At 31.4% G+C, this 125,765-nt stretch overlaps 8 protein-coding genes, 2 long non-coding RNA genes, 8 other non-coding genes and 1 pseudogene across 25 annotated transcripts; 14 read left to right on the top strand and 5 right to left on the bottom strand.

The window, feature by feature from the left end:
• The first annotated feature begins 5,708 nt into the window (after positions 1–5,708).
• LOC149497022 (PH, RCC1 and FYVE domains-containing protein 1-like) lies at positions 5,709–10,080 on the top strand (annotated as a pseudogene). The gene is made up of 6 exons (XR_016320324.1): positions 5,709–5,774; positions 5,902–6,095; positions 6,350–8,367; positions 8,999–9,143; positions 9,218–9,613; positions 9,841–10,080. The product of XR_016320324.1 is annotated as a PH, RCC1 and FYVE domains-containing protein 1-like (transcript).
• A 5,449-nt stretch (positions 10,081–15,529) lies between these two features.
• On the bottom strand, positions 15,530–21,959 carry LOC149497021 (uncharacterized). The gene is made up of 4 exons (XM_089719993.1): positions 21,951–21,959; positions 16,469–16,630; positions 16,272–16,379; positions 15,530–16,159 (listed from the first exon to the last, which is right to left on the bottom strand). The coding sequence occupies exons 1-4, from the start codon at positions 21,957–21,959 to the stop codon at positions 15,629–15,631; spliced, it is 810 nt and encodes a 269-aa protein (XP_089576119.1). The 3' UTR covers positions 15,530–15,628.
• A 6,993-nt stretch (positions 21,960–28,952) lies between these two features.
• NAC028 (NAC domain containing protein 28) lies at positions 28,953–33,508 on the top strand. Its single transcript, XM_012219379.4, has 6 exons — positions 28,953–29,317; positions 30,781–31,058; positions 31,350–31,676; positions 31,772–32,218; positions 32,427–32,505; positions 32,601–33,508. The coding sequence occupies exons 1-6, from the start codon at positions 29,161–29,163 to the stop codon at positions 33,290–33,292; spliced, it is 1,980 nt and encodes a 659-aa protein (XP_012074769.1). The 5' UTR covers positions 28,953–29,160; the 3' UTR covers positions 33,293–33,508.
• Positions 33,509–35,439: 1,931 nt separating this feature from the next.
• On the top strand, positions 35,440–42,820 carry LOC119369552 (uncharacterized). Its single transcript, XR_016320374.1, has 2 exons — positions 35,440–35,742; positions 42,575–42,820. It is a non-coding gene; the product is annotated as an uncharacterized LOC119369552 (long non-coding RNA).
• Positions 42,821–49,304: 6,484 nt separating this feature from the next.
• On the top strand, positions 49,305–53,749 carry LOC105636139 (plant/protein). 3 transcript variants are annotated; one of them, XM_037636404.2, is made up of 12 exons: positions 49,305–49,421; positions 49,586–49,755; positions 50,746–50,848; positions 51,083–51,096; positions 51,807–52,025; positions 52,104–52,175; positions 52,397–52,486; positions 52,581–52,619; positions 52,695–52,799; positions 52,953–53,118; positions 53,209–53,318; positions 53,401–53,749. In XM_037636404.2, exons 2-12 carry the CDS (start codon positions 49,726–49,728, stop codon positions 53,485–53,487), a joined length of 1,035 nt encoding a protein of 344 aa, XP_037492332.1. In that variant the 5' UTR covers positions 49,305–49,421; positions 49,586–49,725; the 3' UTR covers positions 53,488–53,749. The 3 variants fall into 3 exon arrangements, with proteins under 3 accessions (XP_037492332.1, XP_012074710.1, XP_020535761.1); XM_012219320.4 differs by having other exon boundaries at positions 49,330–49,755; XM_020680102.3 differs by lacking the exons at positions 49,305–49,421; positions 49,586–49,755 and adding an exon at positions 50,014–50,645.
• Positions 53,750–55,050: 1,301 nt separating this feature from the next.
• Positions 55,051–58,334, bottom strand: LOC105636180 (ALA-interacting subunit 3). Of its 3 annotated transcripts, XM_020680127.3 has the most exons (8): positions 58,175–58,334; positions 57,969–58,027; positions 57,506–57,580; positions 57,219–57,335; positions 57,034–57,104; positions 56,336–56,636; positions 55,761–56,050; positions 55,051–55,350 (listed from the first exon to the last, which is right to left on the bottom strand). In XM_020680127.3, exons 1-8 carry the CDS (start codon positions 58,218–58,220, stop codon positions 55,290–55,292), a joined length of 1,020 nt encoding a protein of 339 aa, XP_020535786.2. In that variant the 5' UTR covers positions 58,221–58,334; the 3' UTR covers positions 55,051–55,289. The 3 variants fall into 3 exon arrangements, with proteins under 3 accessions (XP_020535786.2, XP_037492118.1, XP_089576624.1); XM_037636190.2 differs by lacking the exon at positions 57,506–57,580; XM_089720498.1 differs by lacking the exon at positions 55,051–55,350 and having other exon boundaries at positions 55,757–56,050.
• A 1,220-nt stretch (positions 58,335–59,554) lies between these two features.
• On the bottom strand, positions 59,555–66,622 carry LOC105636179 (sucrose synthase 6). Its single transcript, XM_089719992.1, is given in 13 exon segments — positions 59,555–59,647; positions 59,761–59,899; positions 59,992–60,549; positions 60,645–60,869; positions 61,047–61,213; positions 61,316–61,432; positions 61,520–61,693; positions 61,794–61,889; positions 61,986–62,202; positions 62,385–62,503; positions 65,649–65,841; positions 65,935–66,089; positions 66,166–66,622. Coding segments are annotated over 13 exon segments (2,490 nt in total). The 5' UTR covers positions 66,403–66,622.
• Positions 66,623–69,366: 2,744 nt separating this feature from the next.
• Positions 69,367–70,002, top strand: LOC110009713 (uncharacterized). Its single transcript, XR_002284594.3, has 2 exons — positions 69,367–69,615; positions 69,691–70,002. It is a non-coding gene; the product is annotated as an uncharacterized LOC110009713 (long non-coding RNA).
• LOC119369719 (small nucleolar RNA Z103) lies at positions 69,752–69,847 on the top strand. The gene has a single exon (XR_005177290.1). It is a non-coding gene; the product is annotated as a small nucleolar RNA Z103 (small nucleolar RNA).
• LOC119369723 (small nucleolar RNA Z103) lies at positions 69,896–69,988 on the top strand. The gene has a single exon (XR_005177294.1). It is a non-coding gene; the product is annotated as a small nucleolar RNA Z103 (small nucleolar RNA).
• Positions 70,003–70,035: 33 nt separating the features above from the next.
• On the top strand, positions 70,036–70,119 carry LOC119369724 (small nucleolar RNA Z103). The gene has a single exon (XR_005177295.1). It is a non-coding gene; the product is annotated as a small nucleolar RNA Z103 (small nucleolar RNA).
• A 12,393-nt stretch (positions 70,120–82,512) lies between these two features.
• LOC149497020 (small nucleolar RNA R71) lies at positions 82,513–82,619 on the top strand. The gene has a single exon (XR_016320742.1). It is a non-coding gene; the product is annotated as a small nucleolar RNA R71 (small nucleolar RNA).
• A 3,793-nt stretch (positions 82,620–86,412) lies between these two features.
• Positions 86,413–90,861, bottom strand: LOC105636138 (sucrose synthase 7). Of its 2 annotated transcripts, XM_089720356.1 has the most exons (15): positions 90,528–90,858; positions 90,297–90,451; positions 90,011–90,203; positions 89,776–89,894; positions 89,377–89,593; positions 89,185–89,280; positions 88,911–89,084; positions 88,706–88,822; positions 88,410–88,576; positions 88,008–88,232; positions 87,346–87,912; positions 87,121–87,259; positions 86,927–87,006; positions 86,787–86,816; positions 86,413–86,704 (listed from the first exon to the last, which is right to left on the bottom strand). In XM_089720356.1, exons 1-15 carry the CDS (start codon positions 90,762–90,764, stop codon positions 86,689–86,691), a joined length of 2,532 nt encoding a protein of 843 aa, XP_089576482.1. In that variant the 5' UTR covers positions 90,765–90,858; the 3' UTR covers positions 86,413–86,688. The 2 variants fall into 2 exon arrangements, with proteins under 2 accessions (XP_089576482.1, XP_089576483.1); XM_089720357.1 differs by lacking the exon at positions 86,413–86,704 and having other exon boundaries at positions 86,783–86,816; positions 90,528–90,861.
• A 4,522-nt stretch (positions 90,862–95,383) lies between these two features.
• Positions 95,384–95,479, top strand: LOC119369718 (small nucleolar RNA Z103). The gene has a single exon (XR_005177289.1). It is a non-coding gene; the product is annotated as a small nucleolar RNA Z103 (small nucleolar RNA).
• A 48-nt stretch (positions 95,480–95,527) lies between these two features.
• Positions 95,528–95,620, top strand: LOC119369722 (small nucleolar RNA Z103). The gene has a single exon (XR_005177293.1). It is a non-coding gene; the product is annotated as a small nucleolar RNA Z103 (small nucleolar RNA).
• Positions 95,621–95,669: 49 nt separating this feature from the next.
• LOC119369721 (small nucleolar RNA Z103) lies at positions 95,670–95,762 on the top strand. The gene has a single exon (XR_005177292.1). It is a non-coding gene; the product is annotated as a small nucleolar RNA Z103 (small nucleolar RNA).
• A 272-nt stretch (positions 95,763–96,034) lies between these two features.
• LOC119369720 (small nucleolar RNA Z103) lies at positions 96,035–96,127 on the top strand. The gene has a single exon (XR_005177291.1). It is a non-coding gene; the product is annotated as a small nucleolar RNA Z103 (small nucleolar RNA).
• A 910-nt stretch (positions 96,128–97,037) lies between these two features.
• SDG40 (SET domain group 40) lies at positions 97,038–100,933 on the bottom strand. Its single transcript, XM_012219318.3, has 6 exons — positions 100,708–100,933; positions 100,408–100,555; positions 100,156–100,287; positions 99,910–100,050; positions 99,267–99,557; positions 97,038–97,718 (listed from the first exon to the last, which is right to left on the bottom strand). Exons 1-6 carry the CDS (start codon positions 100,860–100,862, stop codon positions 97,065–97,067), a joined length of 1,521 nt encoding a protein of 506 aa, XP_012074708.1. The 5' UTR covers positions 100,863–100,933; the 3' UTR covers positions 97,038–97,064.
• A 16,835-nt stretch (positions 100,934–117,768) lies between these two features.
• On the top strand, positions 117,769–123,382 carry PSY (PHYTOENE SYNTHASE). Of its 2 annotated transcripts, XM_012219314.4 has the most exons (8): positions 117,769–117,855; positions 117,986–118,057; positions 118,271–118,958; positions 119,057–119,107; positions 120,234–120,406; positions 121,199–121,434; positions 122,013–122,205; positions 122,834–123,382. In XM_012219314.4, exons 3-8 carry the CDS (start codon positions 118,502–118,504, stop codon positions 123,011–123,013), a joined length of 1,290 nt encoding a protein of 429 aa, XP_012074704.1. In that variant the 5' UTR covers positions 117,769–117,855; positions 117,986–118,057; positions 118,271–118,501; the 3' UTR covers positions 123,014–123,382. The 2 variants fall into 2 exon arrangements, with proteins under 2 accessions (XP_012074704.1, XP_012074705.1); XM_012219315.4 differs by lacking the exon at positions 117,769–117,855 and having other exon boundaries at positions 118,051–118,191.
• The last annotated feature ends 2,383 nt before the right edge of the window (positions 123,383–125,765 follow it).

The raw sequence follows: 125,765 nt of genomic DNA, 5'->3' as shown, positions 1-125,765 counted from the left end.
GTTTCTCACATGGATTTTCTAGTAAACATGTTCCCTTTGAACATATTTGAGGAGGTAAAATGGATGATAAAAATCTCTTCTTTAATTACAGGTCTTGAGCTGGAGCCGATTTAAAAGCAGCGCTTTGTCCACCTTCATAGGTCTGCTTTGTCTACCTTCATAGGTCTGTTTGGCTCGAATTTGAATTAATCGGTTAGTGAATTTTAGATATTAAATGGTTAAAACAAAAATAATATAATAATAATACATGCCTTCAAATTCTAAAGAATAATACAAACACACGAAGCTACTGGACAAATACCGTGGAAAAGCAAACTACAAATACTCTGACGAAGTATTTAAAAAACAAACTACAATATTCAGATATGTTCCGATTCTTGGAAGGGAGAAACAGATCTTGACCTTGTCGCTTTATTATGGCCATCTGTAGAGTTTAAGCCTCTTCTCATTTTAGCCACATTTTTATTTTTAAATATAAATAACAATTTCCAAAATTTTTTAACTTTTGTAAACATAGCCTTATATTTAAACTTCGATTTTTCAAATAATTGCTATTTGGATATGAATAATAGTTACTATTTAAACTTGTTTTATTTTATAAAAATTCTTTATCATGACAAGATTCCAAAAAAGATATAGCAAATTTATATATTAATGCAAATTAATTTTAAAATACTAAAAATTATGGTTATGAAAAATTTCAAATGAATGAATTAAAAATTTTATAATTGGACAAGTGTCAATATATTTAAAAGATCATATGAATGTCCTTTTCTTTTTTGAAATGTTATGGAAGTCCTTCTTAATGTGGAAAATAGTTGAAAAAATAATAATAATCTTATAATAAAAATAAATTAAATGTAATACATAAGTTTTCAATTTATTAAGGAAATATAGTAGAAATTTATCAATTGCCAAAAAAGAAAAAAAAATTATATGCACTACAAACAATCACGTGACTGAGCTTCAATTTCAGTATGGAATCAGGTCCATGTGGATTCAATTTGGTCTAACTTTTATAAAAACCGAATAAAATTGAGACCGCTAAAGAATCGGTTCTTTGAAAATCGGTTGTTAGAGAAGCTGTTGTCGGAATAACTGGGAATAGAATATCCTAGGAATGAATCCAATGCTGTTTTTAAAATCAAACTATATATAAATAAACATTAAACCTCTGTTACATAATACTTGTCAAATTTCATGTTCATTGGAAAATCATTAATTTACTTAATTTATAATAAATTATTGATTAAATTGACTATATTATCCTTAATTTAACATTAATTTTCTAAGAAATTATCAAATTAAAGTAATAATTATTGGTCATATACAAAAGGTAAACATAAAAAAAATAATACTCCTTGAAACCACAAATATGACAAGTATTTTAGAATAAACTATTTGGTTTATTTTCATTGGTTGGGCTTCTAAGAGCATTCACAAAAAAAAAAAAAAAATTTATGAAATAATAAAATAAAAAATAACAAATTTTCTCAAAGTAAGGATTATAGATATATGGCTCTTATAAATTACTACTTCTATTCCATAATACTTGCCACATTTAAAATTTCACGTCCCTTGAGAAAATAATTAAATTTATCTAAATTACAATAAATTATTGAGTATGTTGACTATATTATCCTTAATTTAATACTAATTCTCTAAGAAAATCATTAAATTAATACTAATTCTCTAAGAAAATCATTAAATTGAAGTAATAATTATTAGTCATATACAAAGGATAAATATGAAAAAAAATATTATTACTCCTTAAAACTACAGATGTGACAATTATTTGGAACAAACTATTTTTTCAAATGTGACAAGTATCATGGAATGAAGATAGTAATATAATAATCTATTTTAGAGCATCATTTATAATTTTGGTTTTTTTTTTTTACTTTTATTAAAATTTATAAGCATATAATTAATTTATGATTATTTTTCTTTTAATGTTTTTCAAAAAAATAAAATTTTTTCCATGTATTAAATAGTTTGCTAATATAACGTGTTATAATATCATAATTTTATTGTTTGATAGTATAAGATAATAAAATTCATTTGTTACTTACATCAAACATTTTTATCTCTCTCTATTGTTAATAAAAGGACAGAAGTGGAAAGAGAAGAAGGTGAAAAGAATTTGAAGAGCCAATAGCAAAGTTAATTGGTTATTAGGTGGCTTAATTGTTGAACCAAAATTATTCAATGCACATAAATACTTCTTCCGTTATATAAAAATTTCCATTTTAGGTGCTCTTTTATATATAAAATTTTGTCTAATTCAGTAACTCTGAGAACAATGCTAATGTGAAAAATTTATATGCTAATGTGAAAAGTCTATATTATTCTTGTTTTAATCATTTGTGAAGCTTTTAGTGTGAGAGATTCTCAAGATAGTGACAAACAAATTTATTCACATTAAATGAACATTTAATGTGAATAAATTTTGGAGAATGGATTTTTTTACATCAATCTCCATTGTAAAACAAATGTGCTCATATAGGTTATATGAGCACTAATTAAAATGGAGTTTGAATGGAAAGAGAACACAAAATTTCAAGTTGACCACATTGAAAAAAATTCTTACGGATTGTGCCGAATATTTAAAAAATTGCGCAATATTTAAAATATATTTTTAATAATTAAAGGCAGTTGAAAAATTAAATGAACAAAGATTTTCATATTTTCATACAACTTTCTCAATAAATGACAAAAAATGAATTTCTTTCCGCAGTTCGAACGTAAATTTCATTTTTGCAATTGTTTGTATTCCCTTCATTCCAACAAAACATTTAAACCTCATTAAAACTTGAAACATAATTTAAGGCAAGTATTAATATTAGAGGAGGAATAAATGATATATTAAGGGTAAATTAAAAAAAAATAAATAAAAAATAATTGGTTAAACTACTTTCTTAATCTTGATGAAAAATTAGTTGTTCTTATTTAAAATAATGGAGTAACGATATAAGGAATTTCAACTGCATTCAACAATTAATGCATCCACCTCTACTCCTCTAATTATGCTTTATATTCCTTAATCAATGCTAATTAAAATTTCAATTATCCAAAATTAATGGACTATTCCCTTGTTGTTTTTTTTATTTTTTTTCTCTTTTCTAACTAACCACTAGCAGTATCATTACTGTAACTGATAAAAAAACAAGTAAAGAAAACAATAAGAGACAAAGGAAAGGACAAAAATCTGACTGACGACTATTTGGTTTTGATCCACAAATCGAATCGAACCATTTTAATCCAGAAATTTAGCTTGATTGTTTGGAAATTTGGTTGGGTTGGATTTCTAAAATTCTTAATTTTCACTTATTTTGGTTTAGATGGGATTCAACTAAATTGAACCGGAAAATTCTATTACTTTATTTTGGTTATTTTGATTCTATTATCTCAACTCGTTTCAGGTCAAAAATAATTTTTTAGCTAAATTAAAAAAAAAATAATAAACCAGATTTGGTTCGATAATATAGAAATATGATTAGTTTGGTTTTTGATAAAAAATTTAATTATTTTAATTTTAATTTTTTTAACCTAAATCAAATCGAACAAAAAATTTAATACTTGAATGTCTATTTTTTAAAATGTAATACCCTCTTCTATCTATATTTGTTTGAACTTATGATTTTATTTCCTTTTTTAGAAGATAATAATAATCTTTATAATTTCATACGTTACCCATATTTGATCTGCATCTGAATAAAGAAATATACTATTATTAGTATTAATTAAATTTAAATATGTACCTCAATCTTAAACATTATTTGTTTACTAAAAAAATTTCTGAAATTAAAAAATTCTTTTAAGAAAATACCTCAACAATAATTATGAAAGAAAAGAAACATTAAAAAAATAAAAATAAAACCTCTCGTGTTCTGTGTACACGTGCACATGGGTTTAGTTTGCTTATTAAACCTCTTTATGTCTGTCCCTAGTCCTCTAATTTCTCTGTGTACACGACTTACAAGGTGAGCGAAAACAGTAATGGAAGAAGAAACAGATTCATAAGAAAGAGAGAAGAGAACCCAAGAAGAGGAAATCATTAAATAGAGTAAACCAAAAAAAAAAAAAAAAATTACAATAAAAGAAAGGAAACCCCTTTATATTTATTGCATATAGCAGTATCTTGTTATTGCAGAAGTACTCTGCAGCAGAGCAGAGAAGCCATTCTTGTTTTAGTTTCAATTCTCTCGCTCTTTCTCCCCGTCGTACAAATTCTTGTGTAACAGTTACTTGAGGTTCCCTTTTAGGATACCACCCTCCTTCTCATTCTGCTTTCTTTGTCTCCTCAGTCTTCACTCAAATATTCTCTCTCTCCCTCTCTGCAATGTTTCTTGCTTGAAGCCAAAAATGGTTGAAGAATCTTACAAGTAGTGCCCTTCGACAGAACTATTGAACAGGTCTCTCTCTCCGTCTGCGCATATATTTCTCTTGCATTTTTGTTCTGTTTTCTCTTGAAGTGTTTTCTTGTTGTTTATTCGTTTTTCATTTTTCTGGGTTATCAATGTACTTCTTGTTAGTGTAAATTGAGTGATCAATCACTTTCTTATACTTTAACTTTTTTAAAATAGAAATTCTAAGTGAACTTTGCTTTGTTGGGTTTTATTTATTCTGATGAAAAGTAGTAACTTTTTCAAGATCATTTTAGTTTGTTGTTTTATGTTCTTCTTTCTTTTAATGAATAAATTTAAACACTGACATTGTGTTTTCTAATAGGATCCTCTTAGTGTTTCTTATTTTCTATTTGAGATGCTTCTTATAATTCAGTTTTTTGTTAATGTAATATAATTTTCATGTTTTCTTTTATATTGGATTTCTTTCTAAGTTCAGAGTTTCAGTTGTCACTTTGATTTAGTTCTTGGTCAGTAAGTTTTCTTTTTTCCTTTCTTCTATATTTGTCATTTATTTATTCATTTCATTATATGGTTTTCATGGGAGACTTGCTAAATTTATGTTTAATGGCTTTGCAGGCAATTTTGGCTTTGAAGAAAGGTGCCTACCTTTTGAAGTATGGAAGAAGAGGGAAGCCCCAAATTCTGTCCTTTTAGGCTGTCTACGGTAGCTAAATTTTAAATTCAAAAAATAGACAAATAAAGAAAACAATTTATGATAACATATGTGAGAAATTAATTACAGGCTTCTGTTCATCTTCTTTAGCTTTCATTATTGTCTTAAGTGGTCCATGCTTAGTATGCTTCTCTGACAAAAACTTCTGATATCTCCTGGAAATTAACTGGGTCTGAATTTACATTTTGGAGCTAATAATTAGGCCTATGGACATAATTATTTGATTACTGCTGTTGAATTTTGTGCCCTTTAATGTATAAAGATATTGATTTGACTGTAGTTATTGCAACTTTTGTTCCAAATTTCAGGTTGAACATGAAAGTAGATTGTCTTAATTGAGTGTCAATTGCCGTTTTTTTGATTTCTTTTTGCTGTTTGTTATCAAAAGGAAATGTTTATTTGATTTATTTTTCAGGATGAGAAATATTTGATATGGTATTCTGGACAGCAGGAAAAGCAATTGAAATTAAGCTCAGTTATGAAGATTAGTACTGGCCAGAAGACTGTACGTAAACTAAGGATCTTTTTTAGTATTAAATTAATTTTTAATGCATTTTTTTTATTGATTTTGTTAATGACTTGAAATGTCAATTCCACTTGTCACAGATAAATTTTCGAAGGCACCTCAACCAGATAAGGAGCATCAGTCATTTTCACTAATTTATGCTAACGGTGAACGCTCACTGGATTTGGTAACTTATATTGAATGTTTTTTTTGTGCACATTTGAGCAATCTTGCATGTTATATAACCTTTCATTTTTCATTTCTTCATCAAAGATTAATGGTTTTGTTATTTTTCTATTGTTATCTTTACATAGATATGCAAGGACAAAGCGCAGGCTGATTCTTGGTTTATAGGCTTAAAAGCTGTGGTATCAGGTCTCACCATTCTCGGCCTTTTACCGGTCTCAGGAACCACAGAGCAGCACAAAGTTGTGTCAACAGTCCAGCTGGTTATATAAGAAGAAAGCATAATTTGGGAATTCTGGAGGATCCCACTGATTTTTCTCAGGTTTTAAATATCTTACTTTGTAGATCCTTAATAGAGATAAAATATTTAATATCAGTTTATGCAATTTTTTAAGCGGTGGACTATTGTTTGACTTAGATAAATGCTTTTCCTTTTTGTTTAGTGTTGAGTCATAAATGCTTCATCAACCACCTTATTTATGTTTTTATTTTTCACTGCCGCTGATGTTTTTACAAGTTACTTATTATGAAATAGTTTGATTTTTTTTTTTTTTTTTTTTGTTTAATATCTTGAAGGTGCGCAGCTTATGTGGAAGTCCTACTCAGTCACTTTCCAAGAGGTGCTTTTCTGATTCTTCTGATAGCTTTTGTTTCTCAGAATCAAGTCTTCCACCGGTGCAGAATGCGGTGGATGTGTTAGTTCCAAAGTCACCATACATTGGACCAAATCTCAAGAAATGTGGAAAGAGATGTCCCATAGGTTTGTTGCTCCAACTTATGGATCTCCACAGATAGAAAATAATGACATCCTAAGGGATATTCTGATCTGGGGGGAAGGTGTGGAAGGAGGAAACATAGGAGGGATGGTTCAGCGGCTCAGTAACCAGAGTGGGACGCAAGTTGATGCATTAATGCCAAAATTATTGGAATCTACTGTGATGCTTGATGTTCGAAATATATCCTTAGGAAGGAAACATGCTGCATTAATCACCAAAAGAGGTGAAGTGTTCTGCCTGGGGTGAAGGAAGTGGTGGAAAGCTTGGACATAAAGTTAACATGGATGTGAGCTATCCAAGAGTTGTTGAATCTTTGGAAGGTGTTTATATAAAATCTGTAGCCTGTGGTGAATATCAATCATGTGCTATTACACATTCTGGGGAACTATATACATGGGGTGACAACACATATGGTGCTAATTTAGTTGATGAAGGGACAACCAGAAGCCAGTGGTTACCATATAAAGTTTCGGGTCCTCTTGATGGTATAACTATATTGAAAGCTGCTTGTGGGGAATGGCACGTAGCAACTATATCTTCCTCTGGGCAGTTGTTTACGTATGGAGATGGAACTTTTGGTGCTCTTGGGCATGGGAATCTTCAAAGTGTTTATCAGCCTAAAGAAGTTGAATCTCTAAAAGGCTTATGGGTAAAATCTGTTGCTTGCGGGTCATGGCATACTGCTGCTATTGTGGATATTAGTGCTGATCGCTTCAAGTTTAATGCTGTTGCTGGGAAACTATTTACATGGGGAGATGGTGATAAAGGAAGACTTGGGCATGTTGATATGGAAAAAAGACTTGTACCAACATGTGTTGGACAACTTTTGGAGTATGATTTTGTTCAAGTTTCTTGTGGAAGAATGCTCACTGTTGCACTTACTAATACTGGTAACGTCTACACTATTGGAAGCTCAGTGCACGGCCAGTTAGGGAATCCACAGACGAAGGATAAATCAATCACTGTAGTTGAAGGTAAGCTAAGAGGAGAATTCGTTAAGGAGATATCATCAGGATCATATCATGTTGCTGCCTTGACAGCTGAGGGAAATGTATATACTTGGGGGAAAGGTGCAAATGGACAGTTAGGATTAGGAAATGTCGAAGATAGGAACTTGCCAACTTTAGTTGAGGCTTTGAGAGAAAGGAAAGTTGAAAGTGTAGCCTGTGGATCAAATTTAACTGCTGTAATTTGTTTGCACAAGTCCATTACTGTTACTGATCAATCAGCTTGTAGTGGTTGTAGAATGCCTTTTGGACTTACTAGGAAGAAACATAACTGTTATAACTGTGGTCTTCTTTTCTGCCATACATGTAGTAGCAAGAAAGTTATAAATGCATCTTTGGCTCCAAATAAAAGTAAACCTTCTCGCGTCTGCGATTCTTGTTTTAACCATCTGCAGAAGGCTACACTTTCTGGTAGAATACTGAAGCAGGAAAATTGCAGTCCAAAACAGCATTTAGCTGCATATAATATATTATCTGATGAGAAAGAGGGTTGCGGAGAAGCAACTACGCCGGGAAGTCATCAACAGTCAGCCAGCCAATCATATAATCTTGATAGCCAAGCTGGTCAGGCGAAGACTCCTAAAAACCATGGGGAAAAGCTGCATCATTTAGAAACTGTATCCCCTTCAGTTCCATTGCCAAGATGGGGGCAAGTTTCATTGCCCTATTGTCTTTGAGTCATACCATAGCAACAAATCTTTCCCTCTGGTAGATTCAAGATCTATTGTTTTCAGTAGTGTAAGTATAGGATGAAGAAATGCTTGAGGCAAACAAGAAGCTTGCTGAAGAAGTTGATAGACTAGGAGCAGAGGTAATAACTTCTTATGGTTTAGCTTCAAAATTCAGGTTACTTTCGCTGATGAATTGTTCTGCTTTCATTGTGCTGCTATTGTCTCTTCTTCGTTGGGCACAAACAACTTTAGGGATATCCTTGATGATTGGTTAACTTAAAGAATAAAGTAAGACCATAATATAATTTGATTCTGAGTTAAGTGGTCACTGTTGCAATTTATCCCCAAAATGTCTAACCAACTTCTGTTGGCAAAGGAAAAAAATTCATTTTCGACTACTATTTTCTGTTGTCAAATACTCAAACTTTGCCATTCTTCTGAGTAGATGTTTTTGAAATTGTCTTAAGTTATTTGTCCAGATTACATGGTATTTACTAAATATGGAAAATTTTCGGCTGTTGCTTTCATCTAAAATCATGCTGTCTGTAGAGCTTTTATGTTTGTCTGTCTATGTTCCGGCCTCTCTTGATATGCTTATTTTTCTTCCATGGAAAAACTGGGTTTGATATTGTACTATTGCTCGTAATGTTTCTCTTTAGCATTCTCAGCTTCAATATTCTTTTACTATTATTTTAGTTGTCTTGTATGTTTCAAGTTTATTCTGTAAGAAAAATGCTTATACTCGGAAGATTTCCTTTTTATTTGATGTAGGTTAGGAGCCTCGAGATGCAGTCTAAAATCCGAAGCCAGAAGATTCAAGAATGCCAAGAAACTATAGAGAAACTTGGTCAATAGCCAGAGAGGAAGCAGCCAAGCGCAAAGCAGCTAATGATATTATAAAGCTTTGGCATTACGGGTAATGAAATTCGGCTATGTTGTATAGCTTTGACAGTCTTGAACTAAGCACTAATTGATAATTAATGTTTGCAGCTTCATGCAATGTCGGACAAAATATCTACTGGAACAGAAGCAAAAGGTGGAAATGATCTGAATAGTTCTCCGAACACGCCTGCATGCACTAATAGTCCTACTCTAGCGAGTCCGCGGCTTGCATTTGCTTCATTACATTTGCCTCCTGAAGTTAAAGTACCAAAGGCCAGGACAAATAGATAGTTTATCAAGTTCTCCAATTGTATTCTCTAATACGTTAAAATCTATGGACATTGCCAAATCAGAGGATGATTCTCATGTCACAAAAACCGACTCTAGGCAAAATGGAACTAGAGGGTCGAGGCTTGAATGGGTTGAACAATATGAACCTGGTGTATATATAACATTTACGATTCTGCCAGGTGGCCAAAAGGGATTAAAGCGAGTCCGATTCAGGTAATTCTGTTATTAATATTAACTTTCTTCTATGTTTCCATTGGTTTGACATGAAAATCTTTAGACCTTTGTTTGGTATAAATGAACTCTATTGAATTTTATGGAATGCTTAAAAAAGATTATCAGTTGTAGATAAATTTTGTACTTCAAATTCATTTATATAAAAGGAGGGGTTAGGCCAAAACAAATATTAGCTAATAATTCTTATATTTCATGGTGTTTTGCAGCCGAAAAAAATTTGCAGAGAGAGAAGCGGAGCTGTGGTGGGAGGAGAATCAAGTTACAGTATACCAGAAATATGGCATTGAAGGATATGTAAACTCGAACCATAGTCAGAAAATGATCTAACTTTTTTTGAGTTACCCTATATGGTATTCAAATTGGTTCTTACTTGCAGGAAAAATGGAAATCTTCATTGTCCTTGAAAAGCTCTATGCTTGTTCATAAAGTTGGTCTCAATTGCCTAAGGCACGTGCATATAGTTTTATTATCAATAAAAACAAAAAAAAAAAAAAAGTCCTCTCTGATTCTCCATTTTTGTATGGATGTTCTTATAAGGTTACAGAATTGTCAAAAAAAAAAAAAAAAAAAAAAAAAAAAAAAAAAAAAAAAAAAAAAAAAAAGAAGAAGAAGAGAATTTGTGTTGGTAACTTTCAAATCCTTTTTCCATTAATTAGTAGTATGGATTGATGGAATGTAAAATTCATGGATTTAACAAGAACCATGAAATGTAGAATCCATAATGCAATTCGACATTTTATTTTTGGTCATAAAATACAATGTATGGATATTACTGGAATTAAAATATATATATATATATCTATATATAACTTTTGATATGGAATTTTCACGTTCCTATAAACTAATAGAATTGAGGCAATGATATATTTTATCAATTTCATGAATTCTGGCTTATTTTCACAATCAAATGAAGAAATTTAATAAATTCGTAGAAAGTATAAATTAAATCGCTCAAATTCCGTCGCTCAGAAATTTGGGCTTTTGAATATTGACAGGAGGCCCAAAGGCCCAAGAAATAATAAAATTTCAATATTTTAGGACCCAAATATATTATTATTTATTATTATTTTTTTAAGAATGATTTTAAGATTCGATATTTTTTCATGGTTCGAATTATTTAGATCTAAGCTTTACAAGTTTTTAGAGCAAATTTCAAGGTCCGTAATAGCTAAGAATTAGCATTCGATATTTGCTCTAAGTTACTTGTAAAGCTTAGATCTAAATAATTATTTAACACAATCAGATTTCAATTTTTATGCGTACTTTATTCATGATTCATTAGTAATAATAAATAATTATTTATTTATAATATTTGTAATAAAATTATTTTCGAATACATATAAAAACAATATAATTTTTTAATCAATTTTCTTATTTGTTTAATATATAAAAATATTTATCCGAAATAATAAAAAATAATAAAAAATATTAGTAATAATAAATCAAATCATTAAATAATCTTAGGATTAAGTACAATTAGTATTCACTTTCCTAGTGTTTTTTCTCCAATAAAGTAGAAATTTGAGATTAATATAGAAAAAGGCAAAGAACATCATCTAGACGTTATAAAGTTTTCTTTTATTAAATTTTTATATAAAATATTTAAAGAAACTATCAAACATTTAGATTATTGAGCTAATAGCTTAGTTCATATATTTTCCAATTTGAGATTCTTCCAATTCCATTCTAAAAAATATTTTAGAATTTAAAACATTGCGTTCCATTCTATTTTTTTTAATGGAAAATTTTATTCCATTAATATTCAGTTTAAAATTTTAGAATTCAAAATTTTTTACCTTTAAAATTTTCAAACTCATTGATTAGTCATTTTATTTATTTAAACGAAATGTAAAAAATATTAAAACGATAATTTAATTATTGACAAAAGAAAAAATCTTAAATCCAAATGCATAAATATAATTTAAATCGCAATTTAAAAAATATAAAAAAAATAAAAAAAGTTAATAATTCAGCCTTCAGTAAAGGAAATACTACAAATCTAAATCCCAAATTAATAGAATTAAAATCATAGTCTAAAAAGTAATGAATTACCAAATAAGACAATCATACAATCCCAACATAATAATAGACTAAAATAAGTAAATTGTTATAATGTATGAATTATCTAACTAAACAATAAGGGTGTACGTATAATAGGATTGTTGTTCCCTGAAAAATATTTATATTTAATATATTTGAAATATAAATAAAAATTTTAAAATAAAAGTTTGGGAAATAAATTGTAATATATATATATTTTTTTCAATTACATTCCCTATTTTATATACAATTTCTAAAAAATTATATTGCATTTTGAATCCCATGTCTCGAAATTCTATTTCAAATTAAAATTTCGGTTTAAAAATAAAATATACCAAATCAAATTGTACTCCTACTTCTTCAACTGGTTTGGTTTACTTGAATTAGTAACTCCAATTCTTTTTTTTTTTGACATTTAATAGTAACTCCAATTCTTGAACTAATCTAATATTCTTTTTGTATTATTTAGTTTAAAGAATTTTTTCATATATATAGTTAAAGCGAATTATTATTTAGTCTCTTAACTATATACTAGTTCGAGCTTTTATTTTCAGAATTGAACCATATATATATAGTCTTTTGGTTCTATTATCATTTACATTACTTAATTCATTCGATTATTTTTTTCATTTATAATGAATGCACATACTAGTTACGTGGCATATAAAAGTGTCTGAAAAATAATTTAATCTTTCGATCGTGTTCAAATATACTGATAAATAGACATATCTATATCGAGTGATTGAAATCCGATAAAATCTTATTAGCCAATTATGATACATGTTTGAATATTATAAAGAGTCATCATCGACTATCTAGAAAACTCCATTTCTTTACAAAATATCTAAGTTGTTTCATAAGAACATTTATTACTCTATAAAATATCTCCCTTATTTTAGAAAAATTTACAAATATCTATTAATAATATTCCTCTGGAAAAATCTTTGTAATTATTGACTAAAACTTATAATAGAGATTATTCTTACTGCACCTATAAATATGGCCAATGTTTAGTGTGTAGTATGGTAATTAAGGTGTGTAGTAATGTGAAGAGAGAGTGAAAGGAGAAGAATTTGTGTGATTGAGAAAGAAATTGTGTCTATACGAGTATGATTGAGAGTCAGCGAGGAAAAATAAGTATCGCGTATAAATTTTTTATAAAATTTCAATTTAATCCTTTTATATATGTAAACTACTATTTAGTCCTCACAAATAAAAAATTATTTTCAATTGAGTTTAATTTTTTGTCTCCTCAAATTTATCAATCTGGTACTAGAACTAATATAAGTATTTGAGTATGCTCTCTAATTGTAACTTTGACTAATCTTTCACATTAGAAAAGACCTTCTCAGTCTATTATTAAGAGCCCAGTTGGTTAGGGACTAGTATTTGTGATCAATAGCCAGGGCAATTCGAGATTACAGTTTTCACGCTAAGAGAACTGTTGTTCATGTACAAGTCTACAGTGCTGATTGGTTTGAGACCAAGCAACAGAAAAAGCTCAAATGAGAAGCTTTAATTAATAAAATGAGGAGCTTATCAAATCACGATGGTGGATTTCCAACTTATGGGCTCAATTAAAAAGCTCAAATGATCATAATTATAATCTTTGGCAAACTATTATGAGGTCTTACTTGGAAGGCAAAAAATTGTGGGACATTGTTAGCGGAAATGACATTATACCACCTGAAGCAACAGAAAATGAAGCATCAAAAGCCATGGTGTCAAAATGGAAAGCAAAAGCTGGTAAGACCCTATGCATCATAAAAGTTTCTATTGAAGACAACATTTTAAAATATATGAAAGATAAAAAAGGCTAAAGGAGGCGTGAGATATTTGGGCTTCCAAAGAAAAATGAGATGCGACTTCAATTCTTAGAGAATGAATTGAATGTTATTAAAACAAGGCAACATGACAAATAAATTAATATCTCTCCAAGAATGTGTCTTTGCAATGAAATCTCAAAACTAGATTCTCAAAGTGCAATTAGTGAATCTCGAAAGAGAAGAATTATCATTCATGGTTAAGACTCGAATATCATTGATTTATTGCAGCTGTTCAAAGACGGCTAATTCAGCCACCGTTGGAAGCTCTAAATCATTTGTTAGCTAATCAAGAAACCTTGGGTAAATAGATAGTAGTGATCTCACTAAAGAGTGCAATTAAAAAGAAAAAAGCCAATCCAAAGATTGGAAAGGATTAAAGTTCAAGGCAAAGGATGAAAATAAATCCTCTCAAGATAGACAAACAAGCTACCAAATATGGGAGTTTCAAGAAAGGAAGAAAAGCACTGGAATAATTATAGATAATGCTTTGTTGAATCCTTCAAGTGTTGGAAGAAATGTCACTTTACTCATAATTGTCGCTCCAAAATAAAGTCAACTGAAGGAACATTGCAACTTCCTACAAACATAGAGCAAAGGACTATAGTGAAGAGGAATGGAATGCCTATACTTGACTTGCTATAATTAGGCAAGAGGAAGAAATTGACTTCAACAGAAATCGGGTCGAGGATGATTCATACACTCTTAGAAGTAAGGAACTTCCTAGCTAGTTTGATGGAGAATGCTGCTAATGAACAATCATTTGTAGCACAACACTCCAAAAGATTAAATTATTAAGAGGGTTGGATCATTGATTTATGCTGCTCTAACCATATGACAGGACATAAAAAGAAGCTTACAAACTTGATTGGATACAAATGCACTCAAGAGATTATGACATCAAATGCTTTTAAGATTGCCAATTTTTGACATTGATGAGGCAAAAGTAACATCACGATATAGATAAAGTCTTTACAATTTTAAGATGTGTATCATATATCCATAATAAAAAAGAACCTACTATCAATAAATCAGTTGACATCATCAATCAATTATGTAGTGTTTGCATAGATGATATTAAGGTATGCAAGGAGGTGAAGACTAGGCACGCTAAACTCAGAGGCGAAATAGTAAATTCTATCTATGTATTATTAAAAAAGTCAACATACATAGATAAGAGTTAAAAGAGTAAAATAGTTAATTTGTAGAATGCTTGCGTTATCATAAGCTAAAGGTAATCATGAACAAGTCCATATATTTTTAAAGGTTTTTCCTAGCTCAAAATTCGAGGAGATAGTATGTGCTATAGTTGTCAATATGGTAAAGTAAATCAGTTATCATGTGCAGAGTCAAGTTATAGAGCCAAAAAACCATTAAAGCTCATGCACTCCAACGTATTTTGGCCTAGTAAATAACGGTCGATTGGAAGCATGTTGTATATGGTCACATTCATCAATGACTATTCTAGGTACATCTAGATTTATTTTATGAAAGAAAAATCTGAGATGTTTGTTAAATTCAAAGAATTTAATATTGAAAGTATAATTAGAAGATGCCTATGCACTAATAATGGTGGAGAATATAAATTAAATAATTTTTTTTAAATATCTAAACCAATATAAAATTAGGAGACAATTCACTAAAAAAAAATGCCATTTTGCGACCGACCAATCGGTCGCAAAATGCCAAAAATCGGTCGCTAATTTCACTTAGCGACCGATCTGAGACCGATAGATATCGATCGCAAAATCACTCGTCGCAAAGATTTTTGCGACCGATGTTTTCGTCGGTCGCAAATTAGCGACCGATTTTGAATAATCGGTCGCAAATTTTGGTCGTGTTTCATTTGGAAACTCTGTCGCAAATTGGTCGCAGAAGAATCTGTCGCAATTTTAAAAGTCGGTTGCAAATCGGTCGCAAATTGTAAATTTAAAATTTTAATTTTTGGTAGCAAATCGGTCGCAAAATTAAAAAAAAATAAAAAAAATTTTAAATATTATTATGAAACCATAATTTTTTCGCACTATGAAAATTGACATATATACATATATATCACACACGCAATTCAAGAACAATATAAAAATGTAATTTTTATTGTACTGAACAAAATATCAAATATACATATGAAAAACTAAAAAGGTCCAAAATCAAATCTACACTGCTGCTCATCTGCACGATCTGATGTTGGATCGTCAGGAGGAGTACCTGCTGGATGTGTTGTAGTGCCAGGAGGGGTGACCAAGGTATCGTCTGCAGCATCGGGATCAGGAGCTGGTAGTGGCTGCTGTTGAGACGTCGAAACATTTCGGTCTGTAGCAGGCGCAGGATTACAGGAAGAAGTACCAGCATCGGGCTCACTGGACAGCCGCATCACATGCGCTCTAAGCTCTGCAATCTGTCTCTGCTGATCATCAAGTTGAGCTCGTAATTCAGTATAGTGCTCGTTAGTGTGCTCGGGCTGTGGTCTTGCGCTGGCTGTAGAAGCGTGAGCTGCTGAGCCGCAGTAAAACTGTGATGCCTGAGACCCGATGCCGTATACCTTCCTCTTCTTCTCGCCCCCTACAGCCTCAAGATAAAGTGCTACCTCATCAATTCTTGACTCAGCTTTAGATTCACCAGTCTGAGAAGAAACAAGACGCTCCCGAGCTTTAGTATAGTTCTCCTGAAAACAAAAAATTAATTAATCAATGCAATTGCAAGCTTTATTATATTGAACTTTGTACATCTTCGCAACGAGTAGAGGGTAAATGTAAATATTATTCATTGTTACTTACATTGACGCTCAGCGCACGTCTGTCGACAAACGTACTACGATCGTGGTCCTTCGTGTGAGTGTATGTAAACACCTCAATCGGGTTTGGCTCACGACCTAATTGTTTAGCCTGTAATGAATTTTTATGCATGATATATTAATATATATGGTGTCTTTTCATTAAACATCAGTTTCATATAAAGGAACTAGTTCACTTACTAATAATCGAGCTATCTCTATAGCAGATATTGATCCGCCTGTGTGTCGAGAAGGTCCTGCTCCATCACCGCCAGTCTCACTGCGCCTGTTTTGTGCAAATATCTCCCGCTTTCTCTTGAATGCAGGATCCTCCCAAGCCTTTTGCCAACTCTCCCATATCTCCTGAGACACGCACTGCTACTTCTTACCGCTTCTTCTCATCCTATAGGTGAATTCAGCATATCGATCAGCGCATATCTTCTCCCAGGCCACTTTCAGCATAGCCGTAATGTCCTCGTCCCATATGAAATGTTTCTGCAAAAAATGAAATATAGCGTTTCAATACTAAGGAGGTATCTTGATGAATTGTAAACATTGAATGATGATATAACTTCAACCAAAGAGTACCTGAAACTCCTCCCAATAAAAGTCTCTCGCCTCTTGTGGTACGGCATCCCATGTGTATCCTTCTTTATGCAGCTGTAGCTTGATTATCCTCAAAATTTGCCTCGCTGCTCGAGAAGATGGATATATGCTGAAAAAAAAAAACAGAAGTGAAATATAATTAGACGAAAGCATCACAATCTGAACAAAATATGCCTTTGGAAAAATTGAATGAGTACTTACTGTCCCGCTACCAAACTGAGGCTGATACGTGGATCTGATGAAGCTGCAAAAGAAGTGACAAATGCTATAAATGTAGATAATTAATATATAATTGAAATGACAGTAATGACATTTATGATTACCTTGCACAGTAGGTGACTATGCAGCTGGTGGAGTCTGTACTGGTCCAGAAACGGGGGTAGAAGAGGAAGGAGGAGAAGGATGTGATGGCGGCAGTACTGGTCGCTGAGCAGAAGATGGAGCCCCAGACGTATCTGAAGAAGGATGTGATGGTGGCAGTATTGGTCGCTGAGCAGAGGATGAAGCCCCAGACGTACCTGAAGAAGAAGGAGGGATCGACCCTCCTCGTCCACGGGCACTGCGTCCTGGGCCACGACCTCCACGCGAACCACTGCCGGATGCGTCTGAATCAAACGCTATGCCTCTAGCCATCTGTACTGCAGATATCAGAGCCTAGATAAAATGAATTTATACAATTATATGAATTGTAGAACATGTGGTAAATATGAGTAAAGAAAGTTAATACCATTGAAATTCTTCATTAATAATATTAATTAAATATACATTTATCAATTTGTAACAGTAAAACTGCTCTAAGTTTTAAGTGTCTTCAATATCATCTGCTTCCTCCTCTTCTTCATTAGCTTCCTCTTCTTCATATTCGTCTTCTGAGGTACCCATGATGATTTGATCTTCTTCCTCTTCATCATCCGATGCTCCTATTTCAACATAAGATCGGCTTTCATCATCCAATCTATCTGTTAAATCTTCAACAACTTGCATCGGTTGCGTATCAACCCTAACTTCTTGAAATGTCTCCGATACTGCGAGTGAAACAGATTGTTTGGTTTCAAGTGCATGAACAACTGATCTAGCCTTGATTTTACACACTGCCATCCAATCGCAACGATCTCGTTTAAACGATGGATATGGGACATAGTACACCTGTGCAGCTTGCATTGCCAACACAAAAGGTTCATACTTTGTATATCTTCTTCTTTGATTAATATCTACCAGATTATACTTAGGATGAACCTTCGTGCTAATGTTTGGCATAGGATCAAACCATTCACATTTGAATAAGATTGTGCACTTCATTGGTAGGCCTGGATATTCTAACTCCAAAACCTCAACCAATTTCCCATAAAAATCATTTGACACGTCACTGTAGTTTGATCCCTTTATACAAACACTGCTGTTCATTGTCTTTCTGCTTCTCCCATAAACCTCAGTGTGAAACTTGTAACCATTTACAAAGTAGCCAGAGTAGGCATTAGCAACCGGTAGAGGTCCTTTTTCTAGATCTGTAATGAATCTGTTACCAATATCGATTCTCGAGCTTCGAGCCTATGGGAAATAATAATGACATGAGTGAGATTTAATAAATGTACATTCCATGTTATGTACATTGAAAGTAACTTACATAATATTTGAACCATTCTGCAAATTTGGAGTCTAGCTTTGCATCAACTGCAGTATCAGTCAAATTGGGATTTTGAAGTCGCAAAAGATTGATATATATCCTATTTATCAACGAACCAAATTAGCATAAGTATGATTTAACAATGGCCCACGTCAAGTTTAGACTGTCTACATTATGTATACTTATTGTACATATGGTGTAATCTCTTCGCAATTCAATAAAATATAGGTTTGAGCCGCTTGTATCTCTGCATCAGTTAATCGTCTTTTTTTTTTATTTACCAATCGTACGCCCAGGATAGGTGAAAATTTTTAGATTTCCTTCAAACTCAGATTGTACGCGATCTCCTCCGTCATCGTTACGTGGCCCTCTCCGATGCTCGGTGAAAACATGTTGGTCAAAGTAGTGTGAACAGAATGTGGAAGCTTCTTCCACCAAATATGCAATGCAAATTGATCCCTTGACCTTTGCCTTATTGCGCACATTCTTTTTAATTTTCTGCAGGTGTCTGTCATTGTACAATGCCAATATGTAAGTATGAGTTCAAATAAATGATGTAATCATTAGAATGAGATGTTAGTGAATCACCTCTCAAATGGATACATCCATCGATATTGTACCGGTCCTGCTAAACGTCATTTATAGGGCAAATGAACCGGCAAATGTTCCATAGAATCAAAGAAGCTGGGTGGAAAAATTCACTCCAATTTGCACATCACTACTGGTATTTCTCGCGCTAATTGGTCCATATCATCGCATCGGGTAACAGTCATCGTCAATTCCTTGAAAAAGAGACTCAATTCTATCATTGCTTCCCAAATTTTTCCTGGTAATAATTCCCGGAATGCCACAGGGATCAATCTTTGCATGAAAACATGGCAGTCATGGCTTTTCATGCCAAACAATCTGTACTTCCTCATGTCCACACATCTACCCATATTTGAACAGTAGCCATCTGGAAACCTTAATGATCGTAACCATTCGCACAATAATTGCCTTTGGGGTTTATCTAAATAATAACATGCCTTTGGAAACTTACCAGTAAGTACAGATTGATCGAGTTCTGGTCAACGACAAATTTCCTTCATGTTTGCTCTCGCTTTTGCATTATCCTTGGTTTTCCCTTCAATGTTCATGACAATGTTAAACAGATTTTCAAACACATTTTTTTCTATGTGCATCACATCAAGGTTATGACGGATAAGAAGTGAACTCCAGTATGGCAAATCCCAGAAGATGCTTCACTTTTACCACCCGCTATTCCTGCCAATTCTTGTATTTGCCTCATCTGCAGCTAACTCTGTAACTTTCATAAGCCCCAGATCTTCAATTTCTTGTAATATTTCAGCTCCTGACTTCATAGGCGGAGGGGGTTCAACAATAGTCGTGTTCTTTCTAAAGCATTGTCGATTTCTCCTCCAAGGGTGAGATTCTAGTAAGAATTTGCGATGACAATCAAACCAACATTGTTTACCTCCATTCTTTAGTGTAAATGCATTAGTGTTTTCCATGCAATGAGGACAAGCCAATTTGCCTGCCGTACTCCACCCAGATAACATTCCAAATGCTGAAAAATCACTGATGGTCCAAAGCAAAGCAGCTCGCATTATGAAATTCTGATTGGTCGAAATATCGAATGTTTCAACCCCATATTTCCATAAATAATTTAGTTCGGCAATCAAAAGCTGCCGAAACACATCAATTTTGTGTTTTGGATTAGTAGGGTCAGGAACAATAACACACAAAAATATATATTCATCTTTTATACATATTGACGGTGGTAGATTATATGGTGTGACAATGACAAGCCATGATGAATATTGTTGTCCTGATTGGCCAAACGGCTGAAACCCATCAGTACAAAGCCCCAATCTCACGTTTCTCATATCAGCAGCAAACACAGGATGAATGTTATCAAAATGTTTCCACGCTTCAGAGTCTGACAGATGAGTCATTATACCATCCTCATATTCATGCAAAGCATGCCATGTCATGTGTTCAGCTGTCATCTTAGATGCATATAACCTTTGAAGGCGAGGAATAAGGGGGAAATAATACATCTTCTTGAAAGCCTTCTCTCTTTGTACTGTACCAGTCCCTTGACCCCGCCGTTGATATCTTGGTAGATTATAAAACTTGCAGTCTCTGAATTCTGAGTCAACACCCCAGAATATCATACAATTATTACGACAGTAATCAATCTTTTCTACAGGTAGTCCCAATCCCTGAACTAATTTTTTTGTCCGATAAAAATTATCAACCATTGAATGACCTTCAGGCAACATTTCCTTTGCTAACTGCACAAAATCATCGTAACACCTTTCTGAAAAATGGTGCTCCGCTTTCATGTGTAGTAATCGTGCCACAACAGACAGAACTGAATGATTCTTGCATCCAGGCCACAGTTCACTGTTAGCTGCACTTAGCATGTCAAACAATTGTTGTGCTGCTACGTTTGGCGATTCCTCCATATTATCCCAATTACATTGTACTCTACTCGCATCGATTACCATATCATTACATTGATTACCATACAGAAATTGATAAGGCTGAACTTCTAAACTTACCGGAATGGAGTGGCCTGACCCACTGGCAATTCGAGGTTTACCATGATGTATCCATTCGTAATAATTTTCCACGAACCCATTTTTGCACAAATGAAGTTTCACTGTATCGATGTCTAAGAAGGCTCGATTTCGACACTTCTTGTGATTACATGGACACCTCAACTTATTACCATCCATAAAACTGGGATTACCAACTGCAAACTGTATAAACGCCTCCAATCCTTGCAGGAACTCTTGTCTTAATATCCCATTGACCTCGAACCTCCAGTACATCCAATCTCGATTATTTCGCATTTTTTTTACCTAATTAACAATGTGTTTATAAGGGGTAAATTATATGTAATTGCATTAGTCTAAACCATCCTTAAAACATGCCACTAATGTAATGTTCAATTTACACTTATAACTAACTAAGGTTATTTCTATAATAAGGGTAACTATATATAAATGTAAAATCACTAAGTTCATTTATTCAATACAAAGGTTATATATATATATATATATATATATATATATATATATATATATATACCTACTATAATAAAGGTAAGCGTACTATTCCACATATTGAATTTTTTGGAAAAAAAATTCGGCAGCATTTCATCACAACACAATCAAATCTCAAATACAAAGACACTTCAATAAACACTTTTATATCATATCAACATTCTCCAAAGGCAAAATGGCCACTACTAGGCCTCCAATCCAAACTCATCATTCATTTAATAAAAACATATTTAAGAATAATAACGACAATAATATAAAATAAAGAAAAACACAGCCAAAACTTCTCAAGAAAGAGTTGTCAATAATTAAGAACATGTAATAACCTAATATTGCATTAAGTTTTTGATTATGTTTAAATTGCTCAACCGCCAATACCTACCTTGTACATTATCTTTTGGTACAAAATAAATGAATAAATTGTTCCAACTTTACTCTTTTTTTTTCTAATAAATAGTCAGAAAAAACTCATTTCTGAAAAAAAAATATATATTATTCATTAATTTGGTTCATAGATAGACTCGTAAATTGGGTCTAAATAAGTTATTATCACACAGAAATTGAACAATTATTGAAGAAATTCGGTTCTACAAATTGAATTTTTCAGCTTCGTTATTATCCTTCATAGTTTTCATGAAGCTCAAGTTTGTGATTATTATATCTATATATATTTCGAATTATTTATAAGTTGTTAATTTTCAAATAGGTTTAGGTTAATTTAAAATTCCATCAACTCATAAATTGAATTTAAACTTATTTGAAACTGAAAATTGCCATCTTTATATTGAGACCGACAGTTTCAGAACTTTGATTAGGTTTAGGTTAATTTAAAGTTCCATCAACTTATAAATTCAATTTTAACTTATTTGAAACTGAAACTTGCGATCTTTATATTGAGACCGACAATTTCAGAACCTTGGTAACGGAAAACATACATAATAATAATAATAATAATAATAATAATAATAATAATAATAATAATAATAAGAAGAACAGTAACAAGTTAATACAAGAATAATAAGAATAAGAAGAACAACAACAACAAGAACAAGAGGAGTTGGCAAAGAAGAACAAGAAAAAGAAGAAGAAGAAGAAGAATGAGAACAGGAACAAGAAGAAGAAGAAGAAGAATAAGAAGAAGAAGAAGAAGAACAACAGGAACAAGGTAAGACAAGAAGAAGAATAAGAAGAAGAATAATAAGAATAATAAGAATAAGAACAGTAACAAGTGTAATAACAATAATAATAATAATAATAAGACTAATAACAACAACAACAATAACAATATTATTTTTCAAATAATAACAATAACAATATTAATAATAATAATTATTATAAAATTAACAATAATAATAATAATAATAATAATAATAATAATACTATAACAGTAACAATTTAATACAATAATAATAATAATAATAATAACAACAACATTAACAATAATAATAATAATAATAATAATAATAATAATAATAAATTGCAAAAAACACATAAATCGCAAAAAGAAAAAAAAAATTTGAAAAAAAATAAATTGCAAAACTAATTACCTCAAAACGGTGGCGAATGGCGTTGAGGAGTGACCGGATCTGCAATGGAGCGGGGGTGGCGGCGTCAGGCGGGCTGGAGCGGTGTCAGGAGGGGCTAGAGCGGCGCTACGGACGGAGGAGAGGAGATGAAAGAAAGAAGAAGAAAGAAGAAGAAGGGCGTCTGGCGTTTACAGCCCTAAATTTTGCGACCGACGCATCGGTCGCAAATTTCATTAGTATCGGTCGTAAATTTTAATTCTGCGACGTCGTTTTACTTCGCGACAAAATTGCGACTCACATTGTCGGTCGCAATTCTGTCGCTAATCGGTCTCAGAACTTATTCTTAATTTTGAAGCGCGCAATTTTGCGACGAAAATATATTTAGTCGCAAATCGGTCGCAAATCCGTAGTACAAGGATCGCAAACTAAAAACCAAACTCGCGGGAATTTTTAGTGCTAAAATCCGTGACTGTTTGTCTATATGTCGCAAAGCGGTCACAAAGTTGCGACCGATTTTAGTCGGTCGCAATTTGGCATTTTTTTTTTTTTTTTTTTTTTTTTTTTGCAGTGATTGAGATGTCCAAGGACTCCACAATAAAATGGAGTGGTTAAAGGAAAGAATCAACATCTTGGTGAGACTATCAAAGTATGTTATAGGCCATAAATGTTCTCGGAAAGTTTTGGGTTAAGCATATGAAGATGGCAACTCATGTGATCAATCAACTACCTAAAGCTAGAGCTTAGATTCGTCTTACATTTCCAAATGCCATAAAATCTACAGTCAGTCATTTCAAAATTTTTGGTTATGTTTTCTACGTGTTTGTACTAGAGGGATTATGTAGTAAGCTCGATAAAAAAGAGATTTAATACATCCTCATGGGATATGGTATTGAAAGAAATGATCCTACAAATGATTGATGCTATACATCAAGAAATTAATATAGTATTTGATGAAGCATTTTGGTGTCCATAAGCAGTAGCACTTTCGAACTGAAAAGAAATGGAAGAAAGGCTATAAAAAAAATTTAGTTGTGAAAGAAAGCCAAGTCTTAAAGTTGTAGAAGACTTAGCACTTGCTTACCAAGAAGAGAAGAAAGTGTCAATGTCACAACAAAAGGTTGCAAGCCCATGACAGACCATATGAAAGAACTGCTGAAGATGCTCGATCAAATCAACAAGAGATTGATGATGCAGATGGATCACATCGACAATTAAGACGGTCAAGCAGAATACAAATACCAAATATGATATATGCTAATGCTGCTCTTACTCAAGAAAAGGAGCCAATAACCTTTGATAAAGCAACTCTTAAAATTGAATGGAGAAAAGCTATGGAGAAAGAGTTTCAAGCATTAAAGGAAAATCAAATTATGGATATATTTATTAAAGGACTTGGTGTGATCAAATTTAAGGAGTTTAAAGGCAACTTAGTATAACATCAAGGATGACATTCAAAGAGAGTCAATGCTGAGGGGAGTGTTAAGAGTCATCATTGACTCTCTACAAGACTTCATGATTAACAAATATCAAGTTTTTCTAAAAAACTCTTTATTTGTCTATGAATTATCTCTTCAAAATATCTCCTTTACTCTAGAAAAATCTATAAATATCTATTATTAAAATAATATTGATCTAAAAAAACTTTATAATTATAACTAAAACTTGTGGTTCAGATTGTTCTTACCTCACCTATCAATATGGCTAACATTTTGTGCATGATGTGTGTATACTGTTGTGACGTGAGAGTGAAAAACAAAAGAATTAGTGTAGTGATGTTGGTGCGAGTGAGAGAAAAATCGTGTATATGAGAATTGATATGAATGAGATGCAATGAGAAAAAATGAATGATACGTTTAAATATGCTGTTTTTTTGTAAAATTTCAATTTAGTCTTCTGTGTGTGTGAAATTACTGTTTACTTCTCACTTATAAAGTTATTTTCAATTGAGTCCTATTTTTCTTTCTCAAATCCAACCTTCCTACTAATTAGAACTATTTATATTTACAATTTAACATATAGTCCGTTGATTTTATTCTTGTTACAGTTTTTGATTCTTTTGACTAATGAGGAATCTAATATAACGAAGATAAAACTAGAAAATTAAACAATTAAATTCTGAAAATAAAAATTTTTATTAGTCTATTTAAGTATAAATGACCAAATAATTAAATACTAATTCGTAATTAAGCAGAAAGAAACCAAAATTTAAAAATCTTTACCACTTACTAATTTGGATATGGAAGGAGGCAAAAGAAGAGAAAACGAGTTGCTTTTTTAATAATAATAAAATGATCTTACCGGATAAGCCAATTATTATTTTAACATTTCCTTTTTTCCACTTTCCGGCCTTTGGATTCATGTCTAATAGCCAATAGGGCGTTCAGACTTCAATAAATAAAAGAAAGAACACAGATTTTCTTTCGGCAAGAATCTATTTTTAAAATTATTTATTATTTTTAATTTAAATGTTGCAGGAGATGATCTGGTTAATTTATTTCATGGTCTGAATGTGTGTGTTCAAACATATGCTTTGCTTGCCTTTTCCCCATTGATTGTCTTGCTTAATAAAAAAAAAATATTAGTTAATATTATTAACTAAGGCCTCATTATATTTTTAACATAAAACTTAAAAAGTAATTATATAATATTAGAAACAAATATCATGTTATATCCATTCTTAATTTTTATAAACTCGTGATCCTCGATCGATAGAGAATGTTATATACATCCTCAAACTCAATAGATTTAAATATTTGATGTATATCCATTTGTATTTTAATTTCAAGTCGACACTCAATCTGTGCTTGTTTAAAAATTAAAATCACATTTTATGATAAAAATAAAATAAAAGCAATGGTTGAAAATATAAATTCATATTAGAAAAAGAAGATATATATGAATGCGTATTATAAGGAGGTATAAAATTAATATGAATTCATATTAAAGTTCAAATTAATTGTCTTGTACAATTTTTTAATACTTAAATTATAAATTAAATGAGAGTTATATGTAAAACTTCTATATTAAATAAGAGTTTTTAAAACTTCTATATGTATACCCAAAAAGTTCAGTTTTGGATTTGATTTAGATTTACATTTACATTTATACCCTATTCATATACACAAATAAAATTTTTGAATTTTATCCCATTGAACTCAAATTTCAAAATTCCGAATTTAATTTCAAATATTTGAACCAAAAAGACTCTTGTAGATTAGAAAAAACTAAAGTTAATTTTTTATTTGGATATTCTTTTTTATATATTTTCATATTTTTAGATCAAGATGTCCATTTTTTTGATATAAATAAATATTAATATTTTTATCTAAAAAAGTTCTCTCAATTAAAAAAATTAAGAAAGAAATATCAAGAAAAAAATTTCTTCAAAATTTACAAAATATATAGGAAAAAAAAACCTGTTTCCTTTTGTAAATTGAGTTGCAAACTGGTGTTATTTTAAAATTTGTATTCCGTATTGTAAACATTTGTATATATATAAATTTTCAAATGTCATCTTTCATTTTTTTTCATTTTAGTCTATGTGATATATTTTTTTTTAATTTAATCTTTGAATGATCAATTCCTCATTTTTTTTTATAAAACTTACACAAATATTGATTGAATTGATAATTTCACAAATCTGTAGCAAAATTAAAAAACTGGAAAAAATAATTTTTGTCAATAATAATAATAATAATAATTTAATTAAAAGAAAAGGAGAGTGAGAAGGTTGACGGTATTTTGAAAAGACCATCATAATGACCAAAGAAAAGCACCAAAAGATTGATTGATGTAAAGGAAAAGCATGGAAGGAAGAGAAGAAGAATTTGGAATCGCTTGTAAAAGAATCGGAACACTACCCTGTTATCCTGTTCTGCCACGTGGACCTTTCATCACGCGGTAAAGACCTGGCCCCACATGGAACCACATGTCGTTTGAATCCTTCTCCCTCAATCTTACTTCCCCCCTCTCTACATTGGTACCAGTGGTTTATGTTTCCCTTTCAATTCTTTTTCTTCTCTTTATATATTTATATTTTCAAATTTCGATTTCCAAGGTCTACAAGGAAAAAACAAGAACAGAAACCTCAATTACATTTAGTTCGTGTTGAACACAATTTTTTAATTAAAAACAAATGATACACGTTGTTTTTATAGTATTCGCTGACATAATATTTGAATTAATTTTTAAAGATCAAGTAAAGTTTTATAAAAGATTAATCCTTATAACATTTAACTTTTAACGTTTTATAAAAAGTTTTTTAAATAGTTACCAGCTACTCAAACAGCTAAATGTTATTAAACAACTACCAAAACAAGTAATTTTACTGAACATATATATACTTAGAGTTGATTTAGTTTAAGTGTCAGTAATAGTCAACAGTTGTTGTTTCTTTCTATATAATTTTTAAAAAATTTTTGTTTTTCAATCGGAAAAAAGGGAACAGTAAGAGTAAATTTTTAGAACTGGCCAACCAATTATAAATAAATTTTTACCATAATTTTTAGGTTAATTTTCTTCTAATTTCGATCTAAAATCAAACCGTGATTATGGCTAACTGAACCGTTTAATCACATGAAATAGGCATACAACCAAGTATATGAGTTTACAAGCCAATGGCTTCCATAGCACAAAGGCAAGGGGAGGCCTACATCCTTTTTGTAAGAGTAGTTAATTTACACATCAGACTTACTTGAGCTTAGCAAAGGAAGTTAAAAAGTGGAATTGAGCTTTTGGTGAAAATAATGATTCCAACCTTATGATTGGTTTATGGTATCATCAATAGTGGTTTTTGATCCATCCAATCCATATCTACTAATGTATTGCACCTATAACATTCTCCATAATTAATAGGGATGGTTTTTATGTTTTTATATTTTTAATTTGATCTACTAATAAGATAATATTATTGTTAAATTTTATGCTTGTGAGGTCTATTTTAATAATTTTATCGAAAAATATTTTGTTTATATTGTAATTTAGTTGGTATTCTTACTTGGCCTATTTGTAGAAAATTTTATAAATTTAGTGAAAATTATTAAAAATGTGAAATTTATCAATCGAAATAAGTATTGATGAATTTTTTTTTTGATTTATTTGATCTCTAATAAATAAAAAATAAAAGAAACTTTGATTCAATAACATGAAACAAATCTATTTACCAATTGAATTATATTTAAAGTGCAATATTCTAAGATAATACAATGGGTTATATAATAGAGTATTATTCGTTTATCAAATTATTGAAAATTTTTGTAATTGAGATGACTTGAACTCAAGACTTTTCACACTCATGTTAGTAAATCAACTAACAATACTGGTTCACAACATTTGAGATTTGATCCGATAGCTAACAGGTGCTATAATTGATAAAATATTAAAATTCATTTAACAGAAAATTAATTAGACTAGCTAAGGTAAAAAGAAAAGAAATAAAAGAAAAGCAAGCTAACCACCTATAACCTACCCGCCATTACTTGTTGGCAGGAGAAAGAGCAAGTGGAAAGAGACAATATTTTCAGTTAAGATATGAAAATGGCGGCCGACATTCGTTGAGCACAGTTTCTCGTTAACCAAAGATACTTGCTCTAACGTGAAAAGGCCGGAAATGCATCGAATCAGGTAAAATGGCCATGTGAGATTATGTTTCAGATTCCAAGAAAGGACAAGAATGAAGCATAGGATATTTTCAGAGTCCACATACATATTAGACAGAGAAAGAAAGAAAGAAAGAAAGAAAGAGTTTCTAATCCAAAATCTTGAAAGTAACGGTAACAAGAATCCTTTGATTATAAAAAAAGAAAAAAAAAAAACAAATGAAAAGTGCAAAGGTTAGTTAATTATAGGGTGGTGGTGGCAGCCTATCTTTCTTTACTTTGCTTTTTTCTTTTCTTTTCTTTTCTTTTCTCTCTCTCTCTTTTTGTCTTCTTATCAAAACCCTCATCACCCTCTCCTTCATTTTTGTCTCTCTCCCTCCACAAAAATCTTGCCCATAGCTCTCTCTCTGTCTCTCCTTCTCTTAGCTCTTTCTTTTGCTCTAATTAAATTAAGAGGGAGAAGAGACAGATGGCTCCTGTTTCATTGCCTCCTGGTTTTCGCTTTCACCCTACCGATGAGGAACTTGTTGCTTACTATCTCAAAAGAAAGATCAATAACCTTAAGATTGAACTAGAGATCATTCCTGAAGTTGATCTTTACAAGTGCGAACCTTGGGATTTGCCAGGTATAAATTTATATATATGTACATGTAACATTTCCATATATGTACGACACTAGCTTCTTTCTTTCATCTTCTTCATTTGTTTCTTTTTAAAGAAATTAACTCTGACTTTAAGTTCTCATTCATAATCTCACACTCCTATAATAGCTTCAACAAGGCTAATTAAATTAAAACTTATCAGTTTCTTTTACAAACCGAACCCAACAAGTTTGGAGTTAAGATTTAGTTGTTGCTGTTGTTGTCAAACATTTTACCTCCATCTTAAAACAATGTTTTTAATGTTTCTTATTACATTATATATAACTATATATTGTTCTCTTCCAATATATATATATTCATCTTTTAGAATTCTCCATTGGATTAATCACATAAAGATGAATTGAGTGAACTCTGGGATAAGGAATATTGAGAAAGTCTACATACTACACATTAGTTTGATTTACATGCTTTAATTTTCTTTTTCGAAAAGGAAAAACTATGGAAAACTTGCAGAATTAATATATACCTATTGTAATTAACAAGCCAATTATTAAAATAATAAATCTATCACACTTAATATATAGTTATCCTGATTTGCATCGGCTTCCATTATAAACTTTTAACGGTTTTCTTTCCAAGAACAAAAAAAAAAAAAAAAAAAAAAAGAAAAAAATCTTATCAAGGATACGTAATTCTAAAGCCAATTTTAGTCATATATTCTTGATTAGTTCATAAACCAAATTAATGAAGAACATTATATATGATAGTCTATGCTTATATATATAATAAGACAAAAGTTAGTCTATGTTTCAAGACTACGATGGGTTATTACACCTTTTTCTAAAGGTAGAGACAATCAAAGAATAGCTTCAAATACTCTTTAGGGATGCCTGTTCTGTTCTGTTCTGTTCTTCTCTTTTTTTAATCTAATAATGATGTTTATAAAATTTCTTACATGCATCGAACGTGCTTTATTTGGTCAAGGCTCTTAAACTTTAGCCAAAAAAGAAATCATAATTATAATTATAATAATATCAACTGTGAAAGAAAAGTACGTACTCTATCCATCTATTTCATATGAGCATATGGTCCCACCATCTTTAGGGTTCCTATTGTGAACTTGAAGATGAGTGCCGAAATAATTGATTTCCAACTCAAAAAGCTTTGATTAAAGAAAAGGATTGCATTGTCTTTAAGAGATATGAATTTCTTTCTTTTTGTTTTTCCTTTTGATCAGAAAAATTCATATTATTATTATTAATTCCAGGAAAAACTTAATGCATCCGAGTACTAAATTTCCGAATTAACAAGTTCCTTATTTGCATCCAAAATTATCCTAGATATATTAAGTGAAAAATACCTGGACCTATGCAAGTTTACATACATTATCAAAGTTTAAAACTTAATATTTTGATATCATAATTTCCATTCTGATTAGATATAATGTGGTGATAAGAATTGAAACATATGTATTGTATTTATTACAGGAAAGTCATTGTTACCTAGTAAAGATCTAGAGTGGTACTTTTTTAGCCCTAGAGATCGTAAGTACCCTAATGGATCAAGGACTAATCGTGCTACGAAAGCTGGTTATTGGAAGGCCACAGGAAAGGATAGAAAAGTGAACTCTCAAATGCGTTCTGTAGGAATGAAAAAAACCCTAGTTTACTATAGAGGTAGAGCTCCTCATGGTGCTAGAACTGATTGGGTTATGCATGAATATCGCCTCGACGAAAGAGAATGCGAAACTCCTTCTGGTCTTCAGGTGCATCTCTCATTTTTCTCTTATTCTCTTTTAGATATTTTTATTATTTTTTGTTAATTTGATATTGCTAGAGTTTGTACTTATAATATCTAAGCTGAAGCTTAATCTTCTTTCATATGCGCTTTATGTTATTAAATGCATTTAAAAATATTTATGGGAAATTACGTGAATTTTGAAATGAGATTGATCTTATGTCTGAAAAGAATATATATTTGTCTTTTTTTTTTTCATTTTTAGTAAATTTCCTTTTTTTTTTTTTTTTTTTTTTTTTTTTGCGAATGAAATTTTCAGGATGCATACGCACTTTGTCGTGTGTTCAAAAAGAGTGCAAATATTCCAAAAATTGGAGAGCATTTTGCCTCAACATCAAATCATCAAATGGCTAGTGAACATTCTTCTAGTATTGAATTATATTCTGAAGGAAGATGTGAAGATTTTGAAAGTTCAAACTACCACATGCCGATAGACACAAGTTCACCTAGCGTTGCCAACGGATCCCCTCTTCATGTAGGAGACTCAAGAGATGGGAAATGGAAGCAATTCTTATCAGAAGATGCTTTTAGCTTCTCCTCTCCATCATTTTCAAGTTACAATAACGTTCCTTACCCACCATCAAAGGTATAATATCACATTAAATGAGGAAATCATTTCAGTAACATTGTTAAATATAATCTAGCCTTAGCCTTACATATAGTATGTTTGATTAATTTCAGGTTGACATAGCATTAGAATGTGCAAGGTTGCAACACAGGTTTTCATTGCCTCCACTAGAAGTAGAGGACTTCCCTCAAGTAGGACTAACTGACATGAAAGTGATGCACTCAACTTCAATGCACCAAAACACAAATAGAACAGATATTCTGCAAGAAATCCTTTCTGTGGCTCATGCATCTCAAGAACTGATAAATCAGTCCAATCTTCAAGATTCATGGGGTGGACATTATTCTCATGATACTAATGATTTCACTTTCGTAGCCGGGAATAACGATGTTCATGGTAACTTGTATGCTGACATGAACTCAATGAGATGTATGGAGAAATCATGGGGAGATCCTAATTTAAGGTCTATAGAGATTGGAAATTTTGATGATGATTTCAAGACTGAGAGGATGTCAGAAAATTTGAGATGGGTTGGAATGTCAAATGAAGAATTAGAGAAGGTATGTCTTTCAATTCAGTTTGGTTTCAATTTGATATGTCAGGCTTCTGCAATATTTAGTTATATAATTTATATTCAATTTGAAATCAGTTCCTCGCGTAATAGAATATAGGAAAAAAAATAAAAATTATAGAAGCGTTATTATTTCAATGTATATATATATATTGAATAATCATTTTGTTTATTACATTTTTCTTTATAATTTACAGAGTTTTGCAGAGGAACACAAAATTGTCCCAATAGAAAACATTTCAAATTTCCCCAGAAGGGAGGGGCATGAACTTCAAGGTAACAATATTACACTTAATTACATATATAATTTTCTTCTCTCTACCCATTTTAATTTAATTCAAATAATTTAACTTGACAAATTTCTTTTAAAGGAGAAACTGAGAATCGGGAAGACTGCATGGTATTCAATGAAACAGATGATTATTCACTTGGATTCATCAATGACGATCCGAATGGTAACTTTATAGATGAAGGCAATATGAATGCTTTAGCTAGTTCGCCAAGCTTCGAGGTAGTTGAAGAGATCAAAGTTAATCATGGAATGTTTGTTTCGACTTGCCAAGCAGCCGAGACATTCTTTCACCAAGTAGTGCCTTCTCAAACTGTTAAGATCCATCTAAATCCAGAATTTAATGATGACTTCTCAATAGAGAAAGTATACATGCAAACCCCACATGAAACAAGGTGCAAGAATCTTACCAGGCAGAATAATTTCATGGGAATTAGCTACAGATCGATACAATATAACTGGAAGAAACTAGCAAGAAATGTTGTTTGCATGATTATGGTTCTCTTGATGCATTGTTTTTATGTGGGAAATGAGAAAGTTATGAACGGGTTCATGGAAAGTGGTTTTGGAGGAGAGAAGGATTACCCTAGCAATATCAAGAACAAAGAAATTCTAGAAAGAACCAAGTGGAGTGAGAATAAGGAAAAGGATTTGTTGGTTATAATAAGAGGTAGGAATAAATTAAGTGTGTTCCTCAAGAAGTTAGGGCTTTTTCTAACCATTTCTTTAGCACTTTGTACGATGTGGGTGAACCATCTTATGCTTACCTCTTGAATCATTTCTTTTTTTTTTTTAATTTAATTTTCTTCTAAAAATATATATATATGTAGAATTGATAATTTGGGATAGAAATAGTACCTTCTCTAAAGTTGAAGGTAGGTTCCTCCTTATGTGTTTTCATTATTGATGCATACCTTATCATATACTTGTAATTCAATAACTGTAACTTAACTAGATTAATGGAATTTTCATGGTATTGATTCAATTAAATCATCAGTTTCATGTTACATGTGTTGTCGTAGATACACCATTTTTATGTCTTAACTCCACAAAAAAGGCTCCTTAAAGAAGGAACAGCTCATCACATAAAGTCCAGATACACAGTTGGTCGCAACTAGTTTAGAAATAAAATCCCAAAGTATTAAGTGGTTGCTATCCCTTTTTTAAGTTGATAGTGTTTAGCTAATCAAATACTTCTATTCTTGAAACTGAAAAGAATCCTCAATTTCTTACAAGCACATACACAAAATCTATAACAATCATCTGATAAAATGAAAGAAAAGTAAGAAAAGAAAGTCTCCAGATCTCATTCCAACATATACAAAGTCATTTATCCAAATTACTCTATGTTTACTTACCTAAGGCGCATAGAGTTTGTAACCCTAGCTTAAAACTGCACCCGAACGCTATCTGCGTTTCTCTCTCAACAACTATCCTGACTACAGAGGATTAGGGTTACATAGCTTTTAAAGAGGACCATATACTTCAAATTTCCAACGCAGTTAATTTAACAACCACTAGCATTTGAACTTAACGTATATAACATAAAAACTTCCGGTGAATTACATGATGTTAAAGGAAAGAATAAATGTATTAATGATGAGATATATATGTGATGGAAAGTACAATCCAGTGGCAAGCAAGATGTTCCCATATCCTATGAATGCTCAATACATATATATATACAATCTCATAATAAAATAATGGGGTTACTGTAGTTATAGGCTCATAAGACGTGGGTCAGTTGTTGTTCAACCCATTTTCCTTGGGCTACATATATATATATATATATATATATATATATATATTTTTTTTTTTTTTTTCTTTTGAGACCATTAAGAAGAGTTTTGTTAATAACTTCAGTACCATTAGCTTGCGGATGAGAGACTGAGCTAAATCTGAGCTTGATTCCATATCTTTGAAAGAATTCACAAAACGACATGCTATCAAATTGTGTTCCATTATCATTACTTTTCAATGCCAAATCTTGTGATTATATTTTTCTAGCAGAACTCCATTGTTCTGATTGATACAGTGACTAGTGTAGACTCTACTTCTATCCATTTGGTACTCCCATTCATGTCCTATACTGAGTTTCTATCAGTATGGGCTTGAAATTGTGGACCTATAGGCCATAGGCAGTTAATCCAAAAGTGTTCAAATCTATATAATATATATGAAAGTGTAAGCCTCTAAAATTACCATATGTGAGGAGGAACGATAGGGCAAACAAGTTTGATTAATTATTAAAAATTAAAAAATCAAAAATAAAAAACCATAAGTACCAACAATTAAATTTTGACCAATAATTAATTATCACAAACAGTTTCTATAAAATCAGTCAAACTAGATCTTTTCATTTTCTAAAGTGGGGACCAACAGTATACTTACAGCTTTTTATTTTTTTATATTTTATATTTTTTATATTTTAACATTTCTCACTCAATTATATTTTAATATTTTCTCTCTCTCAATTAGACCTAAAGTAATATATACTTAATTTCTTATTTCAATGATAAAAAATAAATTATAAAAAAAACATTTTATTTTTTATTGTTAAAAAGAAAAAACCCTTGATTGATTAGCTTGGTGTATAGAGTAATATCATATACCAGTAGTTAGATCGCATGGACATAGGACACGAGATACAGAAATATACCGGATACAATAATTTTTTAAAAAGATGGAACATTCATACGCTCAAAACACACTATACTAAATAGGTAATATATTAATGTTTCAAATAAATAATCATTTATAATAAATTATTGAAACAATTCAAAGTTCTAATATCAAAATTTTTCTTTTTAAATTTAAATATTAATAGACCAATAATAATGTAATATTTATTTCAAAAATTAAATATAGCTAAAATATTATTTTATTACTTAATATATAATATTGCATTTTCATGTACCTAAGTTATTAAATAAATCTTTGATAAACCATAAGAAAAATCAATAAATCAAGTTAAAACCATACAAAAAAAAAAAATCATGAATTGGACCTAATCGAACCTGGTTTGAACCAATTTTTGGCTATTTCCGGCAAGAGCAGCCAAGTCCGATCGGCGCAGACTTCTCTCTTCGCCGCTAGCGCTTCTCCAGCCGCCATTCTTTCCAATTTTGGTCTAGCTATGGGGGCAGCAGCGAGTTAGAGAGAGAGACTTTGATTTGTGACTGGTCAACCGGAAACTCGAGTCCTCCGACGTGTTTTGCAATTTGGTAAGAAATTTTCGGCTTCCTTCTTCATGCTATGTGATTTCTTGCGATTAGATTAAAGAATCTAAGCCTGGATTTTAGTTGTGATGGAGTTAGGGATTTTAAATACTGTTCATGCGAGATTATTGAAATGAATTCCCAAAATTTATGCTGCCATTGATATTATAAATTGAATTTCTATGAGGTATAGTGTAAGAATGTAATACTCGAAGATAGACTTGAGATTGAGCATGAATTTCAGTTTGTGAAGAGCCTTGGGATTCAAAAACACCGTGCGCAAAATAATTCGGGAATTTTGATATTAATCTCTAATTGAAGTATAAACTGAGATTTAATGTAAAAATTGTTAGTTTATAGGAATTAATAACCCCTTAGGTGGCAGCAGTTAGATGGTTATTTGTTTGAGTTTTTAATATGATAGGAAGCAAGTGATATTTTATATGAACTTCTTGATAGGAAATGGATCAGATAACATGTAAGTTATAAGTTTTAAACAGAGAACTTTGATTTTCTTTGATATGGCAGCAACCTTGTCATTTATTTTTATGAACTTTTACAATAATGAGATGGACTACGAAATTGTATATCTGTTTCTTGGTGGAAATGAATAAGTTACATGTAGACTATAAGTTTTGATTAGAAACATGTGATATTTTGAAATGGCAGCAGCTATATTACTTTTTTTTATGAGTTTTGATAATATTAAGATGAGAACTGATGTTGCACAGCTATATCTTGTTGGGAAATGAATAATTAGGTATGTTTAGGAGCACTTTTAGCTCAGAAATCAAGATGTTGATGAATCGGCAGCAGCTAACTAGACTAAATTCCATGGGTTTGGGAAAACTAGAGCCTGCTTAGTTGTGTGAATTTAATCTTCAGTTGACAATCAATTTAATAAGAATTGTGGTGACAAATTTTAGTAAAAATAGAGATGGGAATGAAGTAAAATATGAGTTCTTATTGAATGACAAGAAAATTAGTCAAGTTAGCAATGGATAATAACTGGAATACCGATTTTAGTTTGAAATGGCAGCTGAGTTATGAATTATATATATGCTTTTGTGCATTTGAGTATAAATGAACTTGTGAATTATAATGTGAAAAAAAGAATATTATAGTTAAGTGTAAGTGCTGATTTCATACTTTAAGGTAAAGAGTGTTATTTAAGGAGTCGTAAGTATGATCTAATGTTATAGTTATAGTTGCAGTATCGATTTGAAATTTCTGATGACAATTTAGAATGAGTTAGAGATCAATGTGTTTTTGCTATTTTCATGGTAATTTCATCTCAATAGATTTATCTTTCTTTGGTAAGAGACTCAAACCTAGAGTCTCTAGGCCTTAGACCTGAAATTTAGTTTTTATACCGAACTTAAGTATAAATCTATGCAACAATGGCTAAATCGTGAGAAAAAAAAAAAAAGTTAGGATGTAGATGAATATAAACTTGCAACTATTATATAATTAACTTATACTCGCGAATATGTAAATATAGTTATGCTTAAATAGTGTCTATAAGGTTTGATTAATCGTGAGAATATAGTGATTTAGAATTATCATGACGATGATTGGGTGTTACTATTGTTGTTAAAGGAGAAAAGGTATTTAAATTGGTTGAATTGATTGATTGCTTGATGGATGGGCTGTATGAGTTTGATTGATAAAGGCTTGCTATTGTTATTATTCATACAGGTAAATAGTCCTACATGTGGGGAGGTTTTGTTGAAATTTTGATAGAATCTTAATTACTTATAATTGTAGTTAGTAAATTAGTCGCTAGATTTATTTAAAGGGATTCCTTACTTCATTCCTTTTTCTCCTCTTAATTTAACTTCTTATAAATCGACCAAGCTCATCCACTACTCCTGAATGAAAATCAGAACTAGAGCTTTTGTCTTCTATAATAAATAGCTATTTGTTTCATGCATAATGTTATAATTACCTACTTGTTTAGTTGTTACTTATTTAATTTATAGCATAAACATTCATTACTTCCATATTTATATATGTGTCTATTTGTACATTTGCATAACAATATTTGTTTATTTAATGTGCTTGCATTTAAATGCAATGTTTGATTACTTGTGCTGTGAACTTGTTGTGCCTTGTTTGCATGGAATTAGGATGAAGTAGGTCATCACGGGTTTGTGTGGGCAGTCTTCTATACCATCGGCCATGTACGGGGAGATCAGCGCCCTCGTGTGCATCTGATGATATGGATTATATGAAAAACTACAGGGTGGCCTCCTATTGGAATTAGAAAAAAAAAAAAAGAGAGGGCTGGTCAAGTGAGGATTAGACCAGTCGGCCATGTATAGGGGATCGACTCCCTGGTGCACACGTTTGAGAGGGCGGGCCATGTGTGTGGACGGCTCGTTAGGGGTTTTGATGAGGCCATTGACTAATTTCCACCTGTTTGATTATATGAAGGTGTACTTCTATGTGAGTGCTGATATTGTGCCGTTTACTTGATTGATTAAGTGTTCACTTTAGTGTTCTTGGAAGCATTTCGTGTGAATGTCTGTCAGGCATTATCACTAAGTTACGAATCTCTTTTTTTTTTTTTTAATTTAATTTTGCCAGGAAGTAGATTTTCACCGTCTTGGCTAAACCTTAGTTTCCTTCACCACAGAGCTAGAAAAGTAACCTCTAATGTCAACAGTTATTTAAATTATGTAGCTATATTTACAAAAATTTATTTATATCTATCTGTTAGTGAACTCCGTAGTTGTAGAATTATAACCGATAAGTTTGGGCCCGAGCAATAAAACGTTTGATATGCTAGATTTGGGCTAGAGTATAATATAATTATGAGGTTGATTATGTATTTGGCAATATGGGCTAACTGTTTTTGAAATTCATATTGATATAGTTGAATTTAGTGGTTCAAGCTTATTACAGGCCTCGGGAGCTTTATGCTTACCTTGACTCTAATGCCGATCCGGCCCATAGTTTCGGGTCGTGACAATTATAAGCATACAATAAAAAAAAATTAATTTCTTATTTCAATGACACAAAAATAAATTAAAAAAAAAACACTTCATCTTTTATTTGTAATAAAAAAAAATCTCAGTTGATTAGTTTAGTGTATTAAGTAGTTTCATACATCAGGAGTTAGGTTGTACGAATACGAGATACGAGAATATATAGGATATATACAATAATTTTTAAAAAAGTAGAATATTTTCACGCTTAGGATATACTATACTAGATTGGTAATATGTTAATATTTCAAACAAATAAAGAATCATCTATAATAATTTATGAACATAAAATTAAAAAAATTAATTTCTTATTTCAAATGACAAAAAAATAAATTTAAAAAAAACACTTCATTTTTTATTATAATGGAAAAACACCTCGATTGATTAGCTTGAAGTATTGAGTAGTCTCATGTATCAGGAGTTAGGTTGTACGCATAAGGGACACGAGATATGAAAATATACAATATATATACAATAATTTTAAAAAAAAGTATGATATCCACACGCGTAGGATATCCTACACTAAATAAGTAATACATTAATATTTCAAATAAATAAATAATTATTTATAATAAATCATAAATATAAAAAAAAATTACTTAATTTCTTATTTCAACAGCACGAAAATAAATTTAAAAAAAAAACAATTCATTTTTATTGGTAATAAAAAAAACTTTGGTTAATTAGCTTGGTATATGGAGTAGCCTCATATACCAGTAGGTTACATGGACGCGGGACAAGAGATATAAAAACATACCAGATACAACAACTTTTAAAAGGATATCCACACGCTTAGGATACACTATACTAAATAAGTAATATATTAATATTTTAAATAAATAAATAAATAATCATTTATAATAAATCAGAAATATATAAAAAAAATAATTTATTATTTCAATGAGATAAAAATAATTTAAAGAAAAAACACTTCATCTTTTATTGGTAATAAAAAAAATCTTAGTTAATTAGCTTGGTGTATGGGGTAATGTCATATACCAAGAGTTAGGTTGCACGGACATGAGACACGAGATACCGAAACGTGTGAGATACAATAATTTTTTAAAAAATAGGACATGCACAGGCTTAGAATATACTACACTAAATAAGTAATACATTAATATTTCATTTTTTATTGATAATAAAAAAAACTTTGGTCGATTAGCTTAATGTTTGGAGTAGTCTTATATATCAAGAGTTATGTTGCACGAACACAGTACACGAGATATGGAAACATACATGATACGATAATTTTTAAAAAAGTAGGACATTCACACACTTAGGACACATTAAACTAAATAAGTAATACATTAATATTTCAAATAAATAAACAATCATTGATAATAAATCATAGACATAAAATAAAAAAGTACTTAATTTCTATTTCAATATAATTAGTTAAATTCTTAAAATTATTGTCACTATTGAAAAATACATTAATAGTGTGTATGTATTGTTTTATATAGGTTATACCATGCATAGCCTTGTTATTGCATACCTTTTGAAAGGCTTTGCATGTGACATCCTACTGAATCAAGTCGTTGTATAGAGTTGAGTCGAGTCGGGCCGAACTAGAACCCGGTTCGAGCCATTTAACTCCAGAGTGGGGTAGAATGGGATGTAACTTAAATAAGTAAGAGCAGTGGACTTACTTGCATAAAACAAAAAGATTAAAGTATAAGGAGTAGGATTTACTTGCACTAAAATATTAAGTTGAGGTATTAAAATGTAACATGTAGAAAATGTAGGTATTATTTGGTAATTGTACCATACAATTAAAGAGATAGTTGGGAAGTATACGAGACTTCCATTTCAGTTTGCTTTCTTCATTTTCTTCATCTTCATCTTCAACGTCTTCTTCATCTTCATCTTCCTCTTTATCTCCTTCATCTTTCTCTTCATCTCTTTCCTTTCTTCATCACTTTTCATGTGATTTAAACACGAAATTCAACCTAGAACTCTATCCAAGTAAGTAGCTTTTCTTAAAGTTCATACTTTTGTGATATTTTAGATGATTTATAAGAGTTATTATGTATAGGAGAGGGGAGCTCTAAGTAGGAGGAAAAGGAAGCTAAGAAGAAGCTTTAAAGCTCTTTTGGTTGAAGGTTTGATATCTCTTTTAGTTTTTCACATTTTCTTGCATGAATACTTGTGTAATGTGTTGATAATGAAAACATATATTACTGAATGTTGAATTAGAGGTCTGTAAAGGGTGATAATGCATGGGATGAATTGAATGAATGAAATAGATATTGAATTCATGCTGAACCAAGTTTGTTGGACCACTGACCAGTAACTTCACCCTGATTTTGACTCTATTTAACGATGGAATTAGGAAGTGGTATAGAAGAGTTATTTGTTCCTCTATGTTTTAGTTGTCCATGAGTTTTTGAATCACCTAATTTGGAGTTATAAATTGAGAGATATGACCAAAATAGTACAGACTATGCAGGCTGGAAATCAACAGTCTGGACGGACTGGAAGTTGCTCATTTCGGTAAATATTTGACTACCTTACCAACGTAATTAAGAGATGTGGTAGAAGACAAATTTGTATCCTAATGTGTCATCTAACCATAGAATGTAGAATCACCTAAATTGGAGTTATAAATTGAGAGCTGTGACCAAAATAGTATAACCTGTGCAGGCTGGAAACCAATAGCTGGGCAGGCTGGCAGTTGCTGCTTGAGCTCAATATTTGACTACCTTACCAACGTAATTAAGAGATGTGATAGAAGACAAATTTGTAGCCTAATGTGTTATCTAACCATAGAATGTACAATCACCTAAATTGGAGGTATAAATTGAGAGATATGACCACAATAGTACAAACTATGCAGGCTGGAAACCAACAGCTGGGCAGACTGGCAGTTGCTTCTTGAGCTCCATATTTGACTACCTTACCAATGTAATTCAGAGATGTGATAGAAGACAAAGTTGTACCTTAATGTGTTAGCTAACAATAGAAGTTAGAATTACTGCAATTGGACTTCAGAATATAGAGTTATGCTAGAATTTGTGAAACATGTGCAGGCTGCCCTGTCATATTTCAAGGCTACATTAGAAATGTTGTTGGCATGCATATGTAGCTTCATGCAACCTAAGATTTACTACGGAATTTGAACCTTCTGAGTTGAGTTACATTAACAGCAATAAATTCCTTAAACTGACCGGTAGAAATTAAGTTATCTAATGATTGGTACAAGTTGCCTCACGGGTGCATCAATTAGATTTCTATGCAAATTATCAATTGTGTGCTTTTACTTCAATTTATCTATGCTATCCTCTTAAAGCATGAAAGAATGAGACAACATACAGGTAAACAACATGGGTCATGAATTTGATGAAGAATTGAATATGCTTTTGTTTTGTATTCTTGAAATACCGATAATATGCTCCATTGAGGTTAGGCAGAAACCATGTAGATAAGACTATGTCGCGACATAGGATAGCAGATCTGCGCCCCATACAGTTTGTTACTCCGGCTATAGGCCGTTGAGTGGATCTGATTTATATATGGGCCATAGCAGCCCAGTCATACAGTATTCATCCAGTTTCATACAGTATTCATACAGTTCTTCTTATCTCTTCGGTTTCACTGTAACCTTATGGAGCCATACAGTTCGGAGATTATATTATTTCTCACTTATATGATGTAAAAATTTCATAAGTCATACAGCATAATGAACAGTAAGTAAACTACTGAAAAGCTAATGCACTTGTGCTTATATGTTTATTTATACATTGATATCATGAAAGTATAATGATATGTGTGCTTGCATGTTTATTTATAAGTTGAGATATCCACTGAGCTTTATTTGCTCAGCGAGTTACTTGTTTAACTCGTAGGTTTTGGGTCTGGACCGTAGAGAATCATCTTACAACTGCTGCAGTTCATCTTGTGAAGATCCAGTCTTCAGGGTAGATACTCATTTTGATATTTTAATTTTGTCTATATATATCATGGCTTGTACAGGGCATATAGTTGGGCCCATTTCATTTTGGACACCAGTATAATGTCGTGTAAATATTAAGCACAGTACTAATGTAGAAAGCAACAGCATGATCGTATAGTCAGTATACATTATGATATCAGCATGACAGGACATAGAGTCAACCAGATTGTAGTGTCTCGACTCGGTTCATTCGGGTTTACGGGTGGACTGGGAAGGGATGTTACATTGCAGAATACTTAACAAAATATATTTTAGCATTGCAACTTTTCATAATATTTCAATGAAATATAATTTATTATTTTATTATATAATTTTACTATTTTTGAATGATGTTATAAAATATTATTTCATCTTTTAATATTTTTCCGCTCATCGCATGTGTTCTAATACCGGTGTAAGTAAAAAGAAGAAGAGTGAAAGAGAGAGAATAAATGCTTCTTGATGTCACAAAATTTTGGTATATTTATTGTCATGTCCCTTTGGCACAAGAGAGAGAATAAGTACTCTTTCCTATTTATACTAAGATTCCTATCTATTTATATAGATATATAAAAGTTAGGGCACAAAAGTTTCCGTGGCACAATTCTAAAGTATTAAGATGTTTATGTGGCAAAAAGTTAATTTATTAAGTTGGAATATAATTAATAGGAAACTTAATTAATATCATTAATAGTATTTTTATTTTTTAAATAATTAATTAAATTAATAATATCATTAATATTTTAAAAATTTTCACTCTCTATTTTAAAATAATTAATACTTAATCTCTTCGTTTTCTCTTTTTTTTTTCACTATGACAGAATTTTTATAGATATTTATTTCAATATAAATGAAATCTTAAAGAAAATTAAATCATACTTTTAGTAAAAAGAAATGAATTATTTACAAACAATATAATATTATTTTCATGACATTTTATTGATGGTCGCTTGATCAATGTGGTGATGATGATAGAATTACAGAATATATTCAATTTTCAATGATCAACTAAGGTATGATTTTGTGATTTGCGAAGAAAGACGATAATACTTTTAACCAATTCTAAATCAGGGAAAATTTCGATGAAATTTTTTTAAAAATTTTTTAATGTTTATTATATTTATTCCTGGATTTTAGATTATTTATTCAAAATGAATTCAATAAATGATATTTAAAAAGATTATTGTAAAATATATTAAAATATTTTTAAAAATTATAAATTTTAAGCTTAATTATAAACTTGATTTATCTATGTATATGTCAATATATTGATTCTTTTAAAGAATATGGAAAAAATTATTTTATTTCATTTTTTGGAGATAGGTTAATATAATAAATTGGATATTTGGGCTAGTCCTCTCTCTCTCTGGCTCTCTCTTTTCATGTATCGTTCTAGATTTTATTTTTAAACCACCGCCGACCGTTTTCTTTGGTGGGCGGTGGTTTCTTTTCATCTCTCACTATTGTTTTTTTGTTTTCTTTAGTTTCTTTTTAATAATTTTCAAACATATTATCGTTTAGAATAAAACTTGTATTTAGTCTCTCAGATTAAGTGTTTTTGGTACCCTCTTATTGGGGTCATTTATTTCTCTCCTTTCATAGAGTTGTTTATCATTATTGAAGAGTTTTTATTTGGATTTGTTTATTTGGCAGTTCGAAATACAAGATGAATTGTTGGTTGTTTGTGGTTGGAGACTTCACATTTTCAAGTTCAGATAAATTTTTTTTACCAATGGAGCCTGGTAGTGCGACATGTTCCTCCATTAAAATTTGTTATATTAAACTTTCCTGCGGCTGTCAATTGTAACAAATTTCCAAAAAAACAATGTTTGGAACAATATTGCGGAAGGTTTCTTTTGTCATCCTGTTTAAAAATGGAACAATTTTTATCCGGACCTTTTCAATTTTCTATATTTATATTTGTTATTCCTATAGGAACATTATTATAATACACTTGACTTATATTCATTATTAATGAATTATTAAGTTTTTAAAAAAAATTGGATATTTAGATTTTTTAAAATAATTATTAATTATAATATAAATAGGATTTTTATTTTTAAATATTATACAACATCCGCACGAAGACTACTAGTTTATACTAAGGTTCCTACTTATGGCAACCAAAGTAGATTCTAAAATATCTTAGGTAGCAAGACATGTGCAATACTTTTCTAAATATTTACAGCCTAATAGGCCTAATAATGTATTTCCTGAAAATATATGTTCAGAAGAAATTCTTAGGTAGATTCAGTTTACCACGTCAATTATAGACTCATCCAATGAAATAAAGTCACATCAATATCTTTTTTTTTTCTAGGTTTTTTTTATTAATTCTTACACGTTTTCTGTTTTGTTAGAGATAAAAAATATAGTTGTCTTAATTTAGACTCATTGATGTAGAACGGAAAAAAAAAAAAAAAAAAGTAAACTACTAATGTGGGGGATGGGTTTATAACGCAGGTGTTAGACTAAATCTATTTAAGAATTTCTCCTTCTTTGGACTATATGGGCCTTCTAACTTGTCCTGGTTTAACCATTTGAGCCCAATGCATCGTCTAGTCTCTCCGGGCTTAATGAATTTAGTGGGCTGATGAGTCAAATGGATGGGCATCAGCAATGCCGCGGAACCTAGATTGTTTTGGCCCGAATTGAAAAAAAAAAAAAAAAAAAAAAAGGGTTGACATTGTGTTTGCAGTAATTAACGATGATAACCACAGATCTTGAATTAATATAACGAGAAATTCTTTAAGGAATTTATGTATATAAAGTGATTCTCTTTTTTTCTTTGTTATTCTATTTTTCATTTTTTTGATAATAATAATTATGATTTCTAAATTTTAATAATATTAATAATATATTATTAAATATTAAAATCAATATATATCACTAAATATGAGTTCTATAAATTTTTTGTTATTTTTCTATATTTTTTAAAGGATTAATTTATTTAATAATTAATGTATAAAAACAAACAAAATTAAGAAGAAATATTTTTTAAGCAATTCAAAGTAAAGAATCGATAGTAAAATACCTAATAATAATTAATAAAAATATTTATATCATGTTTAATGAAAGTTTTTGTATGTTTATGTTTAATTTTACTCTATATTTGGTTTTAACAATATAAAACTCGTAAGATTAAAAAAAATTATAAAACTCATTAATTAAAAATAAAAAAAAATTATTTGCACATTAAAATACGTATTAAATAATTTGTTCTAACCACTTTTATCTTAATTTCAATAACAGCAACTAATGATAATTAATTATCTCTTCTTTATTTGATTAATAATTATTAAAATTCAATTAACTAACTAAAAAAGTAAAAATAAAATTATTACAATTAACTAAACACCCAAAAAAAAATTAATCCAATTTCATAAAATGAGTTCAACAAGTACTAATTTAAAAAATTAAATTTATTTGTATACAAATTAGAGTTTTATCAAAGAAAAAAATTATACGAATTACATTTTGGCTTGATTTATTTACTTATTTTTGAAAAAACTCAAACAAATAGTGAAGTGTTAGCATTTTTTTTTTTTTTTGAATGGTGAACATCCCATAATTGTTAATAATTTATTATTATTATTCTAAACCATTAATCTCAATCAAAATTGTGGTTTAGAATTGGAAAGATAAAAAAAAAAAAAATCTAATGTTAAATAAGGTTTAGGTGCCACAAAAAGTTAAGGCTCTGTTTATTTTCAGAAAATAACGTGCCTTTAGAAAATACACTAAAAAAAAAGTGATAAAAGTGGACGAAAATTAGAGACAATGAATATTATTTATCTCCAAAAGTCATAATCCCTTAGAATTAAGAGACAATTTATGATAATAAGACATAAAGAGAGGACAATCTAAATTTATTACAATAACTTACTCATATTTTAATTAGAAAATTGGACAACAGTTGTGCCAATAATAAAGGACAGCTTATTTCTCCAATATTGATGACAAATATTGTAGTTAATTTTGGGAACGTCTGTCTCATATGGGAGATGGGAGGACTAATGTCTATATTACTAACGATGAGTATTGTCATAAAATTTGGGGACGTCCTATATAGGGAATATATCTAATCAATTTTAGGGACGATTAATGTCCTATATGTATATGATACAACTTACGTCTCGTATACTAAGAATAATTATTGTCATTAATTTTAGAGACGATTGACGTTCCATATGAATGGGATAACTTCTGTCTCCTATACTAATAATAAGCATGTCCTATATTAAAAAAGAGAGAAATTAATCATCACAGACATCGTATATTGAAATGGTCTGAAGAGTTAAAAGAACACTTGAGTTAAGTGTGCTCACTTAAGAAAGAACTCTTGAGTTCTTGAGTTAAGCGCGATCACTTAAAATAAATCTTAAAACATGTGACTTTCTGGAAAGCTCTTTATTTCATCTACAAGATAATTTTTGGGGACGAATGTCTTAAGAATTGAAAGAACTCGAGTTCTTGAGTTAAATGTACTCACTTAAGAAAAATCCTAAAATAGTTGACCTTTTGGAAAGTTCTCTATTTCATTTACAAGATAATTTTTGGGGATGATAGTCTGAAGAATTGAAAGAACTCTTGAGTTCTTGAGTTAAGCCTGCTCACTTAAGAGAAACCTTAAAATAGGTGACCTTTTGGAAAGTTCTCTATTTCATCTACAGGATAATTTTTGGGGACGATTGACATTCTATATAGGGGGACAAATATTGACTACATTTTTATATACAATTTTCATCTAAAATTGGAGGAACGATATATGGCTCTTAATTAAGGATAATTATCGTCCACCGAAAAAGGACGCTCGTTAAAAGGACGCTCATAAGAGACGATGTTAATTGTCCTTAAAAATATTGTGGACATTTTTTTTTAATTTAAGGAGATGATTTTGAACGTCCTCTAATATACTTTTTTTTTGCAGTGATATTTTCCAAGAAAAATATTTTCCATAAAAATATTTTTCAAATGACTTATTTGATTGCAATATTAAAAATTAGTTTAAAAAATTAAAAATTTTAACTCATAAGACCATAAAAATATAAATAATAATAGAAATTTTGTATTTTAAAATTTTTATTATTAAATATGAAAAATATAAAAAATGATAAATTATGAAAGTCACTGATGGTCGGTGATGGTAACCAGTGGTGAATTGTGACTGCTGATAGTGGCTATCGATAATTAATAAATTAAAAAATATAAATTTATAAAGTAATAGTAAGTTTGTTTATATCCGGAAGATACTTTCCTCTTGAAAAATAAGTTTGTTTATATCCGAAAGATGTTTTCCTCTTGAGAATGAAAAGTTATTTTTCTTAAAAATGATTCAATTTTTCTTTGATCGGAAAAATATTTTTTATTGATTGATTTTCCTCAATGCTCCAAATATGAAAATTATGAAAAATATTTTTTTATAAATTATTTTATAAAAATAAATGGAGCGCAAATTAAACTTATTTATATTCGAAATTTCTAATTGTTCAATATGTTTATCATTAAACAATTATTTATCTTTGGGTGGCTATTGTTAGGGTTTGGTGCAAATCTGTGCACAGGCTTTAGGTTCAGAGCAGTAAACAAAAAGTTGCCTCACAGCTGGATGAACATGAAAGTGCTACTCAATCTCACAATAACTAAAAAGTCAATAGGATTTTGATTTCATGGAAGAAGAAAATATAATTCTTTTTATTATCATTCAAATATTAATTTATTATTATTTTTATATCCTGAATATCACATCTTTTTTTATTAGAATTTAAATTCATAATCTCACAATGTTATGTTATATTAAATTCAATTATCAAGTTCAAAAAAAAAAATTCAATTATCAATTTCAGTTAAAAATCAATATTTAATTTAAGATTAAGAAAATAGAAATAAAAAATTGATATTCTTAATATGCTTATTCAGAATTTAAATTTTGAACCAGTTAGAGAAATATTTTTTAATTTATTGGAGGCTTTTACGAGCCGAATAACACTATGGGCTACAAAATAAAGGGTAGCCTTCCCCTTAATTCACTAGATTGGTGAAAACAACGGTGGTCAAAAGGACTCAAATTCGAGACTTTCCACTCTTTACATAAATGAGAAGACTAATTTGACCACCACTTGATTGCCCAATTATAGAAACAATTATTTATAAATTAAATTTACCTTTAAATTAAATTACAATATAATAAAAAAATCACAAGCATATGATATAAACTTTTCAATCATATACGAAACTGAAACAACAAACCCATTTTCCAACTAAAGAAACACATTGAGTAAAAGCAAAGTGAGATACGAATAGAATGGCAATGAATACAAAAAAATGATTGCATAATTAATTGATGTAGCACATGGTTATTAATATAAATCATTAATAATTATCATTATTAATACTAATTGTTGGTGTTTTTATTTATCAAATTCAGAATGACTTATGACTGGGCAGTGGTGGTGGTGGTGGTGGAGAGCACATGTGGGATGGGTAGAAAGCAAAACAGAAATGGCAAGAAATTACAAGCAAATGCAAAGGGGATAAAAAGAAAATGACAAATTAAGGCAAAATAAAATAAAATAAAATAAAATAAATAAAAATAAGTTCACGGGTCACCAACTGTTAAAAACCCAAAACTAACACTACCCAACAAACAATTGAATTGAATTGACCCCACCTTCCATTCTCTTTCAAACCCCATTCATACTTACTATTTCTTCTTCCTAGAGTTGAAAGCTTTCTCACTTCTAGCTTTCTCTTTTATATAGGTTTGGTTCTTATAGCCCACTCTATATATGATTCTTGTAATTTCTCCAAGATTATATAGGAACTAGGTTTTGTTTCTTGTTGTTCTTGGATTCTTGATTTTCTTGGTTCTTGATTCTTGATTTGGCCATGTCTTGCTGGGTGCAAATTTTCTTGTCTTTACTAGGTGGTTTCTTGATCACGTGTTGGTTTGGAGAGGTTGAAGGTAGTTCTTCTACAGTTAAAGTGGGTAATATATCCAAAATAGAAGATGCAGTGAACTTTCATATATATTATGGACAGACTTTCAAAGTTATAAAGAATGTTATGGATGGCAAGAGCTACCTCCTTATTCAGGTTTTCTCTTTTCATTTCTCTTCCATTACTATTCTAACAACAAACAGACACAGATTTCTTTCTTTTTGTCATCTTTTGTTCGGTCACGGGAGTAACACAGAGTTTTTGAACCCAAAAAGCCTTTTGTTCAAGTTGCTGCACTTTCTCCCTCTTTCTTTCTTTCTTTCTTTCTTTCTTTCTTTCTTTCTTTTCTTAATATATTGAAATATTTGTAAAAGTAAAAATTACAATTCTTTCCTTCTTCTTTTTAAATATATTCAAAATATTTATAAAGTAAAAATTAATATTCATAATTTTCTCTCTACATATATGATTGTGAGATAGACGTTCCATTATTAAATTATTAATTTAATTTTCTCTCGTTTCTTTTCCTCCTTTGTTTAATTTGCATCTGATTAGGCAGACTGCAGATGTTAAAAAATTTTAAATTCTATTTAATTTTTTAAAACATTGAGGGGTTTAAAGGGTTTTGCAAAAGAGAGGGAACTTTTTTTTTTTTTTCATTTCTAGTTTTAAATTAAGTAAAATTTTCTCTCTTTCAATTTAATTAGTGAGATACATGTGATTACCTAATCCCCATTTTAAAATTATTTTTCCGAACAAATTAGAATATTAGTCAATATACTCATAATAATTCTTTTTTGCTATTCCACTTTCCACATAATGAACGAAAATATTCCCTTTCCAACCACAACCTCCGAACCAAAGAAAAGGGAAATAGCTTTTAATCTTTTACTTATTTTAAACTAGTATGGCCATAAAGATAGTTATTTTTTAATAATTTTATTAAATTTTATCAATATGTATATTTTAGCTGTTCTTTTCACTTATTTGAAGAGTAAAAGATGTCCAGTCGAGTCATCTCGATCATAACTAATTTGGTGAATTTGGTGAGTTCGGCGTTATTCTTATTGAGTAGCCTACGGTGTTGAAAGAGAATACAAGAAAAATACAAATTTTAATATTTATTTCCTTATGATTTATGAACAGAACGACTCAAGGATGGCAACAAGGACAAAATATTGCACATCGAGGATCAAATCTTTTGTCATTCCTTTATCAAACTTTTCTGCTGATACCTTCTCCTTTCCAGGTAAAATATTTCCTAAAAATTATTTTAAATTCTTTATATGATAGTTAATTAAATTTTTTTTTATCTAATTCCATTATTAAAATTGGAAAGTATGATTTTCTTGTACTTCTATATTAAAAACTAAGTAATCAACACTCCTACAAAATTATTAATTTGTTTTGTTCTTGAATATATTTTGTGGCAGTTATTTTATCTAACTCATTATTTTTCTGGCATTTTTTTTATTATTTGCAGTTTCATTTTTCGAGGTGAGCATCATCAGCTTCTTTTAGTTAAAATTATATAAAATATGAGTAATATCTATAATTAGTTGATAAATTCTTGAAAATTTTAGATTTTTAAAATTTTATTCACCTTTTTTTTTCAGAATCAAGCATCACATTTTTTAGAATGATTAAAATTCTTTATTATTTTTTCGTCAAATCTGTAATTACAAATTTGGGTTTGGCAAAAGACTCCTGGGTTTGGCAAAAGATTCCAGCTTAAGGTAATGTATGAGAGTTGATTTTAGGAGGCTAAAAGGATGAAATGTAAATGGAGATTAATATATACTGATGGAAATTATTATCAAAAATTATATTGGTTTCAAATTTTGGTTTGTTGAAATTCAAGTTTATAGATTATGATTTTTCTTTTTTGAAGGAGAGTTTATTGATTATGATTGCTTTAGATAAAATACTACAAAATTAATAGATTTAAAATAAATAATTAATTAGATTTATGAGTTACTCAAATAAAATATTTAAATATTCAAATTCAGCTAAACTTGAAGTTTTATGAATTCAAAAATAAAAAATTTCTTCTTTTAGTTATCCTTTTCTTTTCCTATATATATCAGCTTAAATTTTTTATTATTTTCAAAAAATAATTTTGCATTTTATGTTGTTTGGTTTGGTAATTTCCATATTATATATATATATATATATATATATATATATATATATATATATCTGTTCAGCTGTTGGGCTTACTGGGGAGTATGAAAGGCATAACATCAAACTCCATGGCTTCAGAATGTGCCTTGAAATTGTATGAAAGAGGAGAAACAGAAATAATAAACAGAAGTGACCCACAACAGTTTTATCCATTTTCAGCCCATTTTGTGAGTGATAATGATCAACCACAGGCCTGTAATTTTGCAAATTTTGCTCCTTTTGGAGAGGATAATCCTTTACAGGTATATCTGTTTTTCTTCTTCTTATTATTATTATTTGAAAATATTGAGATTTTAATCAAAAAATTTTGTTGGCAACAGAGAGCAGAGTGGATAAAGTTCTTGGGGGCTTTTGCAAATATTGAGAGTAGAGCCAATCAAGTATATGGAAGAGTAAGTATTGCTTTTCATGACATTATAAACAGGAATGGGGTTTTTAAAGTAAGTTCTTTATATAGTTCAGTTTTGACATAATTCAGGAGATTATAATATATAGTTCGTACAATTGTGTTCTATCAACTACTTAGTAAGTTCTTATAACTTCTAAAGAATTAAATAGAAATAAAAATTACTCTCTTATATTAGATTGACAATGAAGAATTTATGTTTTGCAGGTTAAAGAGAACTACATATGTCTGGCTAAGGTTGCAGCAAATACAACAAGATCCTTCAAGCCAATAGTAGCTTGGATGGAGTATGACAATGTCAGTATTTAGACAATTAATAAATAGAACTATTAATTAATGAAAAAAGAAAATCAGTGTGCAAAATGCTGATGAATTTTCTATTTCTTTGCAGGGTATATGGTCCTTTACAAAGGAAACATATAAGTTGAAGGTAATAACATCAAAATGTTGTTACTTTTTATCTTCCTCCTGTAATGGAAAGGAAATGCATTAAACTTGAAAACAGTTTGTGGAAGATGCAGGTGGAGAAAATATTGACAACTCCATTAACAAGATTACTTATAGCACCTCAAATCCTGATGACTTGGAAGATCTGCATGCAATTTTATGTGTAAGTTGTTTCTTTTCAGCAGAGTTTTTAAATTCCATATAGAATTCATAGATTTTAATTTCCATAGATAAAATTCATAGGCAGCCTTTATCATATGAAATTTTGTCTTTGACATTTTTTTTTTCTCTTTCAAAATTTTTACACATTGAACAGACTGTGGATGTAGTAATTGATGAAACATACACTGTTGACCCTGTTGGCTATAATCAGTCAAACTTCCTTCAAAATGTAAATGTTGAAGATAGTTCTTGTTTTGCATTTCTCACAAATCAAAGCTTATGGAGATATGATAAGAGAGTTCAAAATTCAACCACTCTTGGTAAGTTTCTTATGGAGATATGTATGCATACTATGCAAATATGACAATTTACTAATTTTTGTCCCCTATATCTAAATTCCACGTGTGAAGATTGGTCTGATGGAGCAGTCTCACAACCTCAACTGGTTTTAGCAGATCTAATTGAAGCATTATTTCCTACTGGAAATTATACAACAACATACTTTAGAAATATTGCAAAGGTAAATAAAAAAAAAACCCACTTTTTGTTCAATATGAAAACCAAGTATTAGAGTTAATGATTTGATTTATGTGAATGTGCAGGGAGAAGGGATTATAAGCATTGATTCTAACAAGTGTGATAGAGATATCTCCATTCCTTTGGAGCCTACAATACTATCTTGTCCATGAATATTTTATATTTGTTTTTGATAAACTTTTCATCTTGATTTGGGATTTGAGCATAAGAGAAAATTAATTATGTTTTAAGAAAAACCAAACATTGTTAGAACACAAATTTTGTCATTTTGACCCTTTAATTTGTAAACAATAGCTCATCTAATTGAGTATTTAGAGTTTATGCTGTCGCTTTTGTTTGTATGCACAAGCACATCGACACAGTATAATCTCTCATAAAATAAGTAAAAATCTTTCTTTTTTTTTTTCTTTTCAATTGTTTGTGGTTTTTGCATTTTGATAGAAAATATTGAGGGCTGAGATCTGAATTCGATCCTATTTAGGTTGTTGTCTTTTGATTTTGATGTAGTTGCTAATGTATTCTAGCATATAGCTATAAGGTTAAAATATTAAATTCAGTCTGAATTCTGCGGTTTGTTATAATTTTCTAACTATGACATTTAATACGTGGCTATTCAAATAATGATAAGGTCCATTTGCTAATTCAAGCATTTTATTTTTCAATTTGTTATAATTTTAGGGTAATGTATAGATTTGGCATGAAGTTCTAGCAAATTTTGAATCTAGTTGACTATTGTGCTTTCCAACTTACCGTCTAAAACACGTTTATTAGGCCATCATAAAATATTATAGTTATTTATTAATTATGATAAATATCTCAATATATAAAATTTGCTTATAGATGCTTAATATTGTGGTTGATGTATTGATGATGGTATCATGGTGGAGACTCCATATGACAGGAATCAAAGAAAAATGATCAATGACCAAATGGGAAGTGGAGATGATACTAAAATCCTAAAGAAAAAACTAGGGTGATGATGGTAATTGGTAAGGATGACTACGGTTTGGAACTGAACCAAAATTGAATCGGCCAAAATCGATACTAAACTATAGTCAACAGCTTTCGTTTTAAAATCGTAATCGAAACTGTAAATTTAAAATTCGGTCCCGATTTTGTATTTTATAAAACCAAAACTAGCGGTTTTAGTTTAAAACCAACAGTTTCGGTTTCAAATTGTGAAAAACATTTTTTTAAAGAAACTCTTATATTATTTTTTTTATTTTATTATAGTTTTTTAAAGTATTTTTTAAGAATTTTTATTAAATTGATTTAGTTTTTTCAATTGGAATATTTATTATTATTATTTATTCAAGCTATAAATATTTAAAAAATATTTTAAAAAGTTTAAAATATAAAATTTAATTTTGGTTCAAAATCCGAACCGGCGGTTTTGAAACCAAAACTGACAGTTTTGAAATCGTGATCATACCTAGTAATTGGTACATGTTTTTTTTAAAGGCAAAGTTGACATATCACACCTATTTAACGGAAAAGCCAACGGTGAAATTACCTAGTGCGTGGAAACATAATACAGCGATGAGATAATTAAATTTTAAAAATTTGAGGTTTTAACTAGTGTAATTGACTATAATCGAAAGATTAAATAACAATTAACCCAATTATAAAAACATGACTTTGATAGGAGTCAGGATTGTCTTTTCAGAATGAGAAAATACACTAAAGTTTAAAATTATTAACTGCTACTAGAAATATAATGTTAGATCTAACTAGACTTGTTTATATGTAAATATATAAATGTACAAAAGCAATATTAAAATTAAATAAATGTAGAAAAGCAATATTAAAATTTAAGCTAGCTACAACTAGTTAATACCTTTTTGCATAATGTTGATATATTGCAGAGCTTTATGCTTTTCATGCATCAAAATGGATGTTTCGAAATGTACTCCCAAGCCTTAATTTGGAATGAGCAGAGGATTGTTGAGTAGTTTTAAGTCATATGTCCAACTGGATTTCTATTCCACGACAAGTGGGATGGATCACCAAGTGCCCTACAACAACACAAAAATTCTAGCATATGAGCTACAAAAAATTATTTACATGAAAAAAAAAATACAAAAACCTCAACATTATTTCACTTTTTTTAATTTCTTTTAATTTAAGTTTTGTTTTATTAACAATTAGAAATCAAACACTTAGTCTTCTGAATTTATGCAGGGTTCAATCATGACTCTTTACTTTAACATTTCATAATAATTATGTCTCTCGTTAAAATGAAATAATTAGTGGAGGTTCAATTATACCCTGCACTTTCACTTTTCATTCTAGCAAGAGACATAGTTATTATTGAAACGTGAAAGTGAAAAGTCATGTTAAGTTCCCAACAAAGTTTAAGAAATCACAAGGATAATCGCCAAAAGCCAAAAGTCAAATTCATGCATTAGGCATAAAATGAGCTCACCTGGGCTTCATTACATATACAAGTATGAAGTTTATTGCCAGTAACAAGCAGAATCCACCTATAATAAGATATGCTTTGCCAAGAAAGTCATTTTTCCCTCCCATCCAACTTGTAGTTGAAAGAAGAAGCTTCTTTTTACCTCCAAAGCTATATGTATTATAGTTATTTTCTATAGTAACTATAATTATATCATTAGGCTCAAGGTCCACTTCTATTCTTCCATAAAGTTTTCTGAAAGTTGATAATGCAGCTGTTCGCATCCAAACAATAAGATCCATTTGTTCATTCAACTTTTTCATGCAAAACCAATAAACCTTCATTAGAAAATAGGAATAAGTTCCTCTAAAAAGGGAAAAAGTTGAAATTTCTTTATACTAAACCCCCCAATATGCGGTTTTAGATTGGAATTAAACCGAAAATTAACTTGAAATAGTCAATTTCAGAATTGAGTAGTCTAAAATGGCCTAATCGGTTAAAACCATATCAAAAATTGGCTAGAGCGAACTTAATTCTGATTAGAAAAAAAGTAAAAAATAATTTTTTTAAATGAATAAGTAAGGAATGAAAATGCTTACAGGTATACTTGAATTAAGTTTTGCACCTCCAATTAAATCACCAGTTTGGAAATTTTTGGGATACACATCAGACCCAAATTTATAAACTTGGTCACTTTTCCATGCTATATTTTTTTTGCTAACATCTAAAGCCTTGTCTTTAAGGGAAAATCCATAGGTGTCGTTGAACAAACTCCATGCAATAAGGCCACAAGGAACAATTGGAGCATTATTTGATGCGAGTGATTCAGGTCCACAACTACTTGTGTCGCTCTCACTTTGTCTATGCCGTAGTTGTTTGTTACTTCGACTTTTTACATATCTGAAAATAAATTCACATAATAATTAGTTGAAACATTTAAATTTTGATATTAAAATTAAGAAAAATTAATATTATGTCCCTATATATTGATCAAATACACTAGTCAGGACCTGCTTTTTGTAAAATACATTTTTGTAATAAAACTAAAACTTTAAGACTGGCTTATCTCGTTGTAATCTTTTTCGGATTTGATTTATTGAACCAGAATCGTTGGTTCGATGAACCGGTCAGGCCTAACCATGGTGAGTGTGAGATTGTCATGAATTTTGAATAGAAAAATGACTTCAATACAATTTTCATGACCAAATTATAAAAAGAAATTGATTGTTCATAGTCAGTTTAAAATTAATTGTGAAGTTGAGTGGTCATGAAAGAATATGAAAGAATAGTTACTTACCGTCGGTGATTCTGATAGAAGTTATCAAGCTCGTAATAGATAAAAACTGGACTTTTCATTTGTTTTGGAACCTGAAAAATGAAAAGAATTGGATGAACTCTACTGATTAAAACAAATGAATCTTGTCTAATTATTGAAGGTGAAAAAGATAAAAGAAAATATAACTCAAAAGGAATAGGACTAACGGTTAATTTCCTGGTGCAAGTCTTGTTAGTTTTATTGCTTTGAATGTATTCAAGACTATTATTTGAATAATCAGGAGGAATGCAATCTTCGTCATAACGATCTACAATTTCCACCACCTAGAGAAAAAGTTAGAACTTTGTTAGTGACATTTTACTAAGGGTATGTTCTGTAATATTAGCTGTTTTTTAGCCGCACAAAATGCTAAAAGCTACTTAAAAATATATTGCCGAACACAGTCTAAATATTGCAAAATAGTAAAAATTTCATAGAAAATAAAATATGTTACATGTTCTGATGCAAACATGGAAGCCAGACCAATAGGTATGAAGATAATGCCAACAAATACAAATGTTGTAATGATCTGAATACAAGGAAAAACAAAGTAAAAGTCAAAAATAATAATAATAAGAAGAAAATATGCATATTTAGGTTTTTGAATTCATCAAATTTGTCATTAAGCTCCCTTGTCGACATTAAGCCCCCCTGAATTTTTATTTTTGTCAAGCCTTTATTTAGCTAGGCATTAGAGATTAATAATCATGTTTATTAAACATGCATTTGCATTGGATTTGATTGAGATTTTCCTTATTTTTGTTAAATTAAGCTCTTCCTTATTTTTTTATTATTGCCATTAGTGACTTGGATTAAATCTATCTGAAATAAAAATTAAAGGGTTTGATAGGCGAAATTCAAAAAAAGTTCAGAGGCTTAAATATGTGTTTTAATAATAATATTTAAAACCATATTACCCATCCTGGAGTTAGAATTGGTTTCCAAGCAGGAAGCTGTTGTTGTGTGAATTGAGAATCTGAATCCAAGAACAGAAGCATAATGAATAATAGATAGGAAGATAAATCTCAGATTTAAAAAGAAAAAAAAAAGTATAAAGAATAATGAAAATTAAAACCCAAATGATAAAAAATAAAAAAATAAAGAGAGAGATCAGAAAGATAACAGGTAGGCCTTTGGGAATTCCTTTTGGTAGCAGGAGAATCAGCCATGCTATCGCCGGAGCTCGTTGCTGTGAAATGATAATATTAAAAAGCAATACTATATCGTCTTGATTCTTCTCCTTCAACTTTTTATTTTCCTTTTTCTTATTTTATTTAATGGAGGATGATAAATCAAATAATTGATTTTAATTGATTTGGAGTCAGTGAAACTATAGGTTAGCCTATTTTATTGCTTAGATTTCGTGATTTATTGGTAATTTTGGTATTAATGAATCCATATAATCCTAATTTTCATTTTATTAATTTTATTTTCCTCTATTTTTTCTTGTACTAGTCATATATGAAGCAATGATCTTGAGAATGTCCCACGAAATTTATTTTTACTCGATTGAAATAAATTTTAAATCATATAGTCTATTAATTTGCTTCTTGTTTCTGCTAAATTTTTTTTTGTTTAATTATAAAATTTTATTTGTCAGTCATGGAAACATTCAATCACGAAACGCTTGATACTTCAAGAAGTAGATGAATGGAGAGTTTTTTTAAAATGAAAATAAATAATGCAAATAAGATTTTGTGGGTTTGAATCAAAATCTAAAACGCAAAATGAACAACATTGAAATTTAATGTTTGAGGCACAATGGATATGTTGAAAAGTGAGGACCTCAACAGGGCATTGGGTGTTTTAAAGGGCAAATTAGGGAATATGATAGCATGTCCACGTGGATTTTGTATGATAATCAGATTTGGAGCTCCTCATCTGCCACATGTGAAAGAATGAGTCTCATAATTATACAGTCATGTCACCTGTAAATCCTGACACTAAAATCAAATTTTTAAAAAAAATTTATACGCCCAACTGATAACCTCGACTAAAATAGAAAAAAATAGCAAGTTCAGACACTAAAAAGTTATAATTATCCCGTTGTTTATGTAAATTACTGTAAATGTAACTTATATATAAGGGTAGTTGAGGAATTAGCTTTAACTTTCGTCAAAGTGTTGTCGTTTATTAAATAGGAATAATCAATTAATTCCTAAAAAATATGCAATCCAATAATTTGCATAAGAATAAACTGTGGATTACTTGCAATTATGAATAATAAATTACAAATAATAAATTATTTGCATATTTTATTTGCATAAATTACAACCAGTCTGCCTCGTTTACAAATATATAGATCAAAGATAATTTTATTTGCTTTCTTGGAGAATCCAAATAATAATCATTTTTTGACGTTCTACTCTTACCTTTGCAATCTAGACTGACTGCGTCAGGTACTGCACAAGCCAAAAAAAAAAAAAAAAATGTATATTAGCTTCCGTAAGACAAACTTTCTTCATAACTTCATATCAAGAAAGGGACGGTGGTGACTGGTGAATTAAGTTACTTGCCTTGATGGTGTTTTGTTTACAGTCTTTTGCTATGTTTGCTGCTGAAAAGCTTCTTCTGTTGGGATTGGCACATTCTTTACCTGAAATTAAATAGAACATTAGGAACAAGTGAAAGTTCAAGTGAACTATTGAAGTATTGTTTCTTTTTTTTTTTTTTTAGCTTGAAATTTCATTATAGTAATAATGGTCATACCAGTCTCCTGACTTGGAGATTATAGAACATTTGGATATATCTTTGTTTTGCTAGCTTCTGTTCCTTGTTCAGCTGTCTCCAGAAAGTGTACATGGAACCCATATTCAATACCTTATTTGCATAGATCTTCCAAGTGTAGCTGCAAAATAAAGTCACTAATGATTCAAAAAAAAAAAAAAATGATGATATAGCCCTGCAATTGAAACTATTGAGGAAATGGGAAGTATTTACCATTCATTTATGCGTTTCAATCCATCTTCTGAGAACTTATTCCAGTATCCAATACCAGTTTTACATTTCTCAAAGAAGTCAGCAATTTTATTACTTGACCCATCTCCATCATTAGGATCAATAAGGAAGCCCGAAACTCCATCGATAATTATTTCAGCCGGACCACCTTGATTGGTTGCGAAAGTGGGCAAGCCACAGTTCATTGCCTCAATAACAGCAAGTCCAAATGCTTCATAAAGAGCTGGTTGAACAAAAGCTCCCTTCGTGTCTGCAATACAGCGATAAAGTTCCCCATTTCTCTGCCCATCTGTTTGTGCTGCTATCCATCTGAACTGGCCCCTCAGTTGATATTTTTCTATTAATGCATGCATTTTCCCAATTTCAGCCATTTCTTCTCTGTATTTTGATTTTGTAGGATCAAAGACTATTACAAGATTAACCAAATTTCGCAGCCTCTTGTTCTGTCCATACCACTCAGTTAGTCCTGTTAGGTTCTTTACTATGTCAAGCCTTGCCATAGAGAAGATAATAGGTTTCCTGTTGTCTGCTAGATAGCCACTGGTTTGAAAATCATATAAGAATCAAATGTCAGATAATTTAAAAATTAGGCCATTCTGGAAGCGAAATGTAAATGTTTTATGTCTAATACTAACATGTGCTCTCCATTTTCCTCTCTACTGTACAGTAGTTCTTCAATGGCAGAATTGAATTGTGTGAATCTTTTCTGTTTCTCAGTGTATGGGAAATAGACAGATTGGTCAGCTCCAGGTGCAGCTATGTTGAATTTTGGATCAAAGACATTAATGCCAGAAACAATTCTGCAGAGCCCTGGTAGTGTAAATGCAGCATGGCTCTCATATTGCCCAGGTCTGTCTTTGCTGCAAAGAGAGAATCTTTAATTTTAGCAAGGAATTAACAAGATTTTTTAACACAATTTTTATGAGTGTTCATGTTCTCTATTTCTAATACATCACTTCAATTCTTATCAGATTGTTTGATAAGGTTATGTTTAGTAGAGTATTATGAGAAAAAGGGATATGGCTATAGTTTCGAACCTTCCTGCAATCTCCTGGTATGTGCTTGCTATGACAAAATCTGCTGCATTCATTGCAATTGTATCAGCTATGAATTGGCATGAGAAGTGATACTTAGGGTCTAATTCTTTCCACTTGATGTCTGAATCTTCATACTTTGTCTTCTCCAAAGCATGTGCAATAGTTGCCTCATATCAAAAGCATTTTCAATTAGTATATATATATCATTTGGTTTGAGGAAGTTTGAACAATCGATCAATTTGGTATGGATTCAAGTAAAAATAAGAAACCTGAGTTATTCCAAGTTTGTTAGCCATAAGAGTTGCTGCTAAATTCCCATCAGTATAGTTTCCAATGATGAGATCTGGTTTTCCATCCATAAGGTCTAATACCTTCGCTGCAACATCCTGAAGGTACAAAAGAGAACATAGAATAATAAGTAAAATGCATTAAACATTCAAAAATCAATAACTCATATAAAGGTCAGAACATGCCTGCGTAAACTTCTCAAGATATGGATAGATATCGAAACGAGAAACCCATTGGCGTAGAACCCTATCTTCAAAGGTAAATGGCACTCTAAGGATGTTAGAGTGCTTTGTGCCATTAATTGATTCCAGTTCTTGATTGCACGTAGTTCCGCGCGCCTCAGGAATTAGTCGCGTAACCTGTTTTAGAGAATCAAATAAATGAAAAATTCATTTCATTGTTCCAATTTTTCTCATGTAGTCTTACTATAACTTGAGAGGTAATTATAGTTTAACTTACAACTATAATTTTAGGTTTCACATTAAGCCCTTGTTGCTTAATCCTGAGAAGCAACTCTTCTTCCAAAGCTTTCACTTGGTCTAGAATGTACACTACCTGTTTTGGAGTAGCAAAAATTTTGCTTATGAACATATCAAACACATGTGGAGTACTTTTTATGAAGCATTAAGGAATAGAAAGAGATGCATATACCTGGCCACCAGTATCAGGCAAGCCAAGAACATTTGCTTGTCCAAAGTACCCACGAGGAGAAAAAATAACAACATTGAAAATTGTTGGCACTCTGCTAAAGAATTTTTCCATGTTAATTGGATCTGGAGCTTGAAGTACTTCTGAGAGTGATCTCATTGTTTCTTTAACTCTTTCTGCTGTATTACCCCATCCCTTCTCAAAACCCCACTCTTTGAAGCTGCAAAAATATTGTGTACTTTGATTAGCAAAATAAGCCAAATATATTCCATTGCAAATGTATTCAATTAAGTGGTAAAGCATTTCAATCACCTGGAATTTAGCCTGTTGAAAATTAATTGGAATACCATATAAGCTTGATGGACTTAGTATAATCAAATGCGTACGTAGTATAGCATTTACCTTAGTTCGAAATTCTGATATGGGGTGTCCTTGTCAAGTCCTGAGAGGTACACTTCAGCGACAATAAGTGCCATCTGAAGCTTTGTAACAGTGTTAAGGTTGTCATTGATCATAAGTTTCTGCAACAGAAAGAAAATTAGAGAAATTATAGCAGTAACTCGTGTTCATTTTTCTTCTTCTCCCTAGATTTGGGTTCTAATTATATATGTATATGTAAAAAGTGTTAGATTTCTGGCATTTCAGTTCCAGCATACTGTTAATATTTTTCTGTTATTTCTTTTTTTTTTACAGCATCAAATGGTGGAGTTAGTGGCTTAAGTTAGTGGCTGTTTTTCAGCTCTTAGTTGCAGATTTTTTATTCAGTTTTTATCCACCTTATGAGTGGCTTCTAAATAGGAAGTTTGTTATTTCCATTCTTGTATAAATTCTGCAGTATTCTTCAATGAAATACATGCTGGAATTCTCTATCAATCTCATAAGATTTAATCTGTAAATTCTCTACTGTTGTTTGTTTTAACAGTGGTATCAGAGCAGTTTATCTTACGGGACCAAACTACAACCAAAGTTTTTTTAATCCAAAACTCCAAATGGCATCCAGCAGCCAATCTTTAAACCCGCCTATCATCTTAACTGGTCAAAATTATCACATTTGGTCAGTGAAGATGCAAGCTTTTTTGGAAGCCTTTGATCTCTGGGAATCTGTAACAGAGGATAAACCAATTCCTGCTCTACCAGCAAACCCCACCTTAGCACAAATCAAATCCAACAGTGAAGAAAAAGCAAAGAAATCTAGAGCCAAGTCAGTTATTCAAAATTCAGTAGCAGATTCTGTGTTCTACCGAATTATGGCTTGCAAAACTGCAAAGGAGGCTTGGGACAGGTTGAAGGAAGAATACCAAGGCAGTGATAGAACACGTCAAATGCAAGTTTTGAACTTGAAAAGGGAATTTGAGTCGTTGAACATGTTGGAGGATGAAACAATCAGTAAGTATGCCGATCGAATTTCTTTGATTGTTAATAACATAAGATTGCTTGGTGAAGATTTCTCAGATACAAGAATTGTGGAGAAAGTTCTTGTGACTCTTCCAGAGAGGTTTGAATCCAAGATTTCTTCTCTTGAAGAGTCCAAGGACCTATGTACGATTTCATTAGGTGAACTAATGAGTGCCCTTCAAGCGCAAGAGCAAAGAAGGAATATGAGGCAGGAGAGATTCACCGAAGGAGCTTTCTCTATGCAAAAGCAAAACTCTAGTAAGGGGAAACATCATCCCAACCAGAAAAATAAGGGCAAGCACGATGCTGGAAATAGCAGTGAAAGTTCAAAGAAATCGTTTCCTTCTTGCAAACATTGCAAAAAAACAACACATCTTGAGAAATATTGCTGGTGGAGGCCTGATGCTGTATGTGGCAGTTGTAAGCAGGTTGGGCATGTATCCAAAGTCTGCAAATCCAAAAACAGAGGCTCAAAACCTTCTCAAGCTCAAATGGCAGACGAAAATAATGCACAGGAGGAGCAACTTTTTGCAGTTACTTGCTTCTCAATGAATGACTTCTCTGATGCATGGCTTATCGACAGCGGCTGCACTCATCACTTGTGCAATGATGCAGAGATGTTCAGGACTCTTGATGATACCTACAAATCCAAAGTAAAGGTGGGAAATGGAGAATTCCTAGAAGTCAAAGGAAGAGGATTAGTGGCTGTCTTAACAAAATCAGCAGCTGAGCAAGCTTACACAAGTGCTTCGCATTCAATTACAAACTTGTGGCATAAAAGGCTTGGACATTTCAATCAAAGAACAATTGCTGAAATGAACAATAAGGGTCTGGTGGAAGATATGCCTGAAATTTCCTATGATACTCAAGTTTGTGAGATCTGTCAGCAAGGGAAGCAATCGAAGCTACCATTTCAAACAAATCAGGCATGGAGGGCAAATCAGAAACTTCAACTCGTCCACACTGATGTGTGTGGTCCGATGACAACCAAGTCCTTGAGTGGTAACAATTATTTTCTCCTATTTATTGATGACTGCACCAGGATGTGTTGGGTTTATTTCATTAAACTCAAAAGTGAAGTCTTTGATATGTTTAAACAATTTAAAGCTTTAGTAGAGAATCAATGTAATCTTAAAATTAAAGCTTTAAGATCTGACAATGGAGGAGAATATACTTCTCGCCAGTTTGCTGAATTTTGTAAAAGTACAGGCATTGAACATCAAATGACTGTACCTTACACTCCGCAACAAAATGGGGTGTCTGAAAGGAAGAATAGGACAATAATGGAGATGGCCAGGTGTCTTTTAATTGAGAAACAAATGCCAAACCAATTCTGGGCAGAGGCAGTCAATACTTCTGTCTATTTATTAAATAGACTTCCCACAAAAGCTTTGCAAGACAAGACTCCTTATGAAGCTTGGTATGACCACAAGCCAACTGTACACCATATCAGAATCTTTGGGTGTATATGTTATTATCAAGTATCTGAATCAAAAAGAAGCAAGCTAGACAACAGGGCTGAAAAAGGCATTTTCATTGGGCACAAGTTTTTTCAGTTGGAGCTCAAAAAAACAAGAAACTACAGCTCAATCAACAGCAGAAGCAGAGTACATTGCTGCTGCCTCTGCTGTAAACCAGGCTATTTGGCTAAGGAAGATGCTAAAAGATTTGCAGTGTGAGCAGACAGAAGCTACAAAGATCATGTGTGATAATATTTCGGCAGTTTCAATCTCCAAAAACCCAGTGTTTCATGGTCGAACGAAACATATCAAAATTAAGTTTCATTTTATCAGAGAAGTTCAACAATCTAACGAAGTGCTACTTGTACATTGCTCATCTGAAAATCAGCTTGCAGACATTTTTACCAAGGCCATTCCTAAGGAGAGATTTGAAGACTTGAGACAAAGAATTGGTGTTTGTCACCGAAATGCCAAGGAGGAGTGTTAGATTTCTGGCATTTCAGTTCCAGCATACTGTTAATATTTTTCTGTTATTTCTTTTTTTTTTACAGCATCAAATGGTGGAGTTAGTGGCTTAAGTTAGTGGCTTAAGTTAGTGGCTATTTTTTAGCTCTTAGTTGCAGATTTTTTATTCAGTTTTTATCCACCTTATGAGTGGCTTCTAAATAGGAAGTTTGTTATTTCCATTCTTGTATAAATTCTGTAGTATTCTTCAATGAAATACGTGCTGGAATTCTCTATCAATCTCATAAGATTTAATCTGTAAATTCTCTACTGTTGTTTGTTTTAACAAAAAGAATATGATTATTACTTCTCCTTGATGGTTAAGTGATAACAAGTAATCCACAAGAGGCTGAGCATTCTCCAAGCGTCCACTCAACTTTGAAGTTATGAACTTTGAAACGAAATTGATTCCATTCCCAATGGAAGAAGATAAAGTCAAGCGAGGCATTGATGCATCAAATGCTCCAAAATCCACTTCCAATGAATTTACATCATTAGCCCTGCAGTTTCAAAGATTATATTATGTATATAAGTGAATTTAATTAATTGTTTTCCTTTTCATGTTTTACAAGACCAAAGAGAGATATATATACCAAGTCTCATCAAATATCATTTCTTTGAATTTCAAGTATTCTGTGGCGGTGATTGGTTCAACAGCGAGATCAGCAGAGTTAACTTTAACATGTTCCCAGAACCCAGGACTTGGTCTCATTGCAAAAGCTACATATGGAGGATTAACAACTGCTTCCTGCAAATTGGAATGCAATTTTTCTCAGAGAACTTTTTGTTATCCTATGATTATGAAACAAAGGGAAGACACGTACCTGAGTAGAGAACCAAATGTATCCTAGCAAACCTTCTAATACCTTAGTTCTTTCAAACTTATCATCTATCACATTCTCCATTTCATCTAAAAGATGTTGAAGTTTCATTATCCTTCTTCCCTTTTGCACGAACTTGGAGAAACACTTCTTAATATGATACCGGCGTTGCCTCAACGCCTCCGGTATACTGTCGGAGATAGAGTTTGAACGCTTTAAGGTTGGTGCTGAAGAAGCCATTTGAATGCTAGCAAATAAAATTTAAGGACTGTAAATGAAATTTAAACTCCATTATGATTTGTCATTTGAAGTGTTTCTGAATTTATAAAGCAATGGATTGGAGGACTACATGCAGATACGTGTTCAGTGTATGTAAGTTTGCTTTTGATGAAATCAATTGATTGGAATTGAATTTAGATTTCTTTCCTTTGGGAGAAAATGAGTCCAGCAGAGGAGAGTGCCAGAGGAGAAAGAACATTACTTGAGGTGACAAAGGAAAAGAAAAGAACAGAAAAAGAAGAGAAAAGAAGTAATAATGTATGTGCTAAGGAGAGATTATTGGTTAAAAAGGAAATATTATTATTCTTTTCTTTCCGTGATTGTAAGAAACAAATCAAGAAATCTAAGCTTCCATCTTCACGTCAACTCTTTCTTTGTCTCATCGTTGTGTATGCTTATAAATGGTAACTTTTTAATGGTTGCACATTTTCCATTTCAGTAGTCTCTTCTAGGTTGCAAGGAAAACTGAACTGAGAGATGTTTGGCCTTGTTCATTTGTGGGAAAAAGGCGTTAGTTTTTCAGAAAATTTTTCCAAGAAAACAGTTTTCTTGGAAAACGTGTTCAAATTTCCCCTTTTTTTTTCCTATTAGTTTCCCAGGAAAATGCACACTTTCGATTTTTTTTACTAAAAAATAATCTGTTATATCAATTTAGTTTGATTCGAACCGAATTTCATACTCACCCCGAGCTATCCCAGCTAATTATTTCACATGTCATGATGAATTTTAATTCTTTTCGACTTATCTATGAATCCAAAAAAAATATGAGGTAAGTTTAGAAATAAATTTGATATAGGAATATTTCCTAATTAATATAAAGATGTGTTAATTATATACTTCATGGTTTGATCTTCAATTCTTAATCAGTTTTAAGGGATAAACTAGAAATTTATTGGACCTTTGTTAGCATCAAAATCAAGAAATTTAATTAACTTATTTCGGCCAAGTGTTGCACTACAAATACATTAATATCTGCATATTAATAAGAATTAATAAATATATAAATAAATGTACTACCATCATAAATATTTGATAGTTGATAAAAGCATGATAAAAATTTTTACTAACACTATCATAAATATGCTAGGCTAAATCATTTTTTTCCTCTGACTGTTTCGAATTGTTCCATTTTCCCCTAAAATGCATTTGTTCTTTGTGTACTCCAAATTGCACTTTTCGTTTTAATTATACCCTAATTTCAAAATTACACTTAATTGAATAATAAAAATATTAATTACGGGATTCACTCTAGTACATGGGTTAGCTTAACCATCATAATTAAAACAAGCAAAACACCCTATTTTTGCATTTAAGCTTGAATACATAAGTGACATTCTTTAACCTACTGATTCGATGGAAGGATCTCTCCTCTCTATCTCCATGTCTTACCTCTCTGATTCTCAAACTCGCACTTTCTTCTTCTCCTCTTTCTATTATATACTAGAAAATAAAGGGTCTTATTTTGCTGCAGTAACCTCAAATTATTGAACTAATTTTTGAGATTAAGATAGTATTTTAAAAAAAGTTAACTCATGTACAAACTTAGCTTTTAGATACTACTAAAGCAGTTAACAGCTAATTTTATCGAACAGAGCGTAAATATAATCATGTAATTTTTTGTAGTTTTTGTTTTTCTGTGAAATAAGTTTTCAATTTGAATAACGTGGCCTTGATTAGATTTGCATTAATGCGAAAAGAATGATAACCTTCATCTTATAGCAAAACATATCCTAGTTACGTTCTCATGATTTTACATAGTTAGAGATAGGAATGAGACGGGTATTTTAGAATATCTGCTTCGCTCCAATCTATTTAATGAGGGTGTAGATAGTTATAAATGGATTTTAGACAGATACGGATAATGAAATTATTATCCGTAACGAATGCGGGTAGGGTACGGGTATTAGTCTCTGGGTATCCGCTATAATAAACTGTTTTGGCCATGGGCACCGCGGGTACCCCACCCATTTATTAGCATTTTAAATACGTTTGAGTTTATATAGTTTAAAATTGACGGATACTCTATTCGTTTAAATGGTACTTTAAACGGGTTTTGAACAGATACAATAATAAAATTTTAAACAAATTTGAATACGGGTACTTCAATGGATATTTAAATCGATTTAAAATAGATACGGATAATAAAATTTTAAGCGGAGACGATTATGGATAATTCAAAATTCATGGCTACCCAATCCGCTTCCATTCTCTCCGTACAAACCACACTCCTAAGAGCAAGCCGTAGGTAATATATCATGTGATGTCAATAGTAGCTCCATTGCCATATATTGCATATGCACAAGTAATTAACGGTTGTCATTTTCCTCTTTCACCATCGTTTTATTTATCAGTAAAATTACATCCCCCTCTGTCTGGTTTGCAGGCTTCAAGAAGACCCAATGTATCACTCTCTCTCTCTCTTCTTTGTAAGCAAAGCATCCTTTTCTTGAACAGTGTTCGGTTGAATTCAGTTGAGTCTTTAGTTTGAGTTTTAAATGGAAGAAGGGATGGTATTTAAGGGTATTTCAATCTTTTTTTCATATTTTAACGGCAAAAACATAGGAAAATGGATAGAATGACTATTTAATGAGATGGAGGCAAAACTTAGCGCACTGATGAAATAATTATTTTTCTATAAAAATATCCATAAATCTGAAAATCAAAAAGATTCATAATAATTTGAAAAAAATTAAAAAAGAAAATATTCCTTCAATAATAAAATAAACAATAATAATAATTTTTTTATTAAAATAAACAATAGTAAATATTATAAAAATAAAGTTAAACCAACTTATATCTTAGATTACAAGTTAAAGTTTAAATATACGAAATAATTGACTAGATATTAAAGATTGTAATTTTTTTATGCATAAACACAAAGTAAAATTTAGATATCAAATTAGACCGAACATGCAGTGCACGTGCCTTGCACACCTTGCCCTTTAGCCTATCAGGGTTTAAGCGACGACAGACCTGCCTATAAATAGCCAACTCTCAACACCTTTCTTCTTCGTAAGAACGGTGCTAGTCATAAATCTGCGCCTCCGCAAGCTAGCAAGTAACAAATTAGGGTTTTATAGTACTTAAATTTCTGTTTTTTGGATACATTAGGTTTTAAACGCGTCATATTCTGATTACCGTCGTTCAATTACAGCCATCGACGCTGCGTTTGAGGTGACGCGACATCGTTTTTCCCTTTCTGCAAAATTTATTTACGGAGCAAATCTGATTTTTCTTCATTGTCTGCAGATCTGGAGACATGTTTGTTTTGATTTATGTTTTTTTTGGTTTTTTGAGTGAAAAAGAAGAGATGGAGGTGATGAATATTTCCCCAAATGATCTACGCTGAATAAACTGAGCGATTGTTAAATCTCTTGTGAGATTCCAAGCCAGAATTCTGATCCATCCTTTTCGCTTATTTGATTTGAGATTGTTTTAGTTGAATTGGTTTGCGATGGAAGGGATGATTATTTCCCCAGATGAACGAAGTTGAACAAACTGAGCGATCTTTTCTCTAAGGAGAATCAAAGCCAGAAATCTGATCCGTCGTTTTAGTTATAAGTTTATAAATTAGAGAATGAAAATGTGAAAAAATTGAAAGGGATGATTATTTCTCCAGATGATTGAATATGAACAAATTGAGCGATCTTCTCTCTTTGTGGGAGGATTAGTATTAAATTAAGAGTAATATAGGTATTTTATTTAATAATTTATTATAATTTTGATAAATTTAATTATTGTTTTAAGAAATGTAAAATTAGCGATAAGTATTATGAAACAAAGTAATAATATTAAAATTAAAAAAGGATAATAACTGTTTTATTAATAATTTAAAATGACAAATAAAGTAGGAAAAAAAAATTAATTAATGAATTGGAGTGAAAGTTTATAGACCCTAAAATTCAGAAGTGAATCTTAATTCTCTAGGATAGAGAATTAAACATTAAGAGAGATTTGGACAGGGCAAAAAATTATCTAAAAAGGAAAAATCAAGACTTTGTATTGTTGAATGTAATAAATTTTGTTACTTTTCTTCTCTCTCATGCCAAATCCTATGTTTCAAATGCTTGATGAATATTCTTTTGGCATATTGAACCTCTAAACCAATAAAAAATTCTATCATTATTTTTTTTTCTATATTTCTATTATAAATACAATTTCAGCCAAAATTAAACTTCAATTTATTAGTACATCTCTTGAAAACTTCAATTTTAGTAGTTTATAATAATTATTAGTTTGGGAGTTAAGCCATCCATTACGCAGAATGATGAAAATTTGGCAACCCAATCTCCTGAAACATTTAAATTTTGATATTAAAATTAAGAAAAAATTACTATTATGTCCCTGTACATTGATCAAATACACTAGTCAGGACCTGTTTTTTTGTAAACTACATTTTGTAATAAAACTAAAACTTTAAGACCGGTCTATAATCTCTTCGGGTCTGGTTTATTGAACCAGAATCGTTGGTTCGATGAATCGGCTAGGCCTAATCACGGTGAGTGTGAGATTGTCATGAATTTTGGATAGAAAAATGACTTCAATACAATTTTCATGACCAAATTATAAAAAGAAATTGGTTGTTCATAGTCGGTTTAAAATTAACTGTGAAGTGGAGTGGTCATGATTACAGTTAAACAAAAAAAATATATAAAAGAATAGTTACTTACTGCCGGTGATTCTGATAGAAGTTATCAAGCTCGTAATACATAAAAACTGGACTTTTTATTTGTTTTGTGACAATGCTTTTCGCAAGTGTACGAAATCGCAACAAGTAATATATAATGAATAGAATATCGTTTCCACGAGAATTGTATATCAAGTACCAAAATTATGTTAACCTATAATTATTTAAACGGCAGTTTAGGAAAATTGTTTTAAGAATTTAAATTCAATCAAATAAAGATAATAAGGAGAAATCAAGCAAGCAATTTTTTTGATTAAAAGAAATCAAGGATTAAAGATTACTAGAGATTTTGACTTCACTTAATTCTATCCAATTTATTTTATTAGTTCGTTAATCAAATTTAATTGTTTAAGTAGGGGAAACAACCCTAAATTACTAATAAGCTCTCTCGATATATTGTTAGTTATTTTTACCCGGTCTAATTATCTATCTTTTAATAGCACAATCACACATGAATTAAATTATTAAGTTTTATAGTTTGTTTTGTGAATTCATAACCTAAAGTTATTAACTTATGAGAACCCCCATGAGCCAAACCATATAGCTTCCGCATCAAGTTATTATTATCATGTAAATTATCAACTTTTTCATATCAAAAACCCTTCTCACCGATAATGATTAATGAAATAACTCAATCCAAGGGAGAAACTCTTCCTGGAAGCATTAAGTTCAAGAATAAATTATATCTTGAACAAAGAAAAACAAATCTAATATTATAAATTGAAAAAGAAATTAAGCTACATCAAATCTCTAGTATGAGAGTTTAGTTCGACACAGTAATTAAATAAAACTCAATAATACTTGATAAAAATTCCATAATCAGAATAATGAAAGAAATAAACAAGATTAAGAGTTTAGAAATAAGAACTAGTCAACAATTAATTTTGGATGGCTTCCTTGAATCTTGGCACAGATCTTGAGCACTTGAAATCTTGAAGAGAGAAAGCTATGTAAGAGAATAATAGAATAAGAGATGCCCTCTACAATGAATCCTTCCTCTCTTTATATAGACTTCTTGGGAAAAAAATCCACCTTGTTTAGGGAATAAATCCCACCTTTTTTAGGGAATAAATTTCACCTTGTTTAGGGAATAAAGTTCTCAGTAGACTTTGAATTTCTCTCCATCATGACTCTTCAATGTGCCTAAATAGGATTAGAATTTGATTTGCATGTCAAGAAGGTATCTTAGGTGAGCCCATGGAAGTGATAAGGAGTGGCTGGCGTTTTTAACTCAAAATAGCACTTGGTTTATACCACGGGCGTGCTGGTAGGCACAGTATGAGCGTGCCGAAACTTGATTCTATGGAGGGTTCAGCACGGGTCGTGCTCAGAGGCACACTTGGAGAAGGACTTATGGCATGGGTGTGCCAAATAGCACGGCTAGGGCTTGCTAGGCTTTGAGTCTCTAGGATGAAATGCAGCACGGGCCATGCTTAGACAAGCATGCCTTTGGGTTGATATCCTCTTTGTGCACGGTCGTGCCATATAGCACGGCTTGGGCGTGCTAGAGTCTGAGTCTCCACTTGATTTTTCTTGAATCCAGCACAGGCGTGCTAATGGGCACGGGTAGGTCATGCTAGAGCCTGAGTGTTTTGCTTTATTTTGTTCTTTTCTGTGCCCAAAACCCTACAAATTTCCTTAAGACCAAGTGAATTATGATTGAAAGAAGCTTTACACAAAAACATAAATAAAACTAAATAAAGTAATTAAAAAATACTAATAAATCCTAATAAAACTACATTAAAAATACTATAAAATAATACTATCAAAATTTTCCAAACTTAAACCATTGCTTGTCTTCACGCAACAAAATAAAAGAAAAATACAAGTTAAACAAACTAACAAAGCTAGCTGAATATGGTTGGGGATAATTATTCACAATTTCACAAAGTATCAACAATCATTAACATGAGAATAAATCAAATGTTTCCTATGCTTAATTATATTCTAGCAAAAACTCAATTTTCAATAAAACACATTCTTTAACTTAAACATGAGTTAATAAGATTTTCAACACCAATAATTATTCAACTTATGACAAATAGAATATGAATTTTTACAAAAATTATTTAACCTTTAAATAAGATGTTTAAAAATAATTGAACATTCTCATAGGCAAAATTAGTCATCCCTTCTCCACTATTGAAATGCATACAATTTAAAAGATCAAAAGGTCTTTATCTAGGTTGTAATGGGATTTTAGGGATATAATCTTAGTTTAAACAAAGAAAAAGGGTAGCATGGTAGACAAAAGTGCATAATATCAAGATTTTCATTTATATTAAAATAAATTTTTATTTGTAGCTAGGGAGATCAACTTGAAGTTCTTTACTAGCTCAAAATTAGAATACTTTTGGCAAGGTCTCTTCATAACACTTTTGATAATTTCTTCTTTGCTAAAGTTCCCCAAACTTGAATTCTTGATTGATTGCTTCTTTTATGGGGTGTTTATTTTTGAGTTTTTCTGCTTTCTTCGCTTGCTAGTATTAATGAAATTTTCTCTCTTTGGTGTTATGTTTTGATAAAAATCAAATCCTTCAATTATGCATTATTGCACTCAGGGTAGAAAATTAAGTTGGTTTAATGGCCAGGTTTAATAAGGGTGAAATGCCAAATTGATTGCAAAGGTCACACTTTAACTTAGATGGCCTAGGCTAAATATGAAGTTTAACAAAGAATGCTTAAATCATCTCTTTCTAAATGTAAACATTTAAAATTTTTGTCTTGAAATGCCAAGGTTAAATAAATTTTGATTAAAACACATTTATATATCATAGAATTCACAACAAAGTGGTGTTTATAATCTTAGAAATAAATAGTTAAACCAAAGAATCATGTTAAGTCAAAAATTAAAATTTAAGCTAAAAAAAATAATTAACTTCGAAGAACTACTAAATTCATTACAAGTTAATGAATCATGATAATTTTTAAACTTGCTCACAATTATTCCACCCATATTAAACTAATGAAATAAAAGAAAATTGAATTTTTAACTAAAAATTTCCCTTTCCCCCAACTTAATCTAGCACATTGTCCCCAATGAGCTTTAAAGCAATTCCCCAAACTTATCATATTATCAATAATGTAACAAAAGAGTAAGAAACTGTAGGGATCATTACCATCATTGTATTGAAAAATATAATAAGATTGAAGGAAGAGATACGACAAGAGCCGGGTGTTGGAGTTTATCAAAGCTATCAAATTAGAAAAACACTAAAAACAAGAAGATATAATATCCACAAACGAACCAAAATTAATCAATATTCAGGTGGTGGAGGTGGATGTGGCTGCAACAATTGAATCACGATTTCGAGTTGACTAGCAATTCCCTGATATTGGCCTTGCATGGTGTCTATACGGGAGTCGAGGCTCCCATGCATAATCTCTATTGACTGGAAATGGTCAGCAATCATGGACTCCATTCCATTTAGGCGAGTATCAAACATGTCCATTCGGGACATCATACGTGCAAGAACTTCATCGTTGGACAAGTTAGATGCTCCCTAAAAAGAAGGACCAGCTCTAAAAGTACCTGCACCAGAAGAAGTAACAAAACCAGAGAAAGGAGTCAGATTACCCTCCTCCGTATTAGTGTCACCAGCATCCTCAGCCTCCTCATCATCAGAACTCTCTTCTCGAGTGCCCACAATACGGTACGAATCTCCTACCTTTTCTATCAACTTCATATGCACCATGACATCTAAATCTAGCCTAGTGCTCTTTCCTCCTCCCACACTATCATAAACTGGCCTAGCAGGGTTTCAAACTCTAAATATGATGCAATTCGGGTCACAAAACATCTTATCATAATAGCTCCTTTATATGCCTGTGCAATTCTAACCCATCGTAAGCATAGCCAATAACCCATATTGAGAAAAATCCCCTGATCGATCGCCCATATAAAATATAATTCATTTAGACTTAATACTCCATCACTCTCGCTTCTCCCAAAAATAATGTTGGCTAAGAATTTATGAATATACCTCAAAGCAGGGTTTTTTAATTTCGACGCTTTTGAAAACCTAGGCTTATAGTTGTCTTCTCCAGTTAGTATCGTCGATGTGGTTCGATCTCTAAAGTCTTTAGGTATTTGATTAAGGGCATTTTCAGTAGGGAAACCAAAGATGTGACTAACCTCATTTACCGAAAGTTTCATAATTTCTTTCAAAAAGCATGAATTTAATTTTGCTAGAGAAATTAACAGGCAAAAGACGAATAATAGAAGAATATGAACTCAAAAACTCTAAAGTCATAAGTGCATAAACGAGGTCTTTCATGCCAATAAATTATTGCCACCCAATACGCTTAAGGGGTTCTAAAACAACAGCTCTAAGCCCTACTTGTGCTAATGCAGATTCATCAATAATATAATTTGGCAAAATAGGGCGAAGAGAGAGTTTATTGTACCTTTCCTGCTGTTTTGGTGAGTCGATCTCAAACGGAGGAGGAGCTGAAGCTGTAGGAGGAGAATGGGTGGAAGAGAAGCGGTTGAAGGACGGGCGATTGGCCAATTTCTTACGGCCACTGAAGATGCAGGTCAGCTGCGTTTGTACCTTGGAGGCATGGTCAAAGAAAAAGGAGAAGAAAATGGTGTTGCTAAGCTTTTGGATTGAGAGAAGAGGAGATAAAATGGAGAAGAAGGAGAGGATGGCTAGGGCGTGCTAAAAAGAAAGGAGAGGAGATGTAGTTATGGTTAGGGCATGCGCTTTAAATAGAGGGAGGTGCACAGTAAACGAAAAGGCATGCTTTAAAAACCCAGATTTTTAACGCGGCACGGGCGTGCCACTCAACATGGTCAAGGCGTGCACGCTGCTAAGTCTTTGAGGCGGTGACGGGCACGGGCGTGCTGACTAACACGGCTTGGGCGTGCTAGCCTCTGACTTGCAAGTGCAAAATCTTATCTTATGTGGCAAGGGTGTGCTTCAGAGCATGGTCAAGGCGTGCTAGAGTCTGACCCTTGAAGCTACTTCCACCTTTTTGAAGCATAAGCGTGCTTCAGAGCTCGGCAAGGGCGTGCTAGAGCCTGTACCTCAACTTGTATCTGAAAGAACTTGACTGAAAATAGAAGAACAACATGGTGAAAAATTTGGGAAAACTATAACAAAAATAACTAAAATAAGAAGGCTAAGGAAACGAAAATAGGTCGTCTCCCACAAGTGCTTTTGTTTAATATCGTTAATCTCAACGCACTAAACCGATTTAGGCTAAACAATACTTATAATGGTTTTGACTGGATCAAAGTTTCCATTTTGGTAAAATTTTAAGCGTTGAGCATTGACCTTGAAACTCTGGTCTCTATCCACTATTTCAACTGCCCCATGCAGAAAAATTTCTTTGATCGTGAATGGGCTAGACCATCTAGAGCACAATTTACCTGGAAAAAGACGGAGTCTAGAGTTATAGAGTAATACCTATTGGCCTACCTTTAGATTCCTTAGGATAATATGTTTATCATGCCATTATTTGGTGCAATCTTTATAGATTTTGGCATTCTCATAAGCATGGAGTCTCATTTCATCCATCATGTTCAATTGAAGCAACCTCTTTTGACCAACCTCCTTAGCATTAAAGTTAAGAAACTGGATTGCCCAATATGCCTTGTGCTCTAACTCAACAGGGAGGTAACAAGCCTTACCATAGACCATTCGATATGGAGACATACCAATTGGTGTTTTGAATACAGTTCTATAGGCCCAAAGAGCGTCATCTAGCTTCTTGGACCAGTTTTTTCTTGATTGGCAACTGTGGTCTCCAGTATCTTCTTGATTTCCCTATTAGTGACTTTCACTTGTCCACTTATTTGAGGGTGATATGGGGTACCTACACGATGAGTAATACCATACTTTGAAAGTAGGGAATTTAAGTACCTGTTGCAAAAGTGCTTACCTCCATCTGTGATTATTGTTCTTGGAGTACCATGACGTGTGAAAATATGTTTCTTGATGAAGTTCATCACACTTTTGGCATCGTTATTGGGAAGGGAACTTCTGCCCATTTCGAGACATGATCCACTGCTACTAGAATGTATTGGTTGGAATAAGAGGATGGGAATGGTCCCATGAAGTCCAAGCCCCAAACATCAAATATCTCCACTTTAAGGATATTGTTTAATGGCTTCTCATATCTCTTGGAGATATTACCTAACCTTTGACAATGATCATAGAGACGAACAAAGTTAAAAGCATCTTTAAATAAGTTAGGCCAATACAAACCGCTTTCTAAAATACGTGCTGCCATCTTGCTTGCTCCAAAGTGTCCTCCACATTCCATTGAATGATAGAATCGAAGGACACTTTCCATTTCCTCCTCCGGTATACATCATTGAAACAACTAGTCACTATAATACTTGAACAAAAAGAGCTCCTCCCAATAGTAATATTTAAGATCATGAAAAAATTTTTTCTTTTGTTGATAAGAAAGATTGGGAGGAGTAATCTTGCAAGCAAGGTAGTTAACTATATCAGCATACCATGGAGCTTGTGCTTTAGCTAGAAGAAGAAGATGTTCATGGGGAATTTTGATAAGTGTTAATTTTATAGTGTTTTTAATATAGTTTTTATTAGATTTTGAGTAAGTTTTTATTACTTTAAATCACTTTTAGTATAATTATGTTCAAAAGTTTCCTTGATCTTTAATCCGCTTGATCTAAGAGAAAATTTCAGGAATTTGGCACAGAAAGAACTTTATAACACAAGGCACTTAACTGGTAGCACGCCCTGGCCGTGCTAAAAGGCACTGCCGTGCTACAAGGGTCCCTAGGCGTGTCAAGCATAGCACGCCCAAGGCAACTTTAGGCAGACTTCCAGAGAAAAGCACGCCCAGCCCGTGCTACCTGGCACGCCCGTGCCTCAATGCTTCACCAGCCCGTGCTACCTAGCACGCCCCGTGCTTTACTGGCCAGACTTCCAGACTAAAGCACACCCAACCCGTGCCAGGAAGCACGCCCGTGCTGCGCAGGCGGAACCAGCGAGAATTTAATGCGCAAATCTAGCTTTTTCTCACATGGGCCGACCTCGGGGAGTTTCCTAAACACACTAAACAAGACCTGGACCTATTCTTGGGGAAAAAGGAGTCCTAATTAAAAAGAAATCAAGAACCTAAACAGTTATGATCTCCTATAAAGGATTTTGCACTAAATAAGGATTCTATTTCCTAAAAGGAGTCAAACTTGCCTTCAAGAACTCTATATAAAGAGAGGAACTTCTCCTAACAAGGGATCTCTCGTTTTTTTTTAGGCAATTTCTTTACATAATTCGTTCTCTCTCTCAAGGATTTCAAGCATCAAACAATTGTGCCAAGATTCAAGGAAGCCATCAACATAGTTGTGATACAGTTTTTATTCTAAAACTCTTCATCTTGTTTCTTTCTTTTATTATTGTCTTTAAATATGATGAATGTGCCAAGCATGATTGAGTTTAATTTAATTACTATGTCCAGCTAAACTCTTATACTAGGGATTTGATGTAGCTTAATTCGATTCCAATTTATGATATTAGATTTGTTTTTCTTTGTTCTCGTTATAAATTATTATTGTGCTTAATGCTTCCAGGCAGAAAATTTCCCCTGGATTGAGGTATTTCAATAACTACATTCGGGAGAAGGGTTATTGATATGAAAAAGATAATAATTTACTTGAGAATAACAACTTGATGCGGAAGCTATATGGTTTGACTCAAGGGAGGTTTTCATAAGTTAATAAATTATTAAGTTGTGAACTCACAAAACAACCATAAAACCTAATAATCTGATTTATGTTTAATTTCACTATTAAAGATAGGTAATTGAACTGAATTAGAATAACTAACAATAAATCGGGAGAGCTTGTTAGTGACTTTAGGGTTGTTCTCCTACTTGAACAATTAAAATTGATTAATGAACTAATAGAATAAGCTGGATAGAATTAAGTGAATTCAAATTCCCTAGTAGCTTAATCCTCTGATTTCTTTTCACTTGAATTTTGTGTTTGATCTCTTTTTTTTTTTTTTTTTTTTTTTTTTTTTTTTTTTTTTTTACTTTAAATTTTATTTACCTTACAGCGAATCTCCTTTATCGTCGTCTAAATAATAATAGATTAACATAATTTTGGTAATTGATAAACAATCCCTGTGGATACGATACTTTCTTACTCTATACTACTTGTTGCGATTTCGTACACTTGCGAAAAAAGAAAAAACGCTGTCAAAAATCTTCATTGATTTGCGATTCTACTTGCCCTTCTTCCCCTAACTAAAGCCTGGATAAATGATCTGCTACAAGGTTCTCGGTTCCTTTTTTATCACGAATTTCTAAATCAAATTCTTACAAAAGAAGAACCTAGCGAATTAATCTAGGCTTTGCATCTTTCTTTTCTAATAAATACTTAAAAGCAGAGTGATCAGTGTACACTATTGTTTTAGCTCCAATCAAATAGGCTCTAAATTTATCAAAAGCAAAAACAATGGTAAGAAGTTCTTTTTCAGTGGTGGCATAATTAAGAAGTTCTTTTTCAGTGGTGGCATAATTCAATTGTGCATCATTCAATGTGCAACTAGCATAATAAATGACATGCGATTTCTTTTCCTTTCTTTGCCAAAGAACGGCTCCTATAGCATGATCACTAGCATCACACATAAGTTCAAAGGGACGACTCCAATCTGGTGTAGCAATGATAGGTGCTAAAATCAACTCTTTCTTCATCCTGTTAAAAGCATTTAGACACTATTTGTCAAAATTAAAAGGAACATCTTTAACTAATAAATTAAAAAGTGGTTTCATGATTTTGGAGAAATCCTTGATAAATCTCCTATAAAACCTTGCATGGCCAAGAAAGCTTCTTACTCCTTTTACCGAATTTGGAGGTAGCTTTTCAATTACCTCTACCTTGGCTTTATCCACTTCGATCTCTTTTTGTGAGATTTTATGCCCTAAAACAATACCTTCACTAACTATAAAATGACACTTTTCCCAATTCAAAACAAGGTTAGTGTCCTCACATCGCTGCATTACTAAAGAGAGGTTATAAAGACAAGAATCAAAAGATGAGCCAAACACAGAAAAGTCATTCATAAATATTTCAATGAACTTCTCAACCATGTCAGAAAATATAGACATCATGCATCTTTGAAAAGTTGCCGGAGCATTGCACAACCCAAAAGGCATTATAAGCGAAAGTACCATAAGGGCAAGTGAAAGTGGTTTTCTCTTGATCCTCAGAAGCAATAGGTATTTGAAAATACCCTGAATAACCATCTAAAAAGCAATAATAGAGATAACATGCAAGTCTTTCAAGCATTTGATCAATAAAAGGTAAAAGGAAGTGATCTTTGCATGTTGCTTTGTTCAATTTCCTATAATCAATACACACATGCCAACCTGTGACAATTCTAGTGGGAATCAACTCATTATTTTTGTTAGAAATAACTGTCATACCCCCATTCTTTGGGACAACTTGGATAGGACTTACCTAACTGCTATCGAAAATTGGATAGATAATGCCAGCATCCAAAAGTTTTATAATTTCTGCTTTGACTACTTCTTTTATGTTTGGGTTCAATCTTCTTTGATGCTCAATTGAAGGTTTTTAGTCTTCCTCCATCAGGATCTTGTGCATGCACACACTTGGACTTATTCCCTGCAAATCTGAAATTGACCATCCTAGGGCTTTCTTATGTTTTTGTAGAACCTGCAACAACCTTTCCTCTTGATCAAGTGTTAAGTGAGAAGAAATAAGAACAAGAAAAGAACTATTCTCACCTAGGAATGTATGTTTCAAATGAGATGGAAGCTGTTTCAGTTCTTTCTTTAGTGATTCACTTTCTTTCTCATCTATAATGCTTGGATTTGTAATGTTATCTTTATCTTTAATATGCAAGGTGTCCTTTACACATTCATCAACAACATCAATCCTAAAACAGTCATTATAATCCATGGGAAGTTTATAGGATTTAAGAACATCAAACACAACCTCCTCTTGGCCTACCCTCGAGGTTAATTTTCCTTCATACACATCAATCAATGCTTTTGTAGTTGTAAGAAAAGGGTCTTCCAAGGATTAAGGATCCTTCTCTATCTTCATCAATGTCAAGAATAACAAAATCAACAGGAAAGATGAATTTACCTACCTTGATGAGCACATCTTCTACAATCCCTCTTGGATATTTGATTGATCGATCCGCCAACTGTAAGAGACATCCTTGTTGGTTTTAGCTCTCCCATCCCTAGCATCTTAAAAGCTTCATAAGACATACGATTAATGCTGGCACCTAAATCTGGTAATGCTTTTTCAAAATCAAGATTTCCAGTATTACAAGGGATAGAAAAACTTCCTAGATCCTTTAATTTTGGAGGCAATTTATTTTGAATGATTGCACTACACTCCTCTGTCAACATTACCATTCCTTGATCATTAATCTTCCTTTTCTTTCTCAGGATCTCTTTTAGGAATTCTGCATAGCTAGGCATTTGAGTAAGGGCTTCATATGTTGATTTGAAGCTTTTTGAAGACGTTAAGAAATTTGAGGAAACTTTTGTCATCTTGTGTTTTCTTTAACCTTTGTGGGAAAGGGACAGGTGGAACATAATGTTTTACTTCCTCTTTCTCTTCCAGGTCAATGACGGGGATCTTTTTCTATTCTTCATTCTCTTTCTCAACCTTGGGTGGATCCTCCAATTGTTTGCCACTCCTCAAGGTGATAGCTTGTACCTATTCTTTAGGATTTTTTTCAGTATTGCTAGGTAACATACCTTGAGGTCGGGAGGCCATCATATTTGCAAACTGTCCTAGTTGAATCTCCAAGTTCCTTATCGTAGCTTGTTGGATTTTGTTGTTTTCTCAGGTTTTGTTCATGAAGTCCATGTGCGATTAAGAGAGGGCAGTAAGGAGATCATCATGAGACTTTTTCTCTTGAGGTAGGAAACTTGGTGGTGCGTTCAAGGCGTTGTTTGGATTCCCATACGAAAGATTAGGGTGATTCCTCAACCTGTTATCATAAGAGTTAGAATACGGGTAATTCTTTCTTCCTTGATTCATAACATAGTTTACTTGCTCTAAAGTTTACGGATTTATAGAATCTAACATGCATTCTCTAATCCCATATGACCCATTACACCTGTCACAAGCTTGCACAATAGAATTAACAGAGTTAGTAGTCAATAAGTCCAACTTCCTTACCATATTTTCTACCTTGGCATTGAGTGCGGTGATGGCATCAATCTCATAAATTCCTGCAATTTTCTTCCTTTCGAAGTTGGTTTGATTGTGGCTATTGCTTGCCATCTCTTCTATCAAGTCATATGCCTCATCAATTTCTTTTCTTTCAAAAGATCCACCTGCAGCTGCATCCAGAGTAATCTTAATGTTATCAGATAATGCATTATAAAAAGTTTATACCTGTAACCACTTAGGAAAACTGTGATGTGGGCACTTTCTTAATAAGTCCTTGAATCTTTCCCAAGCTTCGTACAAACTTTCTTGATCATGGTGGACAAAAGTCATTATCTCATTGCTTAGTTTTGTGGTTTTTGAATATGGAAAGAATTTTGCTAAAAATTTTTGGGCTAATTCCTCCAATGTTGTAAAACTTCCAGTAGGGTATGATTGTAACCAGGATCGTGTTTTGTCCCTAAGAGTGAAAGGAAAGAGTCTTAATTTTATGGCATCCTCAAAAATTCCATTTTGTTTGAAAGTATCGCAAATCTCCAGGAAATTTGTGATATGGGCATTAAGATCTTCACTAGGTAAACCTCCATATTGAATTGAGGTGGATGAATAATTGCAAGTTTAATTTCAAAATTGTTAGCTTTCACCCTAGGTCTATTGATACTCGAGGTTGTTCCATTGAGAGAAGGTGCTGTGTAATCTCAAGGTGCGGACATGAGGTTGAGGTCTGTCCTGAGGTTGAGGATTAATTTCAATGTCCATGTTTGCTTGCGGTTCTGGGTTGTTCTTACGTGCTCTTCTAGCAGCGTTGTTCCTACGATAAATCTTTTCGATTTCTGGATCAAAGATCAAGGGCTCAGTTCTACCTTATCTTCTTTGCATAAACACCTGAAATAATCTTCCAGAAAAATTAAATTAAATAAATAAAAACAAATGTCTAAATTAATAATAGGATAATTCGTATTGATATTGGTAACGTCATTCCCCGGCAACGGCGCCAAAAACTTGACAGTGATTTTCGCAAGTATACGAAATCGCAACAAGTAACATATGATGAATAAAGTATCATTCCCACGAGGATTGTATACCAAATACTAAAATTATGTTAACCTACTATTATTTAAACTACAGTTTAGGAAAATTGTTTTAAGAATTTAAATTCAATCAAATAAAGATAATAAGGAGAAATCAAGCAAGTAATTTTTTTTATTAAAAGAAATCAAGGATTAAAGATTACTAGAGATTTTGACTTCACTTAATTCTATCCAATTTATTTTATTAGTTTGTTAATCAAATTTAATTATTCAAGTAGGGGAAACGGCCCTAAAATCACTAACAAGCTCTTCCGACGTATTGTTAGCTATTTTTACCCGGTCTAATTATCTATCTTGCAATAGCACAATCAAACATGAATTAAATCATTAAGTTTTATGGTTTCTTTTGTGAATTTATAACCTAAAGTTGTTAACTTATGAGAACCCCCCATGAGTCAAACCGTATGTCTTCCACATCAAGTTATTATTCTCATGTAATTTATCAACTTTTTCATATCAAAAACCCTTCTCCCGATAGTGATTAATGAAATAACTCAATCGAGGGGAGAAACTCTGCTTGGAAACATTAAGTTCAATATAAATTATATCTTGAACAAAGAAAAACAAATCTAATATTATAAATTGAAAAAGAAATTAAGCTACATCAAATTCCTAGTATGAGAGTTTAGTTCGACAGAGTAATTAAATAAAACTCAATAATACTTGACAAAAATTCCATAATCAGAATAATAAAAGAAATAAACAAGATTAAGAGTTTAGAGATAAGAACTAGTCAACAATTAATTCTGGATGACTTCTTTGAATCTTGGCATAGATCTTAAGCACTTGAAATATTGAAGAGAGAAAACTATGTAAGAGAATAATAGAATAAGAGATGCCCTCTACAATGAATCCTTCCTCTCTTTATATAGACTTCTTGGGAGAAAAATCCACCTTGTTTAGGGAATAAATCCCACCTTGAATCCACCTTGTTTAGGGAATAAATCCCACCTTCTTTAGGGAATAAATTCCACCTTGTTTAGGGAATAAAGTTTCCATTAGACTTTGAATTTCTCTCCATCATGACTCTTCCATGTGCCTAAAGAGGATTAGAATTTGATTTGCATGTCAAGAAGATATCTTAGGTGAGCCCATGGAAGTGATAAGGATTAGGTAGCGTTTTTGACTCAATATAGCACTTGGTTTGTAGCGCGGGCGTGCTGATAGGCACGGTCTGGGCGTGCCGAAACTTGATTCTATGGAGGATTCAGCACAGGCCATGCTCAGAGGCATGCTTGGACAAGGACTTGTGGCACGAGCGTACCAAATAGCACGGCTAGGGTGTGCGTGGCTCTGAGTCTCTAGAATGAAATGCAGCACGAGCCGTGCTTAGGCAAGCATGCCTTTGGGTTGATATCCTCTTTCTGCACGGTCGTGCCATATAGCACGGCTTGAGCGTGTTAGAGTCTAAGTCTCCACTTAATTTTTCTTGAATCCAGCACGGGCGTGCTAATGGGCACAGGCAGAGCATGCTAGAACCTCAATGTTTTGCTTTATTTTGTTCTTTTCTGTGCCCAAAACCCTACAAATTTCCTTAAGACCAAGTGAATTATGATTGAAGGAAGCTTTACACAAAAACATAAATAAAACTAAATAAAGTAATTAAAAAATACTAATAAATCCTAATAAAACTATATTAAAAATACTATAAAAATAACATTATCATTTTGGAACCTGAAAAATAAAAAGAATTGGATAAACTCTGCTGATTAAAACAAATGAATCTTGTCTAATTATTGAAGGTGAAAAAGGTAAAAGAAAATATAACTCAAAAGGAATAGGACTAACGGTTAATTTCCTGGTGCAAATCTTGTTACTTTTATTGCTTTGAATGTATTCAACACTATTATTTGAACAATCAGGAGGAATGCAATCTTCATCATAACGATCTACAATTTCCATCACCTAGAGCAAAAGTTAGAACTTTGTGAGTTACATTTTACTAAGGGTATGTTCTGCAAAATTAGCTATTTTTGTAGCAGCACAAAACGCTAAAAGCTACTTAAAAAGATGTTGCCAAACACAGTCTAAATGTTGCAAAATAGTAAAAATTTCAAAGAAAATAAAATATGTTACATGTTCTTATGCAAACAAATAGGTATGAAGATAATGCCAACAAATACAAATGTTGCAATGATCTGAATACAAGGAAAAACAAAGTAAAAGTCCAAAATAATAATAAGGAGAAGAAAATATGCATATTTAGGTTTTTGAATTTATCAAATTTGTCATTAAGCTCCCTTGTCGACATTAAGGCCCCCTGAATTTTTATTTTTGTCAAGCCTTTATATAGCTAGGCATTAGAGATTAACAATCATGTTTATCAAGTATGCATTAGATTTGATTGAGATTTTCCTTATTTTTTTTAAATTAAGCTCTTCCTAATTTTTTTATTCTTGCCATTAGTGACTTGGATTAATACGTATCTGAAATAAAAATTAAAGGATTTGATAGGCGAAATTCAAAAAGTTCAGAGGCTTAAATATATGTTTTAATAATAATATTTAACACTATATTACCCATCCTGGAGTTTAGAATTGGTTTCCAAGCAGGAAGCTATTATTGTGTGAATTGAGAATCTGAATCCAAGAACAGAAGCATAATGAATAATAGATAGGAAGATAAATCTCAGATTTAAAAAGAAAAAAAAAAGTACAAAAAATAATGAAAATTAAAACCCAAATGATAAAAAAAAAAAAAAAAAAAAACATACAGAGAGAAATCAGAAAGATGCAGGTAGGCCTTTGGGAATTCCTTTTGGTAGGAGGAGAATCAGCCATGCTGTCGCCGGAGCTCGTTGCTACGAAATGATAATATTAAAAAGCAATACTATATCGTCTTGATTCTTCTCCTTCACCTTTTTATTTTCCTTTTTCTTATTTTATTTAATGGAGGATGGTAAATCAATTAATTGATGTTCATTAATTTGGAGTCAGCGAAACTAGGGATTTATGCAAGGGTAGTTCAGGAATTAGGTTTAACTTTCATCAAAGTGTTGTCGTTTATTAAATAGGAATAATCAATTAATTCCTAAAAAATCTGCAATCTAATAATTTGCATAAGAATAAACTGTGGATTACTTGCAATTATGAATAACAAATTACAAATATCTCATCCCCAGTCTGATTAAGGCAGGTTCTTCGGGTGTAATTAATAGAAAACACCTATTTAATTACACAATTTGAAACTTATTGAAGTCTATTACAATACCCCCAATTCCTTATTTTTCAGTAATAACACAATTTTGTTGCTCCTTCAAATTGAAAAGATCAAACACTGAGACAATGGCTTCAGAATGCCATTTGAGTTATTCTGCCTTGTTTACACCTTTAAGCTCCAAACAACCTGAATATATAGATCAAAGATAATTTTATTTGCTTTCTTGGGGAATCCAAATAATAATCATTGTTTGACGTTCTACTCTTACCTTTGCAATCTAGACTGACTGCGTCTGGTACTGCACAAGTAAAAAAAAAAAAAAAGTATATTAGATTCCGTAAGACAAACTTTCTTCATAACTTCATATCAAGAAAGGGATGGTGGTGACTGGTGAATTAAGTTACTTGCCTTGATGGTGTTTTGTTTACAGTCTTTTGCTCTGTTTGCTGCTGAAAAGCTTCTTCTGTTGGGATTGGCACATTCTTTACCTGAAATTGAATAGGACATTAGGAACAAGTGAAAGTTCAAGTGAACTATTGAAGTATAGTTTCTTGTTTTTTTTTTTTTAGCTTGAAATTTCATTACAGTAATAATGGCCATACCAGTCTCCTGAATTGGAGATTATAGAACATTTGGATATATCTTTGTTTTGCTAGCTTCTGTTCCTTGTTCAGCTGTCTCCAGAAAGTGTACATGGAACTCATATTCAATACCTTATTTGCATAGATCTTCCAAGTGTAGCTACAAAACAAAGACACTAATGATTCAAAAAAAATTGATGATATAACCCTGCAATTGAAACTATTGAGGAAATGGGAAGTATTTACCATTCATTTATGCGTTTCAATCCATCTTCTGAGAACTTATTCCAGTATCCAATATCAGTTTTACATTTCTCAAAGAAGTCAGCAATTTTATTACTTGACCCATCTCCATCATTAGGATCAATAAGGAAGCCCGAAACTCCATCGATAATTATTTCAGCCGGACCACCTTGATTGGTTGCGAAAGTGGGCAAGCCACAGTTCATTGCCTCAATGACAGTAAGTCCAAATGCTTCATAAAGAGCTGGTTGAACAAAAGCTCCCTTCGTGTCTGCAATACAGCGATAAAGTTCCCCATTTCTCTGCCTATCTGTTTGTGCTGCTATCCATCTGAACTGGCCCCTCAGTTGATATTTTTCTATTAATGCATGCATTTTCTGAATTTCAGCCATTTCTTCTCTGTCTTTTGATTTTGTAGGATCAAAGAAAGCCCCGACTATTACAAGATTAACCAAATTTCGCAGCCTCTTGTTCTGTCCATACCACTCAGTTAGTCCTGTTAAGTTCTTTACTATGTCAAGCCTTGCCATAGAGAAGATAATAGGTTTCCTCTTGTCTGCTAGATATCCACTGGTTTGAAAATCACATAAGAATCAAATGTTAGATAATTTAAAAATTAGGCCATTCTGCAAGCGAAATGTAAATGTTTTATGTCTAATACTAACATGTGCTCTTCATTTTCCTCTTTACTGTACAGTAGTTCTTCTATGGCAGAATTGAATTGTGTGAATCTTTTCTGTTTCTCAGTGTATGGGAAATAGACAGATTGGTCAGCTCCAGGTGCAGCTATGTTGAATTTTGGATCAAAGACATTAATGCCAGAAACAATTCTGCAGAGCCCTGGTAGTGTAAATGCAGCATGGCTCTCATATTGCCCAGGTCTGTCTTTGCTGCAAAGAGAGAATCTTTAATTTTAGCAAGGAATTATCAAGATTTTTTAACACAATTTTTATGAGTGTTCATGTTCTCTATTTCTAATACATCACTTCAATTCTTATCAGATTGTTTGATAAGGTTGTGTTTAGTAGGGTATTATGAATAAAAGGGATATGGTTATAGATTCGAACCTTCCTGCAATCTCCTGGTATGTGCTTGCTATGACAAAATCTGCTGCATTCATTGCAATTGTATCAGCTATGAATTGGCATGAGAAGTGATACTTAGGGTCTAATTCTTTCCACTTGATGTCTGAATCTTCATACTTTGTCTTCTCCAAAGCATGTGCAATAGTTGCCTGATATTAAAAGCATTTTCAATTAGTCTATATATATCCTAAGTAAATTATAAAAGCTGTATTTCATTTGGTTTGAGGAATTTTGAACAATCGATCAATTTGGTATGGATTCAAGTAAAAATAAGAAACCTGAGTTATTCCAAGTTTGTTAGCCATAAGAGTTGCTGCTAAATTCCCATCAGTATAGTTTCCAATGATGAGATCTGGTTTTCCATCCATAAGGTCTAATACCTTTGCTGCAACATCCTGAAGGTACAAAAGAGAACATAGAACAAATAAGTAAAATGCATTAAACATTCAACAATCAATCACTCATATAAAGGTTAGAACATGCCTGTGTAAACTTCTGAAGATATGGATAAACATCGAAACGAGAAACCCATTGGCGTAGAACCCTATCTTCAAAGGTAAATGGCACTCTAAGGATGTTAGAGTGCTTTGTGCCATTAATTGATTCCAGTTCTAAATTGCACTTAGTTCCACGCGCCTCAGGAATTAGTCGCGTAACCTGTTTTAGAGAATCAAATAAATGAAAATTTCATTTCATTGTTCCGATTTTTCTCATGTAGTCTTACTATAACTTGAGAGGTAATTATAGTTTAACTTACAACTATAATTTTAGGTTTCACATTAAGCCCCTGTTGCTTAATCCTGAGAAGCAACTCTTCTTCCAAAGCTTTCACTTGGTCTAGAATGTACACTACCTGTTTTGGAGTAGCAAAAAGCTTGCTTATGAACATATCAAACACATGTGGAGTACTTTTTATGAAGCATAAAGGAATAGAAAGAGATGCATATACCTGGCCACCAGTATCAGGCAAGCCAAGAACATTTTCTTGTCCAAAGTACCCATGAGGAGAAAAAATAACAACATTGAAAATTGTTGGCACTCTGCTAAAGAATTTTTCCATGTTAATTGGATCTGGAGCTTGAAGTACTTCTGAGAGTGATCTCATTGTTTCTTTAACTCTTTCTGCTGTATCACCCCATCCCTTCTCAAAACCCCACTCTTTGAAGCTGCAAAAATATTGTGTACTTTGATTAGCAAAATAAGCCAAATATGTCCTATTGCAAATGTATTCAATTAAGTGCTAAAGCATTTCAATCACCTGGAATTTAGCCTGTTGAAAATTAATTGGAATACCATATAAGCATGATGGACTTAATATAATCAAATGCGCACATAGTATAGCATTTACCTTAGTTCGAAATTCTGATATGGAGTGTCCTTGTCAAGTCCTGAGAGGTACACTTCAGCGACAATAAGTGCCATCTGAAGCTTTGTAACAGTGTTAAGGTTGTCATTGATCATAAGTTTCTGCAACAGAAAGAAAATTAGAGAAATTATAGCAGTAACTCGTGTTCATTTTTCTTCTTCTCCCTAGATCCGGGTTCTAATTATATATGTACATGTAAAAGGAATATGATTATTACTTCTCCTAGATGGTTAAGTGATAGCAAGTAATCCACAAGAGGCTGAGCATTCTCCAAGCGTCCACTCAACTTTGAAGTTATGAACTTTGAAATGAAATTGATTCCATTCCCAATGGAAGAAGATAAAGTCAAGCGAGGCATTGATGCATCAAATGCTCCAAAATCCACTTCCAATGAATTTATATCATTAGCCCTGCAGTTTCAAAGATTATATTATGTATATAAGTGAATTTAATTAATTGTTTTCCTTTTCATGTTTTACAAGACCAAAGAGAGATATATATACCAAGTCTCATCAAATATCATTTCTTTGAATTTCAAGTATTCTGTGGCGGTGATTGGTTCAACAGTGAGATCAGCAGAGTTAACTTTAACATGTTCCCAGAACCCAGGACTTGGTCTTATTGCAAAAGCTACATATGGAGGATTAACAACTGCTTCCTGCAAATTGGAATGCAATTTTTCTCAGAAAACTTTCTGTTATCCTACGATTATCAAACAAAGGGAAGACACGTACCTGAGTAGAGAACCAAATGTCTCCTAGGATACCTTCTAATACCTTAGTTCTTTCAAACTTATCATCTATCACATTCTCCATTTCATCTAAAAGATGTTGAAGTTTCATTATCCTTCTTCCCTTTTGCACGTACTTGGCGAAACACTTCTTCATATGATACCGGCTTTGCTTCAATGCCTCCGGCATATTGTCGGAGATAGAGTTTGAACGCTTTAAGGTTGGTCCTGAAGAAGCCATTTGAATGCTAACAAATAAAATTAAGGACTGTAAATGAAATTTAAACTCCAATATGATTTGTCATTTGAAGTGTTTCTGAATTTATAGAGCAATGGATTGGAGGACTACATGCAGATACGTGTTCGGTGTATATAAGTTTGCTTTTGATGAAATCAATTGATTGGAATTGAATTTAGATTTCCTTTAGGAGAAAATGGGTCCAGCAGAGGAGAGTGCTAGAGGAGAAAGAACATTCCTTCAGGTGACAAAGGAAAAGAAAAGAACAGAAAAAGAAGAGAAAAGAAGTAATAATGTATGTGCTAAGGAGAGATTCTTGGTTAAAAAGGAAATATTATTATTCTTTTCTTTCCGTGATTGTAAGAAACAAATCAAGAATCTAAGCTTCCGTCTTCACGGCAACTCTTTCTTTATCTCATTGTTGTGTATGCTTATAAATGGTAACTTTTTAATGGTTGCACATTTTCCATTTCAGTAGTCTCTTCTAGGTTGCAACGAAAACTGAACTGAGAGATGTTTGGCCTTGTTCATTTGTGGGAAAAATGAGTTAGTTTTTCAGAAATTTTTCCAAGAAAACAGTTTTCTTGAAAAAGGTGTTCAAATTTGTCCTTTTTTTTCCTATTATTTTCCAGGAACATGCAATTTCTCCAGCTTCCTAATTTTATGAAGGATTTTCCCATTTTTGTAGATGAGGTTTTATTAGCTCCCATTTGATTTTTCCTTTTTTTTTTTTACTAAAAAATAATCTTCCAATTACTACAATATGTCTATTTATTCGATTTAAATCAATTTAGTTTGATTCGAACCGAATTTAATTGATTCGAACCGAATTTAATATCCACCCTGAGTTATCTCAACTAATTATTTCACGTATCATTATGAATTTTGATTCGTGTTGACTTGACTGTGAATCCAAAAAAATATGAGGTAAGTTTAGAAATAAATTTGATATAGGAATATTTCCTAATTAATATAAAGATGTGTTAATTATATACTGCATGGTTTGATCTTCAATTCTTCTAATCAGTTTTAAGGGATAAACTAGAAATTTATTGGACCTTTGTTAGCATCAAAATCAAGAGAGTTAATTAACTTATTTCGGCCAAGTGTTGCACTACAAATACATTAATATCTCCATATTAATAAGAATTAATAATATGTAAATAAATATAGTACCATCATAAATATTTTATTAGTTGATAAAAGCATCATAAAAATTTTTACTAACACTATCATAACTATGCAAGGCTATATCATTTTTTTCCTCTGACTGTTTCGAATTGTTCCATTTTCACCCTCAAATGCATTTGTTCTTTATGCATTCTAAATTGCACTTTTCGTTTTAATTATACCCTAATTTCAAAATTATTCTTAATTGAATAATAAAAAATTATCATTTACGGGATTCACTCTAGTACATGGGTTAGCTTAATCGTCATAATTAAAATAAGCAAAACACCCTATTTTTGCATTTAAGCTTGAATACATAAGTGACATTCTTTAACCTACTGATTCGATGGAAGGATCTCTTCTCTCTATCTCCATGTCTTACCTCTCTAATTCTCAAACTCACACTTTCTTCTTCTCCTCCTTCTATCATATACTAGAAAATCAAGTGTCTTATTTTGCTGCAGCGGTATAAGGAGTAACCTCAAAGTGCTGAACTAGCTTTTAAAGATTAAAATAGTATTTTATCAAAAATTAATTCGTATAAAGCTTAGCTTTTAAATACTACTAAAATAGTTAACAGCTATCAAAACAGTTAATTTTGTCGAATAAAGCCTAAATATAATCATGTAATTTTTTTTGTCCATCCTAATATTCTCCTTGTCTACTCATATTTTTATATCAAATTAAGTATTTACTGACGTGCATTGCGCGTATTGCTTCTTGTTATAGATACTCATTATTTAATTTATTATTTATGAAGAATGTTGTTTATCGTTATTTTAATTACCAATAAAAAATAATTGAAAGCAATAATAAATAAAATTTTAAAAAGAATTGGTAATTAAATAAAATATTTACTATAGTTTGATTTTATTTCATAATCATGCTCTTTTCTATAAAATTTGAATGAAAATGAGGAAAATAATTATTTAGCCGCACAAATTTATTATAATTATCTAAATAGCCTTTAATATTTTTTATAATATTTATTTCATTCCTCGCATTTGGCACCATCTAATTAAAAAGTTTTTCCACCAGTTTTGATGGTTTTAGACGTCACAATGTGGTAAAAAAACAAAAACAACCTTATGATGATGACGTGGACCACTTTCTTCTCCAAACGATAACTTTTCATTCACACATTCTCTGAGCTGCTGGAACCTTCATTAGATCACTTTTCTTAGAATCCATCCAAAAAAAGCTCGAATCTTGGCATTAACAGAGACGGGTCTTTCTAATTCTCATGGTTACTCTGTGTCTCTCATAATCTTTTTAAAACGATTTCAACCGTCACTTGCTCTTTTCATTTTGATTCTCAATCTTTGTCTTTAAAGGTGAGCTTTTGATTCTCAATCGTTTCATTTGTAATCTGTCGTTTGATTCCGTTGTTAATCTCTTTATTTATGGTTTTTGCCAATTGGTTTTGTAGTTCTTGTTTTTTTGTTAATTGAGTTTTCAATTTAGTTAATGAGGTCTTTATTTGATTTTTGATTTTGTTATCAATCTTCTTTAGCCAATTGGGTTTTGTAAGTTTTTGTTTTTCTGTGAAATGGGTTTTCAATTTGAATAACGTGGCCTTGATTAGATTTGCAGTAATGCGAAAAGAATGATAACCTTCATCTTATAGCAAAACATATCTATGTATAATTACGCTCCCATGATTGTACATACCGAGGGACGAAAGCGCAACAGATATTTTTTAGAGTATCGTTTCCATTCCGATCTGTTTAATAAAGGTACAGATAATTATAAATGGATTTTAAATAAATAGGAGCAGAGAAATTACTATTTATAACGGATACATATAGAGTATGTCTATTCACACTGTAATAAACTATTTTGGCCATGGATACCCATGGATATCTATCCATTTATTAGAAAAAAATATATTTTAAAAACGTTTGGATTTAGATAATTTAAAATTGACTGATATCATATTCGTTTAACAGGTACTTTAAACGGATTTTAAATAGATACAGTAATAAATTTTAAACGGGTTTAAATACAGATATTAAATGGATATTTTAATTGATTTAGATCTAATACGGATAATAAATTTTAAATCGATTCAGTTACGGAGAGTTCAAAATTTATGATTAATCTCTCTGCATTCATCCGTATTCATACCGAACCACACTCCTAAAAAGCAAGCCATAGGTCATATAACATGTGATGTCAATAGTAGCTCCATTGCCATATATTGCATATGCACAAGTAATTAACAGTTGTCATTTTCCTCTTTCACCATCGTTTTATTTATCAGTAAAATTACATCCCTCTCTGTTTGGTTTGCAGGCTTCAAGAAGACCCAATGCATCACACACACACACACTCTCTCTCTCTCTCTCTCTCTCTCTCTCTCTCTCGCCTTTCTAAGCAAAGCATCCTGAATTCAGTTGAGTCTTTAGTTGAGTTTTAAATGGAAGAAGGGATGGTATTTAAGGGTATTTCAATCTTTTTTCATATTTTAACGGCAAAAACATAGAAAAATGGGTAGAATGACTATTTAATGAGATGGAGGCAAAATTTAACCATATGTTAAATATTTATATAAAGTTTAGAACTACTTAGATAATTAAATGACAGGATGAAATAATTATTTTTTTGTAAAAATATCCATAAATCCGAAAATCAAAAAGATTCATAATAATTTACAAAAATTTAAATAAGAAAATATTCCCTCAATAATAATAATAATTTTTTTATTAAAATAAACAATAGTAAATATTATAAAAATAAAGTTAAATCAACTTATATTTTAGAGTATAAGTTAAAATTTAAATATACGAAATGATTGCTGCACTAAAAATTGTAATTTTTTTATGCATAAATACAAAGTGAATTTAGAGTACAACTTATATCAACGTTACATCTCACATTTATATAAGTCCATTATTATTATAATAATAAATTATTAACGATTAATTTTTAATTATTTTAAATTTATATGAGTTAAATATCTAATTTTTCAATAGAAGTGCATCATAGGTGGGGCTGTTTGTCTTATTCACGAATTTGTATTTATTTTTTTATAAGAAAAATAGACAGAACTTGCAGTGCACGTGCCTTGCACACCTTCCTCTTTAGCCTATTAGGGTTTAAGCGACGACAGACCTGCCTATAAATAGCCAACTCTCTCTACCATTTTTCTTAGTAAGAACGGTGCTATTCATAAATATGCGCCTCCAGAAGTTCGTAAGAAAAAAATTAGGGTTTTATAGTACTGAAATTTCTGTTTTTTTGGATATTATTAGGTTTTAATCGCGTCATATACTGATTACCGGCGTTCAATTATAGCCATGGACGCTGCGTATGAGGTGATGCAACATCGTTTTTCCCTTTCTGCAAAAGTTATTGACGGAGCAGATCTGATTTTTCTCCATTTTCTGCAGATCTGGAGACATGTTTGTTTTGATTTATGTTTTTTTGTTTTTTTGAGTGAAAAAGAAGAGATGGAGGTGATGAATATTTCCCCAAATGATCGACGCTGAATAAACTGAGCGATTGTTAAATCTCTTGTGAGATTCCAAGCCAGAATTCTGATCCATCCTTTTCGCTTTTTTAATTTGAGATTGTTTTGGTTGAATTGATTTGCGATGGAAGGGATGATTATTTCCCCAGATGAACGAAGTTGAACAAACTGAGCGATCTTTTCTTTAAAGAGAATCAAAGCCAGAAATCTGATCCGTCGTTTTAGTTATAAATTTATAAATTAGAGAATGAAAATGTGAAAAAGAGATGAAAGGGATGATTATTTCCCCAGATGATCGAATATGAACAAATTGAGCGATCTTTTCTCTTTGGAGAATCCAAGCCAGAAATCTGATTCGTCTCTTTTTCATGCAATTTTTGCTTATAAAATGCAATTAAAACATTTTTCTAACTTAAAAGATTTTTTTATTCCGAAATTTTCATGTTTTAAATGTATTAAATTCGATCAAAAATCTACTTTTTTAACATTTTTTTGTTTTGGATGAATGAAGCAATATTCTTGGGAGTTGATAATTCAGTCCAAACAAACATTTACGTCAACATTGAAAAATAATAATTAATGCTAAACGAAATAATTAGTAATATTTATAAAAATTTGAGAAGAAAAGGAGATGAAAGGGATGATTATTTCCCCAGATGATCGAAAATGAACAAACTGAGCGATCTTTTCTCTTCGGAGAATCTAAGCCAGAAATCTGATTCGTCTCTTTTTCATGCAACTTTTGCATTTAAAACATCCTGAGATTTGGGGATTTTGAACTTAAAAGAGATTTTTTTTTTTACTAATTATGATTAGTTTTGAAATTTTATTGTTTAAAATGTATTAAATTCAGTCTAAAATATATATTAAATATTCTTGAAAAATAATGATTAATATTAAATGAAATAAAATAAAATGTCTATTTTCCTTTCATAATATTTGTAGATTTGTGAAAAAATGTTTGTCACATTTTTTACTTCAAGAAATAATAGATTTTTTTTTTCATGTTTATTATTTGTACTTCAATTTAATGGTATTTTTGGAGGATTAATATTAATAATTTATTGAAATTTTGGTAAATTTAATTATTGTTTAAGAAATGTAAAATTCATAATTAGTATTATGAAACAAGGTAATAATGCTAAAATTAAGAAAGGATAATAACTGTTTTATTAATATTTTAAAATGACAAATAAAGTAGGAAAAAAAAATTTAATGACTTGGAGTGAAAGTGTATAGACCCTAAAATTCAGAAGTGAATCTTAATTCTCTAGGTTAGAGAATTAAATATTAAGAGAGATAATTTTCTGTTGTTTGGACAGGGCAAAATATTATCTAAAAAGGAAAAATCAAGACTTTGTATTGTTGAATGTAATAAAATTTGAATAAAAAATTCTATCATGATATTTTTTTTTTTCTATATTTCTATTATAAATACAATTTCAGCTAAAATTAAACTTCAATTTATTGGTACATCTCTTGAAAATTTCAATTTTAGCAGTTTATAATAATAATTAATAGTTTGGGAGTTAAGCCATCCATTACAAAGAATGATGAAAATTTGGCAACCCAATAGCTCTCAAAAATAGAAAAAGGGGGGAAAAGAGAAAGAAGCAACAAATTAGAGAATAAAATTAGCAAAAAAAAAGATAACTACTGCATTATTTAGTTCTTCCAACTGAGACATGTTGACTATAGAAAGAATTGATGATCTCAGTACAACTAGAAATGCAATCAACTACAATTTTCTTGTACCTGAACCTCCACTGAACTGCTAATTTCCACCGTTCTATGGCCTGTTTGGTTTTACTAGATAACATCAACTCATCGCCATTTTTACCTTTTCCAATACTACTGGCTTCCAAGAAATCACGAAACTCACCTTTAAATTGGCACAGCATCTGCCCCAGCTCCATAGGGTTGTACAAATTTTGAATTTTGTCAATGGTAGATAACAGCAAATGATCTTCCTCGACTTTTGTTGGCAGATTATTCAAAATTTCATGACAACTTTTTGATATCCATTTCAGAACCCAGGTCTCATTTTCTACAGAAAGTTGAGAACCAGAATAAGCAAGGTGGCCTACAGATCTCCGCTGATTCGGAGGGGTTGCCCATAACCGCAAAGCAGATAATAAAGCAAAAGATGGTTTTCCGTCTTGATGTATGTACATTGATTCCTTTGGCCATGAATTTGAAGAATACATGCTGGGTTCCAACGGAATAAAAACCTTGTCATTTGGATTTTCGTCTAAAACAAACCCATAGTGTTCAAGAAGCTCCAAATTTGTGTATGTTCCATAGCTTAAGAGAACCTGCAAAACAATGCATTATTGCAATTCATTATTTCTATTCCACCAAATCAACAGAAATAGTAATGCACATCGAAAGAAAAAATATATATCATAATGCCAAAAATCTTCCATCATTAATCATGACTTTGACAGCTCAATGCCTTAATAATCCAAATCCTGATCTACAAAAAACTAGAGATAAAAGTAAAGCTTCAATCTTCAGTGTCATCAATTCAACTCACATTCTTACTCCTAAGCCACATAACAAGAATTAAAAATAAAATGTTTATCTATATCAATCACATAATATTATAAAAGAGTATGCAATCATGAGTCCATAATTATGCCAGCTAATTTATATCTGACAAACTTTTTTGTAAGCATTATCAAATAAAAATATTATGAAAAGGAAAAAAACTTGAGAAGAATCAGAGGATTAGAACATTCAAAGGAAAAATACAGTAGTTAAAATGTAAAATGAGTAAACAACAGAGAAGGGCAACAAAAAAGTCATTACTTTAACCTTTGAGAGTTGTATCAACAAGAATCAGCAAAAAGTTCTTATAGGAAAAGGAGAAAGAACTGCAACAGTTTACAGTGGTAACATTCTTGTTTCATCACCTCCATCCTATGTCTAGTTTTACAAGAAAATATTGAATTTACCGTAGCACTCACTGAAGCAGTTCGCTGTTTGTGTAAACATCTTGAGCATCACAGCCTCATTTGTGAATGTCTCACTACATATGCTTGGTTAAATTCATGATGCAAGGTTCCTTTTTCACTTTTCACATTTATAGTTGTGAAGAAGGTGGACTGACATGTGGAGAATGAATAAATTAGATAAATGACACAATAGTTAATCATGCTACTGCATTTTCCTAAAAACATAAGACTATAAATTTTATTGCAGTGGGATGTTTTGACATTCTTTCTTCTACTTTTTACTGCAGAACAAACAGATCTTCAGTGCAAGTCCTAGCTCAGTCCTACCACTGTATCAACAAGAATCAGCAAAAAGTTCTTATAGGAAAAGGAGAAAGAACTGCAACAGTTTACAGTGGTAACATTCTTGTTTCATCACCTCCATCCTATGTCTAGTTTTACAAGAAAATATTGAATTTACCGTAGCACTCACTGAAGCAGTTCGCTGTTTGTGTAAACATCTTGAGCATCACAGCCTCATTTGTGAATGTCTCACTACATATGCTTGGTTAAATTCATGATGCAAGGTTCCTTTTTCACTTTTCACATTTATAGTTGTGAAGAAGGTGGACTGACATGTGGAGAATGAATAAATTAGATAAATGACACAATAGTTAATCATGCTACTGCATTTTCCTAAAAACATAAGACTATAAATTTTATTGCAGTGGGATGTTTTGACATTCTTTCTTCTACTTTTTACTGCAGAACAAACAGATCTTCAGTGCAAGTCCTAGCTCAGTGTAAGGTCAACCATGTAAGAAAGACCCAACGGCAGTAAAAAAAATAAATATGAAGAATTATCAGTGGACAACTGCTAAATCAAAGTTCACACAGCTAAACTGATTGAAAATAATTTTGTAATACCTGCTCCCCTTTTTTATAATTTTTCCTAGCATAGAAGCAATATGCATCAAGGTCTTCATCAAACCCACCATCTGTTAACCTCTGCAAATGAGCATCAAATCTCCCCTCATATAAGTAATCCGTAGGATGTCCACATGACAAACTACCTTGCGGGGAAGAATTGAGCATGCAACTCTCAGCGCTTTCAAGGCCAGTTGACTCCTCCCCAGGAGCAGCATAATTGAATAAGTCTCCAACAGGACATAAGCATCCAGCCTCATCCCATGGTATATGTAACGTCCGCGAAGATATCTACAAACATGATTAATGTATAACGTTTCAGATACCACACAATCAGAACATACATAAGACCAAAAGCACTCGTTTAAAATTGTTATAATGGAACGTCAAAGATTGAGACATCAAAGACTGAGACCTATGCAACATTAAACAAAAGTAATCACCAGCCAAAGTATATGAACTTGACATACTGAAAGAATAACTTGGTACAAATTCTGATCAGTAGTAATGTTGATGCATCTTGTCAATTTTCTGAGTATATAGAATACTCACAAAGAGGTGCTTGAATATACATATGAAAAAAAAAACACAACCCTTTCATTTGGTAAACACCCTTTTTTAAAGAAAGAGAGAGAACCCTCACAGTTGCAGAAGCCCAAATCCACGCCCTAAGGGTAAGAAATCGAGGCTTAAGCTTAAGCTCTTGCATTAACAAATTAGCCTCTTTCCATTCTGATTCAGCCTTCGATATGGCCTTTTCTGTTGTCCAGACAGCATCATCCACCTAACAATAACTCCAAACTTTTCAGACGTCATTCTTGTGTTACTATAGCAGACTCAACAAAGTAAAACTGAAAAAAAAAACAGAATGCAAACTTAGAAACTGAACTTGAAAAGCTTGCTTTTCGAACTCACTGAAAGTAGCTAATGTCTCATAACTGCGGGGCAAATGCATCAAATATGGGTACCAAAAAGAACTCTTTCCTTTACCCATTTCATATAATAAACACACAGTCAGTATCTGCATCAAATTTTGGAGAAGAGCGTTAGCTTTAGCAACTAGAAATTCAAGCGAAGATACTAAAAATTGAGAGAACCATGATTTTTAAATTAGCAGATAATAGGAATAAAATAATCAAACCTGTGTAGGAGAAAGAGAGGGATGACCATTGACAAAAGAGGAGAGTAACCCATCTTTCAATAAACTGTCCCTTGTTAGTAAGGCAGGTTTTGGGACTCTAAGAACCAACTCCCCTTTCCAAAGATCACGAGCAGCACCTAAGCCTCTTCTGCACAATTACATTTCCATATTTCTATTAGCTTTATTAAAAATTAAAGAAAAAAAATCCCAAGATACTTTCTTTTTCTCAGTCAGAATTTCTCAGCAGCCAAAAAAAAAAAAAATATAGGACTACGAAAATGAATATGTGTATACACTCACCCTCCTGCATCAGGGAAATGAGAGAGAGTGAGAGAATTGCCGAAACAGGAGTTTGGATTCCGAGATTGGAAATTGTAGGGTGAATCTGAAATTCCAAGCTCGGCTGCCCATTCTAAAAACCCTTCAAGCCTTTCATGCTCGGCTTCTTCTGCCATCCCTCTTCGTTCTGATTTAGGGTCCAGTCTACTTGTCTTTCCATGACATCTATGTTTTAGCTTGAAACTGATTAATTTTTTTTCTTAAAAATTTATTTTATTTATATGAGTTTTTATTTTATTTTTGCTAAAATCTATTTCTCATAAACTTTAAAATTTTAACTATTAAAAATATTAATTTTAAGAGTTCTAAAATCATATTTTCACTTGTTAATTGTCCGTTCGGGGACATCCGTACTTGTTAAGATTTCTAATTACTACGATATTTTTTTTTAACGCAATGATAGAAAAATGAAAAACTCTTAGACTCGGTTTGTTTCGTAAAATAATTTGCAATAAAATATTTTTTATAATTTTTTATTATTTGGGGCATTCAGAAAAATAAGTCAATAGAAAATTAAGTCATTTTTAAAGAATATAGCTTTCTATTCTCGAGATCATAAAATATTTTTCAGACTTTAATAAATTTATTATAAATTTTTAAATTCATATTTTTTTAATTTATTAATCATCGATGCCATTATTACCGCTCACCATTCACCACCACCAATCATCACCACCGGCCACCACCGTTGGTCACCGATGACTTTCATAATTTATCTTTTTTTTTATTATACTCGTATTTAACAATAAAATTTTTAAAATATGAAATTTATATTATTATTATAATAATAATACTCTTATGAGTTAAAAATTTTAACATTTTTAATTATTTTTCAATATTGCAACCAAACAACGGAAAATAAGTCATATGGAAAATATTTTTCAAGAAAAATTTTCTCAAAAAATATTTTTCAAAAATAAATTATTTTCCGAAAACGAACAGATTCTTAGTATTTTGGAAGTATGGATTGATTAGTAAATTTGATAAATTTTAAAATAGACAATTAAAAACATTGTAATTATATTCAAAAAATTAATTAATTTAGATGGAAAAAAATTATACACAAAAATAATATTGCAATTAGAAAGCATATTTTAGTTTAAACACATTCATATTTGGTTTCTCCCATATAATTTAAAAATGAAAAGTTTATTAACAATAATCACACTTTCTTAGATGGAAAAAAAATGTAAAACTTGAGATTCGTAATTAATTTATTAAAAAATTATGAGAAAATATGTGATTAAATATTTATAGGATAATTTTCATAATTTTCAAAAATTATTTAATTTAAATTGATAAAAGCAATAAATATATAATCAATAGTTTAAATTTATAACTATTTGTTTATTTATACTTCCAACCATTCAAATGGTCCTTTGACATTGAAAAATATATATATATATATATATATATATATATATATATATATAAAAAGTTAATTTACAAATGCAATGCAGATTTACAAATGCATTGTAGTTGGTCTTAACAAAATAATGCAGATGCTATGTGGGCTGAAGGTAATGGGCTTTCAAAGCCCATTTAATTAGGTGGATTTCATTGTCATTTAGCGAGGTAGTAAAGTACTACAGTGGATCATGAAGCCCATAATTTCATTTGCAAGGGCCAAGTTTCGCATTTGACTTATAATCTAAGGATAGAATCGTGAAAATATTTAGGCATCGTTTGGTTCAAGTTCACCTACTTCCTAGGAAGTTCAATTTGCAGAAAGTAAAGTTTCGGGGAAGTTATTTTCTAGGAAGTATAGTGTGTTTATATTTAGTTGATATATTAACTTCCCGAAAAGTAAAATTGTGTTCATAAAAGATTATATATGAAATGTCATAATACCCTATTATGAACTTGAGTATGTTAATTGAATAATCCATTGAAATACCTACGAAGCAAGGACAAAATAGATTTTTCTAATTTCTAAACTCAAGAAGTGTACTTCCTTCAGTTGAGAGGGGTAACTTACTTCGTGTAGAGTCAAGGAAGTAAGAGTTTCAATTTCCCGAGAATTTTTATATTTTTGGGAACCAAACAAAATGATATTACTCACTTTCTGGAAATAAGTCCCTGAGTAAAGTTACTCCAACTAAACAAAGCCTTAAATATAATTATTTTATGGGAAAATAATAATTGTACCCCTATATATGGCAAAAAAAAAAAACCATTTTATTCTTTTTTTAAAAGATATAGATTGTTATACCCTTATATTTTGACTCTATTACACTAGATTGTCCTTTCGTATAATATTTGTTATTTTAGACGTTAATTGCTTATAAAATGACGCGTTTAACCCTGATTATTTACCCATTCACACCTATTATTGTTCGTCTTTCTTATGAGCCTTCCCTAATTCAATTACCTGAAAATTCTCCATCTCCAGCACGACATTCCCGTTGGATGTTGTTCCTATTTTAGAATCTAAATCTTCCAAGTGGATTTTGGTGGGTATTGATATTGGAAATGCTCTGCTTATTCTAATTTCCTTCTTTAGATTTTGATTTTGATACTTTTACCAACATAATAAAGAAGTTATGCGGATGCATACATTTAAAAACAAAATCTCTTTATTTTCTTATCAAGGAATTCAATATTCCATTCAATCGTTGGTCATATACAGGTTTAACGATATATAGCTGTTACTATCTATTTTAGCAAAGATGGTAAAATTGAAGGTTATGTTTTCTTGATTTTGATTCTTTAATGGTGAAGTTGTCGCTGATAAGGGAATGAAAGGAGATGTCTCTAGTAAAATCAAAATTCTTAAAAAGATAAAACATTCTAACGTTGTATAACTCCCAAGTATATTGAGGATGAACTGATTACACCGAAAATATATGTTTTGCATATGGGGTTGTGATATTGGAACTATTATTATGAGTCAAATAAATAATTGAGAAGAAAAAATGCGTTTTACATTAACAAACCAGGTGCTTGAAGGAGCAATGTAGAAGAACTCCATAGCCTCATGGATCCTTACATCAGAGATGAGGTTCCTCTGCATTTGGCATTTCCTCTCCCATCATCCCATGGCTCAGTTGGCGATTAGATTGGAAGAGGAAGAAGTTATTTTGGAACAAAAAAAAAAAAATATATTTCTCCCTCTTTAGATTATCAGTTTAGTACAGCGAACTAAATATATAAGGGTACAATTATAATTTTTCATTATAAATTTATACAATCATAATTTATTATGGAAATAATCATTGGTCAACAAATAAATACATAAAGCAATATATATATATATATATATATATATATTTTTCGTAATTAATTAATTTATCCTTTTTTTAATACACTAACATGTCCTTATATTTTAGGGTCGTCACACCAGTGCACTTCTGTCCATTTTTTGCACTCTCAAAGAATAAGTCAAAGAAAAACCTAACAGTTTAAAGAGAAAGAAGAATTTTTCTTTATCAAAAGACCTCTTCTTCTTCTTCCTCGGGGTGACAAATCAGGCGATTCGATTCTAAATTGGATTGAACTGAAAATCAAAAATAAAAATTTTAAACTAAATGGTCCAAACCGAAACTATTTTAGTAACTGAATTTAACCGAGCCGCAATTTGCAATTTGGTCTAATTCAGTTATTCAAATTTTATTACTCATTTAAATTTGAATGTTGATCAAAATCTATAATTCAATAATCCAATTCAAAAGCTGCAAATTCTCCAAAAAAACTACTTTCAATCATTACATCAAATTAAAATCCACAAGCTAAAATAATAAGCTAACAATCCAAATCCATAAGCATTTGATAATACAATAACAAATTAACAATTCAAAAACCACAAATTAAACAAGTTAATAATTCAAGTCTAGAAAAGATAATAAATTAATAATAAGTCAAGTTCACAAGATAAAACAAAAAGCCAATAATAACTCCAAGCTTGATAATCAACACATTCATGTGCATATCCACAATCTCAAAAGTTTACAATTTCATCATTTTTTTTCCAAACTTAAAAAATGGATAGAAACATAAATTAATAATTAAATAGAAAAAGAATAATTAAGTACTCATCATATATAATTATGGATCCTTCATACAAAATGACACTAAGATCACAATTTAAAACCTTTTAAAAAAAGTTCTAACTAGTAGCATTTGATGTCATATCACCAATTTTGATTCCACTTAGAAGTAGAGCTAAAAATTAAAAATCAAACAATTCAACTTTGTATTCTCCATCATGTCTTCAACTACTAGAGCATCGGAATGTGGGAAATGTACATGCTCGGCATCCTCTTCAGAGATAGTGATGGCTTTATGTAGGTTTTGTCACTCTCAATATATATGCAGTAAGTAAATTTTTCGAGTATGTCTCTTTCTTGTCGATCTATTGTCTCCTCCTGCAACACCACTAAAAATCATGTTAATAGTACCTAGGGGTTCAGATCTTACCAGTTGTTTGCACACTCTCTTAGATAACACTACAAAAAAATCGGTAAATTGCAACCGATTTGATATAAGAAATCGGTCGCTAAATGGCAGTAGCGACTGATTTGCGACAGAAATGAATCGGTCGCAAAAGTGCTCGTCGCAAATAATTTTAGGACCAATTGTCTAAGCGGTCGCAAATTAGCGATTGATCAAACATATAAATATCAGTCGCTAATTAGCGACCGACTAATCGATCGCAAATTGTTGGCAACAAGTGTCGGTCGCAATTATCAAACACGGTCGCAAATTCTGAAATTGATTGGTTGCTGATCTGTCGCAAATTTAAATTTAACGATTATAATTTGATTGTAGTTCAGTCACTAGTCGGTCACAAAATATAATTATAGGCAAAAAAATAATTTAATAATATTAAAAACCATAATTATTTTCACCTGTCAAAAATCAACATACATATACATATCACAAGCATCATCAGAAACAATAACTATCTAAGAAAGAACATTAAATCTAATGTTTATACAAAATATGAAAAATTCAACGACAATCTAAGAAGCATCATCCTCGTCCACGTGTACTGCATCCTCAGCCACGACTTCCACGCGAACCACTGCTGAACGTGTCTGAGTCAACCGCCCTGCCTTTAGCCATCTGTATTATAGATAACAGAACCTACACATGTATATATACAATTATATGAATTGTAGAACATGTGATAAATATGTATAAATATGTATAAGGGTAACTATATATATGTAAACTTACTAAGGTTATTTCTAACTAAGGTTAAGTATATATATAAACTTACTATAATATCAGTAAGGGTACGATTCCTCATTTTTCAGTTTTTAAAAAAATTTCGGCAATACTTTTGGCATAACATAATCAAATCTCAAGTCAAAATACACTCACATAAACACTACTATATAATCCCAACGTATTTCCAAAGTCAAAATGGCTACTACTAGGCCGTTAACTCAAACGTATTATTCATGTGATTTTCACTCAATAAAAATGATCCAGATGTGATTAGTGAGACAATGCTTGCGTGTATTTACCAAAATAGTATGATACTGAATTTACCAAAATTTCTCCCCAAGCCTTGTGTCAAAGATAATAACAAATTAGTAAACGACTTGTAGTTTAGTGGTGTCAAGATATTCGTTAGACCTGAGAAATTTTGAGTTAAAATTTTAATAGGAATCAAATAAAAAAACATATTTTTGGTTGCAATGGCCCAGTTGGGTTTTACACATCATGTCATAATTAAAAAATAGTTTTTGGACAGTAATATGATCCTCTAAATATCTTAATTATGAGAAAGTGTCATAATTTCCTTTTCTTAAGATGAAATATAAACTTTTTTGTTAAAAATTAAGTGATAAAATTGACAGAGATTTCCTTCCAAAATAAGATGCAAATATAATGGAGCTATATTGTTTCCTAGGGACAATGAAATTAACATATCATAATTCAATATTTCGTTTAATGAAAAGAGGTTAAGGATCCAATCTTTAGGTCTCCTAAGTCCATTTTCATAATTTTTTTTTTGAAAAATCCAGTATTATTTATATATAGTAATTAATTACATATAAAATAATTTCAAAAAAATAAATTTCAATACACTTATTAATTTGATTGCTATAAAATTTGATTAGTATTAAATTACACTCATTATTTTTTTTTTACGAGTTACAATTATTTATAATAACTGTGTATTATTTTTTACAATTTAGATTTAAGGTCATTTTTCTGTTATTCATTCATTAATACAATTTTACAACAAAAAATATTATCCATTCATACAAAATTACAACAAACAAAAATTCTATAAAAAAAGCAAATACATAAATAACAAAACTTAAAAACTTCAAATTTTCCAACAAATCCTATTTATAACAAAAATATATTATCCATTTAAAATTACAACAAAAAATTCACCAACATTCACACAAAATAAAAAAAATTTACAAAAAATAAATAACAAAATCAACATAAAATAAAATAAAATAAAAATTATTTTGCAACATATATAAAAACAAAAATGCAGAAAAAATAAAAGGGTAAGAGCACCTACCTAACCAGGCGACTGACGTGGCATCTCCAGCGCAGGAGCTTCTCCGGCGACCGGTGTTGCATCTAGGAAGAAAATAGAGAGAAGAGAGAAAAGAGGAGAAGCGGCACGCTGCAATTGCACCCAAGGGGACCAATGGTTTATAAAGCCCTAATTTTTTGCGACCGACAATTCATTTAAAAATCGGTCGCAATTTTTAATCATGCGATGTCTTTTTGTAATCAAACAAATTGCGACCGACTTGTGACCGCTTGCGACCAAAGAAGTCGATCGCAAATCCGTCACTAATCCATTGCAAACCAGATACTAAATTTGGCGCGGAACTATAGCGCGCAATTTAGCCAAACAAATTACGGACCAACTAGTGACAAAGAAGTCGGTCGTAAAAAGCCGGTCGCAAATCAGTCACTAATCCATTGCAAACCAGATACTAAATTTGACACGGAACTGCAGCGCGCAATTTAGCAATGGACAGAAAAACGATCGCAAAGCCATCGTAAATGTGGTTGCAAATTCGTCTCAATTAAGTTACAAAATTTATTAGCGTTAAAATTAGCGACAAATACGCAATCGGTCGCAATTTCGTCACTAATGTTGTCACAAATTGGTCGCTAATCCGTCGAAAAATATTTAATCTCTGTTACTTCAACATTCATCGCAATTGGTTGTAAAATCATAGCAATATTGCGACCGATTTATGTCGGTCGTAAAAGTCGGTCGCAAAATCGCATTTTTTGGTAGTGTGACTCAACTACTAGTTCGGAATGGCCCTTGGGTTTCCATCTCTCCTGACGAATCTTTTTAACACTCTTCTTTGAATCAGTTGCTCGATCTCCTTCTTCAATTGCCAACAGTGCTCTGTATCGTGCTTACATCCTTATGCAACTCACAGTATTTACTTTTGTATCTTTAGGCTACGGATTCCTCTCTCAATTTTCTTAGATAATTGAAGTGAATTTTGTCTTGGTTATCTTTTAGCCAGCATAGAATGTCTGTCCAGCTTGTGGCCAAAGGGGTGAAATCTCCTTCCCTTATGACCGAACTGCTACCTTAGGAATAAGGCAACTAGATGGAATAGCTCGGTCATGTCCAATTCAATCTGCTCACTCTCACGAGAGAGTATCTCCTAGTCTTGTTTAGCCTCCTTCGGGGTTCTATGTCTTTATTCTACGGCCATTGTGCTTTCCACGCTTCATTTAACTGTGCTAAGTTGTTGGCTCGGGTTATTAATTCTGGAAAAGAGTAAGGCATATAAATGTCTAATGAATCAAAAAGTTTGTTATACTTCCAGTTCTTGGCCATGGGATTGATGTCCACTTCAATGTTGAGGTCCTTTATTTGTATGATGAGCTTTTACAATTTGGTGATGTAGTCTCGGAGCGACTAATCATCTGCCCTCTTCAAATCTATCAGATCCGAGGATAAATTTTTGCACCTGCGTATTGGTCCTATTCTGGGTGTCCATGTGCTAGGAGTCCCCATCCTCCATTCCATCACCAGGGTTCTATTGGCTATGTCTCCTTCCACCGTGACGTCAATCCAGCGTCCACCTCAGGAATGGGACATAGTGTTCACAGGTTTCGTCATTATCCTTTTCAGTACGATTGCAAAGTTGTCCTAGGCTTAAGTTAATAACGCCATCACTTGAGGATCTAGGGCGGATACATTAGGGGGTGTGGGGATTATTTTCTTCATAGAGCTCCCGGCACTGTTCGCTTCCCCAAGTCCTGTGGTGAATGCTTTCTCTGTCGCGTCGTGGAGGTTTTGACAGTTATTCTACAACGAGTGGCAAGCTAGTAGACTACGAATCTAACAATTTTCGTCTACGCTCATCGCACCAATTTGATAGTCTCAAATCACAGAGATAAGAAAATTGTTGAATTATATTAAGAATGTAATGATCATGAACCCTTCCTCCGGAATGGGTTTTGATCTTATACATAGAGCATCAAGTAAACCATTAAAAATATCTTCAAGTTTGCATCTTGTTATAATTACACCACATTCTTAAGTTAACCCCTCAGACACTTCAATTTTTAACTTTTGTCATGATTGTACCCCAATTCAAAATTAAGTCCAAAATATGAATAAACAATAAAAATAAAGGAACCCACTCCTGACACATGGTTAAAAAACCCAAGTCAGGTCAATTAAAATGCACCATTTTATATAAAAAATCCAATTGTTGAAAATAAATTCTAGCGACGTCTACTCTTAATCGACCTTTAGCAATTTCACCGGTTCGAGGAAAACTAGAGGTAGAGAAACAATGGCGTATATCGTCGCCGAGCATTGCAATTTAACATTGTTCTTTACCCAAACTCTCATTTCATCGTCTTGGCTTTCTTATCATTCTCAATTTGTTTTTTCTCTCCTCGATAAAAACCCATTGAACCAAATCGTCCTGGACTCTGCGAAAGTCCCTACCCGTTTCAAAACTTCTGGGTCAGGTTTCTCACCACTGAATGATCTGTCACCCAACTAGAGTAGCCGACCACCAAAGGAAATGATACTTTCGGGTGGCTATGACTATGAGCACTAGCTTATTGTTATGGAGTTTCCAATTGACCCAAAGCTAACTGAAAAGGAGATGATCAATGCATACGTCAAAACACTTGCTACCGTCGTGGTCAGATGCTAAGTTTTTCTTTTCTTTTTTTTTTTCCTTGTAAACTCATTTTCAATATGGGTTTACTTTATAATTTCTGTTTTTATAGGCTTTAAGTTTTGATTTTTGATTTTTGGCTATTGGTTTTTGGTTTTTGAATTTCTAAGAAAAAATATGCAGATAGAGGGAGAATCTATGGCTGGTTTTGAATTTTTGTTTTTCTGAGCAAATCTGTTTTGGCTTTGGCATAAAGATAGGATGCAGTGGATTTATGGCTTCCGTCCTCGATGTGTTTCTGGTGGCAATTTCTTTCGCCGATCCACCGCTTTGCACGGCCACACAATTCACTCGTAGTTAGCAGAGACTCTTGCTGTATAATGTTAGCCGCCTTTGTTGAAAACAAATAAAAAAAATAATAGTTTTGCTCAATCCCACATCGGGGAGATGAGGAAAAGAGGGTGGTAGGTTTGGCTATAAAAGGAAGCCAAAGTTTAGGTTCCAAAACACACCAAAAATACTTGAATGTGTTTTATATTAGGGATTTAGAGCAAGTCTCTTGGAGTCCCTTGGAGTATAAAATATTTGGGGTGTTTTGAGGGTGTCAGGTAGAAAATATTTTGTAATTGTGGTTGTAACAATTGTCGCATAGTAAATATTTTTCTTGGTTGTCGTTTGGCAACGGCTGTGGTTTTTCTCCACTTGGGGAGTTTTCCACGTTAAATTATTGTGTTATTTATTCTCATTAATTTCTCAATCATTATTTTATTTTCTCATTTGTTCCTGCTTGAAGCCGATCCGAAGGGCGGGAAAATAGCGATTTTCCCAACAAGTGGTATCAGAGCCTAGTTGTTAGGCGGAGCTTTTAGTGTTTAAATAATTTCTTGTAATTTAAATTATAAGTATGCACTGTGGTTGCGGCTTAGTCTGATCTTCCACATCAGAAATGCTGTTGTTAGAAATTATTTTATTTTAAAAGCAAGTGGAGTTTTGGAAGTCTTGAAGCTGGTGGAGCTTTGCTTTGGTGTGCTTGAGTACCGATGGTGAATGTCCTGACGATAATTATTGAAGTTATTCTGATACGAAAGTTCTGATAATATACCGTGCATGTAACTTCTGTCTAGAAGGCCGAATTTTAAGTGGGACCACTTGTGACCCCTCCGTCCAACTGAGATTTTACGTGGAATGGTAATATTGTCTAGGAGATCATTGTGATCTTTCCTGGGTATTGCCGAATCGATTTACTTCACTAATTATTAGGTTCACTGTTATAAGCACAAGTAAGCATGTCGGCTATGAGATGTGAGATTGAGAAATTTGACGGGAGAATGAATTTTGCACTGTGGCAAGTGCAAGTCAAAGACGTGTTGATTCAGTCTGGACTGCATAAGGTTTTACAGGGTAAACCAATCAGCGGAAAGAATTCAGGAAAAGACAGTGGCAGTGGAGACTCAGAAAAATCCAAGATTAGCAATGAAGAATGGGAGGAGCTGGATATCAAAGCAGCAAGTCAAATTCGCATGTGTCTAGCAAAAAATGTTCTTGCTAATGTGCTTGGATTGTCCACGACAAAGGAGTTGTGGGAGAAACTGGAAGAATTGTACCAGGAAAAAAATATATCCAACAGGTTATATTTGAAGGAGCAATTTCATACGTTGAAAATGGTGGAAGGTACAAAGCTGTTAGATTACCTGAGTGTTCTTAACAGCATCGTCTCTGAATTGGAAACTCTTGGAGTGCAAACCGAAGATGAAGATAAAGCTCTCCGACTCATCCTGTCACTTCCTTCGACATATGAGCACATGAAACCTGTTCTGAAATATGGTAGTAAGGAAGTGGTGTATGCGGATGTGGTTAGTAAGCTTATTACTGAGGAGAGAAGACTGAATGAAATGAAAAATAAATCGTATGAGGATTCAGCTTTATCTGTTAGTACCAGAAAAAAGAATAAAAGCTCCGGAAAGAGGAAGGTTGTCTACTGGGGTTGTGGTCAAACTGGACACGTGAGGAAGGATTGCCCGAACAGTGGAGCTGATTCAGCTAGAAGCTCTAACGTTGTTGCTGCCAATGTGATCTCCTGTGGTGAAGGAGATGATGTGATCTCTCTGTAATTGAGAACTGTGTGTCCTCATGGCATGATTGCTACCCGTTGAGATGCCATGAAAGAGGATGGATTATTGGTAGCTGGTCCACGGAAATGCGCACAGCATTGATTGACAATTGATGCAAAGTGTGTGGTGGAAAAAAATATGTCAATGGCTAATGAACTCTCGGAAAAGTCAACAAGAGGGTTGCACTATAAACTATTAGCGGGATTCGACATAGTCGATGGAAAATTGTTGGAGTCGGTGAAGTGGTTCCAAGTGGCGATACTCTTTTATGATGGAGTATGATAATTCTTGACGATAAGAATTATGATTGTCGGCAGCAGACAATGTTGTGTTTTTTTTATTTTATTTTCAAGGTGGAGATTGTTAGCCGCCTTTGTTGAAAACAAATTAAAAAAAAAAATAGTTTTGCTCAATCCCACGTCGGGGAGATGAGCAAAAGAGGGTGGTAGGTTTGGCTATAAAAGGAAGCCAAAGTTTAGGTTCCAAAACGCACCAAAAATACTTGAATGTGTTTTATATTAGGGATTTAGAGCAAGTCTCTTGAAGTATAAAATATTTGGGGTGTTTTGAGGGTGTCGGGTAGAAAAATATTTTGTAATTGTGGTTGTAACAATTTACCGCATAGTGAATATTTTTCTTGATTGTCGTTTGGTAACGGCCGTGGTTTTTCTCCACTTGGGGAGTTTTCCACGTTAAATTATTGTGTTATTTATTCTCATTAATTTCTCAGTCATTATTTTATTTTCTCATTTGTTCCTGCTTGAAGCTGGTCCGAAGGGCGGGAAAATAGCGATTTTTCCAACATATAAAACAATGGCAATTGTTTCCAGTAGCAATTTTGGGAGTTTGGATTTTTTTTATATAAACCGATGCGTTTTTAATTGACCTAACTTTGGTAATTTTAATCATGTGTTAGGAGTAGGTCCCATTATTTTTATTGTTTAGTCATTTTTTAAACTCAGATTTTAAATTAGCGTACAATCATTACAAAAGTTATAAATTGGGATTCCTTTGGGAATAACTTAAGAATGTGGTGTAATTACGACAAGAAGTAAACTTTAGGGTATTTTTAATGGTTTACTCTAGAATATCAGATAAAGTTGATTACTTGAGGGATTTGAGGGAGAGATATCAAGAGCATTATTTCCTAATATCAAGTCTAAGTTATTATTTATTGTTTGGCCATTTATCTATATACTATTGCTCTAGTGCTCAAATAGAGTAGGTGTCTATAGTACCCTAAATCCAACTTTCTCCTCCTACCATTCTGAACTTTAATTTTAGTTATAATAACATCTTAATTTCAAATTATACCTAATATTAATAAATTAAATATTTTTTTCGTTGGACTTGCATGGTGAAGTTAATCAAAAATTCACTGTTGTTAACTAATATTGGTTATAAAGTTTTTTTTTTAATCCACAAAAAGCCAAGTAAAATAATAAATTGAGTTAGTTATAAGTATATAATATTAGTTTAGGTTTTTGTTTAGTGTTTTTGAAGCATGAAATTTTAGGTAAAGTTTATTAAAATTATAGATCTCTTATAAAGATAACTTTTATTCATTATGATATACTTTTATTCATTATGATATAATTTTATTTTTAGAGAACCATTATTTATTGTCAATATTATATAAATAAATAAAACATATTTTATTTTAAAATGAATATATTATTTTTATTTATTAATATCAGATATAAATTGAAAATAGAATGTATCGTAACTAAAATTGAAATTAAAAATAAAAAAGATAAAAAAATTAAATTTAAAATACAATTAAAATTGTCCGTAAAATTCGAGATTTTCTTTTTTTTTTTTTTTTGACATTTCGAGATTTTCTTAATGACTTACGCCACGTTATCGTATAAAACGGAAAAACGGCATTAAAACTCATTCGCTATAATTCCACGCGACAACTTGTTGGCAAGCGAATTTTGTGCAAGTAAACTCCAAATGCTTCCTTCATCGCAATTAAAAGGGTAACGGTGGCCAAGTCCGAGCCGCCCACCAACACCCTAACTCAACCCCTTTGCTCGTTGCCATTAATAATGACCATTAAACAGTAAACTAGAAAACATCATCACAAAAGTGCGAGTGGAGGCTACGTGTCAATTACCAGACCCCATTCTTCTTTCATGAAGCTCGTGGACACGTTTCCAACAATGCGGCCTACTCATACCACACTTTTTCGCTTCAAGACAAAATTAAATGTATAAACAAAGAATCCCACAAAGAATTAAAATTTGTCAAATCCATGAAAAAGAAAAAAAAAAAAAAAGAAATAACGACAAAGTCGTAATATCTAATATCTTTTATTTATTTTAAAAAATATTATGATAATTCAGGATGTGATAAATATTATTTTGGATAAGAGGATAAGTGGTTACAATATGTCATTTTGAAGCTAAATATTGATTCATGTGAGCTCTTAAATAATTTGAATATTATTTTTTTGACCCCATTAACTTTGAAATAACTATTAATAAAATTTTTGAATCAATTTTTTTACTAATTATTTTATTTATGGTTATTTGAAACTTATAAAATTTACTAAATATTGTTTAATAAAATTTAATTATTATTTTTTATTTATATAATACGGAATAAAAATAATATATTCACTTTAAAAATAAAAAATATATAAATTATATTTCATATTATATAAAGAACAATTATAAAATAATTATATCTTTAACAATTATTTTTTATTTTAATAGCAACTGCTATTAAACTTTTGTCAAACACGACATTTAACATTAATGTTTATCAACTTATTGCTATTAGCCATCCATCAGCTATTAGCTATCTATTGGTATAAATAGCTATATTAGAAATTTTAATGCGAATTAAGTGTGATTTAATTAGACTTTTTATTTATAGAAGGGGTAAAAGATTCTGAGTTCGACTAATTTAATAAGATAAATAAAAACTAGCCACGTTAAATGATCCATAGAATTATTTGGTTTTGTTAGCCTAAACCGTTAATATGTAGCTCTTTGATTGTCATGGTTGGTTATCAACTGTCAAGTTTTCACTATCAACGTCAAAGTAGATTTGTTTATGAATTATTAATTTGATTTGGATTGTTTAACATTATAAGCCTTGTTCTTGTTCTTTAGTTCCTAGATATAACAACCATAATTTTCCTTTTCCGATTCTAATAAAATTATTTAATAATATAAATATATTCAGAAAATTAAATATTTCCTTCAAGGAAGAGTTACTATGTACTATATTAAAAAAAAAAAAAAAAAAAAAAAAAAAAAAGAAGCTAACTTATATAATTAATTGAAAGGTGTGAATTTGCCAGCACTTGTTGCACAGAACCATCCACTGAGTACTATTGGTATCTTTGGGTCCCATCTCCACCACCAAATTCTCTATCCCCCGCTTTATACTAATGCGATCCATTGTTAGCTTTAACTGTTCAGTAAGAGCTTGCCACGTGGACAGAATCGGATAGTCTTACTTCTTTTACGTTTGATAACGTTATCTTCCACTGATTGGGTGTTGAGCCCACGTGTCCTTCGGATATCCATTTATTTATGCATTGCTCCTGGACACCCCGTCCTCGCCCGGTCTTCCGGGTCAATTACCTGCCCACCCGCTATTCATTAAAGAGCCTTTACTTTTTATCCTCAAAACAAAAAAGAGTTCCCTTCACTTTGATATGGTCAAAATTATCGATTAGAATTAAGAATTTAAAATTATTAAAATAAAAGGAAAGGATAATTATAGATAGACATTTTTGTGAGTTTTCTAATAAATTTCTTTGATGCACCTATAATAATTATAATAGATAATAACTATAATAATTATTTTTCTAAGAATTATAAGTATTTACTTAGATTTAAAGATCAAATCAATAAATAAAAAAAAAGTTCTCTGCAATATTATTATGCCTGAGCTTGCTTTTAAATCGAGCAATTTCATAATTGATAATATATAATAATTAAATATATAAAAAATAATATTTAACTCTTGAATAAACTCTAATTAATATAAAATCGTTGATTTTTAAAAATAATTTGTTGACTTAGACTTTTAAGTTCAAATTTTTATCAATCATACTTAATAGCAAATCTCCAACTATTTTATGCGTTGTTTGGATGAATGTAAAATAAAAATGGATGTAAAATATAAAGGAAAATTATCTTAAAATTTTTAAAATCTCTTATTTGGTTCGAATGAAAATGTTAAGATGGTGTAAAATAATCTAACATTATTTTCACTCCATTTTGAAAGAAAAATAAATAGCAAGATATTACACCCTTATTTTAATTCCTCTCTCTTTCTAAACACAGGATTAAACAAAACACTCCATTATTGTTCTTTTTATTTTTCTTATTACTTTATTAGACTCTCTTCGTCTCAAAATATAAATCGTTTAAAGTTTTTGTACAGAGATCAATGAAGTAATTAATTTTGTTAAATTTTAACAAAATTAAGAGTAATTTGACCAATTTATTCTTTTATCTCAAAACTAATAGTAATTTATGAAAATAGTTTATCTAATGTAAATAAAGCTAATATTAGAAAAATATAATTTATTACCCTCTTAAATATTAAAAATAACTTATATTTTAAGATAAAATAATACTCAAAAACGAATTATATTTTAAATAGAGAGAATATTATTTAATTAATGTTTAATTACATATTATTAAAATAATTGAGTTTGTATTTCCAACAATATAATAATTGAATTTGTAGGGGATTGTGGTTTAAATTTTTATGTCCTTCCTCTTTTGTATAAAATTTAAAAATTATTAGTTTTTATTTTGAAATAATATATAAATATGTCCAGGTTCAGACAACTCGAGATATTTCCCCATTCATGAAAACATTGCAGATAGACAAAAACAAAGAAAAATTAACCTTATAAAAATGTTAAAGAAAGAAAAATTAACCTTATAATTTTTATAACATGGCAACTTATTTGGTGACAAATTGCTGGACTATTTGCCAAGTAACGAGTTGTTGACGTGAAATTAACCTAAATCTCCGTTATGTCCTCCATTTATTGCATTCCACCTACCTACTTCTCTTTCTTCTAAAGGAAGGACATAACGGCGATTCAGGTCAATTCCACGCCTGCAACAAGTTACTTGGCAAATAATTTAGCAATTTATTTAGAAATAAATTGCTACGTCATAAAAATTGGGTTCCATAAGTACATATTCATTGTTTATGTTTATCACATCATCCGAAAAACCTAATTGCAAAGTTTTATAAATTCATATATTCAATGGTTACCGTCTTTTAGACGTCAGCATAGAAAAAAAAAGGTGAAAAATGAGACATTAAAAATGTAATTATCCTAAAAAAAAAAGTCATAAATTTAACTACAACTCACATAGTTAATTTAACTAAAAATGACTTAAAAAATTATAAAAATAATTATTATATTTAATATAAATAAAAATAAAATTGAAAAGAAATAAAACTACTTTGAAGTGACAGATATTTACGAACCGAATGTTATTCAATTTCTTTATTAAATTGTTATAGGTAAAACTAATTATATAGTATAATAAAAACAAAATCAAGGGAATGTACAAGCAATTAACTGACAAAAGTGAATAGAAATGGTACAACAGAGATCAAACTGAAGAGTTATAAAATTGCATTTAAAAGATAATAACTTGATTAGTGTATTTCAGTATAGTTGGAAAATTAAATAATAATTTTTATGAAATATTTATTTATTACAATAAAAAACGTATTATTATAAAGAACTAAAACAAAATATATATATAAAAAAAAACGTTTCAAGAGTGTGGAAGATTGGAGAGTTTAGTGGCCGTTAGTTCTTTTCCATGTTTGTTTTATTATCTTTGTACAATTTAAAATTTTGGCTTCATTCATTGGAAACTCCTACGAGTGGTTCTAAACAACAAAAGGTTTGCATCTTTCTTTTTTATTTTTTTTTCTTGGCTGTATAAATTTTAGTGCTCCTTTAACTTTTTGTATATTCCATTTGTTTATTTCTTTTTCCTCGTAATTTTATTATTATTTTTCTGGAATATACAGAAAGGTGCGAACCCATTGTTATTGTTAAGCTTATCAACTCCATTTCTGTAGAAACAGAAAGCGTATGATAAGGTAGTGACTGACTTTTCTTAAGTTTGTTTTCTGGTTTTTGGGTAATGTTATCTAAAGTTTGTTTCCTAATCATGGGGACTGTTACCTAAAGTTTGTTCCTAATAGAGATCCCATTATGTGACTCATTGATTTAGGTTCTTGCTCTCTCTTTTCACTATAACCATTATTTTTATTTTTCTTTTGTACTAACGCTGGTTTTTGGTTCATTTACAGATAACTCAAGCGGAGTGTTTTTTCAGTGTTTCTCCTTTTTGGGTTGGCTTTTCCTGCATCTTTGCGTTAAAAGGCCAAGTGGGTTATTTTCAAGGGAGAAAAAGAATTGATTTTTTAAAAATTTTTTTGTGCTGAATTAAGATTATTGAAGGAGGGAAATTTGCATAGACAAGGTAAACAAAGAAAGAAAGAAAAAAATAAAAAAATAAAAATAAAAATCTGGTTTTGAACATGACCGTCGCATTACTATGGGTTGCAACACCAAGTACAGAGGCTTCCAATTCATTTGGGTTTCTCCATTCGGTTCGGGTCTTAGATTCGTCGAAAGTTGGTTCTCTAGATCGGAATTTGACGTTTAAGGGAAGAGCAAAAAAGGGTAGGAGTCAAAAATGGAAGTCAAGCTCAGTTAATATAGATTTGAGGAATCCTTGTATAGGTAGTGGAAGCGAATTCCCTGTATTAGCAAGTATGATTGCCAGTCCAGCTGGAGAAATGGCTATCTCGTCAGAGGAGAAGGTATACAATGTGGTGATGAAGCAGGCAGCTTTGGTTAAAAAGCAATTAAGGTCTAATCAAGATCTTGATGTGAAACCAGATATTGTTCTTCCAGGAAATCTGAGTTTGTTGAGTGAAGCTTACGATAGATGTGGAGAAGTTTGTGCTGAGTATGCAAAAACATTTTACTTGGGTTAGCCTTCTTTCAAAAAAATTAATTACCTGGAATTTGTTCAAAAATGGAGATTGTGTTTTGATTTGCTTTTTCCGCTTTTGGTTTTGGTCTCTTAGGAACTTTGCTGATGACTTCTGAAAGAAGAAGAGCTATCTGGGCAATATATGGTGAGTTGCATGTTTGTTTATTCTAATACATGCTATTTTATATTAATTGGAACAATTAAAGATATTATTATTTGTGAGATAGAGTTGAGAAGTTGGATGGGATGATTTTAAAACGAGGGAGTATTTTGCAGTATAAATCTTTTAATTAGCTTTTGGAATGTTGATTCACTCTTGAACTAAGTAATTTTAATTTTCCTTGAACTAGTAATGCCTTTTAACATAATTCATATTGTTAATCTAAATCATAAGGATAGTTCCTCTGATTTTTGGGAATATGAAACCTTTAGTCCCTCTATGCCTGAGCAATTTGATGAATTTAAATTAATTTGTCAAACATGAACTTGAATTTTTTGAGAGCAATTGTGATGTAGAAATGTTATCTTTGTTTTGATCTAAAATTGGAAACATTACAAATTAGTAATGTATCAATTTTGGTAATTCTTACAATCATTTTCCTTGGTGATTGTGTTACCAAAATTTCGTTGTATAATCCAGTAAATCAATGTACAATAGGAAGAAATCAATGGTTGTGCCACGGGATCCCCTCCCTATGGGGAAGGTGATTAGAGTGAGTGACAGCCTTCAGCTGTACTTTGATGAATTTGAGATTTGATCTCAGCTGTCTAGTAATATTTCTGAGCTGCTTACAGAACGTAAGAAGGTGGAAGCACATTTCTTCCCCTTATCAGAAACAAATGTACAAGGTACTGACATTTGCAAGTGTTAACCAAAATCTGATTTAGCAAGATAGGCTTTTTTTTTTTTTTTAATATCTTTGATATGATTAGTCCGTAAATTGGAAAACTCTAATAAGCTGCAGTTGGCTTGAAAATTACTGAAATATTGACTTAATAATTTCACAATATTCAGATTCCCTGGTTTTTTCCTCGTACAACAGTTTGAGAACTATCTATAACTATTTTGGGAACATAATCCCTACATTCACTAGAATCAATGCCAATATTATCAGATTCCAGTATATAATTTAATTGTTGAAGGGGCAGTATAATATTCATTGAGGAGGGAGGGATGAATCCTAGAATATTAACATCCATCTTAAAAAAATAAAAGAAGAATGAGAAATGTTTTCCTTTTCTGTTACTTATGATGTTCGCTGCAAATGTAGTGTGGTGTCGCAGGACAGATGAGCTTGTTGATGGGCCTAATGCTTCACACATAACGCCAACAGCTTTAGATAGGTGGGAGGCAAGGTTGGAAGACCTTTTCCGAGGTCGTCCATTTGATATGTTTGATGCTGCTTTATCAGACACGGTTACTAAATTTCCTGTTGACATTCAGGTTAGTTTGAAGTCAAATTAAGTATCAACAAGGGAATAATTTTTTAACAATTAAATTCAGTGGCCAAATATATGTGGTTCTAGTTACTTTACAAATTTGTTTAGCACCACAACTACTTTTGAACAATCATCATTGAGAACTTGTGCCATTTCTGCATTAATGCCCAATTTTATCCTTCAAGAGTAAATATGTGAATCAAGGACCCTCAGCGCACGAATCTTCCTTTAGTTTTCACTTGTATCATTTTTATTTTCATTTTTTTCTCATTCACTTTTGAAATTGCTGAAGATGATGTATTTGAAATACGAACATAACTTTGCTCTTATAGGGATATGGATATATTTTCCTCGTACATTTCTATTTCCCTTGTCTATTTCATAATTTGGAAAAAAAAAAAAATGAAAAAAATGTATAAATAAAGTAGCAACCTTACTTTGTTGGCGATGGACTTTATGAAGTTAGTATATGCATATGCATTTTGAAGCTGGAGTTTATAGGCAGGGCCTACAAGTTGTCACTATGTGCAGCCTATGAGTATGAGCATTCTTTTTGCAGTTTCCTTCCCAGAATTTAATGATAAATTGTTCCAAAAGACACTGCAAGCCAAACTTTTTGCACCTCAAAATTATTTTCAGTTGCACTCTTTAACCAGAATCTTAAATTTCATTTTTGGCTCTCAAAATTCCATCCCGATGATCATCAAATTGATGCAATAATGCAATTTTTCCAACTGCATTGGATTATTTATGCATTATACTAATTTTTATTGGTTCTGTAATTCTTTTGTCTCAGCCATTCAAAGATATGATTGAAGGAATGAGGCTGGACCTGAAGAAAACAAGATATAAGAACTTTGATGAGCTTTATCTTTACTGTTATTATGTTGCTGGGACGGTTGGATTGATGAGTGTTCCGGTCATGGGCATTGCACCTGAATCACAGGCACCAACTGAGAGCGTCTATAATGCTGCCTTGGCATTAGGAATAGCAAATCAGCTTACCAACATACTCAGGGATGTGGGAGAGGAGTAAGTACCGATTTTTTTCCAATAGAAATGTTAATAATGAAAAGTTGTAGAAGGCTTTTAAATGTTAAGTGTTATGGTAATGACCATAAATTAGAGACCTTAAATGTTGTTTGGTTTTTAAATTTATTCAAAACCTTTTTGGACGTTTGATACTTCATGTTTTTATGTTTGGTATAAACAAAAATGTTAAGTTCTATCTTATAATTTCAACTTTATGAAATTCAATACAACTAAATCAAATTCTGTGATTGATAAATGAAATTAATACTTCAAATTCTTTTATACCAAACAAGGGGTAAAAATCTAATTTTGGAAGAGTTCTCAAAATAAAAGATGTGATTATTCAAACGATGCACCCTTTTTCGTTCAATATTTTGAAGTAACCTTAATCTCTTTTTCACTTCCCATACGTTGCCTTCGCATTAAGGGTCAGTAAATAAATAATGGGAATCTGTTGCTGCTGTCAAAAGTCTCCCCGATGGAAGTCCTTCTAGTCAAATCTATTCTTTTATATTCTAGGACCTTGTAATATTTATTATCTTACTTTTTTATACTAATTATGGATGAGCTTTTCTCAGTGCAAGAAGAGGAAGGATTTATTTACCACAAGATGAGCTCGTGCAGGCTGGACTTTCAGATGATGACATATTTGCTGGGAAAGTGACAGATAAATGGAGAAATTTTATGAAGAGTCAAATTAAGAGGGCAAGGATGTTCTTCAATGAGGCAGAGAAAGGAGTGACCGAGTTGAGTGCCGCAAGTAGATGGCCGGTAAACAATCATAATCCTTTGTCAAATGCAAATATCATGGACCCTAAAGTCTGTTTAGATCCTGATTAAACAATAGAGAAAATAGAAATTGAGAGAACAACAAATCAAACAAATAATTAAAGGTTACAAATCAACATGCAATCGGCTTGCACTAAAACGGACCATAAAGATAATCAGTGCTGTTGGTCTTATTATCACATTCATTCATAAACCTCTAGGCTGTAGGTTTCTGTTGCTTAATGCTTGCAAATATTCAATACTGATTCATATATAGGTTATGCAAGTGTTATGCTGCCCCTTTTGAACTTTGAACTCCCATCTATGAGGCATGCATTTCGATACATGACACGACGGCACAACATCAGCACAGCAACTTGGCTATTCGTAAAAATTTAGCTCATGACATGCATGTCATATATGTGCTGGTCGTTCATGTGGAGAAGGGCGTGCTTCACATACAGCATTCTAATGTTGTCAGCTGTCAACAAAAATTCTACAGATCATAATCGAGAAACTACAACATTAGAATTCCGGAGCAAGGCTTTAAGATCATAATCAAGTTATCATATTTGGAGATTATTATTTACATATAGAAATGAAATAATATGGTGGTTTTTGAACATTGCAGGTATGGGCATCTTTAGAATTATATCAGAAAATTCTAGATGAGATAGAAGCCAATGATTACAATAACTTCACAAAGAGAGCATATGTAAGCAAAGCCAAGAAGTTAGCTTCTTTACCAATTGCATATGCAAGATCATTTGTTGGGCCATCAAGAATCTCAACTCCTTTGAGGAAGGCATAAATGTCAAATCATGAACATCATATATAGAAGAAAAGGGAAAAATACCATAATTAATTTGTATATTAGCAACTTTTGTAATGCAGCAAGTGAAAGCAAGAACAGTCAATTCAAATTTTATTTGAAGGGATGAACTGTATATATTCTGCTAGGAACTTAAAGCTTCTTGGTTTAGAGAGTGTTTAGTGTTTTAAGAGAAGACTCATCTAAGAGTCTGCTTGTGCTTTTCTACCCTCACGTAGACATGGCTGGTTAACCAAACCGGTGGTTCATGGCCTTTAAAAGTAGGAACTGAGAACGGTCTTAATCAGGCTGGTTTAATTCAATTTCGATTCAATCGGGCTGGTTTAATTCAATTTCGATTCTGTAAAATGATTCCGGTTTTGGATCCAACGCAGTTCTGGAGTTATGCATTCCTTCCCTTTTTTTTTTTTTTTTTTTTTTTTGGAAATTTGAAAAACTTTTAAATTTTAGTTAATTTAATTTATTAGAATTTTTAGAACATTTGAAAAGGAAAAAAAATTATTAAACCTACAAATAATTACGAATAATTAATTATAAAAAATTGTAATTTTGAATTTTCAAATTTCATTTACTTCATTGGGTTGTTAGAAAATTGAGTTGGGAAAAAAATAATCTACTATACAAATTAAAAATATTACAAATAATCAACTAAAGAATGGTTTTTTAATTTTACAAATTTCGTTGATTTGCTAAATAAACAAAATTACATACCTAAAATAAGAAAATTTAAAAAATTGTCTCCCTACATTAAATGCTTGTTTACCACAACTGTAGAAACCTAATAAGCAAGCACGCTTTCTACAATTGTAGATAAGAACTGAAAACCACATTGATTGCCTATTTCACAAGTCTAACATGCCAAGTTTTGTTAGGTATTCCAACGTATTATTATTATTATTATAATATAAAGTGCGCGGAAAAGTACAGTTTCTGTAAAAGTGATTTTACATTTCTGCCCTTAGATATATGTAATAACCTTTAGAGATCTTTTTTTTTTTTTTTTGAAAGACCTTTAGATATCCTTAAGTACATTTTTATCCTATAATGTTTTTTTTAATTCTTTTATTATTCTTTAATTAAATTTTTTTCAAAATAGTATTTTATCCACTTAATCCTTTTGTAGTTATTTAATTACATTTCTGTCTAATATCATTTTTTTTTTCACTTAACTCTTTATTATTCTTTAATTACATTCTTACCATTAATTTTATAATATATAAAATTGATGTACCATTAATTTGTATAAAAAATTATTAATGGCTAACTTTCTTTCGTTAATTTAATTTATTTCCATATTTTTTTTTCATTTTTAGACCTAATTAGTCTGGAAATGTCAGATATCTTCTCTCATAATTTGAAAATCATTAGACTTTTGAAAATTTTGATAATTCACATACATACTACTACTAATATTAAGTAAAATCAATATGTCATTAGTTGTAAATAATTATCCATTAAGTATTAATTATTAAATGTCGGATAATAATTTTTTCAAGAAAATTATAGATTGATATTATAAACTTATATAAACTCTAGCAATACTATTTTTAAAACAATGTTTATTTATTATTGTATTAATTCAATCAATAAAATAATAATATTTGATACCTTCTTTAAACCTAAGAATAATAATTTCTATATAAATTTATATTTTTATGACCTTTGTTTGTCTAAATTGATTCAAATTAAATTTTAAAGATAAAAATTTAATCAAAACTATCCATTTTCATTCAAGATTCACATTAAAAATTTTATTTTGTACATATTTACATTAAAAAATTTTAATTAAAATATTAAATAGATAAAATATTAATTTTTACTCAAAAAAATGAGTTGTAAAATTATAATGAATAAATTACTTGAAAATAAAAAATAAAACACTAATTTTGACCTTTATTATATATTTTAATGTACATATCACTTAATATAAATGTTAAAAAAAATTTCTTATTGATCTATAGTATTTCATAGTTTTCAACTAATTATGAATATATAGTTTCTTTCATGATTATCTAAATAATAAATTAATATTTTATCGAGAAAATAAATTAATGATCAAATTATTTTGATTAATAATTTTTATTAATAATTACTAAAATTTAAAATGATTACATGCTGTCAAGAAAATTATATTGTTAAAAAATTTATATTTGTCAAGAAAATTATATTGTTAAAACATTTATATTGAAGTGCCAACGAAGATAAAAACAAACATATATGGACTACGTCGTTTGGTTGAAAAGAATATATTTATATTTGTGTGATAACAAATATTCTAATAAAATCCTACTAAAAGTAGCATTATCAAATTATATGATACTATTATGGTTTCTTATACAATTACATGTATATGACAATGTCAATATATTATTCATAATGTTCTGTACAAATTAAATTATTATGTAAGAAGTCAACAAATATGAAATCATATATAAATTTTTATTTATAGAGCGTCATATTTTATTATATTATGCACAACTTTAAAAATACATTTATAAATGTATAATTTATGATAATAAACCGACGTATCGTGCCAGGTTATATGGTCGTTGGTACCTAAAAACAAAAATTATTTACTGAGATGTGTATCAATTTCTATGCGCCCATGTATAGTCTCAATTGATTGTTCTAACACTTCTGATAAAACACAGGCAAATTGTTAACTAGCCAATCTAGTGTACAAGAGGTCGTCTGAGTGCTAGATGCGTGTTTTGAAGTTAAATGACTCAGA

This window comes from Jatropha curcas, chromosome 4, assembly GCF_041381405.1.
Source record: "Jatropha curcas cultivar XTBG-Jc1 chromosome 4, XTBG_Jcur_1.0, whole genome shotgun sequence".
NCBI classification, from domain to species: domain Eukaryota; kingdom Viridiplantae; phylum Streptophyta; class Magnoliopsida; order Malpighiales; family Euphorbiaceae; genus Jatropha; species Jatropha curcas.
This window is presented reverse-complemented; position numbering and strand designations above follow the sequence as displayed.

Excerpts from the sequence above, each read along its gene's own strand:
- LOC149497021 (XM_089719993.1), bottom strand. Across the intron at positions 16,380-16,468 it reads TAGAGATAGCTCGATTATTA|GCTAAACAATTAGGTCGTGA; the intron begins GTAAGTGAACTA and ends AATTCATTACAG. Across the intron at positions 16,160-16,271 it reads GACGTGCGCTGAGCGTCAAT|GAGAACTATACTAAAGCTCG; the intron begins GTAAGTAACAAT and ends TTTTGTTTTCAG.
- NAC028 (XM_012219379.4), top strand. The coding sequence starts at position 29,161 with ATGGCTCCTGTTTCATTGCCTCCTGGTTTTCGCTTTCACCCTACCGAT. Across the intron at positions 29,318-30,780 it reads CGAACCTTGGGATTTGCCAG|GAAAGTCATTGTTACCTAGT; the intron begins GTATAAATTTAT and ends TATTTATTACAG. Across the intron at positions 31,677-31,771 it reads TTCCTTACCCACCATCAAAG|GTTGACATAGCATTAGAATG; the intron begins GTATAATATCAC and ends GATTAATTTCAG.
- LOC105636139 (XM_012219320.4), top strand. The coding sequence starts at position 49,549 with ATGTCTTGCTGGGTGCAAATTTTCTTGTCTTTACTAGGTGGTTTCTTG. Across the intron at positions 52,800-52,952 it reads ATCTGCATGCAATTTTATGT|ACTGTGGATGTAGTAATTGA; the intron begins GTAAGTTGTTTC and ends CACATTGAACAG. Across the intron at positions 53,319-53,400 it reads ACTTTAGAAATATTGCAAAG|GGAGAAGGGATTATAAGCAT; the intron begins GTAAATAAAAAA and ends GTGAATGTGCAG.
- LOC105636180 (XM_020680127.3), bottom strand. The coding sequence starts at position 58,220 with ATGGCTGATTCTCCTGCTACCAAAAGGAATTCCCAAAGGCCTACCT. Across the intron at positions 57,336-57,505 it reads CCATGTTTGCATCAGAACAT|GTGGTGGAAATTGTAGATCG; the intron begins GTAACATATTTT and ends CTTTTTCTCTAG. Across the intron at positions 57,105-57,218 it reads CTTGCACCAGGAAATTAACC|GTTCCAAAACAAATGAAAAG; the intron begins GTTAGTCCTATT and ends TTCATTTTTCAG.
- LOC105636138 (XM_089720356.1), bottom strand. The coding sequence starts at position 90,764 with ATGGCTTCTTCAGGACCAACCTTAAAGCGTTCAAACTCTATCTCCGAC. Across the intron at positions 90,204-90,296 it reads ATGATATTTGATGAGACTTG|GGCTAATGATATAAATTCAT; the intron begins GTATATATATCT and ends TTGAAACTGCAG. Across the intron at positions 86,817-86,926 it reads GTAAACAAAACACCATCAAG|TACCAGACGCAGTCAGTCTA; the intron begins GCAAGTAACTTA and ends TTACTTGTGCAG.
- SDG40 (XM_012219318.3), bottom strand. The coding sequence starts at position 100,862 with ATGGCAGAAGAAGCCGAGCATGAAAGGCTTGAAGGGTTTTTAGAATGG. Across the intron at positions 100,288-100,407 it reads CCTCTCTTTCTCCTACACAG|ATACTGACTGTGTGTTTATT; the intron begins GTTTGATTATTT and ends AATTTGATGCAG. Across the intron at positions 99,558-99,909 it reads GGATTTGGGCTTCTGCAACT|ATATCTTCGCGGACGTTACA; the intron begins GTGAGGGTTCTC and ends TCATGTTTGTAG.
- PSY (XM_012219314.4), top strand. The coding sequence starts at position 118,502 with ATGACCGTCGCATTACTATGGGTTGCAACACCAAGTACAGAGGCTTCC. Across the intron at positions 119,108-120,233 it reads AGCTATCTGGGCAATATATG|TGTGGTGTCGCAGGACAGAT; the intron begins GTGAGTTGCATG and ends CTGCAAATGTAG. Across the intron at positions 121,435-122,012 it reads CTCAGGGATGTGGGAGAGGA|TGCAAGAAGAGGAAGGATTT; the intron begins GTAAGTACCGAT and ends AGCTTTTCTCAG.